At 44.5% G+C, this 137,422-nt stretch overlaps 4 protein-coding genes, 2 long non-coding RNA genes and 2 pseudogenes across 9 annotated transcripts in view; 4 read left to right on the top strand and 4 right to left on the bottom strand.

Annotated features, from left to right (window-relative positions):
- Positions 1 to 48,215: 48,215 nt before the first annotated feature.
- LOC103719450 (uncharacterized) lies at positions 48,216 to 59,029 on the top strand. 2 transcript variants are annotated; one of them, XR_016399874.1, is made up of 3 exons: positions 48,216 to 51,573; positions 55,073 to 55,195; positions 56,057 to 59,029. It is a non-coding gene; the product is annotated as an uncharacterized LOC103719450 (long non-coding RNA). The 2 variants fall into 2 exon arrangements; XR_016399873.1 differs by having other exon boundaries at positions 48,223 to 48,778.
- LOC148714360 (serine/threonine-protein phosphatase PP1 pseudogene) lies at positions 53,060 to 55,066 on the top strand (annotated as a pseudogene).
- A 16,938-nt stretch (positions 59,030 to 75,967) lies between the features above and the next one.
- Positions 75,968 to 76,920, bottom strand: LOC149768080 (uncharacterized). The gene is made up of 4 exons (XR_016400074.1): positions 76,631 to 76,920; positions 76,459 to 76,552; positions 76,327 to 76,379; positions 75,968 to 76,211 (listed from the first exon to the last, which is right to left on the bottom strand). It is a non-coding gene; the product is annotated as an uncharacterized LOC149768080 (long non-coding RNA).
- Positions 76,910 to 78,948, bottom strand: LOC120106803 (uncharacterized). Its single transcript, XM_088704422.2, has 6 exons — positions 78,221 to 78,948; positions 77,990 to 78,136; positions 77,829 to 77,918; positions 77,490 to 77,669; positions 77,320 to 77,406; positions 76,910 to 77,236 (listed from the first exon to the last, which is right to left on the bottom strand). Exons 1-6 carry the CDS (start codon positions 78,932 to 78,934, stop codon positions 76,910 to 76,912), a joined length of 1,545 nt encoding a protein of 514 aa, XP_088560548.2. The 5' UTR covers positions 78,935 to 78,948.
- A 16,813-nt stretch (positions 78,949 to 95,761) lies between these two features.
- On the top strand, positions 95,762 to 98,601 carry LOC103719440 (putative inorganic phosphate transporter 1-8). 3 transcript variants are annotated; one of them, XM_017845804.5, is made up of 2 exons: positions 95,762 to 95,888; positions 96,704 to 98,601. In XM_017845804.5, the coding sequence occupies exon 2, from the start codon at positions 96,750 to 96,752 to the stop codon at positions 98,355 to 98,357; it is 1,608 nt and encodes a 535-aa protein (XP_017701293.4). In that variant the 5' UTR covers positions 95,762 to 95,888; positions 96,704 to 96,749; the 3' UTR covers positions 98,358 to 98,601. The 3 variants fall into 3 exon arrangements, with proteins under 3 accessions (XP_017701293.4, XP_088574271.2, XP_017701294.4); XM_088718145.2 differs by lacking the exon at positions 95,762 to 95,888 and adding an exon at positions 95,901 to 96,339; XM_017845805.5 differs by lacking the exon at positions 95,762 to 95,888 and adding an exon at positions 95,901 to 96,453.
- Positions 98,602 to 103,152: 4,551 nt separating this feature from the next.
- Positions 103,153 to 105,244, bottom strand: LOC103719449 (putative inorganic phosphate transporter 1-3; annotated as a pseudogene).
- An 18,442-nt stretch (positions 105,245 to 123,686) lies between these two features.
- On the bottom strand, positions 123,687 to 127,600 carry LOC103719448 (transketolase, chloroplastic-like). Its single transcript, XM_008808698.4, has 7 exons — positions 126,991 to 127,600; positions 126,229 to 126,319; positions 126,000 to 126,105; positions 125,607 to 125,889; positions 125,322 to 125,470; positions 124,917 to 125,070; positions 123,687 to 124,803 (listed from the first exon to the last, which is right to left on the bottom strand). Exons 1-7 carry the CDS (start codon positions 127,450 to 127,452, stop codon positions 123,829 to 123,831), a joined length of 2,220 nt encoding a protein of 739 aa, XP_008806920.4. The 5' UTR covers positions 127,453 to 127,600; the 3' UTR covers positions 123,687 to 123,828.
- A 5,719-nt stretch (positions 127,601 to 133,319) lies between these two features.
- The window catches only part of LOC149768079 (uncharacterized), a 13,610-nt gene continuing 9,507 nt past the window's right edge, over positions 133,320 to 137,422 (top strand). The window contains exons 1-2 of the mRNA XM_089929926.1: positions 133,320 to 134,305; positions 134,400 to 134,837. Of these exons, the coding sequence (XP_089786052.1) occupies positions 133,639 to 134,305; positions 134,400 to 134,837 (1,105 nt within the window). The 5' untranslated portion in view covers positions 133,320 to 133,638. The remainder of the gene's footprint in view (positions 134,306 to 134,399; positions 134,838 to 137,422) is intronic.

The raw sequence follows: 137,422 nt of genomic DNA, 5'->3' as shown, positions 1-137,422 counted from the left end.
TCTTTTCGATGGGTGGCTTGAAAGCAACAAAGGTGTCAATGTTCAATCTAATAAATAGGATTTGGAGGTCCCATCATACCTAAAGACTAAAAGTTTTACTAAGGTTTCTAATCTCTTATTTTCTTCCATTACATAAAAAAAATTGATAAACAAGGGTCTTATCTTAAGATGCTTGTGCAAGAATCCTATTTTCCCTTCAGCTTTCTTTTCAACTCTCTTATATTGATATCGAACTATAATACCCTTAATTTGGTATGGTCAATATAAGCCAAGTATGTTTTAATATTAAATGGCCGACTTTTTAGTGAAGAAACAACTAAAGACACCCATAATCCGCGGCAAGCTTCCGCATGATCCCAAAATACCATTGATTCAAAGTCATAAAGGAATCCGACTTAAAATTTGATAATATTAAATTAAAACTGTGGTTTGATCTTGACAAATTTGAAAGCCACGTTGCACCACAGTTCAAAGTGGATAGCTACTCTCCACCAATGACTCCCCATGCAACAATCAATAATGACAGCTCTGCATGCCCATAGAACTTTTCTTAGTATTTTTTTTTAATTAGAAATGGTTGCATAAAACTCTGCCATGCCAGATTTTGTACAATAATCCAAAAGAGAAGAAAAGTCTCTGCATCAGCATACCTGGATCACAACAAATTTTTGAGTCCTACTAATTTTCAGGCCATTTTTTTTATGTTGAGGCACTAATTTTCAAACTTGTACATCAAATTACATCATAATTCAGTGGCTTGATGCTTCCTCCCACCATTTTATCCCAATTATGCCAGGGAACTTAAACGATGAAGATAATTAAATCCTCTATTACTCGAAAGCATAATGAAGTTTCATGAGCAGAAACCGTACAAGATCTACGTAGTTGAAGACTCTGATGAAATGATTTAATACCTCATATATTCTAAGCCCTGCTAAACTTGGGCCATGCACTTTTGATGCGTTCTAAAGCCAAACAGTATACAGTGAAATACATAGATCAAATTTCCAGCCTCTTAAGTTTTCATATTCAAGACGGGGCCTTTTAAATCAATGCTTTGTCTGGAATTAGAGAACTCGAAAGAACTGGGCGGACTTCGACAATGGAGGCTGAGAGCGTGCCATACCCCGAGAACTCATGCTCCTAAACATGCTAGTGCCTAGTAATCCCTTGAAATATTTGTGGCCCGAGTAATGTAGGAGAAGATTGTATTGGGACCTCGTCAACTCTCTTAAAGCTTGCATCATTAGACTTCAAGAAAGCTAGGTGGTTCATCCTTTTATATGTATGTTCTAATAATTGGTTGGAAGAAGGATAAATGATTTAGCATGCCTACAAGCTAGGCATAGTAAAGGAGGTAAACTTCTTGATTTGATCAAGAGCTATTGGGAGACCAGGTCCTGTTCGGAATCCCGTAGTTGAATTTACATTGTAACTCAAGTCTGATTGCAACTTAAGTTATAATAACGAAAGCTTATTTCTTATGTTTGAAGGAGAGTTTTGGAATAAAAGAAAAAAAGTAGCATCTAGCACAAGCATTCCATCGAATACCTTACAAGCAAATGCTAAGTTGAAGCACTCTGCATACATAGATATGAAGATATTTTGGATAAAGAGACTTATGTCGAAGCTACCTATACCTTTGGTGAGGATGCATGGTCTTGATCACCCTTGGAGAGAGAGTGGATGGCAGTATAGGTCGAGGAGGGCGAAGAAGGCAAAGAGGGAGGGGGGGATGATGGGGGATAAACTTGTTTCATGATTATTTTGATCACAAGTCAACCTACTGCAAGATAGTTCTGAGTTGAAACCAACTAGCAACTCAATTTAGGCTACAACTTTAGTTATAAGCATGCATACTTACAACTTTATCTGCATTGCTGCTCCACTTATATAACTCCGAGTAGGAATTGTTGAATTGTACGGCAACTCCAAGCAGGAATTGTTGAATTGTACGGCAGTGTCGATTAGTTTTTGTGTATCCTGCAGGAGACTAGTGATGGGGAACACTGAGAGGAGGAAGGATTGACATCGAACAGGGAGACTACCAATCATTGGTGAATTGCCCAAGGCCTAGCGTGGGTGGTGGGGCCATCTTGGGGATGGTAAAGCTATGATTCAGCGTTTTCTCAGTTCTGGCTCTTTATGGCTATCTTTTTGATGGTATTTGAACATTTTTTGGGATATGGAGTATAAAGAGGGGACTGTTTTGTAACAGGTGGGGACTGTTTTCCATCCTTTTCTGTTCTCTCTCTGGGGTGCTTGATCACCCTCGCCCTCCCAGTCTTTTTTACCCCTTTCATTCTCTCCATGAAATGAGTCATGGCCATGCAACTAGGCTCAAACTAGATAAATGACAAAAGGAAGTTACATACAATTTTCTTCGGCATGCAAGGAAGTTTCATATTAAAACCTACTTATTTGTGCCCATAAATTTTTTTCCTAGAGCAATTACATCAACAGAATGCATCAAAGGCTTAACAATTTCCGAGAGTTCATATCCTCAATGGCCAGGCACATCTACGGAGAAACACTTAGCCGAGTTTCTATGGACCCACTCGTCATCTATCTTATGTTCGCTTTGGGATATTTTATTTTCACACTTTATGAGGTATTCATACTAGATAAATATAATCCGTTCGTCTTATGAAAAAAGAAAGAAAAAAAAAGCTTAACAGTTTAAGGCTTGGAAGTAAGGCTGTAAATGGGTCGGGTCGACCCGACCCCGAATTTTAGGATCCGCGGGTCTAGGTCGATCCTAAAATTGGACCTGAATCATTTTCTGGGTCAGGTCTGGGTTTACTGAACGGACCTGACCCGATGCGAATGGATCCGAAGAGAAAAAGAGAGAGGGGGAAAAAGCAAAAGAGAGTTTTGTTTTTTTTATGTGGGCCGTGGCACTATTGGTCCGTCAGGATCCTCTCTCGGTCTATTACACTGTTGATACCTCTGGTTTCTTGGTAGCTGGCTTTTCTTTTTTTTTTTTTTCTTTCTGGTTTCTGTTTTTTTTAACTTTTACAGGGAGGAAGTGAGGGAACACTGAACTGAATATGGGTCATGTGCCAGTTTTCTGCAATGGAATTGGATTTTGGAAGAAGGTCTGGGATTTTTTTTGTCCTCGTGAGAGGGGAGCTGGGAGACACCAAGTTCCGTTCAATCAGTCATATGGACAAAAAATAGTGTGATATGAAATTTGGCTTGTAGACCGACTTAGTTAGTAAGTCAGGGTCATTTGTTCTAATTGGAGATCAATTGCAAGTCTTTCAAGTCATGGGTCACCCAGCACCTCATAATTATGATATGACCAAATTAGATTTGCCCAAATTCTTCCCCAAAAATACAAAAAAACTCGGCCTCGATCCGATTCGGACCCGACCCCGACCCGACTCGGATCCGGACCCGACCCGGACCGAACTCGGACCCGACCCGACCCGATCCGATCTTCAACCGGGTCGGATCTGAGTCCAAAATTAGGATTCGAACAAAAAATCGGATCGGATCGGGGTCATCCAGGACCCGACCCGACCCGACCCATTTGCACCCCTACTTGGAAGTGGCCTGACAAATGTTAACCTGGAACCGGTCACTGATTTAGTGGAATAATAACACCAGTTTAGGATATATAACTGATATTACTAGAAGCTCCAGGCTGTGAAATAAGATCTCCGCTAACTTGCTTAGTGTGGCCTCTGCTACATTCTCCACTTTCTGCAGTAATCTTCTGTTCCACATGGTTATCGGCTGATAGCCCTGATGTAACCTTCCATCTTCCATAGTCATGTTAAGACTGCTCTGTGGATCCATGCTCGGTTGTCTTAATTACATTGGTCAGATTTATATTGGCTAATCTGCTCTGGTCTTTCTTTTAAACTGTGCAGCTGCAGCTAGTGGACCAGCTATAGCTCCACAAACACTTGGTGGCCTCACCACAGTGGATGTTTTAGAGCTTCTGAGTACGAGGCAGGAGATCCTGTCTTCAGTGACGGAAGAATCTAGGGGATCTGGAAGTGGAAACTTGGGCCTTGAACAGGGCAAAGACCTCTTATTGCTGCTTCATGGATCGATTTCAAACATAACAAAGAAGTAGGAAACTGCACAAGGAAAAGCTTTCCTTCGAATAAACAGCAAACTTAGTGGGGGTACTTCTTTTCCAGGTTATAAACATGCTGATAACCTCGGATTTCAAATGGAGCTAATAATTTCTTCATTTGAGTAACAGAAAGTTGGGGAAAAAAAAATAAATGCATCAAGTTTTTAACGTCTGAAAGGTTGTCTAATGAAAAAAGTAATATTCATCATTTCAAAACGAAAACAATTGGTGGTCACTAAAATTTGAAGTTTTTTTTTTTTTCAAAAACAAAAGGCTTCTGGGTGTCCAAGTTCTTTGTTCTACTGAAAACAGGATGACGTGGAACGATGCAAACATTTTCTAAAAGAGCCAGCAGAAGTTTGTCAGGCCTTCAAGACTTGGATGCGACCGACAGTCAAGTTGATATACCAAAACCAATATGACGACTATTCGAAAGAGATTTTCAGAAAAAGAAATAGTAAAACGGGAACCCACCGATTCACTGCCTCGCAACGGCTATTCGAAAGAGATTTTTTTAGGATTAAAGAGCAAGCACGAATATAGTTGAATGTGTGAGAAAGGTTCTAGAGAGAGAAGCCAACGGCTACTTTCTTGGTTGATTTGTAGCCTAACGGCTAGTCTCCAGCGGCCGCGCAGGAGTTTCACGGCTGCCGTGGTGGTGACAAGTGCGCTGGACTGTGACTCCGCACGACCGTTTTGCATCGACGACGCACGACCGGTTTCATCGACGATAGAATCTGCGGGCAGCTTGGTGTCTCAGTGAAGTTCATCCCGCTCCCAACTAAAGGTCTCTTCCTTGCAGGTGGGCACTTATCTCCATGGATCGGAAGGGGAAGCAGCCAGCGGAGGGACCGGCGAGAGGAAAAGGGGCGCAGCCAGCAGAGGGACCGGCGAGAGGAAAAGGTACGACCTACGGGAACGGGCGAGGGGCAAACTCCGGCGCCTGGTCGAAGCCGGGGCTGTGGGTGACTCAGTGGCCTACGGTTGCTGAGGTGGAGCGGCTGAGCCGCCACTTCCCGGATGTTCTGGTTCTTCCGGAAGAACCGATCGCGGCGGCTCGGCTAGCATGGGAAGGGCGGGCGACGGTGGTACGTACCTTTGGCCGCCGCGTTCCGGCGGAATGGGTGGCCAAGGACGTGGCCGCCCGAGCGAAACTCCAGGAGGTGGTGGCCGTCCCACTCGCGGACGACTACCTCGCCTTAAGATTCCGGTCGACGGAGGACCGGGACCGGGCCCTCGGTAAGGGCCCGTGGATGGTGGCGGGGCAGCTCCTCGCCATGTCCCCCTGGGTACCGGACTTCGAGCCCGAGGAAGACGCCGTGAAAACGGCTCTGATTTGGCTCCGCCTGCCCCGCCTACTGCCGGAGTACTGGTCAACATCGACCATTCTCCATATTGCAGCTCGGGCGGGCCGGCCGATTGCGGTGGATAAGATCACCGAGCAGCAGGCGGCGATGGGTTTCTCCCGAGTGAAGGTGGCGGTCGATGCCACCAAACCCCTGTTACCGGGCGTTTTGATCCAAGGGAAGACGAAGGTGCGATGGCAGCCCTTCGTCTTCGAAAACGCCCCGGCGATCTGCCCCCGGTGTGGACGAATGGGACATGGGGAGGCGGCTTGCCGTTCTCCGGCAACAGACCGAGCAAAAGGGGGGCCGCACTCGGGAGTGGTGGATCCGGGTGGCGGTTCGGATCAGCCGCCTCCGGCTGCTGGGGAGGAGAACCAAGGGCCGGTCTACGGCCCTTGGATGGTGGCGACGCGTTGGAGACTCCAGCGGGAGAATCGCCCGCCGCAGTCGGGGGAGAAGACCGAGTCCGACCCGGGATCGGGGCAGGCATAGGCCCGGCAGCCACCTCAATTGCCCAACCCGAACTCGCCGGCGGACACCGACGGTTGGCAAAAGCCAACGAAGGTGGCGCGCCGGCGGTCGCCGCTGGCCGGAGGGGGTGACGGGCTATACCCGGAACCTTCATTCGGGCCCCTTTGAGTCGACCTGGCCGGTGAGCCAGGAGTCGACCCGGCCGGGTTGGGGGACCCGGGGCCAAGCAAGCGGGTCGACCCAGTCACTCGATGGGCCGACCCGGGGCCCAGTGGGACGACTGCGGCCCGAGCCCAAAATCAAAAGAGGCCCCGGCCACAAGCGGGCCTTGGCCCGCTCGGGGGCCTAGGGCCGGCGGCCCAGCAGGCGGCGAGGCCTGCCCGGATGCCGGCCCAGCATGCCCGGGCCCAGCGAGCCGGGCGCCGGACTCGTGGGCCGGCTACTGAGGCCCAGGGCGCGCCCCGCGCCGGGGGCGCGCCCCGCGCCAAGGGTGCGCCCCATGCCGTGGCCGCGCCACGCGACCAGGGCGCGCGTCCGCAAGGGGAACAGGGCCCGCGGGCTGCCCCTACCACAGGTGCGCGGGCAGTGGACGCGATGGTCCAGGCCGTGCCTGGGGCTAGCCCGCAGGCAGCTCCGGGCCCACAGGCCCTGGATTTGGGGGGCACACAATCCCAGGGTGTGGGGGGCCCACTGGCTCAGCCAGCCTTGGGCCAGGGGGTTCTGACGGAGCCGGATCTGCTGGCCCAGGAAGAACAGACCCTGGTTGGATCCTATGAGGCACTCGCAGGGCCCTTCCAGTACAGCCCACCCTGCCAGGAGTAGGAGTCAGGGTTGGGGACCTTTATGGCTACTGGCCAGGCTAGCCCCATGGGCGGGCCGAGCGAGCCGCGACTGTGGGACATTCATGAGGGCCTTGGGAGTAGCCTAGATGGGGTCTTTCGGTTCGGCCCTCCGCCACCGACCTCAGATATGCTGGAGGAGACTGCCTCAGGAGGGTGCGAGGTCGGGGATCACCCTGTCTCGCACTTGGAGAGGAGCACGGCCGAGCTTGGCCCTCGGCCTCCGGCTGGGGATAAGCTGGGGGAGGCTGCTTCTAGTGGGAGTGGGGCCAGGGACCACCTCGTGCCGCTTCCGGGGGGGTGTCAGGCCATACCGCTGATGACAGGAGGGGGCACGGACCACACGACTGCTGTGCAGCGCATCAGGGCGGCAGTCATGCAGGTCGTATCTGTTGAGCAGCGGGAGGGCCCAGGTAGCGCGTTTGAGGTTGACCCCGCGCTCCATGGGGAAGATGGGTCAGAGGCCGACTACGTGGACTGTGATCCATGAGGGTCCTAGCCTGGAACTGTAGGGGGACGGCCAAGCCGTCCTTCATGTCTTCCTTCAAACGGTTAGTGCAAGTCCACTGTCCGGAGATCTGCTTCAGTAGTGAGACCCGACTATCTGGTGAGGGGCTTGTACGTTTGAGACGGTGCTTGGGGAGGGACTGGGAGTCATACGCAGTCGATTCTCGGGGGCTGTCGGGAGGTATCCTGCTACTGTGGAGGCGAGGGGTGGCGACCTTTGATGTCTTCCACAACTGCCCCCAGCAGGTAGTTATGGTTGTCTCGGCACCGGATGCTGCTCTATGGGTTTTGTGTGGGGTGTATGCGAGCACGGATTATAGGATCAGGAGAGTCCTCTGGCAGGAGATCACCAGCCTTACCACCCAGGGTCTCCCGACAGTTGTAGTTGTTGACTTTAACTGCATATTGAGTTTGGGTGACAAAAGGGGCGGGGCAGCTTTTATGGATAGAGCGGACAGGAGGGAGTTTCGCGATTTTGTGTCGCGCACTGGCCTGGTAGACTTAGGGTTCTCTGGACCTCAGTTTACTTGGTGCAATAATCAGCTCGACAGTGCTAGGGTTTGGGAGCGTCTAGATAGGGCTTTTGCGTCCCCGGACTGGATCCTCCGTTTTCCTACCTGCAGGGTTAGTCACTTACCTTGGATCGCCTCAGACCACTGCCCCCTGCTGATCTCCACATCCTCGGGACCTAGTCATCATAGCCCCTTCCGCTTTGAGAAGGTTTGGCTATCATACCCCCAGTCCTGGGACATTGTCCGTGAGGCATGGCGCATCCCGGTGCGTGGAGATGCTATGCACCGGGTGTCGCGCGAACTAGAATTGGCCAAGAGGCGTCTCCGGTGGTGAAACCGTGAGGTTGTGGGCGATATCTTCTGGAGAGTAGAGGGGGTAGAGTCTGCGATTTCTGAGTTGCAGCGGAAAGAAGACCTAGAAGGTGCGCTCTCGGTGGATGGCAAGGGTGACCTTCGGGGGCTTCTAGTGACCCACCACTCACTACTACGGTAGCACGAGATCTTCTGGCGACAGAAATCTCGAGTTCAGTGGGTACGTAAGGGGGACCGCAATACTAGTTTCTTCCACCGGACTACGATCATCCGAAGGCAGCGGAGCACGATCCACTCGCTACGAGACGGGTCTGGACATCGGGTGGAAGGGGAGCCTGCCATTTGTCAGGCCCTGTTGGATTTCTTCCATGACAGATGGACGGAGGATGAGGATTCTGGCGATAGAGACCATCCCATGAGGATGGATGCGAGAATCGAGGATACTGAGAATGCAGCCCTGGTCCGACCAGTGTCGGCACAGGAGGTTCAGGAGGTAGTCTGGGCTTTGGCTCCAGACAAGGCCCCGGAACCAGATGGGTTTCCCCCGTTCTTCTTCCGGCAGTACTGGGGTATCATTCGAATAGCAGTGTAGAGGCTATTCAGTGCTTTTTCTCTCAGGCGATGATGCCTGAAGATTGGAAAGCTACCTTCATCACGCTCATTTCGAAGCGTCAGGAGGCGGCTGAGGATGATAGTGTTATTTTGATGATTAACAAGCAATAATCGAGAGTATGTTATAAGTTAATTCGATACTTCATTTGTAAGTCTGTTACTCTCAGTATATTCATATAATTATAATAAAGATGCATTTCATTGTTTATATGGATGAATCTAACCTTGAGTTGCAGCAAAGTGTGGATTGAGTCGACCCCAAGGTTGATTGGGTCGACCCCGGCACATCAAGAAAGCATTTGGCACACTTCTGCAAAAATGGCACAGATGAACAGTAAGTTGGGTCGACCCAAGGAAAGCATGAGTCGACCCAAACATCAAGCTTCTCAACAACTCAGAAAATAGTTCTCTGGAAATACTGAGAGGGTCGACCCAAGCTTGAGTCAACCCAAGCTTGAGTCGACCCAAACCCTGAGTGGGTCGACCCAAAGGCAAGACAGAACAGATGACAGAAAAGGTTCTCTGGAAACCCTGAGAGGGTCGACCCAAGAAGAAGTTGAGTCGACCCAACTGAACCTTGAGTCGACCCAAAGAAATGTTGGGTCGACCCAAGTGAAGGAAGGCTGAATTGCAAGTTTCTGTGGTTCTGAGAGGGTCGACCCAAGGAAAGTTTGAGTCGACCCAAGTGAAAGTTGGGTCGACCCAAGGACAGGTTGAGCCGACCCAAACACGGGCAGAAGCATAACGGCTAGTTCTGCAGAAGTACTTTTTGTCCTTCCAACAGTGAGTAACGGCTAGTTTTTGAATTCTAACCATTGGGGCTTGTCCAATGGATGAAGAAAACTATTTAAAGTGGCACTATTCATTAGAGAGAACATCTTTTTGCAAGAATATCAAAGAGTACACAAGAAAGACAAAGTGCCCTAATCTTCTTCATCCAAGTGCTTCATTCAAGAGTCAAAAGAAAGTGGTTGAGCAGATTCAAAGAGTCATTAAGAGCTCCATCCACCCGTGAAGAGTGAAGCATCATTGACAAAGAAGAGAGAAGTCATATCAAGCGATAACTATTCTCTAAACTCTTCTTTGTAGATTATATTGTTATATTTGCTCATCTAGGAGTTTAAATCTTCTTCCTTTGTTTATTAAACTACTTGTAAAGGTTGGTTGGTTAGCCCGCAAAACCAACGGAATAGGTTGATTGGTGAACCCGGAAAACCAATTGTAAAGGTTCGTTGGTGAGTCCGTAAAGCCAACATAGGTTCGTTGGTGAGCCCGTAAAACCAACATAGGTTTTTGGTGAACTCGGAAAACCAAAGTGTAAAGGTTTTTGGATTGTGAGCCCGAAAAACAATCCAACTGTAATCCGCGGGATTATAGTAAATTCCCAAGAGGTCGCTTGGGGAGTGGACGTAGGTGCTAAGGAGAGCACCGAACCACTATACTTCTTGTTGTTTGCATTGTGATTTGTTTAAGTTCACTAACTCATCATTTAACACAAGTAAGATAGTTAAAATTAAAAAAAACCAATTCACCCCCCCTCTTGGCTTGTCACCTTGGGCAACAAGTGGTATCAGAGCAAGGTGCTCCAATAGTACTCATTGATCTCACAATCAAGAGTTAAAGATCATGACAACCCAAGTGGGATGTTCTATGAGTGAGGGGCAATCCACAAATAGACCACCTCTATTTAATGGCACAAACTACACATATTGGAAAGCTAGGATGAGGATATTCATTCAAGCTTTAGACTATGAATTATGGTACATTATTACTAGAGGGCCTCACACACCCACACTTAATATAGAGGGCACTATCATACCCAAACCAGAAATGGATTGGAATGAAAGTGATAGAAGATTGGCACAGTTAAATGCAAAAGCTATAAATGTACTTTATTGTTCATTAGATGTAAGTGAATTTAATAGAATATTTACTTGCATCTCTGCTAAAGAAATTTGGGACAAACTTGAGGTCACTCATGAAGGGACCAATCAAGTTAAGGAGTCAAAAATAAACATATTAGTACACAAGTATGAATTGTTTAAAATGGAATCTACTGAGTCCATAACTGATATGTTTACTCGTTTTACTGAAATTATAAATGGGCTTAAGAGTTTAGGAAAGTCTTACACTAACTCTGAATTGGTGCAAAAAATTCTCAGGTCTCTACCAAGAATTTGGGAGGCCAAGGTAACCACAATTCAGGAAGCTAAGGACCTCAACACACTGCAATTAGAGGAACTTCTAGGATCACTCATGACCCATGAGTTGACAATGAGGCAAAATTCGGAAGATGAGGTCAAGAGAAGAAAGCCCATTGCCCTAAAGACTACCACCCCTAAACAACAAACTGAAACGGAAGATTCAGATGATGATGATGAATTTGATGAAGAAGGGATGGCTATGCTTGGAAGAAAATTTAGAAAATTTATGAGAGGTAAGAGCAGATTATATAAAAAGAAACCCTTCCTCAAAGAAAAACAACTATGCTAACAATTCCCGGCAACGGCGCCAAAAATTGATAGTCAATTTTAAAGACCACGCAATAGCACGTATCTAGTAGGATAGTGATTACGGGTATCGATCCACAGGGATTGGGGTACAGTTGTTTTTCATAAAAATAAAAATATTTAAAAGGACGAATTTGTGAAGACTATTAAACTAAGCAATTTAATAAAAGAAAATGCAATTAAAAGGATATCAGTTTGAGGGAACCTAGGGCAAGAAATTCACCACTAACATCGGAACAAGGGTTATTTATATTTTATTTCGTTCTTGGATTAACATGCAAATTGGCTACAAGCCTAATAAGCATTTAAATAAAAATTCACAAAAGTAATTTGGGCATAATCTATCTTCAGTAGGCATGAAATGTCTACTCTAATCTAAGATGGCAGCACATCACATCTTCCCTAAGATGGACTATCTTATATTTACTTAGTGATCATGAAGAACAGTTGTACGAACATCATACTTAAAATCACAGAAATTAAATATGATTCAAAAGAAGATATCCATTAAAAACAATAAGTTCATACAACCCCAAGAATATAAAATAAAATATAAAACCCATGTCCCTGTGTTAGGGCTGCATCCAGCCCTAGAGAGGAGATCAGCCTTCCATGGAGTCGTGGGCGACAGCAGCAGTGGCACAGCAGCGGGCTCCCATTTCTTCTTTTCTTCCTCCCTTCCCTGGGTCTCTCCTTCCTTCTCTAGCAATTTATTATTTTTTTCGTGGGAACTTGGCTTCTCCCCTGTTCTCCGAAGAGATCCTGGAACCGGACCCCCCAAGCTTGCCTTCATCGTCACGCATTGATTCCCTTTTATAGCCTTCACCTGAATGCTGGGATAAGGATTCGTGATGAGCTGCATCTACTGGGATAATGCGGAGAAAATCTCGGACGCGGAAGGAGGATGAACTCTGTTCTGTTTCCGAAACAGGGGAAGAGGATGAATCTTTGATGGCTGGGATGAAGACGCGTGAAACAGGGGATGATTGATGGGATTCGGTAGCTCGGGCGTTGGGAGTGAAGGTGCTGGAAGCTTGATCTGCATCGCGGGATGGCTCGCGGATGAGATTGAGATTAATCCGGGAGTTTGGATGAAGCTCACGGTTGGGAACGGATGTAAAGTGATCTGGAACAGGGGAGAATAAGTTAGATGCCGTGTTTGCTGGTCCGTGAGGCTCGGGAGGATGGAGTCGCATTATGGGATGAATGCGGTTAATGGAATGTATGGGATGAAGTCGGGATGAGCTGGGGGATGGGATTCTCTGACGCGGGAAATGCTGGGAGGATGACTCTGTTTTGGAAGCATGGGAAAGAGGATCATTCTAATGATGTTAGGAACGAATGGATCCTAAACGGAATGAGTCGGACGCGTGATGGACTTGGTTTGGCATGAATAGGGGAGTTGGTTGGAGTGTGGGATTTTAGTTGAACGAGATGTGGGGAGTGGATGGAGCTTTGGGATTCGTGCAAATATGATGGTATGCTTCGAAATCTGAGAGACAAATAATTGAAGGGATTTTATTTGTTTTTTAGTTTAAAATAGGGGAATTGGATCATGTGGAAAAAGAGTTAGAATGAGTGGGAAGAAATTTAAGTGAACGTGTGAAAAGTCAGGAATTAATGGGAAGCACTGGATTTTGGAGAAGAGTTCTTGGAGTCGACTCCGGAGAATGATGTAGTGTCCGTTTAGGCTTTACCTAATTGAGCTCGACTCGACCTGCATGCATTAAGCTTAATCAATAAATAATCAAATCAAACTCGAATTACCTTGGATAATTTATTAAAATGCAATGGTGAAGGTAATACATTTTTTTAGTTGGATTTACAAAATATGTGAATTAAAATAATGATAAGTGCTATGAATAAGATATTAATTTATGTATTATTTAGCACTTATCACACCCCCCCAACCTACATTTTGCTAGTCCTCGAGCAAAATAAAAAAAAATAACTCACTTTCGCAGGAATCGCGATTGCATTTACCGAATGCAATAAGGCTTTAAACCCCTAGGTGGCCCTAGTGGACGAGTTTTGTCTCGTGAGGGTTTCCAGCTCAAATACCCACAAACTGCTGTCTAAAGAATTTATTTTATTGTTTTATAAAATTTAATTTCAAATGCATTAATGCCAAGAATTTCAAAAGCACACAAAGTTTTAATTACTAAGTCAGCCCAAATCCTAGGTCAGTATGCAACTTAAGTTGAAGTTATTAAGTTTCCGTTAGAGAGTTGTAAGACTAATTTATACTTGGGTGCTTGGTGAAATCTGGACCATACACAAGCTAAGGTTTTAGATTCCCCAAAATACTGCTAAAACTAGTAGTTTCCAAGAATTGGTCAGATAAGACCTAATCACTGATTCAAAATCATCCTATCTTGCAGGATTTCGAGAGTTGTGGATGTTTACTTTAATACCTCATGGGCTTTATCGGTAATATTCCAGTTTACTCGAATTTTTACAACGACGGCTTTCACACTATCGTCTTTTTCAAGGTCAATATTATTTTCTCTTTCTTTTTTTATTATTATTATTTTTTTTATTTTTGTATAAATAAATTATGCACTTTTACTCTTGTAATGATTCCTCCGTATAGCGATCATTCAGTCAACACTCCCACACCAGATGGCATAAGGTGTTGGGCATCAAGACTCCCCTACGGACCTATGCTCGGGTTCATCATCACAAGCCCGCTGACCTTTAACAATAGGTAGCCCTTTTCGATGTACCTGACTAAATTCACTTTTCTTTTTTCTTTTTTTTTTGTTGTTTTTTTTAAACATGGGATAATAGTGAATTAGATAGGAATGATTCATCAGGACTCAAGGTTGCTACCAGACTTAACAACATAATGTTGAACCTAACCCTTAGAAGTGCAGGCCATGTGTGTTGTGAAATTCCAAAGTAAAAATTATTTTACAACTCGCTAAAAGAACTTTTAATAAAAAGAACTCAAATTGTCTTACTCCTGACTAGTCATTGGGCTTTTTTAGATTTTATATACTTTGTGCGTTTATTATTTCAGCACTAAAGCATAGAAATTAGTTTTTTTTTTTTGAGATAAACTTATTTAAAAATACGAAAATGTGAAAAATTTCTTCAAAAATTCGAATCCTATACCCCCCAACCTAGATCAGACATTGTCCTCAATGTTTATTTATTTATTTATTTATTTATTTATTTTTAAACATATTATATTAATATATTTTTTTTATTATTTTTTTGGGATGAAAATATGATGCATATGGAGGATAGAAGCATTGTACCTTAGTTGCATCAGTAATATGAGGACACCTGAAAAAAATGTGACAAGAAAATATGCAAAAATAATCTATGAAAATTGGGTTGCCTCCCAACAAGCGCTAAGTTTAACGTCTTCAGCCAGACGCAGTGCATCCTTATCAAATCATACCGGGTTCATGCCGCGTTCTCCAAGGAAGAAAATTTGTGGAAGACTGATTGTCGGGCAAGGAGTTGACGGCTTCTATGGCCTTGTCTATATCAAAGTCAAAATAGGCCAAGTATGTTTTCAGAGGATTATCTGCCAAAATATAGGGAAGTGTTTCTTCTACAAGATCGTCCATTTTGTCTATTAGGAAGCACTCAACTTCCTTTGCAGGTTGATCAGAGGCACGAAATATATTTAACCTGACCTTCATATTTCCAAAAGATATATTCATCACCCCAGTTCTACAATTTATACTCGCATTGGCTGTAGCTAGAAAGGGACGACCTAGAATCATAGGGATCTGTTTCTTAAAGTTCGGCACCGGTTCCATATCAAGGACGATAAAATCGACTGGAAAATAGAATTTGTCTACCTTGACTAGGACGTCTTCAGTTGTTCCTCGTGGTATTTTAACAGATCGATCAGCCAATTGCAGGGACACCGAAGTTGGTTTTAACTTACCTAACCCAAGTTTCTCATAAACTGAGTAAGGTAAAAGGTTGACACTTTCTCCTAGATCTAAGAGTGCTCGATCAATGAAATTATTTCCTAAGACACAGGAGATGGTGGGAGCACCAGGATCTTTGAATTTCGGAGGGGTGTTATGTTGGAGAATAGAACTCACTTGCTCAGTTAGGAAGATCTTTTTAGGCACATGTGTCCTAGATTTTCGCTTTTGGGTACAAAGGTCTTTGAGAAATTTGGCATACGAGGGAACTTGTCTAATAGCATCAAGAAGCGGAAGGTTGATTTTGACTTGTTTAAAAACCTCCATCATCTCCTCTAGTGAAGTTTCTTTCTTGCCAAAGGGAGTGGGTGCATTAAGAGCTTCAGGAAATGGAGCCTTTGGGATGTGAGTTTTGGCCGAAGGTGGACTAACTGAGGAAGAAGAAGGTTTTGGATTTTCATATGATACATTTCTCTCCTCCTCTTTACCTTCCTTATTGTTTTCCTCCCCAATCGTATTGTCTACTACACGTCCATTCCTTAGGATAGTCAAAGCATTGGCTTGTTCATGATGAATTGTATTTGGTTGATTTTCTTGAGCCATGTATTGTCCCCTAGGATTACTCACTGGTTGGCTTGGAAGCTTTCCTTCCTCTCGCTTGTTCAGTGCATTAGCTAGTTGCCCCATTTGGGATTCTAGCTTGGCGATAGATTGCGTGTGAGAGTGCACCAATTGTGTAATGGTTTCCAAACCTTGAAGGGAGGTCAACACTTTCTCCTCAAAGGCTGTGTTTCTTTGGGGTGGAGGAGGGGTGTGTTGAAATTGAGTCAAAGGATGGTAGGGATGAACATTCAGGAATGGTTGAAAGTTTTGGGAATAAGGTTGGGAAGTATTGGAAGTCTGCTGCTTCCAAGAGAAATTTGGATGGTTGCGCCACCCCGGGTTATAAGTGTTAGAATATGGATCATTACTCGGTCGGAATTGTGTTTGGGCAGCATTTACTTGCTCTTGCACAAATTTAGGAAATTATGCTGCCGAAGGGCATTCATGAATAGGGTGAGACGGGCTAGAACAAAGAGCACAGACTTGTGCTTGGGAAAAATTTGGATGCTGTTCTCTAGACATTAGCTGGTCCAACTTGCGGGACAGTGCATCTACTTTGTCAGATAGACCTATGGACTGGCTAACTTTATATATGGTCCCTTTTCTTTGAGAACTCGGGGGTGCTTGACGAGCGGAGGAGGCATGGTGGAGAGAATTTTTATTAAGGTTTTCAAACATCTGCCATGCCTCATGCTCACTCTTAAGCATGAAAGTACCCCCGCATGCGGCATCGATCATCTGACGGTTTCGTTCAGTCAATCCGTCATAGAAACATTACACTAATTGCCATTTGGGTATTTGATGATGCGGGCATTTTCGGAGTAAGTCTCTAAATTTTTCTCAAGTTTTATGAAATTCTTCCCCGTCAAATTGGGAGAAGCTCGTAATAGCACGCCGAAATTGGTTTGTTCTTCCTATGGGAAAATATTTTTTTAGAAATTCATGTTGCATTTGAGCCCATGAAAGAATGGAATTGGCTTCTAATGAATGAAGCCACTGCTTAGCTCTATCTTTAAGAGAAAAAGGGAATAGCCTAAGTTTCAGAGCATCATCAGTGAAGTTCTGAATTTTGACAGTAGTGCAGATCTCAAGGAACTCATCCAAATGTTTATATGGGTCTTCATTGTTAAGTCCATAAAAAGAGGGAAGCATTTGGATGACACTAGACTTAATTTCAAAATGTGCAGCAGCGGTGGTATCAGGTAGTCGAATACAAGATGGAGAGGTATAAATGGAAGGAGTGAAGTACTCCTTTAGGAGTTTGGGTTGTTCTTCAGCCATCTCTATAAGTGGAGCAGATCCTATGGTTCTATAGGTGCGGATTTCAGCTTGAAGGGCCCTAATAGAACGCTCTATTTCAGAGTCAAAATGTACTAATTCGGGAAATTTGGAACGACACCCTAGCATACACTAAGACTCCTCGGATCAGTACAGTTAAGCATGCACTAAAAAGAAAAACACAATTCCTTATGTTCACCCTAAAATAACTAGACAGCTCCCAACTGGTTTGAAGAGGGCACCTAAGCCTCCAATCCGGTCTAATGACTGAGCTGACCAGGTAAGCTCCCAAGTAAGTGGGGGGGGTCATGATGCATTGCAAAGGTCCCACTTAAAAACCACTTGCCTCGAACAGATGAACTGTCTCCCTTAAAGGGACAAAGCTTGCCTAGACATCAACTGAGCCACAGAGCGAAATTGGTGCAACTTTCGGTGATCTTCGTCCTATTGAGCTCGAATGTCCCTAGGGGTCAACGTCTAATTGATTTTAATTAAGGTGAAAGCTATGTGAGAATTGATTCACCGAATTTGGGCAAGAATCTGGTGATGAAATCCAGTTTTTATCTTGCTGGGGTGATTGCCCTTACTATGTGCAGATTAATTGGTGTATGTGTATCAAGCATGCATTCACACTTTTGTAAAAAATTAAAATCAAACAATCACTGCAATATTTCAGGCTAATTGGGAATCAATTTAAATAAGAAAGGTTCAGATGTTACCAAAGGGAATTTTCTCAGCAATTTTTAAAGCAAACCTTTACCGTATTCCTTTTCCAATAGTTCCTTTTTGATCGTCCCAGATTTTCTTTTCAATTTCTGATCAAGAAAAATCAAAAATTAGTAAGAGAGATGAACGAGGTAAGAAAAGTAACAAAAATAGAAAATATTTTTTATTTTATTTTTTTTTGAAAGTTTTTTTTTAATGAAAAGAAAAACAACTATGCTAACAATCTCCGGCAACGGCGCCAAAAATTGATAGTCAATTTTAAAGACCACGCAATAGCACGTATCTAGTAGGATAGTGATTACGGGTATCGATCCACAGGGATTGGGGTACAGTTATTTTTCTTAAAAATAAAAATATTTAAAAGGATGAATTTGTGAAGACTATTAAACTAAGCAATTTAATAAAAGAAAATGCAATTAAAAGGATATCAGTTTGAGGGAACCTAGAGCAAGGAATTCACCACTAACATCGGAACAAGGGTTATTTATATTTTATTTCGTTCTTGGATTAACATGCAAATTGGCTACAAGCCTAATAAGCATTTAAATAAAAATTCACAAAAGTAATTTGGGCATAATCCATCTTCAGTAGGCATGAAATGTCTATCCTAATCTAAGGTGGCAGCACATCGCATCTTCCCTAAACATGGACTATCTTATATTTACTTAGTGATCATGAAGAACAGTTGTACGAACATCATACTTAAAATCACAGAAATTAAATATGATTCAAAAGAAGATATCCATTAAAAACAATAAGTTCATACAACCCCAAGAATATAAAATAAAATATAAAACCCATGTCCCTGTGTTAGGGCTGCATCCAGCCCTAGAGAGGAGATCAGCCTTCCATGGAGTCGTGGGCGACAGCAGCAGTGGCACAGCAGCGGGCTCCCATTTCTTCTTTTCTTCCTCCCTTCCCTGGGTCTCTCCTTCCTTCTCTAGCAATTTATTATTTTTTTCGTGGGAACTTGGCTTCTCCCCTGTTCTCCGAAGAGATCCTGGAACCGGACCCCCCAAGCTTGCCTTCATCGTCACGCATTGATTCCCTTTTATAGCCTTCACTTGGATGGGAGGATAAGGTTGATTGAGCTGATCTGCCGTTGGGAAGATGAGGATGAATCGCGAATGGGAGAGAGGCTGCAGACGTGGAGGGAAGGAAGATGAACTCATCCGTGTAGGGAAGAAACCTTGAATCACGGATGGTGGCTGGCTGTGATTCGCGATCGTGAAGAATCCGGAAGAAGCTGATACGGATGCGGTTGAATGCTGGGATAAGGATTCGTGATGAGCTGCATCTGCTGGGATAATGCGGAGAAAATCTCGGACGCGGAAGGAGGATGAACTCTGTTCTGTTTCCGAAACAGGGGAAGAGGATGAATCTTTGATGGCTGGGATGAAGACGCGTGAAACAAGGGATGATTCATGGGATTCGGCAGCTCGGGCATTGGGAGTGAAGGTGCTGGAAGCTTGATCTGCATCGCGGGATGGCTCGCGGATGAGGTTGAGATTAATCCGGGAGTTTGGATGAAGCTCACGGTTGGGAACGAATGTAAAGTGATCTGGAACAGGGGAGAATAAGTTAGATGCCGTGTTTGCTGGTCCGTGAGGCTCGGGAGGATGGAGTCGCATTATGGGATGAATGCGGTTAATGGAATGTATGGGATGAAGTCGGGATGAGCTGGGGGATGGGATTCTCTGACGCGGGAAATGCTGGGAGGATGACTCTGTTTTGGAAGCATGGGAAAGAGGATCATTCTAATGATGTTAGGAACGAATGGATCCTAAATGGAGTGAGTCGGACGCGTGATGGACTTGGTTTGGCATGAATAGGGGAGTTGGTTGGAGTGTGGGATTTTAGTTGAACGAGATGTGGGGAGTGGATGGAGCTTTGGGATTCGTGCAAATATGATGGTATGCTTCGAAATCTGAGAGACAAATAATTGAAGGGATTTTATTTTTTTTTTTAGTTTAAAATAGGGGAATTGGATCATGTGGAAAAAGAGTTAGAATGAGTGGGAAGAAATTTAAGTGAACGTGTGAAGAGTCAGGAATTAATGGGAAGCACTGGGTTTTGGAGAAGAGTTCTTGGAGTCGACTCCGGAGAATGATGTAGTGTCCGTTTAGGCTTTACCTAATTGAGCTCGACTCGACCTGCATGCATTAAGCTTAATCAATAAATAATCAAATCAAACTCGAATTACCTTGGATAATTTATTAAAATGCAATGGTGAAGGTAATACATTTTTTTAGTTGGATTTACAAAATATGTGAATTAAAATAATGATAAGTGCTATGAATAAGATATTAATTTATGCATTATTTAGCACTTATCAGTAGCTCAAGCAAAGAAAAGGGTAAGGACAAAGAAAAGGAAAAAGAAACTCCTATATGCTATGAGTGTAACAAACCCGGGCATTATAAGATAGATTGCCCAAATTTGAAATGGATGGCAAGAAAACTGAAAAAGAAGAACTTCATGGCTGAATGGAGTGAAAGTGAGGAGTCAAGTTTGGAAGAGGAAGATCATCAAGAGACGACCCAAATGTGTCATATGGCCAATGACGATGAGGTAGATTCTGAACTTGAATGTGATTTTACTGTTGATGAATTACATGATGCATTCTTAGAACTCATGGAAGAACATAAGAAACTTATCAATAAAAATAAAGTTCTAAAAGAAGAAAATCAATCTCTTATCAAAGATAAGTTAAAACTATCTCATAACTATGAAACATTAAGTAGGAAACTTACAAATGAAACCAAGAATCTAATTGTTGAAAATATCAAGTTAAAACAAGATGCTGAAAAATATAAATTCTTAGTAGATAAGTTTACACTTAGTTCTACTAAATTAAATATAATTCTTGATAGTCAAAAAGCTGTATATGATAAGGCTGGATTAGGATATAAAACAAATAGGAAACAGAAATTCTTAAAGAACATTTTTGTAAAAGCTAAAAATGAAAATATTACTTGTCATTGCTGCAATAAATTAGGACATAAAGCATATGAATGTAACTATAGAAAGTCCAGTCAAAACAAATTAAGTAATAATTATAAGATTAAATTCAAGAAAGTTTGGGTTCCAAAAGGAACATCAAGTACTAACCCTAAAGGACCCAACATAGTTTGGGTACCTAAAGCTCTTTCTTGATCTTGATTGCAGGGGTGTTTTGCAGCTGATAAAGTGAAAAAATGATGGTATCTAGATAGCGGCTGTTCAAGACACATGACCGGTGACGTAGACCAATTTGTCACCTTGGAATCAAAGAAGGGTGGAGTAGTAACCTATGGAGACAATGGTAAAGGGCATATCATTGGAAAGGGTAAAATTTTTATTACTCCATCCATTTTTATAGAAAATGTCTTATTAGTTAAGGGTTTGAAACATAACCTGCTTAGCATAAGTCAATTTTGTGATAAGGAGTTTAAAGTCACATTTGAAGCATCAGTATGCATAATCACAAATCCTAAAGATAATAGCATTGTACTTGTAGGACAAAGGCAAAGAAATATTTACTTGGTAGATCTTCATGATTTAGGCAAGAAAAATGGATTATGCTTAATTACTAATGAAGAAAAGAAAAATGAAACAAGTTGGCTTTGGCATCGTAGACTAGGACATGCTAGTATGGAATTAATGTCAAAACTAGTCAAGAAGGAATTAATAAAAGATGTGCCAAAACTGATTTTTGAAAAAGACAATCTGTGGACCATGCTCATTAGGAAAACAAACTAAATCATCTTTCAAATCAAAGAATATAGTATCAACAACTAGGCTTTTTGAACTCATACACATGGATTTATTTGGACCCACTAGAACTGCGAGTCTAGGAGGGAAGAAATATGGACTAGTAATTGTAGATGATTTCTCAAGATATACATGGGTTTCATTTTTGGCACATAAGAATGAAGCATTTTCAGAATTCTTGAAACTATATAGTAATATCATAAATGAAAAGAAGCTCACCTTAGTAGCAATTCGAAGTGATCATGGTACTGAATTTGAAAATCAACACTTTGAAGAATTTTGTAATAAAATTGGTATTTCACATCAATTCTCAGCACCTAGAACGCCTCAACAAAATGGGGTTGTTGAAAGGAAAAACAGGACATTGGCAGAAATGGCATGCACGATGTTGTGTGAGTCAAATCTTCCAAAGTACTTTTGGGCTGAAGCTATAAATACTGCTTGCCATATTCTAAATCGGGTTTTAATACGACCAATAACCAAGAAAACTCCTTATGAACTTTGGAAGAATAAGAAACCAACTGCTAAATATCTTAGAGTATTTGGATGTAGATGTTTCATCTTAAACAATGGCAAGGAGGATCTAAGTAAATTTGATGCCAAGTCAGATGAAGGTATCTTCTTAGGATACTCCACATCTAGCAGGGCATACAGAGTATTTAATAAAAGAACTCTTGTAGTGGAAGAGTCAGTTAATATCATATTTGATGAGTCTGATAGTGAGTCTGCTAGGAAAGAAAATATTCTTGATGATGATACAGGAATTATCGACTTTGAAAAGTTGAATATTAATGACGTGCCAATTCAAGATAAGGGAGATGATTGCGTGCCACCACAATCTCAAAACTTGCCAAAGGAATGGAGGTATGCATATGGACACCCTAAAAACTTAATCATTGGTGATCCATCTCAAGGGGTAAGAACTCGATCATCTCTTAGAAATTTAAATGATTATCTTGCTTTTGTTTCACAATTAGAACCTAAGACTTATGAAGAAGCTGAAAAAGATACTAATTGGATAAATGCCATGCAAGAAGAATTAAATCAATTCAAAAGAAGTAATGTATGGACATTAACTGAAAGACCAAAGCATAATTCAGTAATTGAAACAAAATGGATCTTTAGAAATAAATTAGATGAAAATGGGTTAGTTATAAGAAATAAAGCTAGACTTGTAGCTAAGGGATACAATCAAGAAGAAGGAATAGATTTTGATGAAACATTTGCTCCTGTAGCTAGATTAGAGGCTGTTGCTGGTGGTCCAAACCGAGAACGATTGACACGACGGTGTGAACGGGGTTCCGCCTGAGTTGTCTTGGTTGGTGCTGGTTGCGCTCCACCTTCCGCCAAGGAACCTGCAAACAAGCCTTGCACCACCACCAGGGTGGTGATGGCCCTCCGACGGTCAAGTCAGAGGAGATTGGAGGAGGAGAGATGATAATCCCAAGTGGGAGAGAGTGCTCTGGGAGGTATTGCTTACCCCCCCCTTCTCCCCCCAGCCGCATATATACCTGGCTGGGGGGTCTCTCAGGGGGGTTTGTCGTCGTGGGGCACGATAGAATGGCCACTGACATGGCCGTTACGGGGCGTCGTGGAGCAGCGCTGGGTACGGTCATGGCAGGGCGTAGTGGAGCTCCGCTTTGTACGGTTGATACAGGAGATCGTGGGCAGCATCGGGTACAGCCGTTGCAGGGAGTAGTGGAGCAGGAGGCCGCGGCGTGCCTCTGGAGAATAGCCTGTCGTTATCAAAAGATCTCCGACTCGGGGTCGGAATGCTGGATCATAGGGCAGCCGACCCGGGGTCGGGCTGCGAAGCCGAGGAGGTCCGACTCGGGGTCGGAGTGCTGGATCATAGGGCAGCCGACCCGGGGTTGGGCTGTGGAGCCGAGGAGGTCCGACTCGGGGTCGGAGTGCTGGATCATAGGGCAGCCGACCCGGGGTCGGGCTGCGGAGCCGAGGAGGTCCGACTCGGGGTCGGAGTGCTGGATCATAGGGCAGCCGACCCGGGGTCGGGCTGCGGAGCCGAGGAGGTCCGACTCGGGGTCGGAGTGCTGGATCATAGGGCAGCTGTAGCTTTCCTGGATACGCGTGCCGATCACGTGGGGCATGGCGGCTCAATTCCCCCATAACAGTAGCCCCCCGCTTCCGAGCCTGGAACCAGAAGGGGAACAGGTGAAGGGAGTGATGTTTCGAGATTGCCGCCATCCTTCGGAGAGGCGCGCGCGCTTCAAGCTTCCCGCCTTCTTTATGGCGTATGGCGGTTGCTGCTGACCTGGCAACCTGAGGATTTCGGCGGACATCCTTCCTTAATGGTGTCGATTCGCCTTTGGGGTGCGAGCGACCCTTCGGCGGCCAGGCGTCTTCTGGCGTCATCGAGGTGTCACTTGCCCTTTCGCCTATTTAATCGGGGGCCCTCCCCCGTCCGTCTTCTTCTTTACGGACATTTTCGAGTTTCTCCTTTGCGCTACCATTGTTGCCGCCGAAACGTTCGCTTGCTTTTCCTTTGACGCTCTCGGAGCCGTTCTTCCTCCTCTTCAAGTGAGTTTCCCACTCTTCTACTTTGAGCTCTTCATACTTTTTCTTTTTGTACTAGTGCACCCCAGTCGTTCCGGCCTTTCCCTCCTTCTTGACCCCGTCCTGACCGTAGATTGGCCATTAGGGATGGGCGAAGTGAGAGCAGATAGCATCAAGTCAAAACTGGTCGCCGAGGACTTAGACGGATTTGTGGCTCGGTACCACCTTCCCGAGGCCTGCAATGTCACGCTCCCAGGGCCTGAGGAGAGGATGTCTCTGACGTTGGGGCCGCCAGCTGCGTCTGTCTCATGTCGGTGAGTGTTCTTCTGGCCGTCTTTCACCATTTATTGGCTCTGTTGTTCTCCGCCTGACTCCCTTATTTTTTCTATTTCTTAGCTCGCCCAGTACATGATCCGTCTGGAGGAGTGCTACAAGGAACAGGCGGGGCTTTTGGCGAAGGCCGAGGACCGGCTGAAAGCAATGGAAGAGGGAGGCCGGGCTGCGGCAGGCAGGACGACCGGGGACCTCGAAGCAAGGCTCCGGGAGGCCGAAGAGCGGGCACTCGGCTTCGCCGCCCTGGAGGAGCAACTGTCAGAGGCTCGGGAGCAACTCAAAGCCGCCTCGGGCCTCGAAAGCAGGGTCAAGAAGGCGGAGGAACGGGCTGAAAAGCAGTCCCGGAAGATCGCGGACTATCGAGAGCGGTGGGAGAAGGCCCAGCGGTCTGCCGACAACGCCTGCGACCGAATCCGCTCTTTTGAAGCCAAACTAGGCGAACTGGAGTCGGCCCTGGAGAAGTCATGCACGGACGTCCAAGAGCTCCGTTCGCGCCTGAAGGAAGCCGAGGCCGCTCGGGTTGCTACCGAGGCGAAGCATAAAGAGGCTCAGGCTGATCTGCTGAGGGTCTCCTCTGAGGCCGAAGGCCGGATTGTGGCGAAGGTCTTGGAGGCCAAGGCTCAGATTATGGAGCGAGCTGAGGCGGAGCTGGCCGAGAAGAGGGCGGAAATCGGGCGTCAGGCGGTAGAGGCTTATCGCCAGTCCGCCGAGTTCGCCCATGATATGTCGGAGGCAGTGCGGACCTATCGCCAGTCTGACGAGTTTGTCCATGACGCGTCGGACGCGGGGGCCGAAGCCTTCACCTTGGGCTTCGAGGAGGGCCTGGCAAGGGTGTCGGCTAAGTATCCCGAAGTTGACCTGAGCGAGATCTCCCTCCTGGACTCCTCTCCGGCGCCATCGCCTGCTGGTTCTCCTGCTGCTTCCCTACCTCCCGCGGACGAGCCCGGCGTTCCCGACCCGGGAGTTCCTCCAAGCTGACCTCTTGTACCTTTCATTGTCTTTTTTATTTTTGTATGTCGGCGTTTTGCCCAATTGTATGGGCCTCGGCCCTGAAAATTAATGCACGTTGAATATTTCTTCATCTCGCCCTCGTCCTCTTTTTTTTTTTTTTTTTTTTTTTTTTTTTAGCTCATGGTTGCTTCTTGCTGACTTTTGATTCCCGAAGTTCTTCCGGCGCTAGGCCAGGCATCCGAGGGTTAAACCTCAGGAAACTCTTCCGGCGCTAAGCCAGGCATCCGAGGGTTAGGCCTCAGGAAATTCTTCCGGCGCTAAGCCAGGCATCCGAGGGTTAGGCCTCAGGAAATTCTTCCGGCGCTAAGCCAGGCATCCGAGGGTTAGGCCTCAGGAAACTCTTCCGGCGCTGAGCCAGGCATCCGAGGGTTAGGCCTCAGGAAACTCTTCCGGCGCTAAGCCAGGCATCCGAGGGTTAGGCCTCAGGAAATTCTTCCGGCGCTAAGCCAGGCATCCGAGGGTTAGGCCTCAGGAAACTCTTCCGGCGCTGAGCCAGGCATCCGAGGGTTAGGCCTCAGGAAACTCTTCCGGCGCTAGGCCAGGCATCCGAGGGTTAGTCCTCAGGAAATTCTTCCGGCGCTACGCCAGGCATCCGAGGGTTAGGCCTCAGGAAATTCTTCCGGCGCTAGGCCAGGCATCCGAGGGTTAGGCCTCAGGAAATTCTTCCGGCGCTAAGCCAGGCATCCGAGGGTTAGGCCTCAGGAAATTCTTCCGGCGCTAAGCCAGGCATCCGAGGGTTGTCAAGCCTCAGGAAAATTCCGCTCGTTGGTCGGCCAAGGCTGGCGCAAGCCGAGGCGACCGGTCGGGGCTTCCGGCTAGTCTGCTCCCGGGATGATCATCGGGTTAGCCAGGCATCCGAGGGCCGAGCCTCGGGAGATTCCACTCGTTGGTCGGCCTAGGCTGGCGCAAGCCGAGGTGACCGGTCGGGGCTTCCGGCTAGTCTGCTCCCGGGATGATCATCGGGTTAGCCAGGCATCTGAGGGTTGTCAAGCCTCAGGGAAATTCCGCTCGTTGGTCGGCCAAGGCTGGCGCAAGCCGAGGCGACCGGTCGGGGCTTCCGGCTAGTCTGCTCCCGGGATGATCATCGGGTTAGCCAGGCATCCGAGGGCCGAGCCTCGGGAGATTCCACTCGTTGGTCGGCCTAGGCTGGCGCAAGCCGAGGCGACCGGTCGGGGCTTCCGGCTAGTCTGCTCCCGGGATGATCATCGGGTTAGCCAGGCATCTGAGGGTTGTCAAGCCTCAGGGAAATTCCGCTCGTTGGTCGGCCAAGGCTGGCGCAAGCCGAGGCGACCGGTCGGGGCTTCCGGCTAGTCTGCTCCCGGGATGATCATCGGGTTAGCCAGGCATCCGAGGGCCGAGCCTCGGGAGATTCCACTCGTTGGTCGGCCTAGGCTGGCGCAAGCCGAGGCGACCGGTCGGGGCTTCCGGCTAGTCTGCTCCCGGGATGATCATCGGGTTAGCCAGGCATCTGAGGGTTGTCAAGCCTCAGGGAAATTCCGCTCGTTGGTCGGCCAAGGCTGGCGCAAGCCGAGGCGACCGGTCGGGGCTTCCGGCTAGTCTGCTCCCGGGATGATCATCGGGTTAGCCAGGCATCCGAGGGCCGAGCCTCGGGAGATTCCACTCGTTGGTCGGCCTAGGCTGGCGCAAGCCGAGGCGACCGGTCGGGGCTTCCGGCTAGTCTGCTCCCGGGATGATCATCGGGTTAGCCAGGCATCCGAGGGCCGAGCCTCGGGACATTCCACTCGTTGGTCGGCCACTTGTCGCTCGCCGCCCATCGGGGTTTCTCTGTGCCCAGCCGCGACCGTGTTTCTCCTCTCCTCCAAGCGTTGCCTGGGGGGAACACGAGAAGGGTATTAAACGCTAATTAATGCGTTACCTGGGAAATCGGATCGCCAGTTGCTGCTGGTGAGGAGTGTTAGTTGAGCGGCCGCGATACGCGGGTTCTTCGAGGAGGATGCGGCCTGGGCGCGAGCGGAGACACGTGGACCTAGGGGTATACGTCACCCGGATCGTCCTGCACAAAGAATGCGATTTAAGGAGAATGACGCTTAGGAAATCGCGGGGAGATACGCCTCGGGAGCCGGAACGGCTCCGGATTCAGTGCGCCTGCATTTATTGGAGCCACCCGTATCGGAACTACCAGGGGGCCGCAGCTTGGCTATAAATACAGGTGCAGGTACGATGGAATTTGCCAAGCCGGAGCTGCAGGTTGCCATGGATCGCGGACCTCCTCCTTGGCATATGACTGAGAGACTCCTGTCGAAGGAAAGGGGAGGCGCTCCCCTTACAACTTCAGCCAACTAGCCGTTTCATCTGGGATCAACAAGGAGGGTCTCCCCGGCGGAACTCCGCTCTAGGCGTTTCATCCGGGATCACATCTCCCCTCCTTGAAGTTCAGCCTCCCGGTTGAGCTCTGCGCCGGACGCTCAATCCGGGACCGCGCCTCCATATACTCTTCCCCCTTGAATCCCTTCTCTTCCCTACCACTGGGGAAGATGGGAATATCCTTTGGAGGCGGCGTTCCCCTGGGGGCAGCGGGAGCTTCTTCTGCGGCGGCTCCTCCTCTTTTTGGTGAGGTGCTGGATGGCGCCTCCGGTTAGAAGCACCCACTTCTGGTGGGACTGCAGCCGCCCTGGGTTGAGGGTTTGGGTCCCCACCTCTTCTTTACTTTCTTTACTCCCTAATTCCCCTCTGGGAATTTCTTGTAATCACACGAGCACGCCACTGTAACCAGAAATTATTGAAATGAAAAGTATTGCACCTTTTTAAATTGTCTTTCTGGCCTTGTTGTTCTACTGGTAATACATCCGCAGGTTAGCGGAATTCCAGCCCCTTGGAATTTCTCGGCCATCTAGGGCTTCCAACTGGTAGGAGCCAGGTCGGTTTACCCAACGAACTTTATACGGGCCTTCCCAATTTGGCGCTAGCTTCCCACCTTCCGTAGGTTGAGATGCCTTAGCTCGCCTCAGCACCAGATCTCCAATTCTGAAAAGCTTCGGTCGGACTTTGGAGTTGTAATATCGGGCCACCCTCTGCTGATACATTGCCATCCGTACCTGAGCCATTTTCCTTGCCTCTTCCAAGAGATCCAAGTTCCCTCGGAGTTGCTCTGAATTGGCCTCGGGTCGGTGCGCGGCCACCCGAGGCGAGGGGAGTCCGAGCTCCACGGGGGCAACGGCTTCCGTGCCATAGGTTAGGCTGAAAGGCGTCTCTCCAGTAGGAGTCCGTTGTGTGGTCCGATACGCCCAAAGGACATTCTCGAGTTCCTCGACCCAAGCTTGCCCCGTCCGGCCGATCCGCGCTTTGATACCTTGGAGGATTGTCCGATTTGTGACCTCGGCCTCGCCGTTGGTTTGGGGATGCGACACGGATGTGAACCGATGCTCGATCCCGAATTCCTCGCAGAAGTCCCGGAAGTGCTTGTTATCAAACTGTCGACCGTTATCCGAGATGAGGACCCGAGGTACTCCAAATCGGACAATGATGTTCTTCTTCACGAACTTCCGGACTTGTGCCTCCGTGATGGTGGCCAGTGGCTCTGCCTCCACCCACTTGGTGAAGTAGTCGATGGCGACAATCAAAAATTTCCGCTGGGCCGAAGCGACGGAGAATGGTCCGAGGATATCCATTCCCCACTGTGCGAAGGGCCAGGGCGCGGTGATTGGCGCCAAGGGGACAGAGGGGACTCTCTGGACGTTGGCGTGGCGCTGGCAGGCGTCGCATTTCCGCACGTGGTCCTTCGAGTCCTCCAACAAGGTCGGCCAATAGTAGCCTTGCCTCATGATCTTATGCGCCAAGGACCTAGCCCCCAAGTGCGATCCGCAGATGCCTTCGTGGACTTCGCCGAGGGCGTAGGCCGCTTCCGCGGGGCGGAGGCACCTTAAGAGGGGGGCGGTAAACGAGGTCCGATACAGCCTCCCTTCATAAAGTACGTAGTGGGCGGACTTCTTTACAAGCCGCCGGGCCTGATCTTCGTCTTCAGGGAGGATTCCTTCGGCGAGGTAGGCGACGAGCGGGTCCATCCAAGACGGCTCCGGATCAATTGCCATCACCGCTCCAGCCCCGTCAATGCTCGGGGCATCCAGGGTCTCCAGGTAGATTGCCCTCGACAAGTTGTGCGCGTCTGCGTCCACTAGGCGGGACAACCTGTCGGCCCTGGCATTTTCGCTCCTCGGGACCTGCTGAATGTCAACACTGCCGAGGTCGGGAATGAGTGTTTGCACCTTCCGGACGTAGCTCTGCATGGTCGGGCTCCGCGCCTCGAACTCCCCTCGAACCTGCCCGACCACCAGCTGGGAGTCGGTGAAGACTTTCAGACGCCGGATGCCGAGCTCCTTGGCGAGTTTGAGTCCCGCGACTAGGGCCTCGTACTCCGCCTCATTGTTGGTCACTGGAAATCCGAACCTCAAGGCATACTCGGCTATCACTCCATCGGGATTGGTGAGGACCAGCCCAGCCCCTCCACCTTCAGGGTTCGACGACCCGTCAATGTGGAGCGTCCAGATCGGGAGATCGAGGCTGGGTGTCTCCGGCGGCTTAGGTTCCGCCTCCTGCACAGTGCACTCAGCGAGAAAGTCCGCGAGCACCTGGGCCTTGATGGCTGGTCGGGGCTGGTAGCGGATGTCGAACTCACCAAGTTCTACTGCCCACTTCACCAGCCGTCCCGCATTCTCTGGATTGCTGAGAATCTGCCGCAGTGGTTGATCGGTCAAAAGGGTGACAGAATGAGCCTGGAAATAGGGGCGAAGCCTCCTGGTCGCAGTCAGCAGCGCGAAGGCGATCTTCTCAGCCTTCGTGTACCGCGTCTCGGCATCCCGGAGGACTCGGCTGATGTAGTATACAGGCTTCTGAAGTCTTGCCTCTTCCCGAACCAGTACTGCGCTGACTGCGGTTGGGGAGACCGCCAGGTAAAGGTAGAGCATCTCCCCCTCTTGCGGCTTGGACAGCAGGGGAGGAGACGCCATGTACTCCTTGAGCTGGTCGAACGCCGCATGACATTCGGCCGTCCAGAGGAAATCTTTTGGGCGCTTCAACACCTTGAAGAATGGTTGGCAGCGTTCGGCCGACTTTGCCACAAATCGTCCGAGCGCGGCGACCCTTCCAGCGAGCTCCTGAACCTCCTTCACTTTGGTCGGAGGGGACATATCTTGGATGGCTTTGATCTTGTCCGGGTTGGCCTCGATCCCCCGCTGGTTGACAATGAAACCGAGGAACCTCCCGGCCGAAGCACCAAAAGCGCACTTCGCTGGGTTTAGCTTCATGCGAAACTTTCGCAATGTGGTGAAAGTCTCCTCCAGATCTGCAATGTGCTGGTCTGCATGGCGGCTTTTTACCAGCATATCGTCCACGTACACTTCCATATTCCGGCCGATCTGCTCCTTGAAGATTTTATTGACGAGGCGCTGGTAAGTGGCGCCAGCGTTCTTCAGACCGAAGGGCATTACCTTGTAACAGTACAGCCCCCGGTCTGTTATGAAGGCAGTTTTCTCCTCGTCCTGTGGAGCCATCATTATTTGGTTGTAGCCGGAGAAGGCGTCCATAAAAGACAGTAGCTGATATCCGGAAGTCGCGTCGACCAGTTGGTCTATCCGTGGAAGCGGAAAGCTATCCTTGGGGCACGCCTTGTTCAGGTCGGTGTAGTCGACGCACATCCTCCACTTCCCGCTCGCCTTCCGGACAAGTACGACGTTTGCCAGCCACTCGGGGTAGCTCACCTCTCTTATGAAACCTGCCTCCAAGAGTTTGTCTACCTCCTGGTCGACCACCCGGATCCGATCCGGGGCACAGTGTCTCTTCTTTTGCTTTACTGGTCGGTGGGTCGGGTCGACGTTGAGGGCGTGAGAAACGACCTCCGGGTCGATCCCAGGTACATCGGCCGCCGACCAGGCAAACACATCTGCATTGGCTCGGAGGAATTCCACTAACCGGAGCCGAGCTTCCAAGTCGAGGTTGGCACCGACCCGGACCGTGCGGTCCGGGCGGCCTTCTTCGAGGGGAACTTCGATTACGCCCTCGGCCGGCTCCCCGTGCCGCAAGGCCACTTCGTCTCTGGCGTCAAGTGACTCGACGCTTAGGGCCTCCATGGGCTTCTTCCCTTTGAGAGTTGCTAGGAAACACTGCCGTGCGGTCGGCTGGTCACCTCGGACCTCTCCAATCCCGGCCGCTGTGGGGAACCGCATGAGCAAATGGTAGGTAGAAACCACCGCGCGAAGGGCGTTCAGTCCGGGTCGTCCGAGGATAGCGTTGTAGGCCGAGGGGACACGGACGACCAAGAACCCGAGCCGCACCGTGGCTTCTGCGGGTGCAATGCCCGCAGTCACAGGCAGCTCGATGACACCTTCGGCCGAGATAGCGTCTCCAGTGAATCCTATGAGGGGGGTGGATGTTTTGTGCAACAATTGTCGGGAAAAGCCCATCTTTTGGAAGGCCTCGTAATACAAAATATCAGCTGAGCTTCCACTATCCACAAGAACACGCCTTACATCATAGTCCGCCATAGTGAGAGAGATCACCATGGCGTCATCGTGGGGAGTCTGAACCCCCTTTACATCTTCATCACAAAAAGTGATTACATTTCCGACCCGCTGCCTCTTCGCGACGGCCACTCCTGATACTTCCGCCGAGCCCCCTGCGTTCCTCACGGGCCGAGAGCAGCCCCCAGTGATGGTGTGGATCACTCCCGCAACGGGTCGATTCTGCTCCCGAGGCTCCTGAGGGGCCGGGTCGGCTGGACGCGGGTCTGCGGGGGGACGTCGGTCGTTTACATATCGACCGAGACGCCCTCGGCGAATGAGAGCCTCGATCTCGTCCCGAAGCTGGAAGCAGTCTTCGGTATCGTGGCCGTGGTCTCGGTGGTACTCACAGTACGCCCGAGAAGGCTTCCTCCCAGGGATCTTCTTCATCTGCCTCGGGACCGGGAGGTTTTCCCGCCCCTTGACCTCCATGAGGATCTGGGCCCGGGGGGCCAGGAGTGGGGTGTACCGGTTGAAGCGTCGGTGTGGAGAACGAGGGCGTGTGGCGCCGTGGTTCCTTGCTGGTGACGGGCTTCTGCGCCGGCGTTGAGGCGTCGGGCTCCTCCTCTGGGGTGCCTCTTTTCGCCTTTTCTTCCCGGGCTTTAGAGGGGCCTCGGCGGCCTCCTTGTTCCGGTGGGAGGCTGCCTCCTCGGCGTCTGCATACTGGTTTGCCCGAGACAACAGCTCCGGGAAGCTCCGCGGCAGGCGTTTGTCCAGGGAGAAGGTGAGTCTGCCCTTCCGGAAGCCTCGCTTCAGGGCTGAGAGAGCCACCTCCTGGCTCAAATTCCGGACCTCCAGTGTTGCCTTGTTGAAGCGGGTGAGATAATCCCGCAGGCTCTCTCCCTCGTTCTGCCGGACATCGAAGAGGGAGTCGGAGACCAGTCTTCGCCGGCTACTGACGGCGAAATGGCTGATGAAGAGACGGGTGAACTGGTGGAAGGACTGGATGGAATTAGCCTCCAGGCCGGCGAACCACGCCCTTGCCGGGCCGCGGAGGGTCGCCGGGAAGGCTTTGCAGAGGAGAGGATCCGATGCTCCATGGAGGAGCATAAGAGTCCTGAAACTCTCCACGTGGTCCCGTGGGTCCGCCGCCCCGTCGTAGGGTTCGATCGCCGGCATTTTGAACCCCGGCGGGTTTAGGGTTCGCAGGATCCTTGAGGCAAGCGCCGGCTGGGAGGAGATTTCCAAGTCGGCGAAGGGATCTTTGGAGTGGCCCTTCAGGACCTGGAGCTGTCTGTGGAGATCGTCCACCCGCCGGTCCAGGGAGCGCGACCGGTGGGTGGGAGACAAGGAGCGGCGCGAGGGGGACCGACTGGAGTGCGGGCCCCTCGAAGACTGGGGTGTCTGAGAACGCGCCCGGGTCCGCCTCTCGTACCCCGCGCAGCTCCGATGAGAAGGTCCTGGCAGAATGGACCGCACTCGAGAATCCTCCCCGCGCCGGCGCTCCTCTCCATGGGAGAGGAAGGAGCGCGGGTTGTGAGGAAGAGGCGAGTGCTCGGGGAGCAGCGGCTCCTGAGCCCGCTGCAGCACCCGAGAGATCACACCCTGCAGATTCTGCACTGCCTCCGCGAGGGTGCGAACCTGCTGGGCTAGCTGGTCGAACTGAGCAGGTTCGACCGTCTGAATGGGAGGAGAAGCGGTGGAATGCTGCTGAGAGTGTGTTGGGGACGCAGCAGCCTCCCGGCCAGAGGCGCGAGAGGCTCCGCGACCGGAAGCATTGGAAGCTCCGCGACCACCTCGCCGTGCCATTACGATCGTTCTGAGATTCGTCCCTTCCTCTAGCGCCAACTGTTGCTGGTGGTCCAAACCGAGAACGATTGACACGACGGTGTGAACGGGGTTCCGCCTGAGTTGTCTTGGTTGGTGCTGGTTGCGCTCCACCTTCCGCCAAGGAACCTGCAAACAAGCCTTGCACCACCACCAGGGTGGTGATGGCCCTCCGACGGTCAAGTCAGAGGAGATTGGAGGAGGAGAGATGATAATCCCAAGTGGGAGAGAGTGCTCTGGGAGGTATTGCTTACCCCCCCCCTTCTCCCCCCAGCCGCATATATACCTGGCTGGGGGGTCTCTCAGGGGGGTTTGTCGTCGTGGGGCACGATAGAATGGCCACTGACATGGCCGTTACGGGGCGTCGTGGAGCAGCGCTGGGTACGGTCATGGCAGGGCGTAGTGGAGCTCCGCTTTGTACGGTTGATACAGGAGATCGTGGGCAGCATCGGGTACAGCCGTTGCAGGGAGTAGTGGAGCAGGAGGCCGCGGCGTGCCTCTGGAGAATAGCCTGTCGTTATCAAAAGATCTCCGACTCGGGGTCGGAATGCTGGATCATAGGGCAGCCGACCCGGGGTCGGGCTGCGAAGCCGAGGAGGTCCGACTCGGGGTCGGAGTGCTGGATCATAGGGCAGCCGACCCGGGGTCGGGCTGTGGAGCCGAGGAGGTCCGACTCGGGGTCGGAGTGCTGGATCATAGGGCAGCCGACCCGGGGTCGGGCTGCGGAGCCGAGGAGGTCCGACTCGGGGTCGGAGTGCTGGATCATAGGGCAGCCGACCCGGGGTCGGGCTGCGGAGCCGAGGAGGTCCGACTCGGGGTCGGAGTGCTGGATCATAGGGCAGCTGTAGCTTTCCTGGATACGCGTGCCGATCACGTGGGGCATGGCGGCTCAATTCCCCCATAACAGAGGCCATTAGACTACTTCTAGCATTTGCATGTTTCATGGATTTCAAATTATATTAAATGGATGTAAAGAGTGCATTCTTAAATGGTTTTATTGAGGAAGAAGTATATGTAGAGCAACCTCCTAGTTTTGAGAATCATGAATTGCCAAATCATGTGTTTAAACTACATAAGGCATTATATGGATTAAAGCAAGCACCTAGGGCTTGGTATGATCGATTAAGCAAATTTCTGCTTAATAATGACTTTAGTAGAGGAAATGTAGATAAAACACTATTTCTCAAAAGAAAGGACAAAAATCTATTAGTGGTACAAATATATGTAGATGACATAATCTTTGGTGCCACAAATGATACTCTTTGCAAAGAATTTGCTGATTTAATGCATGGAGAATTCGAAATGAGTTTGATGGGAGAACTAAGCTTCTTTCTAGGATTACAAATCAAACAAACTAAAGAAGACATTTTCATTCATCAAACTAAGTATACAAAGGAAATACTAAAGAAGTTTGGGAATGAAAATCATAAGGGAGTAGGTACTCCAATGAATCCTACTAGTAAGCTAGACAAAGATGAAAAAGGAAAGAGTATTGATATTAAGCTTTATAGAGGACTAATTGGATCCTTGCTCTACCTTACTGCTAGTAGACTGGATATCGTATTTAGTGTAGGAATATGTGCTAGATACCAATCAGATCCTAAGGAGTCACATTTAAGTGCTGTTAAAAGAATCCTTAGATATTTAAGAGGAACTACGAATATAGGATTATGGTACTCAAGAGACTCCTGTCTAGATTTGCTTGTATACTCAGATGCTGATTTTGCTGGATGCAAATTAGATAGGAAGAGCACTAGTGGTACATGTCAATTCTTAGGAAACAACTTAGGCCCTGTTTGGGGGAGCTGTTGGCAGTAGAGCTGTTGGAAGTAGAGCTGTCTGAAGTAGAGCTGTTATAATTATTATTATAAATTAATTTTTCATAATATAACATAATATTAAATTATTTAAAATAACATATTAATGTATTATAATGTAATATAATATAATATAATATTTATAGTATAATACAATAATAAAGGTATAAAATATTATAATTATTAGTATAAATTAATTTTCTATAATATAACATAATATTAAATTATTTAACATAACATATTAATGTATTATGATATAATATAATATGATATTATATTTTTAGTATAATACAAAAATAAAGGTATAAAATATTATAATTATTAGTATAAATTAATTTTCCATAATATAACATAATATTAAATTATTTAATATAACATATTAATGTATTATGATATAATATAATATGATATTATATTTATAGTATAATAAAAAATAAAGGTATAAAATATTATAATTATTAGTATAAAATAATTTTCCATAATAATTTTCCATAATTTATCATAAAATAATTTTCTGCGGTCCAGGGGCTCTTCTTCGTGGTCCACGCTCGAGGAGAACCTCAGCGCGGGCCGCGAGGTTGATGATAAAAAAAAAACAATAAATTGATTTTGGAAGGTATGGAAAAGGATTAAAATTTTTTTCTTCTAAAATGTGGTTCAAGAGATGCATACAAAAATTAAAAAGAAAAATACCTTTTCTTACGGAAGGGAGTCTGACGGCTAGGGTTCTTGGCTACAGCAGATTTTTAGGTTTATAAAGGGACAAACTATATAATTATGTTATTTTAATATAGGTATTTTTGTCAAAAATATAGCTTTCCGAAAAAGCTGAAACAGCTTCCTTCCAAAAGCTTCAAATTGGAGCTTCCTCCTAAAAGCTGTTTTCAGCTTCCCGCAAAAGCTGAAACAGCTTTTTGAAAAATTTACCAAATACAGTTTTACATCTAAAAGTACTTTTGGAGAGCCAGAAAGTGCTTTCTGGCCCTCCAAAAGCTCCCCCAAACAGGGCCTTAGTATCATGGTTTAGCAAAAAGCAGAATTCAGTGGCACTGTCAACAGCTGAAGCTGAATATATAGCTGCTGGTAGTTGTTGTGCTCAAGTACTATGGCTTAAGCAACAACTAGAGGACTATGGAGTTAAGCTAGATAATATTCCTATTAAGTGTGATAATACTAGTGCCATCAATCTTACTAAAAATCCGGTTCAGCATTCCAAAGCCAAACACATAGAAATACGATATCATTTTATTAGGGATCATGTGCAAAATGGAAACATATGTATTGAGCATATATGCACTGAAAAACAATTAGCCGACATATTCACAAAATCCTTGAGTGAAGATAGATTCTGCACGCTAAGGAGGGAATTAGGCATATGTGATCCTTTTTATTGAAGAGATATAAAAGGGAGCAAGCTGTCTCATGATACATTCCTCCCATTTCTAAAAACCCATGAAACATGAGTCAAACTTGTCATCTATAGATTCCCTACTCATGTATCATTGTCCCAGAAAGAATTTATAAGGATTGGAAGCAAGGAAAATTTTTAGAAGCAAAAAGGAAGAGAAAAAAAAAATTCTGAACTTGGGTCGACCCAGCCCAGAATAGGGTCGACCCAACGTTGAGTCGACCCAAGAAAATTCTTGAGTCGACCCAACGTCGGGACCCCACTGTTAAAAGGGGGACCCGAGAGCTCTTTTAGGGCACTGTTTGCCCTTGTCCTCTTCTGAAAACCCTATTTCCCACTCTCCAAACTCCTCCAATCATCTCCAAACAGTAGATTACTTTAAGATCTGGGAGAAATGGGACCCAAAAGAGCCGTAGCCAAGAGATCCGGAAGAGTCTCACGGATCCAACGTGAGGAAAGACATGCTACGGAGCCATCTACAGTGTCTCCACAACGTGAGGCACGTGCAGAGCCACCTCCTCCTCCTTCCCCCTCAGTAATACTTGCAAGATTTGCGGGGAGACCAGTTACAACGGAGAGAAGGATCCATTCCGAGTTCTTTGATCAAGAAGGGTTCCGTTTGAGGGAATGGATCCAAAGGCAAGGTTGGGAGTATCTTTGCTCCCTAGATGTGATGATCTACCCCGGATTAGTTCGGAAGTTCTATGCCTTCCTCAAAACTGGAATGGGAGGGCTTATTTCGGAAGTTCGAGGAGTTAGGGTTCGAGTTTCCGAGGAGAGTTTGAGTGAGCTACTTCATCTTCCATGTGAAGGAGCCACTCCAGAAAAGCCTGAAAATAAGATGAGAGCCCTGCAGTTGATCATGGAAAATGAAAACTTCGACTTTTCTGAGAAGGTAATAGCTAGCTCTCTTTCTGCTGAAATGAGGTTATTGCTCAGTATCATAAATAGGATTTTATTTCCGAAGAGCGGGAGATTCGATCTCATCACAGAGCGAGATCTAGTCGTGATGGAGCATATTATTCAGGGTATTCCCCTGAATCTCCCGGCCATGATCCTGAGGCAGATGAGGAAGGTGATCTGCAACTCCAGAGTATCTCTGCCTTATGGTATGATACTCACCTTGATCTTCCGACAGCACGACATATCTGTCGAGGGGGAGATCTCCAGGCAGCTACTTCATACTGATACATACACTGCACGATCACTTATACGCATGGGCTATGAGAAAGTGAACGGGCAGTGGGTTCATACTGGAGCAGGGATTCAGGGTGATGCACCAGAGGGTGATGCACCAGATATTGGAGACCCTATCCCTGAGGATGAGGAGCATATGGATCATCCTACTGCACCCTCAGAGGCTGGACCTTCGTCATCTGTTCCTGCGGGAGACACAGATGAGTATTGGAGTAGGATGACTGAGCTTATATTAGCTCAGACGAGGATTTTCTCTGATAGGCTGACGAGCAGACTCGATGTCATGACTGCTGAGATCAGTGATCTGAGAGAGCAGATAGGAGCTCTACGGAGAGAGAGAGAGGTTCATCGACCATCTGTGCCACAGGCACCTGAGTCAGAGATTTCGGCACAGAGTCATCCAGCTCATCGTGCTCCACGACAGACTCAGTCTCACCAGGTTCGACCTTCCCTCGCCACGTACACTAGGAGGATGAGGACTAGATCCCAGCCATTAGATACTCCCTAGGCTGATATTAGTATTTCTGTTTAGAGCCTAGGATAGATATCTAGTTCTCATATGTATTTTGTATTTATCATGTACTTTGAACTTTGATTGAGGAACATTGTATTTGCTTTTGTTTTTGGCATTATTGTACTAAAATGTTCCTATTTTGATCAATGAAGTTTGAATGTTTGTCACTTATTGTATCTATTCCCATGCACCTATTTGATGATAACAAAAAGGGGGAGAAGTAAAGAAAGAGAAATAAGTTGTGTAAGAAAAGAGAAATAAGTTGTAAAACAAATTGAAAATTATAATGGGAAAGCATATACATTTAAGGGGGAGCAATTTGTAACAATGAAAATGATCAAATCTAAAATTTCAATTAAATTTCAGAATTTGGCACATAGAATTTCAGAATTTGGCACGCACCTTTCACACCTCGATACATAACCTGAAACTCATGCTTTATCTCAAATTTTTGGAGTTTCATCTTTAATGAAATATAATTGAAAGGGGAAGCAATTCAAAAAGTCAAATTGGAAACATTTGGATGAAATAGGGGGAGACTTCACTCTCATATTTGAAAAGCTGAAATTCAGCAACTTGAGCCCTTTTAAAACTGATTTTAAGACAAGTATCAATAGGTTCATACTCTATATTTTGTAATCATCAAAAAGGGGGAGATTGAGGATGATAGTGTTATTTTGATGATTAACAAGCAATAATCGAGAGTATGTTATAAGTTAATTCGATACTTCATTTGTAAGTCTGTTACTCTCAGTATATTTGTATAATTATAATAAAGATGCATTTCATTGTTTATATGGATGAATCTAACCTTGAGTTGCAGCAAAGTGTAGATTGAGTCGACCCCAAGGTTGAGTGGGTCGACCCCGGTACATCAAGAAAGCATTTGGCACACTTCTGCAAAAATGGCACAGATGAACAGTAAGTTGGGTCAACCCAAGGAAAGCATGAGTCGACCCAAACATCAAGCTTCTCAACAACTCAGAAAATGGTTCTCTGGAAATACTGAGAGGGTCGACCCAAGATAAAGTTGAGTCGACCCAAGCTTGAGTCGACCCAAACCCTGAGTGGGTCGACCCAAAGGCAAGACAGAACAGATGACAGAAAAGGTTCTCTGGAAACCCTGAGAGGGTCGACCCAAGAAGAAGTTGAGTCGACCCAACTGAACCTTGAGTCGACCCAAAGAAATGTTGGGTCGACCCAAGTGAAGGAAGGCTGAATTGCAAGTTTCTGTGGTTCTGAGAGGGTCGACCCAAGAAAAGTTTGAGTCGACCTAAGTGAAAGTTGGGTCGACCCAAGGACAGGTTGAGCCGACCCAAACACGGGCAGAAGCATAACGGCTAGTTCTGCAGAAGTACTTTTTGTCCTTCCAACAGTGAGTAACGGCTAGTTTTTGAATTCTAACCATTGGGGCTTGTCCAATGGATGAAGAAAACTATTTAAAGTGGCACTATTCATTAGAGAGAACATCTTTTTGCAAGAATATCAAAGAGTACCCAAGAAAGACAAAGTGCCCTAATCTTCTTCATCCAAGTGCTTCATTCAAGAGTCAAAAGAAAGTGGTTGAGCAGATTCAAAGAGTCATTAAGAGCTCCATCCACCCGTGAAGAGTGAAGCATCCTTGACAAAGAAGAGAGAAGTCATATCAAGCGATAACTATTCTCTAAACTCTTCTTTGTAGATTATATTGTTATATTTGCTCATCTAGGAGTTTAAATCTTCTTCCTTTGTTTATTAAACTACTTGTAAAGGTTGGTTGGTTAGCCCGCAAAACCAACGGAATAGGTTGATTGGTGAACCCGGAAAACCAATTGTAAAGGTTCGTTGGTGAGCCCGTAAAACCAACATAGGTTCGTTGGTGAGCCTGTAAAACCAACATAGGTTTTTGGTGAACCCGGAAAACCAAAGTGTAAAGGTTTTTGGATTGTGAGCCCGGAAAACAATCCAACTGTAATCCGCGGGATTATAGTGAATTCCCAAGAGGTCGCTTGGGGAGTGGATGTAGGTGCTAAGGAGAGCACCGAACCACTATACTTCTTGTTGTTTGCATTGTGATTTGTTTAAGTTCACTAACTCATCATTTAACACAAGTAAGATAGTTAAAATTAAAAGAAACCAATTCACCCCCCCCTCTTGGCTTGTCACCTTGGGCAACAGCGGCGGAGCCCGGCCATTTCAGACCCATTAGTCTGTGCACAACCTTATATAAGATTGTGGCCAGAATAATGGTCCGAAGGATGAAGCCCCTACTGCCTGGCATTATCAGTCAGGAGCAGGGGGCGTTTATAGCTGGCAGAAACATCTCCCATAATGTTTTGCTGGCCCAGGAGATGATGTGGGATCTGCAGCGAGCATCGAAGCGACGTAGCTTAATGGCTATTAAGCTGGATATGGAGAGAGCTTACGACAGGATCAGATGGAGATTTCTTCAGCAGGCACTGGGTCATGGGGTGTGTCAGGGGGCCAAAGTTTTCTATCTTGGTCAACGACACACCTTCACCTTTCTTTGAGTCCACCATGGGGCTGCGTCAGGGATGCCCTCTCTCACCCTATTTGTTTATCTTTTGTGCTGACATTTTGTCTCGTGATTTGCAGAGGGTGTGTGCCCGCAGGGAGTTGGAGGCCTATGTCCCCGCCCTGGGGGCTAGTCCTCTGTCCCATTTACTTTTCGCTGACGATTGTCTTCTTTTGGCCAGGGCGCGGGTTTCTGATGCACGGGTCCTCCGGAAGGTGGTGGCGGACTACTGCGTGGCGTCAGGTCAGAGAGTTAATTTCCAAAAGTCAGCGGTTCACTTCAGCCCGAGCACGGAGAGCAGGGTCAGACAGGAGATCCGAGGGATTCTGCAGATACCTGAGCAGGAGGAGACATTGACCTACCTGGGTGTTCCGATCATAGGCCGCAGACTGCGAGTGGCAGAGTGCTCCTACCTGGTACAGCGGGTGGAGAGCAGGTTGGAGGGATGGAGAGCGGCTTCCCTGTCTATGATGGGGAGACTGACCTTGATCAGATCGGTGTTGGGGTCCATGCTAGTATACCTCATGGCCAACACCGTGGTTCCGAAGACGACCTTGCTAAGGGTCGAGCGACTGCTGCGATGTTTCCTGTGGGGGTCACACGGCGGAGGCCGCGGGGTGCACTTGGTGGCCTGGGAGCATGTCTGCCGGCCCACCAGTAAGGGCGGTCTCGGAGTACAGTCCCTACTGGAGCGGCGCGAGGTTCTCATTGCTCGGCATGCAGCTCGGTTCCTGCTAGAGCCACACGGGCTGTGGAGTCAGGTGATGGCGGCCAGATATGGCCGTGAGGTCTCAGTGGCGGCACAGAGAGGGCGGCGAGTCTCCTTCATGTGGCGTGAGATTGGGAGGTACTTGCCGATGATGTCGGCAAACACCAGGTGGCTGATTGGCGATTGGCGGAGTATTGATGTGACTGCGGACCCATGGGTGGATACCGTCCCACTGAGGTGCTGGCCGACCATGATCGATGTTGAGGCAGTGGAGGGGTTGCGGGTCTTCGATCTTCTTGCCCCAGGAGAGTCAGCATGGGATGATGCTAGGCTACGACAGTTGTTCGGAGGACACCTAGCTGAGAGGATCCGGTCCCTTCCGGTGCCCGGTTGTGGGGGGCCTGATGTCAGGGTTTGGGGTACCTCTTGCCGGTCCAGTGTCAGACTGGGAGACCTCGCCGGTGTTATCCAGCAGGAGCATGAGCCGGGGCAGGACTACACTTGGATCTGGAGGTCAGGGCTTCACCCGAGGGCGGCACTCTTCCTATGGAAGGTGGCATGGGACCGCCTTCCGACGAGAGCAGTGCTGAGTAGGCGAGGTTGGGGGATCCCAGCGGAGTGCGGGACATGCAGTGTTGAGGAGTCGGCGACCACGTGCTCTTCCAGTGTACGTGGGCGAGGTCGGCATGGCTGTGGGCAGGGTTCCCGCAGGGGGTTTGGTGTGGGAGGCTTCAGTTTTTACAGATGATGCAGCAGTGGTTGGCCTGGCCGCGGATATGTCAGGAGGCTATTCGAGTGACCTGCACAGCACATCAGATCTGGCTGGCGAGCAATGCCCGCACCTTCGGTGAGCGCAGGGTGTCACCGAGGTTCGCTGCGGAGTTCGCGCGAGTACAGGCATTGGAGATCAGACCTTCTTCAGATAGCTCGGGACACCTGGGGTTCCTTCTCTGCTCTGGCAGCTCCTGAGCTGGTGTTCTTCATCTGGGAACCCCCACCCCCGAGTTTTCTCAAGGTCAACTTCGACGGATCGGTCCTGGATGGAGGCTTGCGAGGTGGTGCGGGTTTTGTGATACGGAACCCACACTCTAGAGTGGTGGCAGCAGATGGCTTTCAGTTGTTCGGCACATCAGTTCCCGGGGCAGAGCTACGAGCTGCCTGGGCGGGTCTTCGATGTGCGAGGCAGGTATTGCAGGCTGGCTCGATTGTCTTGGAGGGCAACTCGGCTACAGTTATCAGTTGGATCCGGGGGGCTGAGGGGTGAGGGCTCAAACCACCCCTTGGTTCGGGATATTGGGATGATGTGTGGGGTTGGGGTGGCCATCCAGGCCAAACATGTATTCAGAGAAGCTAATGGGGCAGCCGACTGGGTGGCTGCCTTCGCGGCTCATCATTCTGGGTACACTTTTTGGATGGGGGAGGGAGAGCTGCCACTGGTTCTCCGTGAGCTAGTGTTTTTTGACTTTATTGGGTGTATTCGTACACGTACTGTATGAGAACCCGTTTTCACAAAAAAAAAAAAAAGAAGAAATTTTCAGAAAAAGAAATAGTAAAACGGGAACCCCACCGATTCAGGTACTGCCTCACAACGGATTATTATTATTATTATTATTATTTGGAAACCAATGATTCATATAATTCTAATATAAATATATCCAATAAAATTAAAAAAAATAAGAACAATATATGTCCATGCATAATCATACACTAAATATATTATCACCAGCTCTTCACTTTTGAAGGCAGCTTACAACTTCAACGTGACATGTAATGAGAAACATACAACAATTATTTGCGCAAGATTATCACAGTGAAATCCTTTAGCCGCAATCCATTTTTCCAACAAGTAGTACATGTCATAAAATATGCACTCTATTGGGCTGAAAATGAAGGGTTCCGGTTGCATTTTTCGGGCCAAAAGATGGTTTATCACTTTCGCGATATCAACCGTTGGAATGCATAATGGCCGCTATAAGTTGTAAAAACCAAATGCAACCCAAACCCAAAAATGAATTCTTGACTAAGCCCCAGAAGAAGCCCATTCTCATTTGATGTCATTAATATGTTTTAATAAGGAATTGGGTCATGGGTATTTGCTAAGTGTCCATTGAAAACTTTGGGATGTCAATTATAGTAGGACTTTGGGTACTTGTGCATCCCATGGAAATATGGGATGACTCCTTGGTAATTATCATCATATTAATGTTTTCAAAGAAACACATCCTCCCTCCCTCTTGTGTGTACGTGAGTGTGTGTGTGTGTGTATCTATGTATATAACTAGTCTATGAAATGAAAAGTAACCCCTTTTGAGATGCATCTGATTTAATCTTGAGAAGGAGTTCTTGTTTTTTGCTCTTTCTTTTATAATAGTTTATGTAGGAGATTGAGTGCCTACACCTAATTGCGCTTGCGTTCCCTTCTACGTGATTCTTTTTTTGTTCCATCCTGCTGTCAATTAGTATCAAAGCTATTGGTTCTTGATGGCCTAACAACATAATCATGGACCAGAATGAGATGACACTCCGGTTCGTGAACATAACTTGCAGGATTTCGTGATTGAAGACTTGCAAAGAAAAGTACATGTTCAATTCTTCAATAATTACATTATACTTAGTTCGATTCTTACAATGAAAAACAAGTTGAATGCACGCTACAGAACTGAATTGTCTACTATTTTTGGTGTAAGTATGCTCGTGATCCGTTGGAAAAATTAATCATGCTTTGTTATAACTTATCAATACCACTTCAAATGATTCTCAAAGAAAATTCATCCTTGAAGGCGTGGCACAATCTTATTTCAATGATAAACTAAAAATATTAAATCATCTCATGTATTTAAGACATGCCTTACTAATGATATGCCCATCATTTATTTGTATGATAGCATTGTCCATGTAGCCAGCCAATATAGGATGACCATCCTCTCAATTAAAGTTGGTTTTTATGTGCATATACTTTCCAATCTACTTATTCCCCTTCGATTGTGAAGTTTACGTTCGAAAAATGGTAAGAATCATTTGAGACGCCGGCATATCAAAAAAAAAAAAAATGGTAAGAATCTAATAGAACATTTCAATGCAATCATCTTTTTTTTTTTCTTTTTCAAATGTAACACTATTATTGAGAATTCAAAAATATATGAGATGCAGCACAAATGGAAGGATGAACTTGGATAGAGAGAGCTTTTTGATATGATAACATCCCATGTCACCTAGTGTTATATAATCAAAATAAGCATTAGATGCTTAGTTCGGTAAGTGAGTTGCTATTATCTAAGGACCATCAAATGCTTGCTAGAGTGTTCCATTCAAATTGGAGCAATCACTCAAAGGGCGAGGTTGGTACAGGGTAGAAAAGAGTGGGAGGAGGAGGGGATTAGTTTCTCCAATTATTACATGCCCACTTAGATCATCAATCTCACCCATATATTGTTATTCTTTCACTTCCTGACAGCTGAATAGTGTTGGAAAAAATACTCTTTTTCTTTCTTGCTCACTCTCTTCACACAGAAAAAGTGAAGAAGGGGAAGGGAGAGAGAATCTTCTTTTCCTCCAAAAAGAAAATCTTAGCAGAAACCCAGATTAATTGATCAAGCAAGTGAGGGAGTTACCCTATTCTCACCAAATCCAATCTCAATTGTGCAATCCATGTTCTCTATGCCTACTTAGATCATCCTCACTCATATGATATTATTATTTTACTAGTATCAAAAAAATCTCAGGGAGAGAGATTCCCATTTTCTTTTCCAAAAGGGAAATCAGAGCACAAACCTTAATCGATTGATCAAGCGAGAGAATTACCCAATTCTCGTCAGATCCAGTCTCAACTGTCCGATCAATGTTCTTTGTTCCCACTTAGGTTATCCTCATTTGTGTGCTGTTATTCTTTATTTCTTGAGGGTCAAATAATATTAAAAAAAATCCTCTTCAAAAAGGCAAAAAAGGTGAAGAATCTCCTTTTTCCTTTCTAAAAGGTAAATTGCAAAACCTAACTTAAACAAGAGTGTTACCCCATTCTTAATCTCAGCTATCTAATTCATATTCTTTGTGCCCATTTTGGTCATTCTGACCTGCATGCATGCTGTTATTCTTTCACTTCTTGATAGACGTACAATATAACAATATGGGCTTCTTTTTCTTTTCATGGAGAAAAGAGGAAAGGGAGGGAAAGAGAATATCCTTTTCCTCTCCAAAAAGAGAATCAAAGCAGAAATCCTAATCGATCGATGAAGCGAACGAAGGAGAGAGTTATCCTATTTTTACTAGTTCCAATCTCAGTCATACAATCCATGTTCCTTCTACCCATATCTATTGTTTCACTGCTGTCGTGTGGTATCGGAGAATTTTTCTTTTTTTTTTCTCGCTCGTTCTCTTCATACAGAAAAAATGAAGAGGGGGAAAGGAGGGAGAATCAAAAATGAGAAAGTTATCTTATTCTCACCGGATCGAAGCTCAGCCATCCAATCTGTGATCTTCGTTCCCACTTAGGTCATCTTTATCCATATGCTATAACCCTTCACATATCTAGACGGTCAAATGATATCTCTTTTCTTTCTTGCTCATTCTTTTTGCACAGAAAAAGCAAAAATGGGAAGGGAGAGAGAATCTCCCTTTTTTATCCAAAAAGTAAATCGTAAAATCTAACTTGAGCAAGAGAGTTACCCAATTCTTGATTGAGCAAGCGAGGGAATTACCCTATTCTCACCAAATCCAATCTCAGTGGTCCAATCCATGTTCTCACTTAGATCATCCTCACTTATATAATATTATTCTTGTACTTTCTGACAACCAAATAGTATAAAAAAATCTCTTTTTTTTTCTTGCTTGTTCTCTTTGTGCAAAAAAAACAAAGAGGGAAAAGAGAGAGAGAGATTCCTATTTGGTTGGGGAATCAGAGCACAAATCCTACTCGATTGATCAAGCGAGAAAGTAACCAGATTCTCACCAGATTCAATCTCAGCCGTCCAATCAATGTTTCCCATGCCCACTTAGGTTATCCTTATTTGTATGCTGTTATTATTTGTTTCTTGACAGTCAAATAATATCTAAAAAAATTTTCTTCAAAAAAAGCAAAAAGGGGGAAGGGAGAGAGAATCCCCTTTTCTTCTTCAAAAAGTAAATCGCAAAACCTAACTTGAGCAAGAGAGTTGCCCCATTCTTAATCTCAGCTATCCAATTCATATTCTTTGTGCCCACTTTGGTCATTTTCACCTGCATACGTGCTGTTATTCTTTCATTTCTTGATGGACATATAATGTAACAATATAGGCTTTTTTTCTTTTTAATGGAGAGCAGAGGAGGGAGAGGGGGAGGGGGAGAGAATCTCCTTTTTCTCTCCAAAAGAAGAATCGGAGTGAAAATCCTAATGGATCGATGAAGCGAACGAAGGAGAGAGTTAGTCTATTCTTAGTGGTTCCGATCTTAGTTGTACAATCCATGTTCTTTCTGCCCATACCTACTGTTTCACTGCTTGTAAAGTGGTATCGAAAAATTTTTCTTTTTATTTCTCTCTCATTCTCTTCGTATAGAAAAAAATGAAGAGGAGGAAAAGGAGTGTGAATCTTTTTTTCCTCTCAAGAAAAAAATTTGAATAAAATTCTAATCAATGGATTAAGAATGAGAAAGTTATCTTATTCTCACCAGATCGAAGCTCAGCCTTCCAATTTATGTTCTCCGTTCCCACTTAGGTCATCTTCATCTATATGCTGTTACCCTTCACACATCTAGACGGTCGAATGGTATCTCTTTTTCTTTCTCGCTCGCTCTCTTTGCGCAGAAAAAACAGAGATGGGAGGGGAGAGAGAATTTTCTTTTCCTCTCCAAAAAGTAAATCTCGATACTTAACTTGAGCAAGAGGATTATCCCATTCTTTATCTCAGCTATCCAATTCATATTCTCTGTGCCCACTTTGGTCATCTTCACTTGCATGTGCGCGGCTATTCTTTTATTTTTTGATGAATGTGTAATATAACAATATGGATCTTTTTTTCTTTTCATGCAGAAAAAGAGAAGAGGGGAGAGAGAGAATCTCATTTTTTTCTCTCCAAAAAGAGAACCGGAGTGAAAATCCTAACCAATCGATGAAGCGAACGAATGAGAGAGTTATTCTATTCTTACTATTCTGATCTCAGCAGAACGAATGAGAGAGTTATTCTATTCTTACTATTCTGATCTCAGTAGAACGAATGAGATAGTTATTCTATTCTTACTATTCTGATCTTAGCAGTACAATCAACATTCTTTTTACTCATTACCTGCTGTTTTACTGCTTGTCTAGTGCTATCGATTTTTTTTTTCTTGCTCGATCTTTTTGTACAGGAGAAAAAAAAGAAAAGAAAAGAAAGAAGAATTTTTTTTTCCGCTCGAAAAGAAAAATGCTAGTAAAATTCTAATAGATGGATCAAAAATGAGAAAGTTATCATCGGATCAAAGCTCAGCCATCCAATCTGTGTTCTCCAAGTCCATTTAAGTCATCTTCATCCGTATCCTGTTACCCTTCACACGTCCAGACGCTCGAACGGTATCTCTTTTACCTTCACGCTCGCTCTCTTCGCGCAGAAAAAGCAGAGATGGGAAGGGAGAGAGAATCTCCTTTTCCTCTTCAGAAGAGGAATCGGAGCGGAAACCTATAATGGAGCGAGCGAGCGGGAGAGAGAGACACACAGAGAGAGAGAGAGAGTGGGAGGAATGTTTGAAAAGGTCTTGATATGGGCGAGGGAAAGAGGCCCTCTCCCCACTCGGAATCGTAGGGCTTTTGGGCGGTGGGAGCGGGGACAAAGGTTGGATTTTTCTCCTTCATTGGGTGGGATTTGGGAGGGGTTGTGATCGGTTGTGGGGAGGGGGAGGAGGGGATGAATCCCAAGGTGTTGGATGATATCATACACCGGCTTCTTAAAGTGAGAAGGAGCCGGCCGGGGAAGCAGGTGCAGCTCTCCGAGGCGGAGATCCAGCAGCTGTGCCTGGTGTCCAAGAAGATATCTTTGAAGCAACCCAACCTCCTGGAGCTCGGGGCGCCCATCAAGATTTGCGGTAAATTTCGAAACCTGCATCTTGATTTTTTATGATCTTGGCGCAGGCCTCTGTTCATCTTTGATTTCGGAGAGGAAAGAAGGGTTTGATTTTAATTGAAGTTGTTCGAAGTTGTTCTTGGCTAAGTGGGGAATTTAGATTTTGGTGGCTGTTTGGGTTTTATGATGTATTGGTGGGATGAAATAGAAGAAGGGTTTCTGAAATTTGGAATTTGTAGTCTAAATTTCTGGGGCTATAGCCGTTAGTTAGTTTCCTGTATCTCATCTATATGCACTAAGGCTTTTGGTCAGCCACTAATTTTTATACTGTAAAGGCTGGTAGCGTGATGCTGGAATTTAAAGTAGCTTTATTTATGTGTGGATTGAGCTACCTTTAGAAATCGGTCAAGGCGATTGATTATATATTCTGAAACTTAAGGAAAATTCTGGAACCTAAAAAAAAAAAAGAGATTTAGTTGATGTTATCTGATTATGATCCTTGTAGGTGCCGTAACTTCATCAAATTTTCTTGGGTTTGAAGATTTAATGGTTTAAGTGTTTAATCAGATTAATTAGAAATTGTATGCTGAAATTGATTCTGGAAATTATAGTGGAAAAAAAAAATCTCAAGAGCCTCAGTTTCTTTTATCGTTTCCTTCAACTTATTGTAAGGTTGAACTCTAAGCATTTCCTGTTAACCCTAGCTTTCTGTTAACGAAAGGTGGTTCTAAAAGTAGTGCAACTTCAGTTGCACTGTACAACATCACTTTATGGTTATAGCGTCACAATACTTTATTCAAAATTTAATGTTCCAAAGATGGGATGTAGGTATCAAATAACAATAGTTTATTGCTAGTTTGTTACATTTTACTAACTAGATAAGGCTATATATAGCATGAAGATGCAAGATGTTAACTCAATATTTATGTGGATGAAGTTGCTATCAACGTGTACTCTTTTCATATTGCTAATGTTTATTTTTAATGTTTAAACAGAGAATATGAAAGGTGTATATATATATGTATATAACAATTTAATTAAAATTATAAGTTATCCTGTGTCTCCTTGTTTCTCCTTAGTTTCCCTCTTGCCAATTAGATTCTTGTATCCTTGTCCATGCAACATTGATGGTGATGTAAGGGGAAGAAAATATTTTTTTACTAGTGGTAATGAGATGAAGGTTGAAGAAAATAAAATTTTAGATAGATTAATCGTGTACATCTTCCTAGAATTGGTGAACACTTGATCGTGGGGTTTCTCTTCTCTATAAATTAAAAAAGAAAAAAAATGATAATTTGTGACTAAATTTTGGCATCAAAAATAAGAAATTGAGTCCAAAAAATTTTGGCTTATACTGTAGTCTCTGTGTCAGAGCATACTTTTAATTTTTTTGGATTTCAACCATGTCATGTGATATACTGATGGTGTGTAATTTGAGCCAAACCTCTCTGTTCAAACATAAGCTAGAGAAGAACAAATCTCTTTATATGTGGAGATTAGCTAGCTTACTCTGTTTTCACCCAGTATTTAAAATAGTCTTTTGTTTGCTTATTTGAGAGTCTAGCTATTAAGGTTCTGGTATTTGGAACAATTAGTATAATATAACTATAAAATGGTTTACTTAAACCACATTCTTCAAAATTTAAATTATTTTTTTGACACTTTTTCAAAAATATTTAAATATTTTTTATTGCTTATGTCACATGCATTGCACATGCTTCAACTGCACTCAACTCAACTCAACTAAGTCCTAGTTGGGGTTGTCTATATGAATCCTTTTTGTCCATTCCATTTGGTTTAGGGCCATACTTTTTGAGAGATATTGAGATATCAAGTCCTTTCGTACTATTGTATCCCTTGTGATTTTGGTTGACCTCTAGCCCTCTTCTACATTCAATCACTCCTTTATATTAGTGCGTCCCTTGGTCTATGTTGTACATGTTCAAACCATAAAAGTCATCCTTTTGGATGTATTATACATCCAAACACAACCTTAAATACTTCTAACATTTTGTTGCGGACGATAGATGCTTAGCTGATCTGATGGGGCTTCATGAGAAATTTGAATGCTACAAGCAGGCCTTGCTTACTAAGGAAACTATAGAATAGAGGAGAAAGATTAGAGTAGGAGATAAAAAAAGTAGAGAAGAAAGAAGATAAAATAAATTTGATTGCATACCTTTCAGAAGCCCAAAGATATCCTTAGGTTGATCCGAAAATTTCATATTTAAACGCTAATTGTCATGTTTTTATTAAAATTATGTTTTTCAGAAGAAAGTGCTTGCATGCTTTTCACAGAACTTTCACTACCTCATATGTAGGGTATAGGTTTAAAAGCATTGATATTGTGTTAGATCTTCCTTTGAAAATTTTGTTATTATCTTTTTTACTATTGTCATTGTTGTTGTATATTATTACTATTATTTCTAAAGTTATCATCCAATGCGTCCATTTCCACTTGTGCAAGTCATGGGATAGAGGGCATGATGAGTGTTTTTTGGTGAACTTTGCACTTGCTACATTGTCATGGAGTCACCATTGAGTCACAGTGCAATTGAGGTTTGAGTGTGGGTCAACCATTGACCGACTATGAACCAGCCTTTATTGGACCATAGTGCAGCTTGATTATGTCTTAAACATGGCTTGTTCATGGATTGGCTTTGAATTTGTGCATATACAGGAATGATTTGATCTGAACTCCGAGTTCACTCTATGATGATTGTCATTACTAGGTCAAGTGCAGTGGCGTATGGGAGCCCAGTTTCCAGTGGCATCAGAATTAAGTTTCTTAAAACTTGACTTCTAGCAGGCTAAGAAGTATGGATCGCAAACTGTTATTAAAGGATTTACTACAGTCGGTTTTGATATGCACATTTTATGATGGACTTTCATTATATCCTACAGAAGACAAGTAGTCCATGAATAATATTGGGGTTGATTTATTATCCATACTTCATTGCTGTTCTCCATACTCTATTACCTCCACTATTTACAATTTCAATTTCTTAAAAAATAGTTGTTTGGTAAAAAGATTGCTGCATGATGTTGAATATTGACTTAATTATATTATAGTCTTCTATTACTAATCATAGATATCACTGCCTCGAGATTTGACTTTCAAGGTCAAACTTGCTGTATAGACTTGCTCTTATGTGGTGGCTGCTAAGAAAAACCCCTGTCAGGAGACAACTTTCTCCTCCTCCTCCTTCTTATCTCTTCAAAGTGGGAGGGATCTGTCATAGCATCATAGCTGTCCACAAAGACAAAAAATTAATATGCAAAATCAAATTTGTAATGAGCATGATTCGTTGTGAGACAGAAAATTAAATTTGTCCTTACCGATGTTATTTAGTTTATAAATCATAATGACTACATGCAAGGTTCTTGTTTCTTGGGCCTAGATGTTGGCTTCATCCTATTTATTCATGTTAATCTTCTAGATGATGTCTCTGCAGTAGTCCTTAATAAGAATGCTCGGCGAATGAGGATATATCAAGCGGATGACAAATCTTGATGGTTATGACTTTGAATTCCTTCTCACCTCAGTCAACTATTCTTCTTCTATTCTCTTGTCATATGTTGTCAAATGAGAACTAAAGGTACTTTTAGGCATTTGTTAGTGGCCTCATATATCCCTCGTTTGTTTTCATTGAGCATTATTTGTGGCGAGACAAAAAAAGTTGAATCTTTCCTCTTATTGATGACCACATCAGAAGAATTGCATGTATTGCTCTGGCCACAATGTTGGTTCTGTCTTGCATGTTCACGTTAGATCATCTACAGACAAAATACTGATGACCCCCATTATAAAGGTCTAGACTCTAGAGTCAACTTCCCATGCAAGCCCCTAACAGCCAGATAACCACTTGTACGGTTCTCCTTGATGCTATTAATATAGCCCTTGGAACGAGATATCTTCCTTGGTGTGCATCTTAGACAACTGAACAAGAACTATGCTTGGGTCATCTCTCCTCCCCTGTTTTTCCCCCTCAATTTTCTTCTCATGAAAAGTTCCTGATTTATTAATAGTAGAATGAGATATAAATTCTAGTTAACCTGCAATAGCATTGTATATGCTTTGCTTCTTTGTTCATATGTTTATAACTCATGGTTTCTTTTGTGTTCTGCATCATCCATTTGTGTCCTTTTACCCTTATAGGCAGTAAATTATATGAGCAATTTAAAATTTGAAACTGGTTCAGTTTTTTGTAACAAAACATTTTTCACATGTTATACTGTGGAGATACTCAACACTTCATTTTCAGGTTTAAATAAATAATATTAAAAATATCTGTTTCGTTGATCAACTTGTTGCATACATGGCCAGTATTCCGACCTCTTAAGGCTCTTTGAGGTTGGTGGATTTCCACCTCAAGCTAATTACTTGTTTTTAGGGGATTATGTAGATCGAGGGGAACAAAGCTTAGAAATGATTTGTCTTCTTTTGGCATACAAGATCAAGTATCCTGAGAACTTCTTTCTCTTAAGGGGGAATCATGAATGTGCCTCTTTAAACCGTGACTATGGGTTTTACGATGAATGTGAGCGCAGATCTGACGTTAGACTCTGCAAGGTCTTCGCAGATTGTTTAAACTGCCTTCCTGTGGCAGCTCTTATTGATGGGAAGATTCTTTGCGTGCATGGAGGTCTTTCTCCAGACTTGCAAAATTTGGACCAAATACGAAATCTAAAGCGCCCTATTGATGTACCAGACACTGGACTTCTTTGTGATCTTCTCTGGTCCGATCCTAGCAATGGTATTCAAGGATGGGGATTTAATGAGAGGGGAGCGACATATACTTTTGGGCCTGATAGGGTATCTGAGTTCCTTCAGAAGCATGATTTAGTCCTTATATGCCGTGGCCACGAGGTTATAGATGACCATCTTCCTTTATTTTCGACTCTTGATGTTTAAATTAAGCCACTATTTCATCAAGGTTTTTTACTTATCAGAAGGTAGAGGATGGATATAATTCTTTGGTGACGGACAACTTGTAACAATCTTCTCTGCACCAAACTACACCAGAGAATCCAATAATGCAGGTGCCATAATGAGTGTAGATGAAAACTTGGGGTGGTAATTCCAAATTTTAGAGCCTGCAGAGAGAAAACAAAGTACAACTACAGCTAAAGCTGGAAGCCTACCACCAGGGTTCAAGGTGCATGCAGTTTTTTCTTACTTGGAGCACCTGAACTTAAATGTGCTGGAGAAGTAAAAAGAACAGAATTTTAACTTGGTCCTGCTTAATTTCTTAAGTTGCAGGTGTTATAAATTCTTACGAGCTCTCCAGATTCTGTCTTTACAGAAAAGGGTCTATAAAAACAGGGAAAAACAAAGTTATATCCTTAAATAATTGTCCTAGTCACAAGAGACTCTGAGAGCATCGCTGTACAAATAATTCTGTCATCTACCATGTCAACAGCTAGCCAGATAAATTAAGGTTCTGTAGAATCTATTATACTGATGCATCACTTTTCCATCATCACAGAGTTAAGAAGTTGCATCATTTCTGTGATTAATTTAGCATCAAATATTTTATTTTTAAATAGAATATTAATATGCATAAAATGCATTTCCATTCTAATGCACTCCTGTTTCTTTTTTTCTGCTTTTGAATGACTTCTTCCTGCACAGTGTATCACAATTAGGCAGTGATTTTGGTTTTGCATGATTGTCAGCTGGTGATCTTTATCATAAATTTGGTCATTCCAAGTGGGACTAGAAACACAAATAATCATAAGAAATTTTTTATTGCAACTTTTGCCAAAATAATTCTTGCAACAGGTAACCCAGATAATTTTTCAGCTGTTCACGCTCGCTATTCACAGATCTCGAGTAAATTGAATGCATAGAGTGGTAAAAAATCTCACTTAAAGTGAATTAAATATAATAAAAATCCTGTTAGCTACTCCACTAGGGATTTACTTTTTCTATCTAGTGGAACTTAATGATATGTCCCATCTGAACAGGTACCTAAGCTCAATCTGACATTGACTCAATGCAAATAGAGATTGCTTTTTATTTCTTTAAATTTTACATCTCTTGGCTATTTCTTATTAGTGTGATGGTGTTTCTTCTTCATATTTTCATGCATGCAATTTCTTGTCCGCTATCGTCTGCACTGTCGTGTATCTGTTTTAAACCGGACTATTCCTGTGGGTTGGAACCTCAGAAGTTTTCTTTGATCTAAGTTCATTTTTGACTTGAGACTATTTATGGTCTTTTCATCTACGAATTCATTCTTTCATTCTTTTACAGCCAAGAATTATTTTCTTCTGTTTTCCTATAATTTCTGAGTGCCTTTTTCTTTTGCAGTCTTTTCTTGGTGCAAAAGCATGGCATAGGCAATCATAGAGGACCCCCCATGGTGTGCTGTCTGCTGACCAGGTCCTCATCCAAAAAAAGTATCCAGATCTACACTTTTATGGACACTCTTAGGTACTTATCGCAGGCGTGAGTTTTATTTTGTATTTTTTTCTTTAATGGCATGCACGTCTTGATCCATATGTATATTAAATTGTGGATGGTTAACACCTTCATGCTTGGTTTCTAGTTCAAAAACATTGAGAAATGTGAATGTGCTTGATCCTTGCAAGATAAAGCTTGTTAGAGAGAAAAAAGAAATACAACTCGACATAATATCACTAGCTATGGTTGGTGTCATGCAGCAGTGTTTTAGTTGTCGTCTTTCAGACGATTGTGTTGTCTGTTATCATCTTATGGTGAACCCTCTGCGGCATCCAGAAGAACTTGCTGGATCATTGCAAAGCTTCAAAACACACTGCAGTTATAAGTATTTAGCATAATGCGAACAACCACCTTCCATTAATCATCGAACGACCTAAAGTTAGCACATGATGCTAGCTGAAGTCTATACTAAAAGCGATGGTTCCATTGCAGTGACAATATTTTTCTGAATGGTATCAACTGTTTGGTTTGTGATTTATTATGTACCAATGCTTGGGCTGAAGTAGGATAACAGTGACTCATTTTGTGCTTTTATGATGTTTTATCAAGCATCCATTCATTCCACTCTACCTTCATTGGAATGGTGGATTGCAAGAACAAATAACTTTTGTAGAACTTCGAAAGTGGGTATTATCTATATCTATATTGATGACCAACTTGTGGACGACAAATTAGAGAGGTGTGCTGGAGCTTTGTTGTCTGTTCAGCTAAAAGATTAATATGATGAAATCTTTGTTCAATTTAAATCTGAATAAAGATGGAATTGTTCCATCAGATGATCATATCCTGTGTGATCTGGTGATTCAATTTTTTTTTCATTGGTCATGCTAGGGTGCACAACAGGGTAACGGTTAAGAGTTTAGAGGGTTGAGAGAGGATGGAGCTGCGGGGGGGAGTCCAGTGGTTGAAGGCTTAAATAGGTGAACTGAGGAGAGCTTAAAACGCGCATTGCTATCCAGCATACGCCATAAGATCTGAGGTATGTTAGTAATCTTTAGATTATTAATGTTACATTATTGAACTTCATTCATTATTTTTCGTTCAAAGTCCAACTCTCAGGTTTCACTCTACGCATGAGGGTCTAGCTTGTTTGTCCCAACATCTCAACCAACTCCCATTTTAACCAAAGGAAAATAGGAGATGAGAGATTTGGCGCAGAAATGGAGATGCAATGGATTATGTCTATAGTTTATTTATTTATTTCTTTATTTTTTGCAGATATTTGTGGAAAGACGAATTAGGAATATTTTGATCATAAAATTTGTTGGTCATAATTAATATAGATATATTTATTTAGATCATACTATAGAGAGAAAGGAAATAAAAGTACACATCCTAAAATTGAGTGTTTGTAAAGTTACATGAATAGTGGAAATAATTAATAAGAGTAGGGGATGATAGCCATTGTTGCATCTCTGACATTGCACCATATGCACCAGGCTTTCTAGCATATTATATGATTGCAGATTGGATTGTTATTAGACTAAGCCAACTTTCATACAAACTTACTCTGTTAAGTGGATCGATGTGCATTGGCAAGTCTAGTGCTTTCGGCCAGGGAGAGATGGCTTAAGCATTGATTTCTTGTAAGCCAAGGGCCTGAGTAATGGAAGGCAATTTGTCTCCTACCTTAAAATTCCAATCAGATGCCTATTTTGATGGCCTACTGGTAAGCTTGGGAAGAAACCCTAATCTTTTTCTTGCGTCTCCACTCCTTTTATATGTAATGGCCTGAAGGTTCATGGCCATTATATGTATGTTGTCACTGCTAAAACAAGCTAGTTCAATACCCATTGCTTACAGAATTGAGTATTATTCGCAATGCTTTTCATGTATTAAAAACTATAATGTGGTTATGCTTCTGCTATACGGAGGCTTATAATGGTTGTTGCAAGTCGGAAATGAAATAATTCAATAAGCTCTCATTTATTCGTTTTTAGCCATATAGTGGATGTCATTTTAAGTTCCAAGAGTGAATGTAACCAAATATTGACTTTCAAGATTACCCTTAACTGTAACCCATAGGATATTGTCTTTTAACCGTCACTAGATGAGCACTTAGACATGATCTTTGAAATAATCATGAGTCATTATGGTTATGTTGCCATCAATTGACAGGCATATTACTAAATGATTTTTAGTTCTAACCCAACATGGTATGAGCTATGCTGTATTCCATTAGAAAAGAGTTTCATATTCAAAAAGATACTTTAGAAAAGATTGCGGTTTTGCTTCCTTTGGTGTGCTTGAATAATGTGGTGCATAAATGTCATAGAAACTTTTCCCCATGCAAACTTGATTTTGTGCTCGTTGGTAGGGCTAGGTGTCTTTTCTTGGCTTTACAAATAAATCTTGGGAAAACTTGCCTTTTTGCTCTTCTAAATGTTGGATATTTGGGTTGCATTCTTTGTGGATATTATTGGATTGACGGTAATAATCCTGTTTCTTTGTTTTGAAAACAGATATAGTTTTTTTTTTAATTTTTATGGTTATACAAGAATCTTAGTTTAAATTTACACGCGCGTGCAGAGAAAGAGAGAGAATATTTTGTGGCTTTTGTTCAAACCACTGTAGCAGAAATACCCTTCCATTCTTCATTATTTAAAACTGTGTTGGAATCTCTGTGAGAGAGAAAATTCGACCTCTCTCCAAAATTCAGGAAAGTTAGAAAATTATAAAAAAATCGATTTGTCTTAATTACTTATGGAAGTCATGTAACAAAAAGAAAAAAATATATTCCATTATGCAGTCAAAGAAAAAAAAAGAAAAAAATATTTTGAGAACTCCACATATAAAAGAATCCACTTTTAATTTATTTTCTGAACTTCACACACACAAGAAAAAAAGAAAAATGAATAATTAGCTCATAATATTTTCTCCATTCTGTAGTCATGTAAATAAAAAGAAAAAAGTATTTAAGGAACTCCATACATCAAAAAACTCTACTTCTTATTTAATTTTGGAAACTCTACATGTATGAAAAAAAATTATTCATAATATTTTCTCCTTGAGGATAAAAAAATTCAACATAAATTAGAACATGAACGATAACAAAAAAAAATATTTTTTTTGTAATATTTTCTCTACAAGCACAAAAAATTCAAACTAAATGAGATTTTTAGTGAAACTCTTCGAAAAGGAATAAATTAGTTTTTTAGTGGGACTCTTTGAAAAGGAAAAAAAAAATTCTTCCAGGCATGCAAAAGGAAATTCTTTCAGGATTATTTCTCTCCATGCACACAGAGGAAATAATTTGAAATACATTTTGAATTTGAGTGATACTCTTCTTAACTATTTATGAAAAAAAAAACAAATTTATAGTTCTTAAAAAGCCATTAATTTTAATTCTCTTAGAAAAAAAATATTGGCTGTTTAGGGTCCACGTATATAAAGAGAAACAATTGAATTCATAGTTATTTTAGAATTGCTATTATTTTAGGAAACCATGTTAAAGTTTATTACAAAAAAAATTGTTTCAGAAAATTTTTTCTCCATGTAGAAAAATTCAAAAAAATATTTTAGGAAGCCATTTGGAGTTATTTCATAAAGCTGTTTAGATATTTGCCTCTATTTCTTTCTGTATTTGATGTGCCAATTAGTATTACGGTGACTAGGGGTGCAAATGGGTCAGGTCAGATAGGTCATCAGTGACCCCGATCTAACCTGACTTTTTGTTCGAGTCTTAATGTCAGATCTAGACCCAATCTAATAGAAGATTGGGTCAGATTAGGTCATGTCCACGACTATAATTTTCGACCCAATAGGTTATTCGGGTTGGGTCTATGTATAACCAGATCCCAATATTCTTTCAAAAAATTCAGGTCTGGTTCGGGTCCAGATCGGATCATGCTATAATTCATAATAAAGAAACACATTTCACTACTTTAAGGTTAAACTTTTTATTTGAATTTTTTGAACTAAGATAAGCAAGTTTAGACACATTTTAGACTAACGAGTCTAAGCTAAACATCCTCGAATACATCAGAAAAAGTGGAGCCTCCATTAACAAATGGAATTTCATACGCATATAACAATGTTGTATCATGATGAAATTTATATAATTCAACTGGCACGACCTTTATTTTTAAATTAAAAAATGTTTCATAATACGGCAGGAAAAATGTCTCATAATACAGTAGGAAAAATGTCTCATAATACGGCAGGAAAAATGTCTCATAATACAGTAGGAAAAATGTCTTATAATACAGTAGGAAAAATGTCTCAGCTATTGTTTGGATTGAAAAAAATGGTTTTTTACATGGACCTTCCTAAGAGTCAGTTTATCCATCAACCAAATGCTTCACATCAGTCCTCTCAGATTAATTATGCTTACTTAAAGTAAGTGTTCTAACAACTCCAACAAATTAACCATCTAAAGAGACAATGGTTCACCAGGAAATACTAACAAACTAATAATATTGTCAGGTTAATACATGATTGCGACATGTACAAACAATGATATAATGCAGACCAAGCAATTCAACAAGCTCCCACGGTTTGTGGGCTGTGGGTTTGTGGGACGAATAATCCAAGTTCGGATCCGGTCATTGGGTAAACGATCCAAAATTGACCCAACAAATAATGGGTCATGTCGGGTTGAGATTCAGTAAACCCAAACACGAATTGAGAAATAGAAATGAGTCCAATTTGAGAGCCCGACTCAGCCCCACAAATTCTTAAAAATGGGTTGGATAGGTCTAAACGGGTCGAGTCGGGTCGGGTATAGGTCAACCCGATCCATTTGCAGCCTTAACGATGATTGAAGTAAGTGAAAGGCTAATACAAAATCTTGCTTTTATTTCTTTTTTCATTTGATGTGCTAGGCAATGTCATGGCGATCAAAGCAATTGGATGGAAAAAAATCCTTCGATTCTTCGTTATTTAAAACCATCTTGAAATCTCTATATACCAACCAAATGAAAGGAGAGAACTCGACCCACTCTAAAATTTAGAAAACTTTGAAAAAAATCATAGAAAAATTGATTTTTCTTAATTATTTTTGAAGTCATGTAAAAAAAGAAAACATATTTCATTTTGTAGTCAAGAAAAAAAAAATATTTTGGAAATGCCACACATAAAAAAATCTGCTTCTTATTTATTTTCGAAACCCCACACACAAAAAAGGAAAAAAATAATTAACTCATAATATTTTCTTCATTCCGTAGTCAAATAAAAAGGGCAGAAAATATTTGGGAACTCCATGCACGAAAGAATTTTGCTTCTTATTTATTTTGAAAACCCACATGCACAAAAAGAATTATTCATAATATTTTCTCCACAAGCACAAAAATTCAAAATAAATTAGAACACGAATGAAAAAGGAAAAAAAAATTCTTTGGTAATATTTTCTTTGTAAGTACAAAATTTTTGAATTAAATTAGATTTTTAGTGGAACTTTTTGAAAAGGAATAAATTAGTTTTTTAGTGGGACTCTTCGAGAAGAAAAAAATTTTCTCCGGGCAGGCAGAGGAAAAAGATTTTCAGGATTATTTCCCTCCTTGCACATAGAAGAAAAAATTTGGACTAAAATTTGAATTTAAATGATACTCTTCTTAACTATTTTATGAAAAAAATCGAATTTAGAGTTCTTAGAGAGCCATCAACCTTAATTATTTTATAAAAAAAATTATCAGCCGTTTAGAGTCCACGCATATAGAGGGGAAAAGATCGAATTTATAGTTATTTTAGAATGCCTCTAACTCTTTTTGGGAGTCATGTTAAAATCGAATTTATCTGCCACTGTTTAGGTAGTCGAGGATCCACTGCCGACAACTAGATGGTCGGATTGTTCACTCACAAACATTCATACAAGTGGGCCTCCCTTGCGAGTGATGGGTGAGTGAATAGAAAATGGACTCCACCTTGCCTAGGGTCTTACCTTTCCTACCTTAGTAGAAAGATGACACGGATGGCAATGGTTGAATAGTTGCAGAAACCTTCTAGTGACGAGAACTGTAGTTACAAAACCACAACAAGAGAGCACTACTGCATCTCATGTGATGCTAGCTAGCAAAGTGGAATGGAAAGAGGAAGACCCATTGAAAAAGATGAGAGGGAAAGGATGGGCACTACAATGATCGGATCCGGAATAGATAGATATCTTCTTTCATCATAAGACAAAAATAGAAGGTTTCATCTATTTTTAAAAAAATCTTTTTTCTCTATCCATTTCTACTCTTTCGATCTATTAGAACAGATCAGGCTATCTATCAATCGATTTGAATCGCTTTGGCATGGCTCCACTATAATAGCTAAATTCTAGATTTCTCCTTCGCACTTCCACTAATATCTAGCATCTTCCGGTTACCTTTTGCAACTTGGTCATTGCTCTCTCTATCAATAGCCAATCTTCCAAGGATTTCTCTAGACATACCTACCTTTCCTTCCACCATCTTCTTGGTGCAAAAATTAGGATACTTGTTGCTTGAGGATTAGAAAGAATCCTTCAAAGACATATCTTCTACGTGTTTGTTTCATTTGTTCGTCTCATTGTTCTTCCATATATGGAACTTTCTACATGTATAATTTTGCTCTATATTAAACTCTATACTTGACCGAAGAAGGTGGTGATGACAGTAATGTCGGTCGTGTCTTCTTTCAATTATGAGCCCCAAGTTTATGGTTTCCTTGTTTCATACATGTGCGCATGTACTCCACTTAGGTGGCAAAGATTGATATACATCCATGGGATACTATCATGCCCTCTATAAAATGTTTGAGAGAAAGGTGGGGGTTCCGTTTAATGTTAGCGAGCTCAGCTCAGGCACACGTCACCTTTTGGTAATCTTCTAAACGCAAGTTAACTGGCGATTTTCTTAAGAGCGATAATTACTTCATTAGTCAGTCCTTCCCACCAAATTACTTATCATCTTTCCATATAGTGGGGACATGGAGCTAGTTTGTTAACTTGTTGGCTTCAAAGTTCTTGAACTAAACAAGCTTCCCTTTATGGGACATGGGTTGTATCATTGGCACGGAAAAATGATGCACCTTTTTTTTTTTTTTTGCATGCATCCACCATTGGATTGCCCAATGATTACTTCAAGATCGATGCAGACGGATGACCCAAGAAGTTCGAAGAGCTTTTAGAACCATTCGGAGTTGTATCCAATGGTCCATGGTGCGAAAGAAGATCAATCATTCTTTTAGGCGAATGAAGATACAACCCAAATCCCTTTTTCCAAGCTTCAAGTATCGATTAATGCTGCATGCTACTACCTTTTTTTCAAAGATATTATCATCCAAATCATATTGACCCGTTAGTGGTTCATGATGACCAGTAGACCTTTTTTTGTGAGAACCTGTGTAGGTGTGTGTTTAGTTCTAAATCGTTTATTTGCTGGGTAGATCTTGGATACTTATATAGGATCAAGAAACCCAAATAATACCTTCCGGCTGGCCACGGGTCGATCGTGGTGTTTGTAATTAGATTTGAATGGATTTGAATCCTTAGCCTAACGAAGATGTCGGGGCTTGAACGGGGGGAGTATTTGAAGACTCGTGTGGGCGTATGTTTAGTCCCACATCGGTTATTTGTTGGATAAATCTTGGGTGAGGTCTCGGGTTGTTACACTTTCTATTTAAGTATTAATTTTTTTTTATTTTCTTAGAAGAGAAGCATTTCTAGCTGACTCAAATTTTTGCATGAGTCAACTAGGACTATGGAAAGTACGTACTTCTTGCTCAGTTATTTCTACTTGAGGAAGGTTTTTATTCAATTAAATGGCAGAAGCTAAAATTTATGGTTGCTAAGCAGAGGGTTATGACCAATGATGCAAACCCCAAGGCATGAGATGCTTATTTTTTAACAGCCCATATTTGCTTTAGATGTTTTGAAGCTTGTTTGAAGCTGATTTTGAGCCAAACAAGCATCTTTTTTTGAGTTTCCAAATATCAATTAATGTTATCATTAAATAAAAGTTGCATTGAACTTTTTGGTGGAAGATCATGGTAGAGTTTATTATTAGCTAGGAATGTCATTCCCCCATTCTAATGTTTTCTTTTTTCCTTTTTCAATAAATTCGATAAGGTGCTAGGTGGGTTATGATCAATCCTTATGAGTTTGACAAGTACATGAGATGTTTTAACTTTTATAAGGTGCTAGGTAGCTACTTAGGTAGGAGCACAAACCAAAGTTCTATAAAGATGCCTTACTACAAAATAGACTTCGATCTTTTAAGGATATATATATATATATATATATATATATATATATATATATATATATATATATATATATATATATATATATATATATATATATATATATATATATATATAGGGCACGTACACACCTTTGCAAATATAGCTTGTTACATATTTAATTTTCAAAAATTTCTATTTACATGTATATCCCCCGAATCATTCTATTTTTCCATGGATAGCATATGCAATAGATCTTTGGTTGAGGATGCTAATATATAACTATCTTAAGTGCAAATAAATTTATTACCCTTTTACATTAAAACTTTTAAAAAAATTATATAAAAAATATGGCTCTTTTCACTACAAACAGAATATCAATTTTTTTTTAAAGGCATTAATGTGAAAGGGTAAAACTATCAAATGATACTCAAAATGATTTTGTTGCCGCCATCAATCAAAAATCTAACGAAATGGGGCATCATATTTTTGGGGGATAAATATGCAAAAAGATACCTGCCATGGTATATATCCAAAAATCCACCTTATCATAGGCTAATATTTGAGATTTGAAAAATATGAAGAGATTTTATATAAAAACTTTGAAAGCTAGAAAAGCATCTTCGTTGACAGGATCAATAAGATATTACAAATATAGGATCGATGCTAGAAGTTAAAATTAGAGTATCCCTTGTCAACACTTTTCAAAGAAATTTCCTCAAAAAGGGGGAAAAAGTTGAGAACTACTCGAGTAGGATACACCTGTATTTCATGGCTTTCTACAATTAATCTTGTTAAGTGACTTCGTGAAAGGCTCACACTGTTATAAGTAGATGTTCTAGATTCATGTTTGATAAAAAAAGACAAGTAAAAGAAATTCATGTCAAAGTTCTTGCTACACCCTTTGGTCATGGCAAGATGATACTGTGCCAACTTGGTCGAATTTCCTTCAACCACACCCCTCCCCAACCAACCAAAATGAAATCAAACTAGTCTTCATATATTTAAATCAGTTCAGTAATTATGTATTTTTGACATATTATTTAGGAAGTCTAAGTGCGAACTCTCTTAACTTTAACATTTTGTTTTCACAAGGAGTAACAACTGAAGCTAATATAATTCAAATAGTGAATAGGACTTGATGGTTACATAGCCAATTTTTGAACAAAGGGAGCTGCCATCTAGGGGATATGATTCATCATTTTGTTGCTATAAGGTTGAACTGATTATTTCCCCCCACAAAATCAGGATGGAGTATGAGATAAATTAAAAAAAAGTTACTTCAATAATTTCTGGGTGGAAGAAAGAGTCCTAGCTGAGGCTCTTTAGATGGAACCTAGTTTGGCAAATGTCTCAGACTGTATTATGAACTATTTTGCGTGCTTTATATGTCACAAATTTAAAATGAGAAAATTAGTAATCAACAATGAACTGGGTCATGATTGTGTATGCCTTAAGGACTGCTCGCTGAAAAAGGATCAGTTTATTACGAGTTTGTCAGCCAAATTATCAAGTCTTTTCTTGTCTATTGTTTTTGAGCAACGTCTTTTCTTATATAATAAAATCACGCAACAAGCTTCTGGATGATCTTACATTCTTCAGAAAAGAGACTGCATACAGAAATCGAGGAGAGTCACCTTCATATCTTAGGCTTACATAGACCTCATTATTCCTTGAATTGCAAATTTTTTACTCTAGTTAGGTACACAAGCATTTTTCACCTCTTCCAAGTCCTTGGAAAGAGTGGCTCCTTGCAGCTCGCTCGTCCTTTTGGCTACATAAGAAAGAAATCTCATGTAATTGTGATCCACCAACCTTGCAGGCCTACTTGAACCATATCGGCGAGCAAGTATAGATCGCTGCCAACTAATAGTTTAACCCTAAAAGAGAGTCCTGGATACTCAAAACCATATTAAGTTCTAACTCGGAGAGAATCCAATTTGTCGAAACGAAGGGTATGATCAGTAAATTTTTTGTTGCACCCATGCTTCATCTGTTCCTGATTCCTCTGTCGCTCTTCTTGTCCTTTCTCTACTTTGTGAGGGCAAGTAGTAGAGGAGAGAAAGTTTCCTTGTTTAAGATCTTTCAATAACTCAGCATATATAGCACTAGCGGACATGAAAGTTTTTAAGTCTCCACCTTTCTTTTGCCAAAAAACAATTGCCATTTGATAGGGTTTCTATGCAAGCATGTCATTTGCTTTCTCAAAATCTAGAATTCGGGTGAATTGAGCTGACATGCAGTTAATTGCAAACCTAACAAGATGAATGATGAATCTAGTAAACGTTCATGGTAAGAACTCCTTATGTCAGAGTGACATATAGCACTTCTTCTCGAAGTGGTCCATTAGGACTCACCTTTCACCTTTTCCCCCTGTTCTCAAGTCAGACAGGAGAAGGAATCCTGTGATACGTAGGGTAATAGAAGCGTCCATGCATCGAATACTCATGTTCTCGTGAAAACAAGGCATGGGGACTAAGAAGAATCTACCTTTCCCCCTTTGTCATCTCCCCTTGACAGTGTCCTTTTGTCCTCCAGATTTTGTTACATGGAAATCTTATCACAATTTGGGCCCTTGGAGCCCTTGGAGTTGTAATTCTTTGATTCCATGGTCCTCCACCCCTTTCATGCAATTCTTGTGAATCGGACTGCGCACATTTTGGGCACTAGACCTAAAATACCCACCGTACGTTTCTTCTGGGAGAGGGGAGGGAAAGCTCAGCCCAAGTATGCTACACAAATCCAAGTATTGGGTGCGTAGTTCCCTCAATTGCAACGGTTTGATTGGCGGACATCGCGTTAGAGCACAGATCCTTTGTGGTGTTGTGCGTATGGCAGAGTTCTATACAGCTATGGATGGCCAACTGCCATCAGAAGATGAATGCCATCAAACAAAGTAGTCCACGAGCACATGTTGTATCATACACGACATATGTTGTTCGATGGTCGTCCATTTTCTGATAGCGGCTATTCAAGGATGCACAGCACTCTGCGGTGCTCGGGCCACACTACAGAGGATTTTAGCTGAGCACACAATCGACAGACACATACTATATAACTATGACCTTCTTTTTGTTTTTTTTCTCTGTTATCTTTTAATAATTAATCCTATTCAGGCCCAACTGTGCCCTGAGTCTCAAAAATATCCTGGCCTTGCCTTCGTCCCTCACAACTCGTGCCCAACCATATGTATTCTTGCCTTAACAGCACGACCAATCTTGCACATTGACTCATTAGAAGAGGTGTTCAAATTTCTCATGCATCCACAACCTCCATTGTGGGAGGCTAACTGCTAAGGTGGTAAAAAACCCTCTCTGCTCATTGGATAACATTCTTGGGAAAACAAATTGGAACCACATCCATCTTTTTAGTCAGTGCCCTCTAAATATTTTTCTTATTTACTAAAAAGAATGCATCTTAATATTTGTGGGTAACCTACAAGTCCAAGTTTAAAATATTCTACCCAGGAATAAGAAAGCCCAAGAGCACCGACCCCTTGAACTAGTATGTCTTCTAGTTCCCAAAAGTTTCTCATATTTTCAGTTCAAAAGGAATCATTTCATAGTGCCCTTTCCCTATCTGATTACATTTCAGTAAACGTTGGTTTTTAGGCGGACCACATTTTTGTGATCCATATTTATTCTCTTGAAGGAATGAAGTTGGAAAGGTTCATCTCCTTGTGGCTCCAGAGAAGCAACATGATCTGCTTTGTGGCTCCGGATGTAATAACCAAGGCATGTTTCCAACTCTAAGTTGGGCAGTGGCTTTTCCTATGTGACATCCCCAGTGGTCCTCACTACCATTCTACTCATTGCATTCAGCTTTCCGGGCAAATGCTTTTGGAAAATAAGTATGGATTTGATTCTGAAGTAGAATGAAGGAAAAGTTGAGAGTGATTGGAGAGGAAACAAGTCGATGGGTAGTAGTTTTTCTTCAAAGGATAGCAACTTTCTGTCTTCTCTAATTGAGGGTTGATGTTGGCTTGCTGCATCATTGGTTTTCCTTTTATCTTTTGCATGAGAATTACTGAATGCCCTCACACCCATGACAACAAGGGAGTGTTGCTTTCCGTACTTTACACCAGTGATTTCCCCCCTGTAATTATCTGATAACTTTTTTCCCTGTTCACTCTAAAGAAATGCCAATTAAAAGAAGGAAAAGGTAGATGGCTATTGTTGATCTAGGATTTGGTAGCTGATTTTTGTGGTGTCTATGGTCGTATCATTTTAATGAAAGGAATTGTTGCCCAAGGTGACAACCCAAGAGGGGGGGTGAATTAGGTTTTCTAAAAATTATGTTCCCTAATTTTTACTTTGAATTGAATGCAGCGGAATGATAAAATGTTATTTACTTAAGCTCTAGGCAATTACAAGTAAAGCAGTGGAAAATTAAGCTAGAGCAATTATACTATGGCTTTAGGGTGCAATTGTTCTAAAATTAACTTATAGTTGTATGATCAATTTTAATCTATGTGTATGGTAAGAATGGAGTGGAAGCTAAACAAATTCTAAACAATCACTTATAACTCTATAGAGAACAGAGCTAGAGATATTACACAATCAAGTATGAGTGTAAGGCATGAAATACAAGAGATAAGGCATCACAAATACAAAGATGTATAGTGGTTCGGTGCACCCCAGCACCTACATCCACTCCCCAAGACCTCTTGGGAATTTCACTATAATCCCTCAGAATACAGCCGGTTGTTTTACAAGCTCACAACGTAACTTGTTGTTTTGCGAGATCACAACGAACTCGGTCGGTTTTCACAGGCTCACCGACTAGAACCAATCCGATTGTTTTCACGGGCTTACAATCCAACCCAGTTGGTTTTCCCAAAGGCTTACCAACCACAACCTTACAACGATTGTTTTCCGGGTTCACAATCAACCCAGTTGGTTTTCCCAAAGGCTCACCAACCACAACCTTACAACGATTGTTTTCCGGGTTCACAATCAACCCAGTTGGTTTTCCCAAAGGCTCACCAACCACAACCTTACAACGTTGGTTTTATACTTGGCTCACCAACAAACCTTAACCCCTTGATTCAACCCCTTGATTGAATCAAGTTACAAGATATTAGACTAAGAATTTGAAACAAATACAAGCTTCTTAAACAAACAAATATAGCAATGTAAACAAGTTGAGTAGAGAGAAACCCTCAAACAAGTTTTGAAGATAAAGGAACTCAGCTTCTTCTTTACTTGACCCTCTTCTAATTTGGCACGAGGTAGAAGATCACTGAGGCAGCACACAGTTGGAGAGGAAGCTTTGGGATTCACTCGGATGCTCTTCTTCTTTCTCTTTTGCTTTGAATGGCCCTTTTGTGCTTTTGGGAGATTTTTCTTTGAGATCTCTTTCCTAAGTGTTCTCTCCCACTTCCATAACTTCTTCCCTAGCTCTCCCCTTGATTTTATATCTTTGGATGGCGTGGGAATAAAAATCTAGCCGTTAGAGACAAAAATAGAGCCGTTGGAGTCAAGAAAAAACTAGCTGTTATGCCTCCCAGCGTGTTAGAGTCGACTCGGCTGAAGCAGGAGTCGACTCGGCTAAAGCAGGAGTCGACTAGGCTGAAATAGGAGTCGACTCGTGAATAGGAGTCTGCCGGCACTGTAGCTGGAAGTCGACTCGAGCACTGTAGCGCTGAAGTTGGAGTCGACTCGAGCACTGTAGCGCTGAAAATCAACTCTCTGTCTGTTTGTCTGTTTTTAGTCGGAGTCGACTCGCAGAGTCTCGGAGTCGACTCGAGCACTGTTCCTTGAAACTCCAGAGTGCCAGAGTCGACTCTGAACTTTTAGGAGTCGACTCGAGGACTATTCTTTTGAATCTTTCTTTGAATTTGCTCCTCCAACTTGAATCCTTTGAACTTGAAACTTGGGCCAATGAAACATAACTTTCTTTCAACTTTTTGAGAGCTTTTGAAGTCTTCTTCTATTCTTCCAACTTGCTATATTCCTTGCAAAACAAATTATCTTTCTTCTTGCAATACAAATATTAGTATTTATACTTCAAGGTTTTGTGATCATCAAAATCAATCTAAGGAATTTCTGGACCTAGAAATTCATTTCATACAATTGAACCTTTTCAAACTGTTTCTTTTTAAGAACCAAAAAAACTTGTGCCAAAATAACAGATGCCAAGAAGAACAAAAGGCCTTTCAATCTTTGGGTCATCAGGAATTCTTCAAAATCTTGGCTCACCAGGTCCCTTAACAATTTAGCTCATGAGTAGTTCAGTGCACAAGTTTTCGTGATAACAGCCCTACAACAGTACCAACCACATAACTGACATGAAGACTATTCTTGGTAGAATAAGCGTGATGAGCCTTAATTTAATCCAATGATTTAAGTCCAAAATTCGAACATGAGTTATATATGTCTCAGTCAAAAACAAACCAGACATGAGGATTAATCTTAATTTTTGCAATTTGATCCGCCAATCTCTACTCTTTGATCTTCGTCGATTCTACAACATCGATTGCACCAAAAGATTATCCTCTTGCATAATTTCTATAATTATTAAAGACAATCAAATGTTTTGCAAGCGCATTTTCAATGATGGTCTAACATTCAATATCCAATTAATACAAGAACAGTACGAGATGCCACAAAACTCCCTAAAGGATCAATATTCCATTTCAAAGTTCATGGTTGGAGACCTAACTATATGAGGTCGGGCAACTAGCATCTATTTGTCCCATCTTCATGTTCAATACTCAACATGGCAATGGTCAATGCCAACTAGCTGACTTTCCAATGCTAATGTGAGGGATGTCTGTAGGTAATTTTAAGCAATAGAACAGAGCAGGTCATGTTGAGCCACAGAATAGAGATAAGCCCTACAGAATAGAGCAGGTAATGTTGAGCCACAGAATAGAGATAAGCCCTCTCTGAATCTTTTTATTCCTAATCATCTGGGCTGACAAGGACAAGATATGAACTAAGGTTTCTAGCACAACCCCTAATTGGAGACTCTACCAGTAATTAGAGCTACCTTTTCATCTTAATTTGAGAAGCACCAAATATAATGCTCAATCTTGAAAGAATTAGGCCACAAATATTGCCCTATGGTAGGATAGGTCGTAGGCAATAAAGCAGTTGTAAAAAATATGCCCATATAATATAAGATAATAGAAGAAAAAAAACAGCTGTTATATTTTTCATCCTATTTAGCTCAATAATGTAACGAAGGGTGCTTGAAACCACTAGAGCAGCCTTCGTAACAGTTATAACATCATTATTCAAAACCGTGTTCTCATGGATATATTTTCTATGTTTCGATTTCTATAGATGTATTTATTCTCGAATGGTTTGACTGGAATCGTTTTTCTTGTAAATAAGGAAATATCAATAAAATTAGCCCTTGTTTTCACAAGAATGTAACGAAAAAAAAGCCTCTCTAGCGCACATAGATTCAGAATTGTTTCTCTTTTTCTTTGTTTTTCTTTAATCGAAAAGGGAAGTCAAGGATGTTGGCCTCCTCAAACCTCCCTTTATCCACTGACGGCAGATTGTGGCCCCCCAACCCTCGCTTTAGGTTGGAAAGACCCTCCATATAGATTCAAAAGCGTCTGACTTTGACCAGCTCTAGTTCTGTTCTCCATTGTCACTGTGTTTGTTCAAAAAGAGGGAAAGGAAAAGGTAGAGACGACTTGAGAGTCGAGGTGGAGAAAGTGGTTCTTCATGGCCATTTTGGGGGCATTCGGTTGCTCTGGACCACCTTCAGCTTTTGGTCCAAGATGTGTAGCCGGACTTTTGTTACACCTACGGCGTCCCTTATTTGTCGTGAGAGCAAACTCGACCGCCGCGCCTTCCCTGGGGATTCCCTCAAGACTTTCTAGTTCTAGCTGACCTAAGTTACCTTCTCTCTCTCTCTTTCTCTGCGCCATTGCGTATCCAGGCTTATTTCAGCAAGCCGTACTCCTTAATGGCTTTTAACTCTTGATCTCGGATATTGTAAAGTTATGTAGAATCTCTAGTTCATGGTGCAACTTCGAGTCTGCGTTCGAAGAATTCTCCACTTATTTTTAAGCTATAATATCCATACCGTTATGATGTCTTGTGGGAGATAAGAGAATTAGCCATTTGAATGGAATATTTTAGAAGGCCTTGGGGTTGTTACAGCCATTGACAAAAAGGAGAGCACGCATGCGGCGGCGCAACCCACGAACGGCTAACGAAGAACATCAAGAACTGGCCATGCTCATCCAGTGCCAACTTGTTAAGAGTTTTGCTCGGAGTAGAAAAAACATGCTTCAAACTTAAAACATGATATAATGGCTGGAAACCTGAACTCACATCGACAGTGGACTTCTTATGTTCAAAGACCTTACAGATCCATATATAATTATTTGCTAATGCATGCATAATTACGATAAGATAGGTGGGGTCAGCTTCTTCATGCAATAAAAAACGTTGGTGTTCATTAATTATATCTGAATACAAATCCCTAACGTGACATGATAAGTTTATAATACTTGCATATCTCATGGGACCTGAGAGCATTGACTTTGGTAAGTGCAGAAGGCAAAAAGAATTTCTGGTTTAGCATAAAAAAGTTAATTTGTACAAAGGTATGTTGCAAAATTGTTATGAATTTCTTGTTGCTTGTCAAGGTGTAATCGGTTATCTTCTATTCGAGAAAGATACAACACCTAATGAGCAAATATTCTACTATTCGTGAAGCAACATAAGAAGAAGCTGGCAGGTGGATAATGTTTCATCATCTTAGCAAAGCTGCATCTAATTTAAGTTGTGGGTGTGGGATGCGGGATATGTTTGAGCGGTCAACAAGGAAAGGTATTAATTTACTACTAGATAAACCTGGCTGGATCCGAACATGCCCTCAAATCACTCATATGCAAGGGGATTTCTAGCACTCTCAACTAACTCAAATAGAAAGTACTCAAATATCAAATTCCTTTTATGATTAAAATTTCACTCATGCATATGAAAGGGGATTTATAGCATTCTATGTCAACTCAAATAGAAAGTAATTAAATATCACAATTCTTTTATGATTAATATTTGAAATCAATTTTGAAGGTGAGTAGGAATTTGATATCAATTTAAATTCTGAAGGCAACTAGAAGTTTGAAATATGAAAAGACTAGAAACTTCTTTTTTTTTTTGAAAATCAATAAGCAAAGCAAATTGAAACTGATTAAAACTCAAGTCCAAAGGAATCCTAATCTAAGAAAGAAAGAATTGTAAATGTGAATCCCACTTTTGATACCAAATCTGATAGAATTAGATTGGGTGTTGAAGCTGGAAAATAAACTTTTTTGTATTTTTTTTCAAAAATCATAGTATAGAATGGCAAATGAAAGACCTTACTGTGATACCAAGTCTGATGCAGCAGGTAAGGAGCTCTGAATAAATCTTTATTCAATATGAGATCAAAGTAATAGGGTGAAAATAGAACTAGATATAGAAATTATAATCAAAACTATAACTCGAAGCAAGAAAGATCAAATTAGAAGCAAAAGTTAAAAGAAAAAATTAAAGCTAAAGCAATTACTAAAAGATTTTGCATCTTTCCTTGCTGCTAGACTTTTAGCCACATACCTCTGATCTTTACAGGATATTGATAGAAGAATCTTGGCTTCTCACCAAAACCTCTTTTGAATCACAGACTCGTATCATGGTTTCTTGAGCAACCTCCTATCACATAAAAAATTGAGAAAAATCTCAAAAGATGAGCTTTATTTATTTCTATCATCGATTTCGATGTATTACATTGTGGGATTATTTTTAAAAATACATCTCTTAAAGTCAAAATACTTTTTCTAGTCCCCTTAGAATGTAAATTTTCTAGAAATAAGGAGATAAATATCAAATAAATAGTAGAAAATGATTTCTAACTCTTATTGGATTTCTAACTCATCTAGCATGAGTTTATATAAGAAAGTAATATACAAATCCTGGGAAAAAATAAAAAAATTGTTTTTAAATTATTAGGGTATGTAGTGTGTTTTCATAAATATCTAAAAGTTTTGCAGTATTAACATATCTTCAATAAATTATTCATATATTTCTCATTCAATCTTTATTTTGGGTGATTCAAGATGAATTTGAAATCTTAATAATAGATAAGATCGATTGAAGTGGTTTCATCCAAAAATTTGAACTCTCACGATACTAGTAAAGCTCTCTTCTAAACTAATATATACTACACCATTTTTGTAACATGGTTGGATATGAACTTCAAAAATTAAGTTCACGAGTTACTTGTTAGTCAAGTATCACCTTGTATTCATCCTTGATGTGATGCTAAATATTTGGTGGTCATGCAAAGTGTATTTATTTCACCAATATATCTTTGTACAAATCTCAAGCTATTAACCTTCAAGCTTGTTCATGCATTGCTTTTAGTAAAGCCATGATCCAGAAGGATCCTTATGAGCAGGACTGGATAGAGTTCAGAAACAAAATTCATACATTACTTTTAATGAAGCCATGATCCAAGAAGGTCCTCAGATTCAATGTGAATCACTTTAACCATTATTCTTTGACCATTGGATCAGGTATGTGGCAGAATGGGTCCTTTGACCGCATCACTGATTGCCAGCCGATTCTAGCCGGTCGCCAAAGCCCCCTCTTCCTCTTTGCCTCTCCCTCTTCTTTTTTTTATCGGTCTCTTCCCGCTCTTTCTTCCTTTCTCTTCGTTCCCTCACTAGCTTCGGTATGGTGATCAGGGCCGGCCCGATCCCCTAGGCGACTGAAGCGGTCGCCTAAGGCCCCAGGCCAATGGAAGGCCCCCAGGAGACTGACCAAAAGGAAGCAAAGGCCCCATATAAAACGGGATCTGGAGCTGGCTACGAGTCTTCCCCCTTGATGGAAGGGAGGTGGAGAGTTTCCAGGCCTGCAGAGGGGCAATTTGGGAAGTTGGCGACAGTAGTTTTGTTTTGGGTGGGGAGAGAGAGAGAGAGAGAGAGGAGGGATTTGGTTGGCTTGATAGACGCCTGAAGCCACTCTTATCTTTCATCCCTTCTCTTTTTTGGTTTTGGTCTTGGTTTTCCTTCCCTCACATTACTCCTGATCCAGCTGGGCCATCCGGAAGAAAGATGGGGAAATTAACTCCCCACCCTCCGGATGACTCGGGTATAACAAACCGTTCCTGTTGACCGAAAATGAAACTTTCGATCCAACGGCTCTGGAAACTATAATTCCCGGTCCCTAGGAGGAAAATTGTCTCAAGAAAATATGCAGAATATGCCCCGATCGAGAGGAATGAAGGCGGGAAATTGAGACGTTTCGAGTTTCCGTAATCCCTGGCCAACGGAAGAGGAGATTCGGTTTGAAGGCGGGAGGAAGTAAGTCGTTTGGAGTTTCCCCAATTCCCTGTTCGCGTGGCCAACGGAAGCCATATTCGGTTTGAAGGCGGGAGAAGGTGACCGTTGGAATTCCAGAGAAGACTTTGGAGCTCCACAAGCATAGTCCTCTGTTCTTTGAGGTTCCAACGGACTGTATGCCAGTCGGGGGCCAACGGAAGGCTTTTTGGTTTGAAGTCCTCTGTTCTTTGGAGCTCCACAAGCATAGTTTTCTGTTCTGTGAGGTTCCAACGGACTGTATGCTTATCGGGGGGCCAACGGAAGGCTTTTTGGTTTGAATTCCTCTGTTCTTTGGAGCGACACAAGCATAGTCCTCTGTTCTTTGAGTTTCCAATGGACTGTATGCTTATCGGGGGGCCAACGGAAGGCTTTTTGGTTTGAAGGCGGGAGAAGGTTACCGTTGGAAGTCCAGTGAAGAGTTTTGAAGGCGGGAGAAGAGTCTGTAGGGCCTGTTTGCCACACCTGTTTGCCGTTGGAAACTAACTGGAGTTGAGAGAGAACTCCATTTTTCTGTTTGAACTCCATCCGGCAAGCAGATTATATACAGATTACCCATCTGTTTGAACTGGAGTCTTGTCTTTTTTGATAAACAGATTACCCATCTGTTTTCCATCTTGTTTCGTTTTGCCATAGGGTGTGGTGAATTAACTTAACTGTTTTCTTTGTTTATGAATGCCTTGTTCTGCTCCAGTGTGCCATCTTCTTCCGTTTTGCCTTAGGGTGTGGGAAATTAAGATCAGGTGTGCCTCTAACTTTGTTTTAACAGATATATTTTGCTGATGTGCCTCTGATTCTGCACTCTTCGTCTGACTTTGTTATAACAGAGCTGAGCTCCAAGAATTGTCTCCAAATCATTTGTGCTGATCCCTCCTATTTTCATTATCATGGATTCAAAGAACAGTAGTAGCCCGGTTTTCATGGCCATTTGTTGTTACGGTAGCGAAGCTGTTATTATTTCCATCTGTGAGGACACAACTCTTGATCAAATATTCAAGAAAATAGTGGAAAGGTGGAGACATTTATCTTCTACAATGATAGAAATTAAGTTTTATACCCCACAGTCGAGAGTATCCGGCATTTGCTGTGGACACTCTCGAATTTCATGAATGATAGTTTCCGGGATATGGTATCCTACGCGGTCGCTTAGCCAAAATCGCAGAAATGATGCCTACATGGATGTGCAGAATATATTATTTTTAATGTACCTGTGAATACAAAAAAAATGTAACAAATCTTTCAACTGACACTCACAAATTTAATAGTATCGTTTACATCATTGAAGCTCCACATGGAATTGTAGCATTGAAAACACTGCTGCTTCAAGTCCAAAACAAGTAAATACCAATGCCATCCCGTATTCATTGGAATGAATAGATATCTATAGTTTTGGAGATCGCAGAGTTCTATGTCCCCTAACCATTTTATAATACTAGGCTGCAAGGACTGTAAAATACTTTTGGTAACATCAGCAGTTACCTCACCAATGCACAATAGATGTCGATTCACGGTAGCCTACAAAATTTATTATGTCAGAATACACATAATTTGTAGGAGACTCTTAAAAAATTTTGGGTGATTCAAAACCTGTATTTCACAGCGCAAGAATATAGATGGGTTATCAACGGACTCAGTGTTTTCTCGATGCCAAAGCTCCATGACACGAAAGTAAACGTTGACGACCTGCATTTATTAAAAGAACTTCATCAAATAGAACCGTTGATATAAATTTATGTGAGGTATATGTCTTCAATTAACCTACATCACTGCGTAGTGGCCCATCATGTAGGAGCTGCTCTATAGCATCACCGTTGCATGATGGTTTCAAAGTATCTGCATCCTCCCAAATGGTGTGCCTCCAAAATTCATTCCAATATTTAAGCTACTTACATAGTGATAAATGTGAAATTGCAAACTTAATTTAGGTAACTTACTCCATGTGATTTTCTTGAAGGAAGAAATCAATAGCTTCTTCATGGTACATAGGGAGCACACCTTCCCCCTTCCCGTAATACGTATGTTTCCTTGCCATTTTCAGTTTACTCTTTGGCATCTCCACTCTTTCAACATCAATGAATTTAGTGGTTTCTTCTAAAAGCTAAGTGAAATGAAATGAGAATACAACAATTTTACTTAGCAAAGAACATGATATGGACTTAGCAAATTGCATATGTACGCAGAATATTTAAGGAACTGAACAAATTTGTATACCTCTATAGGGGTGATGTTTCTTTGTCGAGTGGAATTGACTTGCGGAGCTCCATAAGTGCAGTAGTGATAGGCTCCAATAATTTACTCGACCGAGTGGGCAAATCCTCCTTTTTAATTGCTAGTGCCATACTACCTTCACCTAGAGAGGCTATTTTTTGTTTCTTTTTTGCCCTTCTATAAGTATTTGGAAAGTGTGTTATGGCCTTTGCTTTCTCTGTTGCCTTTCGCTCACGTGCTCCAAACTTCACGCGCCGGCATAAGGACGAAACATATTTCGTGGAGATAGGTCCACCTTCTTTCTCACCCTCAACATCAGTCGGCCAAATAACCTGATAACAATATGCATTTCATGTAATAAACAAGATAGTATAATGATAAAAAAATATTTTATCAAAATCAAATAATTACATACCTTCACCTCATCTGCACTATCATGAATCTCATCTTTCTCCACTACACCTTTGTCCTTAGCTTCAACTGTAGTATGCTCTTCACTCACCTAATAATGAGTTGTATTTAATTCATAACAACAACCATGATCCCCACGACAACATAGTTAATAATTCATCAAACATTGTTTACCTCAGTAAAATCTGTATCATGCTTAACATTTTCGTCATCCACTAAGAGACCATTATCTCGGAGGACCTTCTCAATTCTGGACACCCTCTTATCAACCAAAAACAAAGACCTCTCAGCCACTTTTAAGCGGGTATGTAAGCTTTCCAATGTAGGTCCTTCACTCTGGCTGGATGATGGAAACTAAAACAACACAATTATCCAATTTAGAGTATGTCTTTAACTAAGTACCACCAAATGAAATTAAATGTGTACCAAGTGGTTATAAGTATGTGCCGCAAAATAAAAGGTGCGTGCCACATGGAAATAAATCTGTGCCAAGTACTTGAAAATGTGTACTACCTGACTTATCTCTGTCGGAGCTTCTAATAGTGGCCTTCCTCGCGAGAGAAGGTGCAACTCCTCCTCTCTAGGCTCTAGCTTCTCGATCACCTGTCGCAAGCAAAAACTTAAGTCTTGCATCATGTAAAAATAAATGTGATGTTACAAATTAATATTCAAACCTGAAATTTTTTTAAGTTCTTCATAACTTTGGCAATCACGTCCACCTTGCGAGGAAATTTGGCATTGCTCCAACGCAACAGACGTGGATACATAAACGGTGGCCGGTGGCTGCCTAAAAGGATATTCGAATGCTCAACAGCCCATACCTGCCAAAAAACAATGTGAACATCAAATTTCAACACAATACATATCTTAACAATGAAATTAAAAAAAAATATAAAGATGCTTACCACCAAAGCCACCGTGCATCCATCCATATATCCACCAGATCCATTCCTGCTGATGTTCCTTCTCCTGACACTCTCGGATATAGTAGGTATCTGCTGCCGAACAAATGCAAAAACGGCAAGACCCCAACTATATGAACCTAACCGGCCTAAATCATCAATATATGAACATAATGCCTTTGGAACATTGTAGTGTACAGTTGGAAACAGAATAGTGACAAAGAGGTATAGAACCCATAATTTGGTAAAATCCTCTACATCTTGTCGTCCTCTCTTTCCAACTAGTAATTGTAATCTATTTTCTATTGCATCCCTACCGGCCTTTTTGTGGTCACCATCAAAAAAACGGGTGATAAGGTCAGAATTAACCCTCCCCTCTCTATACAATTCTACCTCATCGCCCGTGGCACTCAAACCAAGGATGAGTGCAAACTCACTCCCTAAAAAAGGCACTAAAACTTTACCAAACCAAAAACCTTCCTCGACATCATCCCAAATTGAGAGCAAAGTGTCTAGGACAGGCCTACTCTGCTTGATATATGGCAAACTTAGCATATGTCCAAAAGGAGTTGCGGTCACCCTATCATTCTGCTCCCGAGACATAGACTGCACAAGGGTGGCAATAAATTGGACATAGCGGCTGAAATAGCACCTTCCATTGACCATATTATTCGGGCCAATAGAACATGCTTTGCCTCTACTCTGAATTGGAGCCATATCAAATGTCTGCATCAAAAATATTAATGAAACATGTTATCCATAAAACAAATCTTTCAAGAATGCATTGTCAAACAAATAATAAACATCAAATTAAGAATCACTGCAGGGTAAAATTAAAGAAAACAGCAACCTTATATCATGTATTTGCAGGAAACTATACCAATATATCACCTACCAATAATCTTCCCTGGGCGAAATCAATAATCGATTCCATAGCATTCAAAAACGAAATCAAAAAATTATTCAGAACAAAAAAAACGGAAAGCAAGAGAGATTACGGTTTAGCTTCCACTATAGCCAGCATTATGGTTCTCAAAAAGTAAGAACAAATCTTCCCTAAGCCAAATCAATATTTCATTCCGTAACATTCAAAACCGAAAAAAAAAATTTCTTCGGAACAAAAATATGGGAAGCAATATTGATTAGGGTTTAGCTTCGATAATAGCAAGCATTATGGTATCCACTAGCATTGGGCGAGCGGAACCTTACCTGCGATTCGGAATGCTTATCGGGGCGGACTCGATCGACAGGAAGACGACTCCGTCGACTGGAAGAGGACTCCGTCGACACGAACAGGAATCGTTCGAGAGGAAGAAGAAGAAGGGGTTCTTTCCGAAGGCGAGAAGAAAAATACTCGGTCGAGAGGGAAAGGAAAACGAAGAAGGGTTTCTTCCTGGGTCCAGAGGAAGAAGACAATGAGAGGAAGAGGAAGAGGACTTGCCCGAGCGGAAGAGGAGCAAAGGAAGCCGGAAAGCCCAACGGATGAATAAAGGGTAGTTTCGTCACCATTTAGAAAGCCAAAAACTCTCGGGACCGGGAGTTAAAAGACCGGTCAACAGGGACTATTCCTTATACACCGGTCCAACACTGGACCGGTGATTAGTTTCCCCAAGAAAGATAGGGGGATTGGAGATGGACTTCTTGGAGGGTGGAGATTCTTTTAGTTTTCTCCTCTCGGTTTCTTCTCTCCTCTTGGGTGGTAGAGAGAGAAAATGAGGGAGGGGGTTGAATGGCTGCTGTGCTGTGATGTTGCAGTTGCCGCTTGGGTACTTACTTGAAGGGGAGATGGTGGGATGGGGTGAATTTCCCATAATGATCCTACTTTCTCTTATAGAGAGGCTCCTTTATGGACAAATTCTTTTCTTTACCTTGACCATGAAATGCCATGGGATGACCTTTTCACGGTAAACAGTATTGCCAATCATTATCTCAGTTATTTAATCAGTTTCATGGCCCTTCATTTAGAGTAATTACTTTTATGTGCTTCCATTCAAGAATTATATTAAATTTAAAAAACTTTTTATCTATCTATATTAGATTTATGTATCTTTGTTGAAATAGTATACTTGATAGCTATCTATTTTCATATCATTTTTTTAAGTATTTTATATTTATTAAAAAAATTATTATTAAAAAAAGAGGCCTCGTTTATTGGATTCGCCTTAGGCCTCCGAATGTATTGAGCCGCTCCTGATGGCGATCCATCAGATCCAACATCCAATGTGTCGTTTCAGGCCTGATCTCCCCATGGGAGTCGTGGATTAGAGTACTGTGATATCACTTCTCTTCCTTCCCACGCGCGCATGCCGAAAAAATATAAGAAAACTGCATAAGCTCAGAACTTGTGGTGGGATAGGCTAATACCCGCTACCTTTTCCATTCGTCAACTAAGAAGTCGACCAAATAATACAAAAGCTAGCTCGCATCCCTTACGTTAGTGCTATTAAAGTTCGCTTTTACATATATAATGGCTGTTATTTTCATCCGTACTGTTTGACCGTTTGTTTATATACAATACCCTTTTTGAAAGTTAAATTATTTCCATCCATTTTTCTGAAAGATACGTACAGTCTAAAATATATTTTATCAAGTAAACCGAGAGTAAAAAATTTGCTTCATTTTATCATTATCATCTACAATTATTTATTACAACACTATTATTATAACCATTAATTTCAATGGTCAGCAGCGGCTTCACTGTTAAACACGTTAACATCCATAACAAGTATTTTTAATGCCACTTGCCATGTTTGAATTTCAAAATTTTCTTAGTGAACTGCACTGTACTGCTAGCTTTGCAATTCTAGCCTGCATCAAATTTATTAGGCTGGTCAATTTTATATAGAAAGAAAGTCTTCTTTAAATTGTGTAGCCACAATCAAAATCTGCCATGTACTCAAATTGTAGAACCTTTTTTGGATAGTTGAAGATACAGGGATTTTTATAACTTGGTATTTAAAGGACATGCTACCTCCTAAGGGCAGATGAGTTGCAATTTGTTCTTGGTATCAATTTGCTATTCTTCTGGATAAGATTGCACTATGACATCCCATTTGAAGTGCCAGAATCATCTTTTTTTTTCTTCAAAAAAAGGACAATAAAATTGGTCCATATCTTAACAAACAATGTCAGTTATCTTTCTGTCTCCAAAATGTTTTTTTAAAAAAAACTTCAATTCTTAAGATGCTGCAGTTATTGGATGACTCCAATCACAAAATAGACTAAAATGGCTTCATATTGGTAACATACCAGTGTGCTATATAGGTAAAACTTAGGTAAAACTCATCATTCATCATGTATACTAAAATTTTTAAAACCAACTTTTGGAAATATTTCTCCTCCAATTGCATGCTGTGAGAAGAGAAACCAGAACCATCTAGTCCGACAACTATTGCGCATCCGCAAGGCCTTTTGATTTCCAACTCTAAGCAGACATTGTTGGAGTTTGAATTATTATTATTTTTTTTTTTACTAGAGCAGGTGATTAATTTTATTATGAACACATCCAAAAAGATCAAAAGACAGTACATCCCGAAGCGCTCTAGGCAGCTCCCTCTTCCCGACCCACAAGGCACCTCCAGAATGATTGGACACATACGAGGCCACCCAGTCCGCAGGACCGTTAGCCTCTTTATATGCATGTTTAGCTTGGACAACCACACCACCACTGACCATGGCCCGGATATCTCGAAGCAGGGGGTGACATCCATACACACTGCATATGCATCTCTGGATCTAGCCAATCACCGTAGCTGAGTTATCCTAAAGCATAACTGCTCTGGTCCGCAGCACATGCCGGGCATAGCCCAACCCAGCCTATGCCGCTCTCAGCTCAGCCTCCGGCATCTAGGTATTAAAAATCTGACAATCACCAGCAACAACCACTCTAGAGTCTGAACCTCTGATGACTAACCTAGCTCCCCCCCTCGTGCTGCTGTCCAGTATGCAACCAATAAAATTGACCTTGAGAAAACTCGGGGGTGGGGGCTTCCAAGTGAAAAACACCGTCCAAGGTGCTTCACGAGCAGAGCTGGAGCTCCAAATGCCCCGAATTGCTAAGGACCCATCCAACTGAGCAGCATGGATGATCTCTGCCGTTTGTACCCGGGCCTACTCAACTACGAACCTCGGTGAAGTGCTGCTCTCGCCAAAGGTCCAAGTATTTCTGGCCAACCATATTTGATGAACAACATCCGCCGTGCCCACGACCGCCTGTCAAGTCTGCGGGGCGCCAACCCACCGCTTGACCGCTTGCGGGGAGGAGCCCGAATGGCCCCAAACATCCAGTGGAATCCCAACAAGCATTCAGACCCTTCTAGGACGCTCACAATAAAACCAAACGTGGTCCATAGTCTCATCCGGCTGACACTTGCAGCACTGGGGATGAATGCCCAATCTCCGCCTGCACAACACCGACCTCGTCGGCAAATGGCCATAGGCCACCTTCTAGAGGAATAGAGCCACCATCGAATGAAGACCGACCTTCGCACAATTCAGTCCCCGACCCTGCTCACACTGGATAATGTTGTAAATATCTCCCACCCTGACTCTGGGTTTGTAGGACGTACTCCACACTCTCATGTCCAGACTGGCAGACATCGGAACCGGAAGCGACCAGACGTTCTCTACAAGATGCTCCCCAAACAACTGATCAAGTCAACTAGCATCCCACCCATCCCCTTTCGATTGGAGGAGATCGCAGACTTGAAGTCTGTCTACGGTCTCGACGTTAACCATGGTTGATCAGATTCAAAAAAGTCTCAATTAAAAAAAAAGTATTTGTTTATCATAAATTTTTTAATTATTTAATAACACAATTCGATCTCTCTCTTTCTTATTAGTACTCTATCTTCCAAAAGTTTATTCTACAGATAGAGAGTTTTTCCATTTTTCAATCTTCTGCTTTCTATCTTCTTTTATTTTTTGGTCAATGAAAGATCGGTCGAGCCAAGCCTCTACAGTGATCGTGCTCATAAGAGGAGGATCAGGCTGAGTTAGATTGTACTTTGGGGATGAGATCGCCACAAACTTGTATGTAGGGGGCAAATCACATTCTTAGGGTAGTGTATATCACATGCCTCGATTCAGACAATCTCTTTTCAATCTTTTGATTTTATTCTAGTAAATTATTTCTTTATAATACTTCTATAAAATAAAGATATAACAATTTGTACTCAAAATATTTCAAACAGCCTAAGAACGTGAGTTTGATTGTACTAGAAATTGCTATACATATATTTGTTTATTAAAATTTAATTTGATAGCATAGAATTAGATTTAGTTTAATTGTATAGAAATTTAAAATTCATTCAAAAGGTTGTTTTTCACAAAAAACAATCCTTTAAGTCATATTGCTCAGAAAATTGGGTAAATAATTTTTTTACAACTTTAAAAACTATACAGAATTTTTTTGCAGATTCTAAATATTTACAAAATTTTTCTACAACTTTAAAGTCTGTGCAAAAATTTTCTATAGATTTAAAATCTGTGTAGAAAATTATTGCAGCTTTAAAATCTGTGCAAATTTTCTATAGCTTTAAATTCTGTACAATCTATTTTTTGCAGTCTTTAATTACTGTACAAATTTTTTTTGCATCTTTAATACAAAAAACTTCTGCACTTTTAAAAGTTGTGCAGAATTCTGTTGCTTTAAAAACTATGCGTATATTAACATTCTTAAAATATATACCGTTGCTTTGAAAAATATGCAGAAATTATGAAGTTACATTACTTGTTATATTTCTTAGTGTGGTTATTTAGTTTTATTGATATTATTGCCCTTTATTACATTTATTTCAAAACCTAGAATCTAACTCAAAATCTTACGAATTAATAGAGTACTAACAAAAAGATAAACTGGCATATTCAGATTCATCATAAATTTCTAAGACAACTCAAAAATAATAATATTATTTTCTTAAAATTTTTCAAGTCTGAGAAAAACTTGGCAGATCATTTTACCAAAGGTTTGTTTATGAGTGGAGTCCTAGATTCATCGAGTGGGATGGAGCTTAAGCCCACTATTTGGTCATCGACACCGGATACCCAATCTCTATGATTGGAGATTTCATGAAGAAGGGGAAGAAATGAAGCTGACTGAGTGATCGTGTCAGAGCATATTTTTCGGAGTTTATCTCCTCCCATCCCTATGATGAGTGCTCTTATCAGTGACAAAAAAATATTGAAAAGGTTGAGTTATACTCATAATGAGTTTAACACAGAAAATTTGCAAGATATTTAGTCACAAATATCTTTGGAGGACTTACCTATGTGAGAATTATCGTATAGGCCGCGACTAGGGGTTTGGGCTAACCCTAATAAAATTCTCATGAAAAATCATGGTATTAAGCGCAAGGCCTTTAAATGGCAGTAACCGCATGAGGACTCAATTGATCCATATTGTGTGTGTGTGATAAGTAGAAGTCGGAGTCAAAGGACTTAGTTTAAGGTCTAATCTACTATGGTTTCGCCAGATAGATACTATCAACATTAATTGAGGTTTAAGTCTATAGGACACTTCACTTATTACACAATATAAGTTATCCAAATATTATACTTTATGATTTTTAAGAAATTTAAATATTTTGTGGAAGGTTGTTGGAGTTTTAATTAATTTTTTTTAAAATTTTTTATCTCCTAATCTTTAGTTGTTTTAAATGCTTTAATATATTCTTTTGTGAGACGCTTCTTTCGGTGGCTCTTTGAAAGAGAATGTTGGTTTCTGAAATATTACGTATCTTCGAAATCATCATATTTCTTTAGTCTGCCGGAAAGAATCTATAAATAGACTCCTCTGGAATTAATAAAAAACACAATCCGATCTCTCTTTTTCTCACTAGTACTCTATCTTCCAAGAGTTTCTTCTACAGATTGAGAGTTTTTCCATCTTCCAACTTTTTGTTTTCTATTTTCTTTTATTTTTTAGGCATATGAAGGAGTCGATCGGACAAGTCTCTGCAGCAATTGTGCTCATTAGAAAAGGATTGGGCTGAGCCGGGTTATTGTACTTTGGGGATAAGATCACCGCAGATCTGCACGTAGGGGGCGAATCACATTTTTAGAGCAGTGTATATCATACGTCTCGATCTACGTAAGTTTTTTTTAATCTACTGATTTTATTTTAGTAAATAATTTTTTTAATATTTTTACAAAATAAAAATATAGTAATTTGTAGGTAAAATATTTTCAACCGTCATTACTATCTATAAAATTATAAATAATCTATACTTGCTCTCGGGTGCAGCATATGAAACCAGCTGGCACGAAAATGTGGCTTACTTGTTTAACACTAGCAGAAGTACAGTTATAATGCTCATTATTTCTATGCTCGGTCACATTGTACCAGTGTTGGAGTGACAAGGGTATAAAAAAGGAAAGTATCAATGTGGAAAGCCTAGCTCGTGAGGGGACCCAAGTCGCCTTCACATTAGGGTCCCCATAAATGATGGGCCCCACACGGCGTCAAGAAAGCCGGCCAAGTCAACCCGGCGCCCATTTATCCCAGCGCAGGGGACCAGATGGAGAAAGACTAGTGCAGGATTTCGGTACGCGTGACGAAAGGAAACAAAAAAAAACAAGCCCCTTCCAATGGAAGCTGCGTTCTGGACAAAAGAAATAAAATCAGAATAATATCTCCCCTCTTGGCCTCCATCAGGAGAACCATGGGTTGGCTACTTGGTTACATGCCGGCACAAATGAGCAACGCTAACATATTATTGTCGTTGTTTCAATGTTTTTTTTCTTCTTATTTTTTTTTGTGATATCCGTCCAAATTGTTTTGGTAATGATGCATTGTCTTGAGTTTTATAATGGGAAACCTTTTTGGAAAAAAAAAATAGTGGTATATATGGTTGCCAGTTACCGACTGATTTAGAAGTAGAGTTACTGCAGGCTTGATGCTGGTGATCTAGATTTAAATTTTGTTCTCACCATAATTTATGATCTTGGTGGATTTCCGAAGATTATACTGTGTCTTTTTCTTAAGGATAATAATCACAAGCTAATACACTTGGTAGCCATGGTTATGCCATAGATTGAAAATGAAATGACCAATCTCAAATGTCAAGAATCTAGAATTCACATATTTGCTCTAATACTAACCTTTTTTTTCTTTCTTTTTTTTTTCTTTAATTTGGAGAGGGCTTTTCTTTTTTTGCTAAAGTGAATGTATCATACACGACGGGTACAGATACACCTAAAAAAGTCAAAAGATAACACGTTCCGAAGTGCTCCAGGTAAGTCCTCCTCCCCCAGCCAAAGGGTCTCCCTAGAATGGTTAGCCACATAAGAGGCTATCCAATTTGCTGTCCCGTTGATCTTACGATACGCATGCTTAGCTTGGACGACCATCCCCCCATACACCATAGTCCGAATGTCCCTGAGCAATGGGTGGCTATCGCTCACACCTCCCGCGCTCCTCTAGATCCAACCGATGACTGTTATCGAATCGCCCTCCAGTACTACAGCATACCCTATCGTATGTGTTGCCCAGATAGACAACCCAAGAGGGGGGATGAATTGGGTTTTAAAATAATTTTGCAATTAAAACGTTGTGGATGACTAATTAATGCTTTACCAAGATGATTAATTAATTGCTATGTGCTGTGAATGAAATGAGAGTAAAAGAAAGAGACACACAATCACAAACACAAGGCTTTTATAGTGGTTCGGAGCTAACCCTTGCTCCTACGTCCACTCCCCAAGTCTCACTTGGGAATTCACTATAACCCCTCGGATTACAGCCGGTTGTTTTACAAGCTCACAACCAAATTTGTTGTTTTACGAGCTCACAACGAACTCGGTCGGTTTTTCCTGGCTCACCGACTAGAACCACCCCGATTGTTTTTCCGGGATCACAATCGAACCCTTACACGTTGGTTTTACACTCGGCTCACCAACCAACCTCTACACCCTTGATTCAATCCCCCGATTGAACCAAGCAAAGACAATATGGAAAGAATAAGAAACAAACAGAAAAACTGAGCTTCTTAAAAAGCAGATTTGCTACAATATAAACTAGAGAGGAGTTAAGAGCCCTCAAACACTTTTGAGTTGGAGTAGAGTAGGGCTTCTTGAACTTTGAGTCTCCTCTGGAATGTCTGGTCGACTTGAATGCAGGAGGAGGCTTCTTTAAAATGCTGGGAAGAGGAAGTTGGATGGAGTTAATGGCGCTCTTCCTTCTTTTCGTTGAAGACAAGTATGCAGAGAATGAATGCTTGATTTCTCTGAATGGAATGGTGCTTCCCTACCTTGCTACAGTCCTCTGTGGTTATTTAAGCCATCCCCTATGGAAACTAGCCGTTAGACACCTTTTTCTGCCCGTTCTGCACATTCTGCACAACCTGACAATATGTCCGTTGGGGGTCGGAGTCGACTCGCGCGATCAGGAGTCGACTCGGCTGTAGCGGGAGTCGACTCATGCTTTTCTGGAGTCGACTCGGCAACTGTTCCGGATTTGAATTAAAGTGGCCTCTTCGACTGAGAGTCGACTCGCCAACTTCTGGAGCTGACTTGGCATTTTCGGAGTCGGCTCATCCCATGAAGTCCATGGAGCTAATTTTCAACTTGGCCCACTCGAGTCGACTCGGCGCTCAGAGCCCGAACTCCCGATCTTCTGTCTTTTGGCTCGTCCAGTCTTGGAGTCGACTCGGACTGTTCTGGAGTCGACTCGGCTCTCAGTTTCCGAAACATGACCTTCTGCCTTTTTGGTGTAGCGCCCTGCCTTGGGGTCGACTCGAGCTGTCTGGGAGTCGACTCGGCTCTCAGAGACAATAATTCGGTCTTCTGTCTTTTTAGGGTCGCGCTGTCTCGGAGTCGACTCGCGTATTGCGGGAGTCGACTCGAATCTCAGAGACCGAAAACTGCTCTCTGACTTTTGCCTTGTGAACCACTGAGAGTCGACTCTCGCTTTCTTTGGAGTCGACCTACCAACCATCGGAGTCGACTCGCGTTCCACAGGAGTCGACTCGAATCTCAGGGTCGAAATTCGCTCTCTGACTTTTCTGTCTGTAACTCCTTGGAGTCGACTCATACTACTCCGGAGTCGACTCGGTAAACATCGGAGTCGACTCGCGCACTTCAGGAGTCGACTCGCTGACAGGTTTTGAGTTGATGCTTTCTGCTCGTCTGTCTGTTCTCAGTCGGAGTCGACTCGTAATGATCCGGAGTCGACTCGAGCCCGTGCCAGTGATTCTGATACGCTTGGAGTCGACTCGTAATACTCCGGAGTCGACTCGAGTCTCAGACTTTGGTTCAAACTGACTTCTTAACTTATCCAAAATATTATGAACCAAGTCTAGAAACACTTTAGATAAGATTTTCACTGAAACACTCAATTGAATTCATTAGTAAACAAGAGATATACTCAGATGCTTTGAGCTCATCAAAATCAAATAGGGTTATGATCAATCACTCCACAGTATGTATACTCTATCTCACCTAGACTAGTGTCACAAGTCAGGACCTCACCCAAAAAAGCTCGAACGACCACACAGGTCCTCACATACTCCTCCCATTTAAGTTCTAAAGTTCTCGTCAGGCTAAAAATTCAAATCCATTCAAATCTAATCACAAGTACAATAATTGGCTCGTGGCTAACCTCCATGAACATGTGCTGCAGCGTCCCCTAGTTCACATAGGCCATGGGCCTAGTTCGCTCTGATACCATATCTATCATGCCCCGAACCCAACACCTAGGTCTTACACGCAACACAACCACATGCTTCTTAAGGTAGAGCCCTAGAAAATATGCTAGAACTGAAAATTTAATGCAACCTTAATATTTGTAATTGACACGGGTGTCTAAGGAGCCAAAAAAGAAGACACGGGTGCTTAAGGAGCTAAAAAGAAAATTTTTCTATGACAATTTATTTTTGGTTTATGCCTAAGCAAAGACCGATTTTGGAATGCATAAATATGGTCTTTTTTCTTTTTTCTCACATTTAGGACTCTTATGGAACGCCGATATATGATGTTTTTCTTTCTTATGGGATGGCTACTTAGGGAACACCTATTTATGACATTTTGTCTCCCTCCCTAAGATTAGGATTATTTGTAATTGCTTAAAAAGTATTCCAAACATGCCTATATAAAGGCATACCCTATGTTTTGTTTTCAGAGAGAATTTAATTCGAGTTTGAGTGAATTAAGAAATTAAGCCTTTGGCTTGTTTTTCTTCTTTTGGGTGTTCTATATATCTAGGCTTTTCTTTGGGTGGTGAGCATGTTCTTGCTTTGTATCTCAGAAAAATTGTTTGTGAGTTGTGATCAGTAGAACTCTGTATCCCTAGGGTGGATATTTTTGGGTGGTGAGTTTTCTTTTTTATCAAACTCTGTATTCCTTAGATGGATTTTTTTGGGTGGTGAATTTTTATCTATCTATTGTTCTTGTTCATGAGAATTTTGGATTTACCACTATTCTAAAATTCCTGGTTCCCTTGGATGGATTTCTTTGGGTGGTGAGTTTTTATCTATCCATTATTTTTGTTCTTAGAAATTTTGGGTTTACCACTATTCTCAAATTTCTGGTTGGTGTTGGAGATATCTACATGAACTAGATATCTAGCAAAGTAATGAGCCAGGGGCAGCTTTTTTTTTTTTTTTGATACCACCGAACTTTTCCAAGCTAAATGAATACATAGTTGAAATTCAAGTACGACATGACCACTAAGAGCCTTAACTACTATATTAAGTAATTTGATAGCCCATGTTGGCATGTATTTAATTTGACATTAGTTATTATTCAGTGGATATGTCTTGGATACTTGTACATGGCCAAAAAATGCAGTTTGTTTAGTCTTTTTTGATAAGATACTAGGTTGTTACAAATAGTATTAAAACGGACTCGACTCATTTCAATTAGAGGATATTGCAGCACGAAATTTTTTAGAGCTGATTATGAATCGATCATCATGTTTGTAATTGGGTTTGATTAGATTAGATCCTTAACCTAGTGAAAACGTTAGGACTTAAATAGGGAGAGTAAATAAGAGCTCATGAAGACGTGTATTTAGTCCTTTAATTGATTATATGGTGAGTAGATCTTGGATACTTATATGAAGCCGAAGAACTCGAATAATATTTTCTAAGTAGTCTTTTTTACTAAGATCTTGAATTGTTACAAGTAGGCATGTTCAAGAATTGAGAAATTATGACCATCTATTCCTAGAGTGTGAAGATGACAAATCTTCTACAGCCTATCTATTTCTAGATTGTGAAGATGAGAAATCTTCTGCAACCTAAGTTGTTGCTATCTAGAAAATTCCTAGCGGCAACTTTTGACAGGCCAAAAACAATGCAGTATGTTTTTTCCACTTAAAAACCAGTAATTTCCCATACACTGGGTGCGATCCCAACTTGCATAGCTAATTGAAATTTTGCAAATGAATCTAAAAATGCTGGAAGGCTACCCCAACTAAAACCCAAGCACTAAATCTACAAAATAACATGGCCATTCTTGTCTTACCTCTCAAATATCTCAAGGAAGCTTCTCTAAATACCTTCGACTTTGACAATTATAATTTGTTAATCAGGAGCCTTCAGCTGTGGAACATGTTGCTTAGACCAACAGTTCTATACTTTGAACTATGGCCTGACGACTTCATCTTTCTTGATTGCCATTAGCTAAAAGGACAAGAAGAAGCATCCCTTCACGTTCATATCTCTTGCTGCACGATACTGGCTACCAACTTCACACGTTATTTCGAGATATGAGACGAGGCTTCCGTCCTGCTAACCGTTTCCTTTACGCCGGCACGTCTTCCTCGGGGTTTGTCTAATTGTGTTCGTAAGCGAGCACAATACACAAAATAGTCAATCAAGAGGAACGCCAATACATTGACATGTATTAATAAAAATTTTGACATCATTTTCTTGAGAGCTTAGAAGTTAGTGAATGTTTATCTGAGAAGAGTGCATGACTCCTAATAAGAAATATGCCAAGGGTTCTTCTGAGTGGAATCTACTCATGCCATCATATGATTCAAGTAACATATAAATTCCATTAAGACATACATTGATGAATATTATACTAAGCCAACCATTGTGGCCCATGTGGTCGGCCGTATTCATTTGCATTAGATCATTAATAGAACATGCAAATGCATCCAGGAACATGAGCTAACAATTGTATATATAGTTTGATAATGAAAATTTTCATAACTTGCCAAAGCTTAGGTTTTGTCCAGCAACACTTCCGATTTTCAGTTTTTAAATTTTATGAAAATCAACATCCATACCTATTTTTATAATCAAAATTTAAAATTTATTTAGCAGTTATTTAGGTTATGGCCATGGCAATGGTGATGGCAGTTGGCGGTTGTGGTGTTGGCCGCTGGTCGCCGATGAGGGTGGTGTTGATTGGCAGACGATGATGGGTGGTGGTACGGGCTAAGGAGCGAGGTAGTGATGGTGGTCGATACAAAGACAATGATGATGGCCAAGGACAGTTTTTGCTTTTTTTTAAAAAAAAAATTAATGGTAAAAGTTTTCACAATTTGCTAAAAAATTGTAGACTTTTAAAAATTTTAAAATTAGTAACGGAATGAGTGTTTTATCTCTATTTCTATATTTTTAGTGAAAAAAGTCAAAAGATGAGAAATGATGGTGATATGGAATAGACCCTAAGTTTGTGGTGTACTTCTTGTCGTTATTTTGATTTGAAAAAGAAACACGCAGCTGGTTGCGAAAAGTCTCAACAATGATATTGGTGCAAGACATTGTGAGTACGCAAGGATCTTTATGTGAGTTGATTAAATTAATGACTCAAATATAAAGAAGCAGAATATTCTGGATCCCAACGGGATGCTGCTGCTGCTGCAATAATCTATTGGTCTATAAAATTAATACATAAGACGCTCGAAGTCGTATCTCCCAGAGATAATGGCGAAGGATTTGGAAGTCCATACCTGGCTCTCCTTCCCAAATACTAAATGTGAACATGCCAGACAATGAGTGTGGACTATACACTATAAAAATGATTTACTTCAAAATTGTAAAAGAGATTGCGTGTGCAAGTACGAATGGGTATTAAGGACTCGTTATGGAAAAATAAAAAAATATCATTAGAATTAAAAAAAAAACTTTTTAAATAAAAATCAGATTTCAATATTTTATAGAAAAGAAAAATCTATATGAGACATCGAAAAATCCAATTCTTACTGGCTAAAAATTAAAATAAATTATTTTTCCAAAAGTATCCTTAAGCTTTTAGATAGATGGGGTAAAGTTTTTTTCTTTATTCAGAATATAATAGATATTTTATATAATTTTTTTTTAAAATGGATATTTTCTGACATATGTCATTTTTTTATGATTAACTAAATATGTAAAACTTATTTTTCTAAGCATCACATATTCAAGCATTAGTTTTTTCAAAAAAAATATTTTATTTTATTTTATTTTTTTTTTTCTGGAAACCAAATAAGTTCAAAGAGTTGCCACGAAACGTAAGCACTTTGTCCCTCGTTTGTGGTCAAAGGCAATTGAGCGTACACTAGTATGGCAATGTCAGAAGAAGAGTTTTTACGTCCATTATCTCCTGCCCAGGACTGCTGGCCACTGAATTTGGGGGCATCGAGCCCACAATATACATAGATGGAAGCACCATATGAGTGGTTGTTAGATCAATAGCTTGATGATAAATGAAGAGTGTTAGAATAAGTAGGAAACCGATCCAAGCGAAGAGTGCTTTAGAAAAAAAAACAAAAAAAAGTTGTATGAAAAAAAAAGGATAAATGAAAGCTACAAAGTGCCTATATTGTACAATTTTGTCTGGCAATAGCGTGACATGGGTAATCCAAAATTTATCGTGAAAGAAACCTTTGTGAGTTGCATTAGCGTTACGTTGGACAAATAACGCTCTGGTGATACCCATGCCCCTCCATAACATTACTCATGGTAAACATAGCTGGATATTTCCGAGAAACAACTTACACTGGTTTTACTTGGTTTCATATAATATTTATATAAATAATATATGTAGACCCCATTTGGTATTATTTATGAAGAGCTAAAAGATATTTGTTGGAGGATATTATTTTTTTTGGATGGTTTTAAAATATTTAATGAAAATTTTGCAATAGCTTCTTAGCTCCTTTGAAAGTTGGTAAGGTATACCAGAAAAAAGCTCCAATTTGTAGCTTTTAGGCACAAGCTCTACTTGAGATGCGTCCAAAAACTATTTTCAGTTTAATTAAAATTCTGCAGGGACGAAAATACCCATAGTAATTCATCATCATAATTCATAAATAATAACATAATTATATAATATTATCATAATAATAGTATAATAGTACTAATGTAATAACATAATATTATCATAACATATGAAGAATATTATAATATTGTAATATTATATTATATTAATGCTATATGAAAACTATTATCATAATATAATTATAATTTAAATAGCATAATAATATAATATTTTTATAATTATAACATAATTAGGTAATATAGGATCATGTAATATTTTCAATTAAAATATAATATAATTAGTCAATATGTTGGTGCATTCGAGTTCATGCATGCATACGTCATACATATAGGTGTATAATGCATATACATACGTATATGTATAATGCAAAACAAGCATATATATATATATATATATATATATATATATATATATATATATATATATATGCATTAAATAAGCAAGTTTTCACTCTAGTACAAATCGTGCTTATTTATATAAAAAAACAAAATTGTATAAAAGATTTGGTAACAAGATATCAAATTTATAGTGGTATATGTTGCTCGCTGAAAAAAACTAGAACCAAAGGGGGGAGATATGAAAGACTTTTCGGGGAAATGAAATCTTAATAATATGTGCATGATCTTTTCTCAAAAAAAAAAAAAAAAAAAAAAAAAAAAAAAAAAACAGTGCAAGATCTTCGTTTGGTGCAAGATCTTCCTCCACAAACCCAATTTCACATGCTCCCATCCATTGCGTTGTAGACCCACCCTGCACTCCTAAAGTGACTCGAGATTGGAAACGGGTGGAAAACTTGGCCCGCTCGGAGCAATCACTCATGTCTCCACTCCAGCACCAAAAGATGAGGAGCTTCTAATTCGATCTCTGGATCTCCTCATCACCTCACACCTTCTGTTTTTTTTTTTATATATAGTTTAGTTTCTCCTTTTTCTCCCCTAAAAAATATGAGGAAAGAAAAAGCAGAATTCTATCCTAAATCATTTAATGCGACTATCAATAATTTGACCAGCTTGGCAAGCTGTTATATTTATAGATAATATTATTTCAGCAAAGTTTTCAAATAAAATATTTCTATAGTTTGTTTTTTTTTTTTTTCATTCTCTCTTGCACAGACAAGTGACACGTACTGCCTTATGAAACTTGATTCTTTTTTTTAATTGAATACACTAAGTAAAGACAAAAGAAAAGCTTATTAGTAAAATACTTCTTGGACAACATTTGGATGACTATCAAGTTCCACCAAGCTGAACATTTCAATCCAAGTAAAATAGCATAGTTCTAACTTACCAATAAAAAAACAGTAGCAGAGTCGTTGCTCCTACTAAATTCCACCGTACCAGTCTAGATTCCAAGAAAGGCCTGCTGGAAAGCAGCAAGTTTTCTTTAGCAGCTAGATAATGGCCAGATAATGTTCGTATCCCAATAATTGTCCAAATAGGTTTAAATAATTGATCGAACTTGGTTAATATTTAAATCGTTACAATTTCTACGGTCGCGTTGTTTTGAAGTTACCAGTCCACACGAAGTGACAGATGAGAAAGATATCATATTGGGGTACAGCTCAAAGTCGGTGAGCGTAGCGCCGACTCGAGCGGGCCTTATCGAACCCACTCGTGCGGCCACTGCATGCACTCCATCTGCCACGCGGGCCCATAGGCCGCGGCTGACCAAGTTGAAAAGCCGTGTGAACGCCTCATCGTTAACAACGAATCAAAGGGCATAGAGTCTTTTTTTTTTTTGTTTGTGAATATTCTCCACAATATCAAATTTTATATAAATACTTTTTCAAAATTAATATTTAAAGTAAAATTAAAATACTTATTTTCTTATTCTATTTTTATTCTTATTTTTTATATATACCTATGTTATTTAATATCGTTAAAGAATTAACGGTTTTAAATTAAATAACTAAAATATCTTTAATGAATAAATGTGCAAAAAATTTATAAGATAATGGTGATGAAAACAAAACAGTAATTTCAAAATAATTTTATTTTTAAATAAAATAAATATAGTTTTATTAATGGTGTTAGAAGAACCGTTATATTATAGATATTTGTGCAAAAATAATATTTTATGAAAAAATATTTACGTAAATTTGTATTTTTAGAAAAATATTTATGAAAAAAAAAAACTCTAAATATCATTCGGGTTAAGTTTCAGGGAGGAAACCGAACGCGAGACAAAGACTCCGAGGAGCGTGGGAAAGAGGATGGAAAAGGGTGAGCTGCCTTCCAGCGCGGGCCCCACTCCCGGCCTAGAGACGCGTTGACTGGGGGGCGGGGGGGTGTCGGATATTCCGTGCGGAGATGCCGTCAGTCTTCCCGTTATTCCCGTGCTATTAATACCCCCAATGGCTCCGTCCCTTCGTTCCATCTTCCCCTTCTTGTTTTTGCCATACTCTCCTCTTCTCTCACAGCGTCGGTCTTCTTCTCCTTCCAAACTCGAAAGGGAATAGGTATGCGAACTCCTCCTCTTCCATGCTCTTCTCTTTCGTGTAGGAAGATTCTTTTGCGAGTCAATCTGATTTTTATGTTATTTAACCGGATCTTCTTAGATTGAGAATTTGAGATTATCAAATCTATATTTGTTTTTTCCCAAATTTCACACACACAGATTGTTTCTTCATAAATTTTTTTATCTAATACTTGATGACTAGTGTAGTTCTTTATTGAGTATAATGACTGATGAAAACGTTTGTGTGACGTTGAGTTTGAATAGGTTGCCGTTACGTTTTCTTTTATGACTAAATTATCTTTTTTGGTTCCTTTTCTCTATCAAGTTGCTGTGGTCCTGGAACTACTATTTTCTTTTTATTACTTTATAATTTCACGTTTTTTCTAAGTGAAACAGTCCCTCACAGAATGTTTTTTTGGGTATTTACGAGTTCGCAGTTGGTTTTCCGAGGAGTACGCTTTCTAATCTTTTCTCTAATTTAGCCTACTTTTTTCCTTGCCAAATCCCTTCGTTCGGCTCGACGAAGCAATAAAAGTCTCCATCTTGCTGCTTGTGGAGGAATCTCCGTACTTGCCCTCTCCCCGATTCGTCTATTCTCTTATTTATCTCACCCAATGCTTTTAACTCTTTGCACGAGTCTCCCATGTTCTAAATTGTTTATCTCTTATTCTGTTTCCATGTCTAGCAAATGGGAACCAAGCTGATAACTTCAAACCTACTGATCCTTAAATTTATTGAACATTAGTACTTCTACATCTATTTTATTTATAATTTTGTACACAATTTCTTATCTTAATATATCTATATCAATTGCAGAATTTTTTTTGTGTGGAAGAAGAAGAAGAACAAGAAAGAGAGGAAGATGGCTAGGGAGCAGCTCCAGGTGCTGAACGCACTAGATGCTGCCAAGACCCAATGGTACCACTTCACGGCGATCGTCATCGCCGGCATGGGCTTCTTCACCGACGCCTACGACCTCTTCTGCATCTCCCTAGTCACCAAGCTTCTTGGGCGGATCTACTACCACGTCGACGGCTCCGACACCCCCGGCTCGCTCCCGCCGAACGTGGCGGCCGCCGTCAACGGCGTGGCCTTTTGCGGCACGCTCTCCGGCCAGCTCTTCTTCGGCTGGCTCGGCGACAAGATGGGCCGCAAAAGGGTCTACGGCCTCACCCTGATGCTCATGGTGATCTGCTCCGTCGCCTCCGGCCTCTCCTTCGGCCACACCGCCAAGGGCGTCATGGCCACCCTCTGCTTCTTCCGCTTCTGGCTCGGCTTCGGCATCGGTGGCGACTACCCGCTCTCGGCCACCATCATGTCCGAGTACGCCAACAAGCGAACGCGTGGCGCCTTCATCGCCGCCGTCTTCGCCATGCAGGGCTTCGGCATTCTCGCCGGTGGCATCGTTGCCATCATCATATCCGTTGCCTTCAAGGACCGCTTCAAAGCGCCGCCCTACTCCGTCGACCCCGTCGGCTCTACCGTCCCCCAGGCTGACTACGTCTGGCGGATAATTGTCATGATCGGCGCCCTCCCGGCGGTCCTCACCTACTACTGGCGGATGAAGATGCCGGAGACCGCCCGCTACACCGCCCTCGTCGCCAAAAACGCCAAGCAGGCCGCCTCCGACATGTCCAAGGTGCTCCAGGTCGAGATCACCGAGGAGGCGGAGAAGGTGGAGCAGCTCACCAAGGACCCGTCCAGCAACTTCGGCCTCTTCTCCAAGGAATTCGCACGCCGCCACGGCCTCCATCTCCTCGGCACCGCCACCACCTGGTTTCTCCTCGACATCGCCTTCTACAGCCAGAACCTCTTCCAGAAGGACATCTTCACCGCCATCCACTGGATCCCCAAGGCCGCCACCATGAACGCCATCGAAGAGGTCTTCAGGATCGCCCGCGCCCAGACCTTGATCGCCCTCTGCGGCACCGTCCCCGGCTACTGGTTCACCGTCGCTCTCATCGACATCGTCGGCCGCTTCAAGATCCAGCTCATGGGCTTCTTCATGATGACCGTCTTCATGCTCGGCCTCGCCATCCCCTACCACCACTGGACTACCAAAGGCAACCACATCGGCTTCGTCGTCATGTACGGGTTCACCTTCTTCTTCGCCAATTTCGGGCCCAACAGCACCACCTTCATCGTGCCGGCTGAGATATTCCCGGCGAGGCTGCGGTCGACGTGCCACGGGATCTCCGCGGCCGCCGGGAAAGCAGGGGCCATCATCGGGGCGTTCGGTTTCTTGTATGCGGCGCAGAACCAGAACAAGGCCCTGGCCGATCACGGCTACCCGGCCGGCATTGGCGTGAGGAACTCGCTCTTTGTGCTTGCAGGTTGCAACCTGTTGGGCCTCGTCTTTACCTTCTTGGTGCCGGAGTCCAAGGGGAAATCATTGGAAGAGATGTCCGGGGAGAACGAGGAGGAGGATCCGACAACCGAAACAACTTACAAAAGGACGGTCCCAGTTTAGTTTCAATTTCACCATGAATTAGCTGCAAGCATCTCCATGCGTGCCTAAAGAATCTTTAGATGGCTATTATGGGAATCTATTAGTCCTGTGCTTCTCAAAACTTTTGAGGCCGTGTGTGATACATGGCACCTCTCGACTGTTCATCCTGGGTTCTCACCATATGCAAGTTTTTTTTTTTTTAATGTTTTTTTTATGTAAGTTTTATCAATAACAACTCTATATCAGCTGCTAGATTTCTTGAGGACGACAGAGCCGCATGCTCGCATTTTTTTTTTTTTTTTCTGCCGGGTGTTACCTGGAAGAACAGAGTCTTGAGAGAATAAGCCATCGTGGATGCTCGCGGAATTGTTAGTTATATGAACGAAGTCTTTACGGTATAATATATCCGCACCCATGTCTGCGTTAATGATTCGCTTTCAGTGCCTTGGGACAAAGAAGCCTTGTTTTAGAACTGATGCATTGATTCCTGATTCAAACACGAATTAGTTTGATGAACAAATTGAGCCTTTCCTCAGAAAGAAGAAAGAGGAGGGTTAATATCCTCACTCTGAAACTCTCTGGTATGTGCTTCTGAAATCAAAATTTGATCAGGAGAAAGACCAAACCATCAGCGCTGCTCCCTGCTTTGCTTGGCATTCTGGAATTCTAAATTGTTGTTTCCTTGTTTCTGCCCCCTGGTTACCAGAAAACCAGAGCGGAAATCCTTGGCAGAGAATGTTGACCAGGGGCTTGTTCAGGATCCCACTAACAAGGTCAAGGCAGGTTTTAGAAATCAAATAATCTGATAGTTAACACACTGATCACCTAATCACTGCAACCTTTGTCGTGTTTCATTGAGGAAGCCACAGAGAGCTGTCAGCTCCTGTATATAGACTATTTTACAGACCAGCAGCGAATTTTCTGGGCCAGTTTGGACAGATTATTGAAATTGGGAGCCCTTGGTGGGTCAGCAAAAGAACTTCCTGTGGTGGAAACACCACTGCTATTAAATGCCACAGCTACTTGCTTCTCAGATATTTTGGCGAATTGGACTCAGGCTTGCGGTCCTGTTGATGATGCAATCAAAATGCTATAATTGTTGATCTCAGCAATCAGCTGGAAGTGAGAGCTTTTGCCCTTCTTGTTTTCTCATTATTTCATCCTTTTAGTTCTAGTGTGTGATTCGAGCAAGCATGTGGCCAATTTGGTACCGAGTCATAACTCGAGAGTTTCCACTAACAATCGTCCATCCGAAACGAGCCCTTCTCTCTGGAGGCTGGGGAATGGTGTAGCTGGACTCCTTTCCTTTCATAAAAATTCAGAGGTCCATACGCAGTAAAACAACGTTGGCTGGGGACCTGGACCACCCCTCAACCCAATCCATACCAAAACTTTGGACTGGAGGGTTGGAAAGCACTTAGGGTTCCTCCACCACTTAACCCAGTACACATACTTAGAAGGCATGGTCATCATACTTTCTGATTGTTGGTAGAGGCAGGCACCAATATTGTTCCTTCTATTAGTTGTAGCAGTACCGTATTCCTTTTAAAACCTATTCTGAACCAATTTCAGCATTCATTATTTCTCTTTGTAGATAAGAAATTCAGCAGTAGAGAGTGAGCTGCATCCCAGGGAAGTAGGGCTCTTTGACCTTAAGAATTGGGTTCTCATATCATAATCATATTTGCTTAGTCATTTTGAAGTAGGATCATCAATGAACTCTTCTGGAAATGATTGGAAAACTTGCTGATGTATCAAATGGAAATGAATCAGCAACTAGTTTAACCTTGTTATGTTGCTAATTTCTTTGCCGATCAAATTCAGAGTGAAGGTTTTGGATTCTACATAACTTTTATAGTATAACAACCCAAGATTTCATCCAAAAAAAATTAGTCAAAAAATATTATATAAATTTCTTGGCCCTGTATAGGTACCGAAGATCTATCCAATGCATAGTCGATGTAAGACTAAACACATCACCCGCATGGGTCCTCACATACTCTCTTCATTTAAGCCGTAGCGTCCTCACCAGGCTGCATTTCTTCTAGTCTACATAAGCTATAGACTATATTCGTTCTTATATAATTAGTAACAACCTAGAACCTCATGCAAGAAGGCTGGTCAGAAGGTATTTTTTGGATTTCTTAGCTCTATCCAGTGTAAAGCCGATGTGGGACAAAACATACGTCTGGATGGTCCTCACATGCAGTGCACGACTTCATAAACAGGGTTATGGTTACCAAATAGGTTATTGAATGGCTCAGATTTATATCCTGTGTTCTCTGTACCTTCTATGTCAGAGATCAGCTGCTCTCATTTCTGTGCACATGTCCATGCACATACTTGCTAACATGCCTACATATCAGTTCACCGGTTAAACGTTTTCAGCTTCATGATCTGATTGATGATTATTTCATTTGTTTACCTGTAGCATTTAGAGTTTTGATGCACCATTCATGGATCAACAGCACCCTATTAAAATCTGCATGCTTGGTGCTACTTATTTGGCAGAAAGAAATCATCTGCCAAAAGCCTCCTTTTATGTAGTGAAATAAAAGAGATAAAGGCAACCGTCATAGAGACCAAGGAAAACATCAAAGAAGGCCCCTTTCCGGCAGAAGTTCTTTGGGGACGAAGCAGGAAACAACTTTCCCAGAGTATCCCACTCTGAACAAAGATAAATTTGAAGAGAGAAATGAAGGGGACTCCCAGCTCCTAGCATTGCTTTATATGCATGATTTTTTAGTGATCAATTTACACATATAAAGGTGAGTGCAATAATTTAGTTGCAATCTAATAAGCACAATTCTGATCATCAGATGTGCACTTCTTTCTGTTTCTGAGAGAAAAAGGTGCATTAATTCACTCCCCTCACTAACATGGTGCCTGTGGATTATCTAAACTGCACATGAACTTTATCTTGAATGCAGCAGATGATGATTATAGAACTAAGATAGGAGGGTTAGCAATATAAATGGTTGCAGCTGATTAAAATCCCTTCCTTCTGTTGTTAATGACACTTCCAGCAGCTGATTCAAGCCTGTTGGTGATTCAAGCCCTCATGTTGGTATATTTTCATTGCTAGAAGCATTAGGACTAATTGAGCTGACTATTTTGTCTTTCCCATTTTTTGGTTTCTTGTTCTGACATCTGATAAGAATCTGGTGTCTGATATCTCCTATTTTCCACCTTCCCATTCTGTAAAATCTTCATCTCTTCTTCTGTAATTACTGTTCTTTTTAATAAAATTGGTGGCAAAGCTAAATTCCCACTGCCTCCTTTTCCTCAAAAAAAAAAAAGAAGAAAAAAACAATAAGAGATGGACAACCAGAAGCTATAGTCTCACAAACTCTCTGGAGTTTAGGTTCAACAGGCCTATAGTAAGGCTGGCAAGAATATTGTAAATTGCAGTTCTTGGCCTTACTTCAGTACCCAAGTATTCCTGATGTACAACCGATATGGGACTAAACATATGTATACAACTGCATGTGTAAATGCCCTAGCATCCTCGTTGTGGAAGAACCCAATCAAGATTATGAAAACCAAGAATTGATCATGGTCAGGTCTAGAAGGATACATGTTGAAGTGTCCCTCTAGACACATACACCATAAATTAGGTTGTTTTGATACTTTTTATATTGACCTAAACCTCATCCAAAAGGACTAACTGCTGTATTATAATTGGGCGATCCATTACCTTGTTCGAGTGTCCAAGATCTGTTCCGAATGCACAACTAACCATGCAGAGGTCCTAACATTCCTGAGTGAAGTGTTAAACAATATATATATATATATATGCATTGTTGCCTTATTTATTGACAACTTCAATCTTTTATTGTAGTTGGTTAGTCCGCATGGTTAACAAGAGCTTCAGCTGTTGGAGCACATGAATGGCAAACCCCTTCCCAATTAATTCTCTCTACATGAGTGGTTCAGGTTGCCTCTGAGGGAATGGTCTTATGTCTAATATATTGCCGACCAATTCCTCATTAGTTTTGGCCTTTCCCTAATAGTTTAGGTTTCTGGGTTTGTCAAATTAGTTAACAAAAAGCACTCAACAGTTTGTTTTACAAGTAGAGTAGATGATAAGTTTAAACAAAACAAGGCCAGGCCTCGTATTCAGCCTCTGATTGCAGCGGTTTAGGGCACATTTTGTCTTGGGCTCCTCTTTAGCCACAGACAAAATTCTCGTAGCTGTAGACTCGGAACATTTTTCAGTAACATGGACAAGAGGAGGTCTACACATCAACTCCATTTATGCTCTTTCTATGAACCTCGCTAGGTTGATGATCTAGTTGCTTACCCATTCTTCTTCAGGAGGCCACCACTGGATTGGCACATCTTCAATTATGTTCTTTACCTAGATTAATGTCTGACTGATGAGAATATGATTCCATGCAAACCTTCCTCTTGGTTTTACTTATTCTTTGGTGACTCTGAATATGGATTACATTTAAGGTTTCCCGTCTGAACTTTTTGCAGAGTCACCATAAGCATTCAGAAGAAAAGTAGGATAAATCTAGAAAAAATTGGAAATACAATAGACCTTCCAACAATAATCGTTAGGAACGCAATTTAAACCTTATATTACACTAACAGAGAATCAAAACTTACATATAAATTTATATCATGTATGTGATTGAACACCTCGTTCTGTATATGACAGTGGTTAAAAGCATCGCTCGCTAGAAAAGTGATGCGGTCAGCAAGCATCGCAAATCTCCGTTCCAACATTTGCTCAGTCTCAGAGGAACTAAATGAAGCCTATAATTTAAGACGCAGCACAGAAAGGTCAGCCATGGCAAGAGGAATTGAAAGAACGGTCGGAGAAGGGATGCGGTCGTCTCAGTAGGTTGCCAGGACCATCGCATAACAGAAGGTACCGTTGATCCGAGTCGTCTCGGTAAGTAGCCAGGACCAGGATGGCCAAGACCTCGATTTATGTCAGCTAATTAAGAAGTAGATTGGATTAGGAAATCTGATCGAGATATCGGAAGATGTTGATATAGTGATTTTATCATATTGGTAAGCATCGTATACCGATACGAAGTAATATTCGTCACTATATTTCAAACACTTGCTCAATAAGTGCAGAGCTATGCGATCATGACATCCTGTTTACACTAGCACGCAAGACTTAGTAAGACTTACATTGCAGAGACTGGGGACTTAAATACACGCGGGAACTGGCCCAGGAAGAGGCCTGGGAAGCAAACAAGTGAAAAAGAAGGGAGAAAAGAAACATCAAAAGGCACACAGCATAAAACTTTCAGTAAGGCGCACAAGATCAATCAAAGCACCAAGTAATCCGGAGCTCTAAGCAGAAGCAACGGTAGTCTCATGGAGTTCTCCTTCGGTCTCCTTGGACATCTCCTCCAGCGACTTCCCCTTCGACTCCGGCACGAGCAATGAGAAGACGAGTCCCAAAAAGTTAGTCGCGACGAGGAAGAAGAGCGCGTTCCTGACGCCGATGCCGGCCGGATATCCCTTGTCCCTCTTCGCCGGGTCCTTGCTCTGGGCCGCATACAGGAACCCGAAGGAGCCTACGATCGCACCCGCCTTCCCCGCCGCCGCCGAGATCCCGTGGCACGTCGACCGCAGCCGGGCGGGGAAGACCTCCGCCGGCACGATGAACGTCGTGGTGTTGGGCCCGAAGTTGGCGAAGAAGAAGGTGAAGCCGTACATTGCCACAAAGCCGACATGGTTGTGGGTCCAATGGTCGTACGGGATGGCGAGGGCAAGCATGAAGACGGTCATCATGAAGAAGCCCATGATCTGAATCCAGTACCTTCCCATGACCTCGATGAAGGCGACGGTGAACCAGTACCCGGGGACGGTGCCGCAGAGGGCGATCAAGGTCTGGGCGCGGGCAATCCTGAAGACTTCTTCGATGGCGTTCATGGTGGCAGCCTTGGGGATCCAGCCGATGGCGCTGAAGATGTCCTTCTGGAAGAGGTTCTGGCTGTAGAAGGCGATGTCGAGAAAGAACCAGGTGGTGGTGGTCGCGAGCAGATGGATCCCGTGTCGGCGGGCGAATTCCTTGGAGAAAAGCCCAAAGTTGTTGGCCCGCTCGTCGACGAGCCTCTGGGCCCCCTCCACGTCCTCCTCGATCTCGACGTTGAGTACCTTGGACATGTCGGCGGCCGCCAGCTTTGCGTTCTTAGCGACGAGGGCGGTGTATCGAGCGGTCTCCGGCATCTTCATCCGCCAGTAATACGTCAGCGCCGCCGGCACCGCCCCGAACATGAGGATGATACGCCAGACGTAGTCGGCCTCGGGAACAGTCGAGCCGGCACGGTCGACGCTGTATGGAGGGACGTTGTACTTCTTCTTGAACCCGCCCGCCACGATGAGGGCGACGGTGCCGCCGATGAGGATGCCGAAACCCTGCATGGCGAAGACGGCGGCGATGAAGGCGCCGCGGGTGCGCTTGTTGGCGTACTCGGACATGATGGTGGCGGAGAGGGGATAGTCGCCGCCGATGCCGAAGCCGAGCCAGAAGCGGAAAAAGCAGAGGGTGGCCATGACGCCCTTGGCGGTGTGGCCGAAGGAAAGGCCGGACGCGACGGAGCAGACTACCATGAGGATGAGGGTGAGGCCGTAGACCTTCTTGCGGCCCATCTTGTCGCCGAGCCATCCGAAGAAGAGTGGCCGGAGAGCGTGCCGCAGAAGGCCACGCCGTTGACAGCGGCTGACACGTTGGGGGGAAGCGAGCCAGGTGAATTGGAGTTTGGGTCGAAGTAGTAGATGCGACCGAGTAGTTTGGTGATGAGGGAGATGCAGAAGAGGTCGTAGGCATCGGTGAAGAAGCCCATGCCGGCGATGACGATCGCCGTGAAGTGGTACCACTGTGTCCTGGCCACATCTAGTGAGTGCAAGACCTTAAGCTGTTCTCCGGCCATGGTGGTGGTCGTTCTCTTCTCCTCCTTGTTTGTTTCCTTCTAGTCGAATCTATCCCTGCATGATTTAGAAAGGTATTTATAATTACAGTTCTTGTGATTACTGAATTAGCACCCGGTTGTCTTGTTATGGATAGAATTTAGTCGCGAAAGCATAGTAAAGCATAATTTAGACAGCTTATATATTAACCATACTAATCTGTCTATAAAGATTATATGAACACTAAATCCTCATTGTAGTGTAGAAATAGTCCATGCAACTTTAGTAACGAGCCCTATGTCTAATAAAATAACCTTTTTTTTTTTTGTTATTATGCATGGCAACTGCCTCATAACTGCCAAAACATTCAGCCCTCAGCGTAATATGAAAGTCAAAGGATATGCAGAACAACCAGCCGTTGGATAGTTAAGATGTAGGTTATAAGGCGGTCATGGCAGGCATTAATGTTTAAATGTCCACCGTTGTTTTCTCTTGAAAAGGCATCTACTACTGCTCGGGACATATAATTCATTTGACATTGACCCGGCTAACTTATATGTGATTATAACTATATTACCTTTTAATGATAATTATAATTATATTGTCATGAAGCACTTTTGCAGAAATTTTATGCATAAGAAAGCAAGTATTTCAAAAAAAAACTTTTAGATATGAAAGTTAATACCATTATAACGATCTTTCAAGATATTTGAAAATGAGAGTAATTCTATATTTTTTTTAAGTCACGCATGTTTATAAAATGATAAATAGTATTGTAGATTAGATGGCAATATATGTGGTGGATCATTTTGGATTCTCTTTATTGGATTTTTCATTATTTTATTTGTTGGTTCTTATTGACGTATTTATTCTAGATTGATTTAATAAATTTAATTCATAAAAAAATAATAACAATGATAGAAATGTTGGAGAGGAGAAAACTTTGGAATTAAGAGACAGTGGCCTAAACTCTTTTTTTTCCCACTTATTAGGAAAAAGAAATGATCCAAACTCAAACCGAACAGCTTGATGAGAAATAGTAAAAGCCAAGGCAGTAAAAAGTCACCTAGCTAGAGTGAGAGGAGATAGCGGCGGGGAGGAGGGTGGAAGAGCCGAAGAGGAGATCGAGGACTGGTGGTTGCCTTCTTTCCCGTATGGCACAGCCGGTATTTATAGGCAAGAAAAAGCTCAAAGAGAATATGCCGCATCTTGTCATTAAATAAAAGTAGAATTATATTTATTGCAAGTCAACCATCCCCTCAGGCAAATTGCCCCAGCGCTCTATCCTCTCCGGACTTTGAAACCAGCTTTTCCACCTAAAAAGGCCTTCGAATTGCTCCATAAAATAACACAAAAATCTCTACCACAAAAAGTCAAATGCTTGGGTCAATGACTAGATAACGTCACCATTTTTGCATATTAGGAAAGGGACAATAAAGATTTAATCAAACCCGTTCTGACATTCTTAAAGTCAATTCTTTTCTGAACAATTTTTCTGATCTTTTCATACATTTCATTATGTGATATCTAGTTTGACCTTTTACATCCTAAGACTAAAGAGGCCCTAACTTTCCAAGCGTCTTTCCGACTGGACATACTACTCGGCTGGCTCAGTTAATCTTGTAAAGCTAAACAAATCGTTGTTGTTCTAAAAGCCACATGTCCACGAGATCTTTCTGCCCAAAAATACTTCTGCCGTGTGTGTGGTTTGGGGCTTTTGTGCCCAAAGCTACGCGCTCGGTCGACTGCCCACTTATCCCACCGTACCATGCTGATTGGGACTTCTAGCCGAATTTTCTCTCTTTCCAACCGAACATACTTCCTGTTGTATCTAAATTACAAAAGTCAAATGCTCTGTTTAACGAGTGCATTGCATTCATTATCAGAGGAAAAAAAAACTAGCAGATTACATCACAATTTCATTATTTGCAACTGGATTTCGAATTTGGGACAGTGACAACATAATTTGCTTATTAAAAGCTGTTGAAATATTTGCAGCAGAAGAAAAAAATAAAAAAAAGAAAGAGAGAGAAATGACTTTATTTTTCCTGTTTCAATGCATTTGGTACATCTCATGATTATATATATATATATATATATATATATATATATATATATATATATATATATATATATATATATATATATATATATATATATATATATATATTTGTGTACAGACTCCATACAAAAAAAATTATACTGATCGATATATAATCACGCTAACAAAGAAATATTATGGGCTGATACAGGTTGTTATGTGATCCCTAAAATTACGCCAACACTCCTCTCAAACTCAAGATAGTCTATATATAGGTGCCAACTTGAGTTGGTAAACTGGATCACAAATGTGCCCAAAAACTAGCGTACTAAATCAAGAGCTGAAGTAGCAGCTCAGAAGTTAACGTGATAGACCAGAAGCTGATATAGCAGATTAGAAGCTGACATTATAACTTAAAGGCTGATATTTCAGACTGATATGTTAAACTGATATGACAATACAAAATTTGATATGACAGGACAAAAGCTAATATAGCAGCTTAAAAACTGATGCGGCAGATCAAGAAGCTAACATAGCAAATTAATATGTTTGGCAATACTAATGTAATTAACTGACGCGGTAGACTAATACATCCATTTATATGACTAACTAATATAGCAAACTGATGTGTCTGATTGACATGACAGATTGATATATTTGCCAATGTGGCCGATTGACTTATATGATGATGTGGCAGCGAGAAGATACATATAAGATGACAATTGTAGTGAAAACAAAGCTCAAAGAGAAGGCAACCAAAGGTCGACGATCCTCGTAGATGGAGGCATCATGGAAGAGGAGCAAGTGACCTCAAATTGGATGATGAAGAAGATAGAGGCAACAAATAAAATCGAAAATGGAGAAAAAGGGGCCGAGTGATGGCGAGGAGAGACGACCAAAAAATAGAAGCTAAGAAGAAAAGTGGTGGAGAGGAGCTATAGATCCATTTAAAAATAAATGTTAATATACCGAAAATAGAGAATATGCCGATCTACTAAGAAATTTGGCATCCTTGAATGTTGATTTATTAGTAAATAGAGGAACTGTGAATTCACCTAAAAATAAAAAATCTTCAAGTGTTGATCCTTATGACCCGTGTTGCTGGTGGTCCAAACCGAGAACGATTGACACGACGGTGTGAACGGGGTTCCGCCTGAGTTGTCTTGGTTGGTGCTGGTCGCGCTTCACCTTCCGCCAAGGAACCTGCAAACAAGCCTTGCACCACCACCAGGGTGGTGATGGCCCTCCGACGGTCAAGTCAGAGGAGATTGGAGGAGGAGAGATGATAATCACAAGTGGGAGAGAGTGCTCCGGGAGGTATTGCTTACCCCCCCCCTTCTTCCCCCAGCCGCATATATACCTGGCTGGGAGGTCTCTCAGGGGGGTTTGTCGTCGTGGGGCACGATAGAATGGCCACTGACATGGCCGTTACGGGGCGTCGTGGAGCAGCGCTGGGTACGGTCATGGCAGGGCGTAGTGGAGCTCCGCTTTGTACGGTTGATACAGGAGATCGTGGGCAGCATCGGGTACAGCCGTTGCAGGGAGTAGTGGAGCAGGAGGCCGCGGCGTGCCTCTGGAGAATAGCCTGTCGTTATCAAAAGATCTCCGACTCGGGGTCGGAATGCTGGATCATAGGGCAGCCGACCCGGGGTCGGGCTGCGAAGCCGAGGAGGTCCGACTCGGGGTCGGAGTGCTGGATCATAGGGCAGCCGACCCGGGGTCGGGCTGCGAAGCCGAGGAGGTCCGACTCGGGGTCGGAGTGCTGGATCATAGGGCAGCCGACCCGGGGTCGGGCTGCGGAGCCGAGGAGGTCCGACTCGGGGTCGGAGTGCTGGATCATAGGGCAGCCGACCCGGGGTCGGGCTGCGGAGCCGAGGAGGTCCGACTCGGGGTCGGAGTGCTGGATCATAGGGCAGCCGACCCGGGGTCGGGCTGCGGAGCCGAGGAGGTCCGACTCGGGGTCGGAGTGCTGGATCATAGGGCAGCTGTAGCTTTCCTGGATACGCGTGCCGATCACGTGGGGCATGGCGGCTCAATTCCCCCATAACAGTAGCCCCCCACTTCCGAGCCTGGAACCAGAAGGGGAACAGGTGAAGGGAGTGATGTTTCGAGATTGCCGCCATCCTTCGGAGAGGCGCGCGCGCTTCAAGCTTCCCGCCTTCTTTATGGCGTATGGCGGTTGCTGCTGACCTGGCAACCTGAGGATTTCGGCGGACATCCTTCCTTAATGGTGTCGATTCGCCTTTGGGGTGCGAGCGACCCTTCGGTGGCCAGGCGTCTTCTGGCGTCATCGAGGTGTCACTTGCCCTTTCGCCTATTTAATCGGGGGCCCTCCCCCGTCCGTCTTCTTCTTTACGGACATTTTCGAGTTTCTCCTTTGCGCTACCATTGTTGCCGCCGAAACGTTCGCTTGCTTTTCCTTTGACGCTCTCGGAGCCGTTCTTCCTCCTCTTCAAGTGAGTTTCCCACTCTTCTACTTTGAGCTCTTCATACTTTTTCTTTTTGTACTAGTGCACCCCAGTCGTTCCGGCCGTTCCCTCCTTCTTGACCCCGTCCTGACCGTAGATTGGCCATTAGGGATGGGCGAAGTGGGAGCAGATAGCATCAAGTCAAAACTGGTCGCCGAGGACTTAGACGGATTTGTGGCTCGGTACCACCTTCCCGAGGCCTGCAATGTCACGCTCCCAGGGCCTGAGGAGAGGATGTCTCATCCTCCTCGAGGGAAGATCGCCATCAATGAGGGCATCCTCCAGGCCGGGTTCCGCTTTCCCCCTTCAGACCTAGTCTTACAGGTGCTCCGGGGTTTAGGAATGGCACCGACGCAACTGGTGCCGAACTCGTGGCGTGCTCTGACGGTCTTCCAGGTTCTCTGTCGCTTGCATGCGATTCCCGCCACCTTGAACGTTTTCTGGGAGCTCTACGGCCTGAGCGGCCACCCCCAGGACAAAGGGTGGTGGTGCTTCGCAGCGCGGCGAGGGTGCGGCCTTGTCAAGGAGGGTCCTACCTCCATTCACCACTGGAAGGAGCGCTTCTTTTTCGTTGATGCAGACCCCTCCTGGGAAATCAGGGCAATCTGGGGGACGCCGGTGAAGTCCCCAATTGGCCTGTCGAAGTTGTCGAGGGAGGAATCCGAGGGCGTCGCCGCCTTGAAGGGGTTGGTCGCCGAGGGCCAGCTTCCCCCGGTGGGCCGCCTTATTTCTGAGGATACCTTGGTGAACGTCGGTTTGAGCTCGGTCCCCACCGACCGTGAGTCCGCCATCGTTTCTTTAGCTCTTTTCTTCTCTTTCGTTCCTACTTCCTTTCGGTTTCTCAGTCCCTGACCATCCCGTCCTTCTTGCAGAGGTCGACGACGTCATGCGGTCGGTGAAGTCGAAGGCTGTTGGTAGGGCGTCCCTGCTGGAAGCAGTCCGGAGGAGGAAACGAGCTCTTCCGAGCGGGGCCCCACCGGCGAAGAAGTCCCGTAAGGAGATATCTCCGATGCCGACCGACGAGTCCGGGCCCACCGGTCAGGGAGATGTCGTGGGCACCGACCGGCAGCTGACGCTGTATCAGCCCTCCGGTGGTAAGGTTGCCGCTACTCCGGAGGTGCCACCTGAGCCTGCTCAAGACGGACGGGTCGGACGTGATCGGTCCCCGACCCGGCCTTCGACTCGGTCGGCTCCTGATGACTCGAGGAGGGACGCGCCGAGGCCCCGGCCGAGCGGGACCCTATCAATTCCTGGGGCGACCCCCGCCCCGAGCGCGATCAGCCGGACTCTTCCCCAGGCGATGGATAAGGGTAAGGCTGCAGAACCACCATCCGGCTCCGGGGAGAAATCGGGGTCTGCCTTCACTACCGATGGCGCCCGAAATCTCATCGAAACAGTGTTGCTGGAGAAGGACCGTCGGCGGGTCCGGGAGTTGGATGTCTCTGACGTTGGGGCCGCCAGCTGCGTCTGTCTCATGTCGGTGAGTGTTCTTCTGGCCGTCTTTCACCATTTATTGGCTCTGTTGTTCTCCGCCTGACTCCCTTATTTTTCCTATTTCTTAGCTCGCCCAGTACATGATCCGTCTGGAGGAGTGCTACAAGGAACAGGCGGGGCTTTTGGCGAAGGCCGAGGACCGGCTGAAAGCAATGGAAGAGGGAGGCCGGGCTGCGGCAGGCAGGACGACCGGGGACCTCGAGGCGAGGCTCCGGGAGGCCGAAGAGCGGGCACTCGGCTTCGCCGCCCTGGAGGAGCAACTGTCAGAGGCTCGGGAGCAACTCAAAGCCGCCTCGGGCCTCGAAAGCAGGGTCAAGAAGGCGGAGGAACGGGCTGAAAAGCAGTCCCGGAAGATCGCGGACTATCGAGAGCGGTGGGAGAAGGCCCAGCGGTCTGCCGACAACGCCTGCGACCGAATCCGCTCTTTTGAAGCCAAACTAGGCGAACTGGAGTCGGCCCTGGAGAAGTCATGCACGGACGTCCAAGAGCTCCGTTCGCGCCTGAAGGAAGCCGAGGCCGCTCGGGTTGCTACCGAGGCGAAGCATAAAGAGGCTCAGGCTGATCTGCTGAGGGTCTCCTCTGAGGCCGAAGGCCGGATTGTGGCGAAGGTCTTGGAGGCCAAGGCTCAGATTATGGAGCGAGCTGAGGCGGAGCTGGCCGAGAAGAGGGCGGAAATCGGGCGTCAGGCGGTAGAGGCTTATCGCCAGTCCGCCGAGTTCGCCCATGATATGTCGGAGGCAGTGCGGACCTATCGCCAGTCTGACGAGTTTGTCCATGACGCGTCGGACGCGGGGGCCGAAGCCTTCACCTTGGGCTTCGAGGAGGGCCTGGCAAGGGTGTCGGCTAAGTATCCCGAAGTTGACCTGAGCGAGATCTCCCTCCTGGACTCCTCTCCGGCGCCATCGCCTGCTGGTTCTCCTGCTGCTTCCCTACCTCCCGCGGACGAGCCCGGCGTTCCCGACCCGGGAGTTCCTCCAAGCTGACCTCTTGTACCTTTCATTGTCTTTTTTATTTTTGTATGTCGGCGTTTTGCCCAATTGTATGGGCCTCGGCCCTGAAAATTAATGCACGTTGAATATTTCTTCATCTCGCCCTCGTCCTCTTTTTTTTTTTTTTTTTTTTTTTTTTTTTTTTTTAGCTCTTGGTTGCTTCTTGCTGACTTTTGATTCCCGAAGTTCTTCCGGCGCTAGGCCAGGCATCCGAGGGTTAAACCTCAGGAAACTCTTCCGGCGCTAAGCCAGGCATCCGAGGGTTAGGCCTCAGGAAATTCTTCCGGCGCTAAGCCAGGCATCCGAGGGTTAGGCCTCAGGAAATTCTTCCGGCGCTAAGCCAGGCATCCGAGGGTTAGGCCTCAGGAAACTCTTCCGGCGCTGAGCCAGGCATCCGAGGGTTAGGCCTCAGGAAACTCTTCCGGCGCTAGGCCAGGCATCCGAGGGTTAGGCCTCAGGAAACTCTTCCGGCGCTAAGCCAGGCATCCGAGGGTTAGGCCTCAGGAAATTCTTCCGGCGCTAAGCCAGGCATCCGAGGGTTAGGCCTCAGGAAACTCTTCCGGCGCTGAGCCAGGCATCCGAGGGTTAGGCCTCAGGAAACTCTTCCGGCGCTAGGCCAGGCATCCGAGGGTTAGTCCTCAGGAAATTCTTCCGGCGCTAAGCCAGGCATCCGAGGGTTAGGCCTCAGGAAATTCTTCCGGCGCTAGGCCAGGCATCCGAGGGTTAGGCCTCAGGAAATTCTTCCGGCGCTAAGCCAGGCATCCGAGGGTTAGTCCTCAGGAAATTCTTCCGGCGCTAAGCCAGGCATCCGAGGGTTAGGCCTCAGGAAATTCTTCCGGCGCTAGGCCAGGCATCCGAGGGTTAGGCCTCAGGAAATTCTTCCGGCGCTAAGCCAGGCATCCGAGGGTTAGGCCTCAGGAAATTCTTCCGGCGCTAAGCCAGGCATCCGAGGGTTAGGCCTCAGGAAATTCTTCCGCTCGCTGGTCGGCCAAGGCTGGCGCAAGCCGAAGCGACCGGTCGGGGCTTCCGGCTAGTCTGCTCCCGGGATGATCATCGGGTTAGCCAGGCATCTGAGGGTTGTCAAGCCTCAGGGAAATTCCGCTCGTTGGTCGGCCAAGGCTGGCGCAAGCCGAGGCGACCGGTCGGGGCTTCCGGCTAGTCTGCTCCCGGGATGATCATCGGGTTAGCCAGGCATCCGAGGGCCGAGCCTCGGGAGATTCCACTCGTTGGTCGGCCTAGGCTGGCGCAAGCCGAGGCGACCGGTCGGGGCTTCCGGCTAGTCTGCTCCCGGGATGATCATCGGGTTAGCCAGGCATCTGAGGGTTGTCAAGCCTCAGGGAAATTCCGCTCGTTGGTCGGCCAAGGCTGGCGCAAGCCGAGGCGACCGGTCGGGGCTTCCGGCTAGTCTGCTCCCGGGATGATCATCGGGTTAGCCAGGCATCTGAGGGTTGTCAAGCCTCAGGGAAATTCCGCTCGTTGGTCGGCCAAGGCTGGCGCAAGCCGAGGCGACCGGTCGGGGCTTCCGGCTAGTCTGCTCCCGGGATGATCATCGGGTTAGCCAGGCATCCGAGGGCCGAGCCTCGGGAGATTCCACTCGTTGGTCGGCCTAGGCTGGCGCAAGCCGAGGCGACCGGTCGGGGCTTCCGGCTAGTCTGCTCCCGGGATGATCATCGGGTTAGCCAGGCATCTGAGGGTTGTCAAGCCTCAGGGAAATTCCGCTCGTTGGTCGGCCAAGGCTGGCGCAAGCCGAGGCGACCGGTCGGGGCTTCCGGCTAGTCTGCTCCCGGGATGATCATCGGGTTAGCCAGGCATCTGAGGGTTGTCAAGCCTCAGGGAAATTCCGCTCGTTGGTCGGCCAAGGCTGGCGCAAGCCGAGGCGACCGGTCGGGGCTTCCGGCTAGTCTGCTCCCGGGATGATCATCGGGTTAGCCAGGCATCCGAGGGCCGAGCCTCGGGAGATTCCACTCGTTGGTCGGCCTAGGCTGGCGCAAGCCGAGGCGACCGGTCGGGGCTTCCGGCTAGTCTGCTCCCGGGATGATCATCGGGTTAGCCAGGCATCTGAGGGTTGTCAAGCCTCAGGGAAATTCCGCTCGTTGGTCGGCCAAGGCTGGCGCAAGCCGAGGCGACCGGTCGGGGCTTCCGGCTAGTCTGCTCCCGGGATGATCATCGGGTTAGCCAGGCATCCGAGGGCCGAGCCTCGGGACATTCCACTCGTTGGTCGGCCACTTGTCGCTCGCCGCCCATCAGGGTTTCTCTGTGCCCAGCCGCGACCGTGTTTCTCCTCTCCTCCAAGCGTTGCCTGGGGGGAACACGAGAAGGGTATTAAACGCTAATTAATGCGTTACCTGGGAAATCGGATCGCCAGTTGCTGCTGGTGAGGAGTGTTAGTTGAGCGGCCGCGATATGCGGGTTCTTCGAGGAGGATGCGGCCTGGGCGCGAGCGGAGACACGTGGACCTAGGGGTATACGTCACCCGGATCGTCCTGCACAAAGAATGCGATTTAAGGAGAATGACGCTTAGGAAATCGCGGGGAGATACGCCTCGGGAGCCGGAACGGCTCCGGATTCAGTGCGCCTGCATTTATTGGAGCCACCCGTATCGGAACTACCAGGGGGCCGCAGCTTGGCTATAAATACAGGTGCAGGTACGATGGAATTTGCCAAGCCGGAGCTGCAGGTTGCCATGGATCGCGGACCTCCTCCTTGGCATATGACTGAGAGACTCCTGTCGAAGGAAAGGGGAGGCGCTCCCCTTACAACTTCAGCCAACTAGCCGTTTCATCTGGGATCAACAAGGAGGGTCTCCCCGGCGGAACTCCGCTCTAGGCGTTTCATCCGGGATCACATCTCCCCTCCTTGAAGTTCAGCCTCCCGGTTGAGCTCTGCGCCGGACGCTCAATCCGGGACCGCGCCTCTATATACTCTTCCCCCTTGAATCCCTTCTCTTCCCTACCACTGGGGAAGATGGGAATATCCTTTGGAGGCGGCGTTCCCCTGGGGGCAGCGGGAGCTTCTTCTGCGGCGGCTCCTCCTCTTTTTGGTGAGGTGCTGGATGACGCCTCCGGTTAGAAGCACCCACTTCTGGTGGGACTGCAGCCGCCCTGGGTTGAGGGTTTGGGTCCCCACCTCTTCTTTACTTTCTTTACTCCCTAATTCCCCTCTGGGAATTCCTTGTAATCACACGAGCACGCCACTGTAACCAGAAATTATTGAAATGAAAAGTATTGCACCTTTTTAAATTGTCTTTCTGGCCTTGTTGTTCTACTGGTAATACATCCGCAGGTTAGCGGAATTCCAGCCCCTTGGAATTTCTCGGCCATCTAGGGCTTCCAACTGGTAGGAGCCAGGTCGGTTTACCCAACGAACTTTATACGGGCCTTCCCAATTTGGCGCTAGCTTCCCACCTTCCGTAGGTTGAGATGCCTTAGCTCGCCTCAGCACCAGATCTCCAATTCTGAAAAGCTTCGGTCGGACTTTGGAGTTGTAATATCGGGCCACCCTCTGCTGATACATTGCCATTCGTACCTGAGCCATTTCCCTTGCCTCTTCCAAGAGATCCAAGTTCCCTCGGAGTTGCTCTGAATTGGCCTCGGGTCGGTGCGCGGCCACCCGAGGCGAGGGGAGTCCGAGCTCCACGGGGGCAACGGCTTCCGTGCCATAGGTTAGGCTGAAAGGCGTCTCTCCAGTAGGAGTCCGTTGTGTGGTCCGATACGCCCAAAGGACATTCTCGAGTTCCTCGACCCAAGCTTGCCCCGTCCGGCCGATCCGCGCTTTGATACCTTGGAGGATTGTCCGATTTGTGACCTCGGCCTCGCCGTTGGTTTGGGGATGCGACACGGATGTGAACCGATGCTCGATCCCGAATTCCTCGCAGAAGTCCCGGAAGTGCTTGTTATCAAACTGTCGACCGTTATCCGAGATGAGGACCCGAGGTACTCCAAATCGGACAATGATGTTCTTCTTCACGAACTTCCAGACTTGTGCCTCCGTGATGGTGGCCAGTGGCTCTGCCTCCACCCACTTGGTGAAGTAGTCGATGGCGACAATCAAAAATTTCCGCTGGGCCGAAGCGACGGGGAATGGTCCGAGGATATCCATTCCCCACTGTGCGAAGGGCCAGGGCGCGGTGATTGGCGCCAAGGGGACAGAGGGGACTCTCTGGACGTTGGCGTGGCGCTGGCAGGCGTCGCATTTCCGCACGTGGTCCTTCGAGTCCTCCAACAAGGTCGGCCAATAGTAGCCTTGCCTCATGATCTTATGCGCCAAGGACCTAGCCCCCAAGTGCGATCCGCAGATGCCTTCGTGGACTTCGCCGAGGGCGTAGGCCGCTTCCGCGGGGCGGAGGCACCTTAAGAGGGGGGCGGTAAACGAGGTCCGATACAGCCTCCCTTCATAAAGTACGTAGTGGGCGGACTTCTTTACAAGCCGCCGGGCCTGATCTTCGTCTTCAGGGAGGATTCCTTCGGCGAGGTAGGCGACGAGCGGGTCCATCCAAGACGGCTCCGGATCAATTGCCATCACCGCTCCAGCCCCGTCAATGCTCGGGGCATCCAGGGTCTCCAGGTAGATTGCCCTCGACAAGTTGTGCGCGTCTGCGTCCACTAGGCGGGACAACCTGTCGGCCCTGGCATTTTCGCTCCTCGGGACCTGCTGAATGTCAACACTGCCGAGGTCGGGAATGAGTGTTTGCACCTTCCGGACGTAGCTCTGCATGGTCGGGCTCCGCGCCTCGAACTCCCCTCGAACCTGCCCGACCACCAGCTGGGAGTCGGTGAAGACTTTCAGACGCCGGATGCCGAGCTCCTTGGCGAGTTTGAGTCCCGCGACTAGGGCCTCGTACTCCGCCTCATTGTTGGTCACTGGAAATCCGAACCTCAAGGCATACTCGGCTATCACTCCATCGGGATTGGTGAGGACCAGCCCAGCCCCTCCACCTTCAGGGTTCGACGACCCGTCAATGTGGAGCGTCCAGATCGGGAGATCGAGGCTGGGTGTCTCCGGCGGCTTAGGTTCCGCCTCCTGCACAGTGCACTCAGCGAGAAAGTCCGCGAGCACCTGGGCCTTGATGGCTGGTCGGGGCTGGTAGCGGATGTCGAACTCACCAAGTTCTATTGCCCACTTCACCAGCCGTCCCGCATTCTCTGGATTGCTGAGAATCTGCCGCAGTGGTTGATCGGTCAAAAGGGTGACAGAATGAGCCTGGAAATAGGGGCGAAGCCTCTTGGTCGCAGTCAGCAGCGCGAAGGCGATCTTCTCAGCCTTCGTGTACCGCGTCTCGGCATCCCGGAGGACTCGGCTGATGTAGTATACAGGCTTCTGAAGTCTTGCCTCTTTCCGAACCAGTACTGCGCTGACTGCGGTTGGGGAGACCGCCAGGTAAAGGTAGAGCATCTCCCCCTCTTGCGGCTTGGACAGCAGGGGAGGAGACGCCATGTACTCCTTGAGCTGGTCGAACGCCGCATGACATTCGGCCGTCTAGAGGAAGTCTTTTGGGCGCTTCAACACCTTGAAGAATGGTTGGCAGCGTTCGGCCGACTTTGCCACAAATCGTCCGAGCGCGGCGACCCTTCCAGCGAGCTCCTGAACCTCCTTCACTTTGGTCGGAGGGGACATATCTTGGATGGCTTTGATCTTGTCCGGGTTGGCCTCGATCCCGCGCTGGTTGACAATGAAACCGAGGAACCTCCCGGCCGAAGCACCAAAAGCGCACTTCGCTGGGTTTAGCTTCATGCGAAACTTTCGCAAGGTGGTGAAAGTCTCCTCCAGATCTGCAATGTGCTGGTCTGCATGGCGGCTTTTTACCAGCATATCGTCCACGTACACCTCCATATTCCGGCCGATCTGCTCCTTGAAGATTTTATTGACGAGGCGCTGGTAAGTGGCGCCAGCGTTCTTCAGACCGAAGGGCATTACCTTGTAACAGTACAGCCCCCGGTCTGTTATGAAGGCAGTTTTCTCCTCGTCCTGTGGAGCCATCATTATTTGGTTGTAGCCGGAGAAGGCGTCCATAAAAGACAGTAGCTGATATCCGGAAGTCGCGTCGACCAGTTGGTCTATCCGTGGAAGCGGAAAGCTATCCTTGGGGCACGCCTTGTTCAGGTCGGTATAGTCGACGCACATCCTCCACTTCCCGCTCGCCTTCCGGACAAGTACGACGTTTGCCAGCCACTCGGGGTAGCTCACCTCTCTTATGAAACCTGCCTCCAAGAGTTTGTCTACCTCCTGGTCGACCACCCGGATCCGATCCGGGGCACAGTGTCTCTTCTTTTGCTTTACTGGTCGGTGGGTCGGGTCGACGTTGAGGGCGTGAGAAACGACCTCCGGGTCGATCCCAGGTACATCGGCCGCCGACCAGGCAAACACATCTGCATTGGCTCGGAGGAATTCCACTAACCGGAGCCGAGCTTCCAAGTCGAGGTTGGCACCGACCCGGACCGTGCGGTCCGGGCGGCCTTCTTCGAGGGGAACTTCGATTACGCCCTCGGCCGGCTCCCCGTGCCGCAAGGCCACTTCGTCTCTGGCGTCAAGTGACTCGACGCTTAGGGCCTCCATGGGCTTCTTCCCTTTGAGAGTTGCTAGGAAACACTGCCGTGCGGTCGGCTGGTCACCTCGGACCTCTCCAATCCCGGCCGCTGTGGGGAACCGCATGAGCAAATGGTAGGTAGAAACCACCGCGCGAAGGGCGTTCAGTCCGGGTCGTCCGAGGATAGCGTTGTAGGCCGAGGGGACACGGACGACCAAGAACCCGAGCCGCACCGTGGCTTCTGCGGGTGCAATGCCCGCAGTCACAGGCAGCTCGATGACACCTTCGGCCGAGATAGCGTCTCCAGTGAATCCTATGAGGGGGGTGGATGTTTTGTGCAACAATTGTCGGGAAAAGCCCATCTTTTGGAAGGCCTCGTAATACAAAATATCAGCTGAGCTTCCACTATCCACAAGAACACGCCTTACATCATAGTCCGCTATAGTGAGAGAGATCACCATGGCGTCATCGTGGGGAGTCTGAACCCCCTTTACATCTTCATCACAAAAAGTGATTACATTTCCGACCCGCTGCCTCTTCGCGACGGCCACTCCTGATACTTCCGCCGAGCCCCCTGCGTTCCTCACGGGCCGAGAGCAGCCCCCAGTGATGGTGTGGATCACTCCCGCAACGGGTCGATTCTGCTCCCGAGGCTCCTGAGGGGCCGGGTCGGCTGGACGCGGGTCTGCGGGGGGACGTCGGTCGTTTACATATCGACCGAGACGCCCTCGGCGAATGAGAGCCTCGATCTCGTCCCGAAGCTGGAAGCAGTCTTCGGTATCGTGGCCGTGGTCTCGGTGGTACTCACAGTACGCCCGAGAAGGCTTCCTCCCAGGGATCTTCTTCATCTGCCTCGGGACCGGGAGGTCCTCCCGCCCCTTGACCTCCATGAGGATCTGGGCCCGGGGGGCCAGGAGTGGGGTGTACCGGTTGAAGCGTCGGTGCGGAGAACGAGGGCGTGTGGCGCCGTGGTTCCTTGCTGGTGACGGGCTTCTGCGCCGGCGTTGAGGCGTCGGGCTCCTCCTCTGGGGTGCCTCTTTTCGCCTTTTCTTCCCGGGCTTTAGAGGGGCCTCGGCGGCCTCCTTGTTCCGGTGGGAGGCTGCCTCCTCGGCGTCTGCATACTGGTTTGCCCGAGACAACAGCTCCGGGAAGCTCCGCGGCAGGCGTTTGTCCAGGGAGAAGGTGAGTCTGCCCTTCCGGAAGCCTCGCTTCAGGGCTGAGAGAGCCACCTCCTGGCTCAAATTCCGGACCTCCAGTGTTGCCTTGTTGAAGCGGGTGAGATAATCCCGCAGGCTCTCTCCCTCGTTCTGCCGGACATCGAAGAGGGAGTCGGAGACCAGTCTTCGCCGGCTACTGACGGCGAAATGGCTGATGAAGAGACGGGTGAACTGGTGGAAGGACTGGATGGAATTAGCCTCCAGGCCGGCGAACCACGCCCTTGCCGGGCCGCGGAGGGTCGCCGGGAAGGCCTTGCAGAGGAGAGGATCCGATGCTCCATGGAGGAGCATAAGAGTCCTGAAACTCTCCACGTGGTCCCGTGGGTCCGCCGCCCCGTCGTAGGGTTCGATCGCCGGCATTTTGAACCCCGGCGGGTTTAGGGTTCGCAGGATCCTTGAGACAAGCGCCGGCTGGGAGGAGATTTCCAAGTCGGCGAAGGGATCTTTGGAGTGGCCCTTCAGGACCTGGAGCTGTCTGTGGAGATCGTCCACCCGCCGGTCCAGAGAGCGCGACCGGTGGGTGGGAGACAAGGAGCGGCGCGAGGGGGACCGACTGGAGTGCGGGCCCCTCGAGGACTGGGGTGTCTGAGAACGCGCCCGGGTCCGCCTCTCGTACCCCGCGCAGCTCCGATGAGAAGGTCCTGGCAGAATGGACCGCACTCGAGAATCCTCCCCGCGCCGGCGCTCCTCTCCATGGGAGAGGAAGGAGCGCGGGTTGTGAGGAAGAGGCGAGTGCTCGGGGAGCAGCGGCTCCTGAGCCCGCTGCGGCACCCGAGAGATCACACCCTGCAGATTCTGCACTGCCTCCGCGAGGGTGCGAACCTGCTGGGCTAGCTGGTCGAACTGAGCAGGTTCGACCGTCTGAATGGGAGGAGAAGCGGTGGAATGCTGCTGAGAGTGTGTTGGGGACGCAGCAGCCTCCCGGCCAGAGGCGCGAGAGGCTCCGCGACCGGAAGCATTGGAAGCTCCGCGACCACCTCGCCGTGCCATTACGATCGTTCTGAGATTCGTGCCCTTCCTCTAGCGCCAACTGTTGCTGGTGGTCCAAACCGAGAACGATTGACACGACGGTGTGAACGGGGTTCCGCCTGAGTTGTCTTGGTTGGTGCTGGTCGCGCTTCACCTTCCGCCAAGGAACCTGCAAACAAGCCTTGCACCACCACCAGGGTGGTGATGGCCCTCCGACGGTCAAGTCAGAGGAGATTGGAGGAGGAGAGATGATAATCACAAGTGGGAGAGAGTGCTCCGGGAGGTATTGCTTACCCCCCCCTTCTCCCCCCAGCCGCATATATACCTGGCTGGGAGGTCTCTCAGGGGGGTTTGTCGTCGTGGGGCACGATAGAATGGCCACTGACATGGCCGTTACGGGGCGTCGTGGAGCAGCGCTGGGTACGGTCATGGCAGGGCGTAGTGGAGCTCCGCTTTGTACGGTTGATACAGGAGATCGTGGGCAGCATCGGGTACAGCCGTTGCAGGGAGTAGTGGAGCAGGAGGCCGCGGCGTGCCTCTGGAGAATAGCCTGTCGTTATCAAAAGATCTCCGACTCGGGGTCGGAATGCTGGATCATAGGGCAGCCGACCCGGGGTCGGGCTGCGAAGCCGAGGAGGTCCGACTCGGGGTCGGAGTGCTGGATCATAGGGCAGCCGACCCGGGGTCGGGCTGCGGAGCCGAGGAGGTCCGACTCGGGGTCGGAGTGCTGGATCATAGGGCAGCTGTAGCTTTCCTGGATACGCGTGCCGATCACGTGGGGCATGGCGGCTCAATTCCCCCATAACAACCCGAAATGATCTTTTTGATCTAAACCTTCTCCATTCCCACTTATACAACCTCGATCTAAATAGAGATTGTGAGGACCCATATGGACGCGTATTTAGTCCCACATCAGTTATTCGCCAAGAAGATTTTGAGTACTTATATAAGACTAAAGAACCTAAAAAAATATTTTTTAGCTAGCCATTGTGGGTGAGGTCCTGAGTTGTTTTAGAGATCTACTCTTATTTTGACCACGTCTGGCTCTTTTAAAAACTTGGGCGAAGAAACTTGACTTATACTCCACTAAGAAAGCGGAGACTCCTTGATCGATACCTACTCCAAATAAGGTTGGGTTTGGCCAGATTTTCAGAACAAGCCAGTTTCGCCACCCGTATCCACCGCTAGGTTGGATGGTGACCTTTTATGTTATAACAGGAGAGAGATTATGTAATTTTATTAAGAGGGAGAGAGTTACATAAAAAGTTGTAGGAGAAAATTTTGTTGACAAGTCTTCATGGTAAGGAGAATTTTGCTAAGACATCATAGGGTAGAGAGAGGCATCTTAGAGAGGTAAGAGGTATCTTTGTGAGAGGAGTCTTTTCTTTTTTTTTTTGAAAAAAAATATTTTTCTCTCTAATTTTTTTTTCTACTACTATTACTTATTTTAATTGGTGTTTGTTTTCTATTACCATTTTACAAAGTTTTGACTTTTTAAACTGGTTTAAGTTTAATTATTTAATCAATAGTCAAATGGAAACCACCATAGCCCAAAAATGGAACCGTCCCACTTGGTTGTAACGTCATTCCGTGAGCTTGCAAGCTAACCGTCTGACGTGCAACCATAAAAACGCTTGCGGACTTAAGCAATTGATTGCCACGTGAAATCTGTGAATGATTTTTCCGAGTCAGCACATAATTGCTCAGAGATTCTTACACTGATCATGTCCTTCAAAAGGCATGCAGACATCAGCTGATTGGCTGCATGGCTTCAAGCAACAACCTTCTCTATCTTACTATCATGCCAGAGGTGCCGGCTCCGTGCACATAAAAACAAAAATAATCTCCTTTCCCGAGCGCATTGGTTAATCTTGCAGCACTTAGTGTGATACAAAGAGGTGCTTGAATATTTTTAATATTTTGTTGATGACCTTTAACAAGCTGAAATCATTTTTTATCATGTAAAGAACACAGAAGACGAAAAGCTATGTTCCTTTCTCTGGCTAAGGATACCGGAAGGTAAACCCTACTAAGAATCTATTTAGATAATTAGATTAAAATTCTATAAAATTTATAAATTAGATTAATACAATCGATAACATTATAGGACTACAGACCGGACTAGATCTATATTTATAAAGACTTAGAAATATAGATTTTTTTTCTCCCTATAAATCGGGCCAACCCAATCTAAAATTATTTCTAAAATTTTATAAATATAGATTTGGTGCAGCCTGTAATTTTATAATATTGCTGGCTGTACTAGTCTAACTCATGAATCTCATAGAATATTATCTTGGAACGGAAAAGTTGACCATAATTTTTCTCCTGGTTAGCATGTAGAATATCACCTTGGAATGAAAAGTCCCTCCCTTCCTCTATGGATTTTTTTTCCTGTACGTAGAAAAGTTTAACCCACGTTCTCCCTTTCAATGGAAGCCATAAGTTTCCATTTAGCATGAAAAATAATTTAACATTATTTGCTCTGTTTCTCTTTTTATATCCAAGGGTGAAAAAAAGTAATTTCATGAATTGTAAAGAACATTGCATGGGCTCCACCCAGATCTCCATTCTTTCCATGGTTTGGATTCTCTGCAGTGCATTGCAGTGGCAGTCCATCGGTGGATGCGTGCCATCTCGTATATTTTTGATCGGACGGCTTGTAAACCCACGAGTAATCCGGAGCAGTCGACGAGAGGCGACCATGAATCAGAACAAAACAGCTTCCATTCTCTCTCGACTACTTTTTATCAGGATTTTTTTAAAAAGCATCACTAACATACTACTATTTTGCGAGCACTCATCTTTTTCATCATCTGCGGAGACTTTCTTATTAATTTATTCTTGCACATATGAATACAGAGGAGAAACAAACGAGAAACATGGAATGCAACAACTGGAACCGCCAAAATTTAGTTCTCTAGCAAAGACCTTGCAATTCTAGTGACATTCTCCTCAGTGAACCCAAACTTCCTGAAAGTATCCAAGCCAGCCCCGCTGGCTCCAAAATCCCTCACCCCATGAATCACACCACTCTCTCCGACGTACTCTCGCCACCCGATCGGTGATCCTGCCTCGACGCTCACTCTTTTCGACACCTTCGGAGGCAGCACCAACTCTCTGTACTCCCTGGGCTGGCCATCGAAAAGCCTCCAGCACACAAGCGACACCACCCTCACCCGCCTCCCCTCCCTCCTCAGCGTCTCCGCACTGCCCTCACAAAGACACAATTCTGAACCAGTGCCGATCAATATAATCTCCGGCAACCCATTGATTCCTGAGTTGTCACTGATAACGTAGCCACCTTTCTCTACTCCTGAAATCGACGTGCCTTCCAAGTTAGCGGCCACCTTCTGCCTCGACAATGCTACGACGCTGGGCGCATCCCTGTTCGAAATTGCCACCTTGTAGGCCCCGGCAGTCTCATTCCCATCGGCTGGCCGGAAGACCAAGAGCCGTGGAATAGCTCGAAGGCCAGCTAGTTGCTCTACTGGTTGGTGGGTAGGGCCGTCCTCTCCAAGCCCGATCGAGTCGTGGGTCAGGACGTACACAACTCCAGCATGGCTCAAAGCTGATAGCCTCATCGAATTCTTCATATAGTCGGAGAATGTAAGGAAGGTTGCTGCAAAGGGGATTAGTCCACTTCCATGCAATGCAATGCCATTGGAGATCCCAGCCATTGCGTGCTCACGAACTCCGTAGCGAATGTTACGGCCCTGTGGAGTCCCGGGCAGCTGGAAATCAGCGTAGCCTTTTAGATAAACTTTGTTGGAGCTTGCTAGGTCGGCACTTCCACCTATCAATCCTGGAAGCGCCTCGGCAAGCTCGTTCAGGCATTTCTCGGAGTACCCACGAGTGGCATCGACAGGGTCAGATGTAGACCAATTCTGTTCAAAATAAAAGCTGCAACTATGAGCGAACCAAATTTGTGTTTCTTTCTGTCATCTGTTGTTTGCTGATAACGTAATATCAGAATTGATAAATATATGTAGTCGACTACCGGCAAGGACTCTTCCCATCCAGGAGGTAACCCACCATGGAGCAGGATCTTGAATTCCTCTGCTTCCTGAGGGTACATTGCTTGGTAGTGTCTTAAAGCAGACTTCCATTTCTTCTCTATGTTTGCGCCATATTCTGCTTGCCTTTGCATCTCCCTGTCAAAATATTAGAGATGACCCAACTTTGCAGGACTGCTGGAGGAAACCAGAAACTAGTTCATATATAGCAGTGGTGATAGAGTAGTATTCTAAAGGCAACTTAGGTTCCATTAAATTAGTTATCGGATGAATTACAGAGATGAAAACTAGAACACTAAAGTATCGCAGAAATAAGTTGTGGAATATTAGCACGAGAACGGAAGCTGGATGTTTTTTTATAGCTGAACAGTAATCCATGTTATGTGTACCTGTAAACCATAGGAATGACATGAAACGGTTCACGATCCTCCCATTTAACTTTTCCTCTCATTTGCTTCACATCATCTTCTTCAAAGGTGCCATGATGTGCTTTATAAGTGCCTTCCTTTACAGACAACCGGCCAATCAATGTTTTTACCTGCAAGCACTCAAAATTTCTCACTATCTTCCGGAGAGAAGATCTAAATTCATGGCTTCTTGGTTAAACAGTCTGCTGGTTTGACAATTTGCCTCAGAACAGAGAAGGAAAAGGTAGGAGGGAGAGATGATCTTGCCCTGATAAAAGTTGGCCTTCTTGTCTCATTATGAGCAGATCGTATCGCCTTTCTTAATGATCCCATATCTTCATATATATCTTCCACCGTGATTGTAGTCCAACCGAGAGCTTCAAATCGGGCGGAAATATTTTCAGAAAAACAAATTTTTGTATCCCCATCTATCGTGTTATGGTTGTCATCGTAGATCAATGTGAGCTTATTAAGTTTCCAATGTGCAGCAAGAGAAGCAGCTTCATTTGATATTCCTTCCATTGCACACCCATCACCCATGATGCAGTACCTAGATTGAGATTGCCAAATAGCAAGACGACTTAGTCTTTTGATGACATAATCTTGCATTCACTCCAAACGAAAAGAAAAACGAAATTATTAATGTTTCAATTGGCTTACGTCCGGTGGTCGACGAGGATAGCATTCGGTTTATTGAAACGTGCAGCTAGGTGAGCTTCAGCTAGAGCAAGGCCGACGGCATTTGCAACACCTTGACCAAGAGGGCCTATTGCAAACTTTGAAGGTTTAATTGTGGTGAACTTGCATTAAATTGCACCTAACGCTAACTTCATTTTTTCCCCGATAATATTAACTTCATTTTGTGTAAATGGAGATGAAGCAACCATACCTGTTGTGATTTCAACTCCAGCAGTCAGAGTGTTCTCTGGGTGGCCGGGGGTGCGACTGCCCAACTTACAAAGCTGCTTCAAGTCTTCTAGCTGCAGAAGGGATTGCATTAATTTTACCAATATATATATTTTTTGTTTGAAGTGCAACCCACTTCCTAATCAATATTTTCTGCTACTAGCAATTTGGAGGTTATGGTGCCTAACTTCTTTATCACATATGTTAAAAATAGAGCTTCAATCCTACTTGTGGGATTTAAGCTCTTACCTTTTGAATAGGGGGAAAAACAAAATTGGCAAGCCATTCAGAAAAAACTTTTGTAATGTCCAAAACTTCTTAAATGCTTCTCTTATGATAATATTGCTAACGTATTGCTGGTTAGATCCCACAATGATTGCTCTAATATCTGTGCAGGTGGAGGAATGAAAAGATTTGCAGTGCTTTGAGATCTGTGCGGAGCACGATCCGATGGGTGATGTTGCAAAAGATGATAAATCATTCTTTTGCGTGAAAGATGCAATCCAAACCCAAGTTATAGATTACATGATCATCATAGCAAGATAAGTTGTCCAAAATTGTTTATAGATGATAGTATCATAAGAGAATCTAAATCTAAATTCCAACATAATAAATCAAATTGTACAATATTCTCCTGATTCCATAAATTTAGCAGGAACAACTGTATATATATGATCCAATATGCTTAGATGCAGCGAACCACAACTACCAAAAACAAACGGAACGCTAAGATGATCCACATCACCTGAACTGAGTCAAACCCGGCAAGATGCAAGCACACATATTGATGCAGACATCCATGTCCAGCGCTAAGCACAAACCTATCCCTATTGAACCACTTGGGATTCTTGGGGTTGTAGCGCATGACATGGCGGTAGAGGAGGTACCCCACCTCGGCCATCCCAAGGGGCATCCCAGGGTGCCCGGCCTTTGCGTGCTGGACGGCGTCGACGATCAGCATGCGAACGTTATCGACAGCCCTTCGGTCGATGGCGGTTTGGAAGAAGTCTTCATCTTCCAGCTTCTCTCTGGGCAGAGGACCATTCGATCTTTCGAGCTCATTTTGCCATGAGATCCTGTAGTCGTTGGAGGGGTGGAACCGGGCTCTGGTTAGGTGTGTAGGAGGCTTAGTTGAGAGACGTTTGGTATATGGTTTTGGGCGAGGGAAGGGCTGTGGGGGTTGGAAGAGAAGGGAGAAGAGAGCCATGGGAGGGAAGCAGAATTGTTGGAAGAAAGACGGAAGATGAAGGGAAGGGAAGGGATCCAGTTTTTAAGTACTTCTGCAACGGCTTTGACACGTAGTAAAGGCTGCGTGAAACGTGGCAGTCGAGGAGATCTAGAGATCCATGGTAAGCTCTCCTGTTTGCTTTTAGAGCGGCAGTGGCATGGAACGTCACTTCTTTAATCCCACGGTTTGGAAGTCGAGAAAAAGTACTTCAGGTTCAGGTCTATCATACGTGCTTGGGGGCCAACCAGGGTCACAGTTCTAACGGAGATTGGGCTGTGAACCATGGACACGAACTTAAAGCTCGACATGATCTCAAGTTTCTTGGGGTCAGCTCATTCATTTCCTCCGAGGCTAAAATTTTTGAAGTTGAGGTTGGCTCGTTTATAGCGATTCTTAATTAATGCGAGCTGAGCCCAAGCTTTTCATGAATGGCTCGATACATCTCCAGAGTTGTCCCTAACTAAAGCAAATATGTGCACTAAAAAACATGTGATTCCCGGTTATGGTCCTTCTTGCTGTTCTTGTTGTTGCTGGTTCTTATGACAATCGTAAATTTTGCTCAACCTCGGCTTGAAATTAGCCCATGGATAATAAGATTCATCCTTACCGTAGACCAGTTGGTCTCATGAACAAGTATACTTCATTTTACCCGCCATGACTTTGAAACAAATTTCAGGTTTTAATTAATTAAGGTTCCATGTTGGTGTTGGGCCAGTCTTTGGCAAGATTGGCTCTTTGGCAGACATCATTTCTGGTCAATTTGTGTTCAATAATTTGGCGAACTCTCTTCCTGGTCGTTAGACTTGTTCTTAGGTCGGATAGCCCTTTCAGATGAGTCTAGGCCTGAATTTGAAGCTCGGCAGTTTGGCCTGCGCTTGAAAAATGTCGCTACCTGTTAAAACCGGCCGGGCTTAGGTTTAGTTCAGCCCATTTCAAATCTTATAGAACGTATGCATATGTCTTAGGAAACTAATTATGGTAATAAAAAAAGTATTAATAGCTCATTTTTTATGCAAATACGCATTCACGGGCTTTACCCATCCTTTTCAAATATTTAATCTTTGTAAGTATTTTTTATGTTTTTAAACTTTAAAAAAAATCCAAAAATTCTCAGGCCTGTCCCGAAGCCTGATTAAGTGTAGGTTTAGGCCTCGAAAATAAGCTCGAAGGCCGAGCTGAGCTAGGTTCGGGCTTGACTAATTTTAGTTATAGCTTTGGCTGAGCCTAACTCAATCTCAGCCCGTCCCGTTTGTTAAATAGGTCTATCGGTCATGTTGCAAAACAGAAGAGAGAGTTAACTTTTCCTTCCCTTAATCAAAATTAACGGAACGACTCAGGAATCTAGGGCTTCCATTTACCATGAGTATTTGCAGATCATCCAAAAGAAACCATTGCATCTTGGAAGCCCCCACAAGCAGAGTTTATTAACGTGAATTTTAATGGTTCAATTCAGTCTAATGCTATAGGTGCTGGGTTTGTTAATGGGAATCATGTAGGAAGAATTTGTTGTGCTGCATCAATCCTTATAATTACAAATTCTATACCTATAGCAGAACTTATGGATGCATGGATGGGTTGTAAACCACTATTAGAGTGATAAAATGTTGTTAGAAGGCAACTCAAATAAAATGGTGAAACGGAACCTTTAGAAACATCGAGATGATATGCGCCATTCTGTCCAACTTTGCTCATCTTCGTTTGTCTCGAGAAGCAAATCAGGCGGCTGTTTGTTCGGCAAATATGGTCTGCATTGAACAATGTCAGAAATTATGGCGAGAGGACTTTCCTCCGGTTCTTGCTCAATCCATTAGTGCAGATGCTTCCAACATTACCTTCACATGTTTGTAGCTAGTGTCTTCACCCTATGTTACCAAAAAAAAAAAAAAAAAAAAGAACTTAAGGTATTATTTCTAAGCAAATTTTGGACAAATTATTACCCATTCATAAGAGTTCTACGGAAACTTGATGGCTTTCATGCGGCTTCCATATATATATATATATATATATATATATATATATATATATATATATATATAGCTCCAAAAGTTCTGATTTACCAAAATAATTGCATCCATACTCCCTGCGGAGAAACTCCTGAGACCCTAAATTACTTGCTGGGGAGGTTGCAGAACGAGGATTGTCATAAATATCATAAACCTAACAGCTATTGAAACCCAGTCACAATAGGACTGCAAATGAAATCATGTCATCCTGCAACATGATCGCTTGAGAAAGGTGGAAGTTTGGGTTTATGCTAAGTTTAACGAGTCGTAACTACTAATTAATCCTGTCTCATGATAAGAACTTAAATATATTTCAAGGAAAGAACTTATAAATATTAAAGTGATGCTCCTCAACATGAATCCACCAAGTTCTCTGTCCAGTTTCTCATATGATTAATCTAAACGACATCATAACATCATCAGAAAGAAGCATTTCAGTTATCATGGATAACAAACATGAGGCAGTTTAGGTGCAGTAATACTTAATACGGCATTACATTGTCCAAGCAAACATATATTTGGTCCATACATAAATAAAAACACGAGACACTCGGTCACTAGCTGATTCAATAGCACAGAGACAGCAAGCTGTCCCATCCCGTAGGGGCTTATTATGGCTTTTGCTATATAACATCAGCCTATATTATGTCAAACAGCTAGTTAGCTGGTTTAGCTGGATGCAGTTTGTTCCATGATTCAAGATCAATGGAATGGTGACTGTCAGTACCCGCTCCACGATATTCACTTTTGTTACCATTTCTGGTTGCATCAAAGGGGTCTCCTTCTTGATCAACAGTGTTGTCGATGCCTTCATCTCTGCTGGTTGGATCACGGGCGGCTTCATTCAAACCAGAGTTTCTTCCACCATTAGGATTCTCCAGTAGATGATGCCTTATTGTGGCAGTCAAGTCCTCTACCTGATGATGCTTGAGACCTTCATTCATAGCAGACCTTATCTTCCGATGGTATAAAGCTTCATTGGATGATGCAACTGCAACAGTGGCAGGCACAAGCAAAACTAAGACAAAAGCAAGGCTGAGGAGCGTCATGGTCACACCTTGTAGTTTCTAGTTCGAAACACAAGATTACGAAGCAAAAGAAGTGTATTAAGATTGCATGATAGACAAAAGAATAAAGTGGTTATGCTCCTTCAAACTGATAAGTTTACCAAAGCATGTATTTATAGACATCAAGAAGTTCATAATAATAGAGGTGGGTAAAAAGGGTGTGGTAGTGGGTGAAAAACAGACAACGTGTTAGGAATTTTCCAAACCCTAATCAATTGGTTGCATGGAATTTGCAAGGGTTTACTGCCCAATACTTCATTCCTGGTAGGTTTTTCATTGCACCTAGTAATGATAGGGTAATTAATGAATTTGGTAATAAGTGGAGGAATCCACTCACTTAGTGGCAAAACTATTGCGATATCATGACATAAACCTAATTATTTCTATTTTTTTAGCAACCCACTAACTTAAAAGTCGTTTTCTCAAAATGAGTCAATGTAAATCCTTTGATGGATTTAGTTGTTGTGTGTTTAGATGAACTAAATCATTTTTTTGAAAAAACATCATTTCAGTAATTAATGGCCGGCATGGAAGATTACATAGCATGACTATTTTTGCTTAATCGTTGGGTGTTTAGGTGCACTACATTAATCTTGAAGGAAAAGAAATCATTTGGATAATTAATGGCCGACATGGAGGATAACGTGGCTTAACCATTATTGCCGGTTGGCTGCCCAACAACTAAATGGAAGCCTTATACCACAAGATAAAAAAGAAAAATTGGAAAGGAAAAAGAGGAAGCCTTATAACCATCAATAGTTTGGCATGAATTGCAATATTTTGCACAATATTTGCAAATGTTAGTTGAAATGCTGATTACTTTCTATTTAAATATTCAGAAAAAGTTGAATGTGAATGAAAGTCATCAGCACTACGATAGTTACTCTACGCTTTGGTTACTCTATGCTTTGGAGACCTCCATATTTGAGGGATATAATTGATATTTGATTATAATCAACACCACACTACAACAAATCTGAGTTTTTCCGACTCTATTTTTCTGAGCCAACCTTTTCCGACGCTTCCCCCTAGCGTCGGTAAAGCTTCAGCAACGACGATGCTTAAAAGTGTCATTAAAAAATTCAGAAACGATGATGCTTAAAAGTATTGTTAAAAACTAAACATAAAACCTTCCCAACTGCTCGCCCGGCCCCCTCCCCTCATCCTCTCTCGGTCGATGCTCTAGCTGCCGACATCAAACTTTCACCTCCATCCCGAGCCCCGATCGGCGATCGAAGATTCCGCTTCCCTACCGCCGTCGACCTCGCCCTCGCCTAAGATAAGCCTCCTCCTCCTCCTCCTCCTCTTTGTGTTCTTCTTGTTTTTAACGCTCGCCCGACTCCCTCTCCTCAGTCATTCTCTCTCGGTCGATGCCCTAGCTACCCTTGTTCTCTCCAGCGCCGAGCAACATCCGACGCTAAGCTCCTCTCCTCCTCTGTCCTCTCCAGCACCGAGCGACCACGCGTCCGCAACCTCCTCTCCTCCTCCCTCCTCTGCGGCGCCGACCTGGAGAGCCCTAGAGGTATTATGTTCTTCCCCTTTTTCGATTCCCATCTTCTCTCCTTCCTCTTCTCCTTTTTTGTCTGCAGTGATCCCTTGATTTCGTTCAGTTTGATCAGATTCTTGGTATGTTTGATTGAATCCCTCTTGTATTTGATCATTTGGGAAGAAACCCTTTATTGGATTTTTATTTTTGTGGATCCGTAGAAGGTATTGGATTAGGGTTTTTACGGTTATAGCAATGTCTAATATTTTTCTTTCTCTTATTCTGCCTTAGTACTGCCCAACAGAAGTTAGATTAATTATTTTAACAGAATATCTGTTGCTGGTGGTCCAAACCGAGAACGATTGACACGACGGTGTGAACGGGGTTCCGCCTGAGTTGTCTTGGTTGGTGCTGGTTGCGCTCCACCTTCCGCCAAGGAACCTGCAAACAAGCCTTGCACCACCACCAGGGTGGTGATGGCCCTCCGACGGTCAAGTCAGAGGAGATTGGAGGAGGAGAGATGATAATCACAAGTGGGAGAGAGTGCTCTGGGAGGTATTGCTTACCCCCCCCTTCTCCCCCCAGCCGCATATCTGCCTGGCTGGGAGGTCTCTCCGGGGGGTTTGTCGTCGTGGGGCACGATAGAATGGCCACTGACATGGCCGTTACGGGGCGTCGTGGAGCAGCGCCGGGTACGGTCATGGCAGGGCGTAGTGGAGCTCCGCTTTGTACGGTCGATACAGGAGATCGTGGGCAGCATCGGGTACAGCCGTTGCAGGGAGTAGTGGAGCAGGAGGCCGCGGCGTGCCTCTGGAGAATAGCCTGTCGTTATCAAAAGATCTCCGATTCGGGGTCGGAATGCTGGATCATAGGGCAGCCGACCCGGGGTCGGGCTGCGGAGCCGAGGAGGTCCGACTCGGGGTCGGAGTGCTGGATCATAGGGCAGCCGACCCGGGGTCGGGCTGCGGAGCCGAGGAGGTCCGACTCGGGGTCGGAGTGCTGGATCATAGGGCAGCTGTAGCTTTCCTGGATACGCGTGCCGATCACGTGGGGCATGGCGGCTCAATTCCCCCATAACAGTAGCCCCCCACTTCCGAGCCTGGAACCAGAAGGGGAACAGGTGAAGGGAGTGATGTTTCGAGATTGCCGCCATCCTTCGGAGAGGCGCGCGCGCTTCAAGCTTCCCGCCTTCTTTATGGCGTATGGCGGTTGCTGCTGACCTGGCAACCTGAGGATTTCGGCGGACATCCTTCCTTAATGGTGTCGATTCGCCTTTGGGGTGCGAGCGACCCTTCGGCGGCCAGGCGTCTTCTGGCGTCATCGAGGTGTCACTTGCCCTTTCGCCTATTTAATCGGGGGCCCTCCCCCGTCCGTCTTCTTCTTTACGGACATTTTCGAGTTTCTCCTTTGCGCTACCATTGTTGCCGCCGAAACGTTCGCTTGCTTTTCCTTTGACGCTCTCGGAGCCGTTCTTCCTCCTCTTCAAGTGAGTTTCCCACTCTTCTACTTTGAGCTCTTCATACTTTTTCTTTTTGTACTAGTGCACCCCAGTCGTGCCGGCCTTTCCCTCCTTCTTGACCCCGTCCTGACCGTAGATTGGCCATTAGGGATGGGCGAAGTGGGAGCAGATAGCATCAAGTCAAAACTGGTCGCCGAGGACTTAGACGGATTTGTGGCTCGGTACCACCTTCCCGAGGCCTGCAATGTCACGCTCCCAGGGCCTGAGGAGAGGATGTCTCATCCTCCCCGAGGGAAGATCGCCATCAATGAGGGCATCCTCCAAGCCGGGTTCCGCTTTCCCCCTTCAGACCTAGTCTTACAGGTGCTCCGGGGTTTAGGAATGGCACCGACGCAACTGGTGCCGAACTCGTGGCGTGCTCTGACGGTCTTCCAGGTTCTCTGTCGCTTGCATGCGATTCCCGCCACCTTGAACGTTTTCTGGGAGCTCTACGGCCTGAGCGGCCACCCCCAGGACAAAGGGTGGTGGTGCTTCGCAGCGCGGCGAGGGTGCGGCCTTGTCAAGGAGGGTCCTACCTCCATTCACCACTGGAAGGAGCGCTTCTTTTTCGTTGATGCAGACCCCTCCTGGGAAATCAGGGCAATCTGGGGGACGCCGGTGAAGTCCCCAATTGGCCTGTCGAAGTTGTCGAGGGAGGAATCCGAGGGCGTCGCCGCCTTGAAGGGGTTGGTCGCCGAGGGCCAGCTTCCCCCGGTGGGCCGCCTCATTTCTGAGGATACCTTGGTGAACGTCGGTTTGAGCTCGGTCCCCACCGACCGTGAGTCCGCCATCGTTTCTTTAGCTCTTTTCTTCTCTTTCGTTCCTTTTTTCTTTCGGTTTCTCAGTCCCTGACCATCCCGTCCTTCTTGCAGAGGTCGACGACGTCATGCGGTCGGTGAAGTCGAAGGCTGTTGGTAGGGCGTCCCTGCTGGAAGCAGTCCGGAGGAGGAAACGAGCTCTTCCGAGCGGGGCCCCACCGGCGAAGAAGTCCCGTAAGGAGATACCTCCGATGCCGACCGACGAGTCCGGGCCCACCGGTCAGGGAGATGTCGTGGGCACCGACCGGCAGCTGACGCTGTACCAGCCCTCCGGTGGTAAGGTTGCCGCTACTCCGGAGGTGCCACCTGAGCCTGCTCAAGACGGACGGGTCGGACGTGATCGGTCCCCGACCCGGCCTTCGACTCGGTCGGCTCCTGATGACTCGAGGAGGGACGCGCTGAGGCCCCGGCCGAGCGGGACCCTATCAATTCCTGGGGCGACCCCCGCCCCGAGCGCGACCAGTCGGACTCTTCCCCAGGCGATGGATAAGGGTAAGGCTGCAGAACCACCATCCGGCTCCGGGGAGAAATCGGGGTTTGCCTTCACTACCGATGGCGCCCGAAATCTCATCGAAACAGTGTTGCTGGAGAAGGACCGTCGGCGGGTCCGGGAGTTGGATGTCTCTGACGTTGGGGCCGCCAGCTGCGTCTGTCTCATGTCGGTGAGTGTTCTTCTGGCCGTCTTTCACCATTTATTGGCTCTGTTGTTCTCCGCCTGACTCCCTTATTTTTCCTATTTCTTAGCTCGCCCAGTACATGATCCGTCTGGAGGAGTGCTACAAGGAACAGGCGGGGCTTTTGGCGAAGGCCGAGGACCGGCTGAAAGCAATGGAAGAGGGAGGCCGGGCTGCGGCAGGCAGGACGACCGGGGACCTCGAGGCGAGGCTCCGGGAGGCCGAAGAGCGGGCACTCGGCTTCGCCGCCCTGGAGGAGCAACTGTCAGAGGCTCGGGAGCAACTCAAAGCCGCCTCGGGCCTCGAAAGCAGGGTCAAGAAGGCGGAGGAACGGGCTGAAAAGCAGTCCCGGAAGATCGCGGACTATCGAGAGCGGTGGGAGAAGGCCCAGCGGTCTGCCGACAACGCCTGCGACCGAATCCGCTCTTTTGAAGCCAAACTAGGCGAACTGGAGTCGGCCCTGGAGAAGTCATGCACGGACGTCCAAGAGCTCCGTTCGCGCCTGAAGGAAGCCGAGGCCGCTCGGGTTGCTACCGAGGCGAAGCATAAAGAGGCTCAGGCTGATCTGCTGAGGGTCTCCTCTGAGGCCGAAGGCCGGATTGTGGCGAAGGTCTTGGAGGCCAAGGCTCAGATTATGGAGCGAGCTGAGGCGGAGCTGGCCGAGAAGAGGGCGGAAATCGGGCGTCAGGCGGTAGAGGCTTATCGCCAGTCCGCCGAGTTCGCCCATGATATGTCGGAGGCAGTGCGGACCTATCGCCAGTCTGACGAGTTTGTCCATGACGCGTCGGACGCGGGGGCCGAAGCCTTCACCTTGGGCTTCGAGGAGGGCCTGGCAAGGGTGTCGGCTAAGTATCCCGAAGTTGACCTGAGCGAGATCTCCCTCCTGGACTCCTCTCCGGCGCCATCGCCTGCTGGTTCTCCTGCTGCTTCCCTACCTCCCGCGGACGAGCCCGGCGTTCCCGACTCGGGAGTTCCTCCAAGCTGACCTCTTGTACCTTCCATTGTCTTTTTTATTTTTGTATGTCGGCGTTTTGCCCAATTGTATGGGCCTCGGCCCTGAAAATTAATGCACGTTGAATATTTCTTCATCTCGCCCTCGTCCTCTTTTTTTTTTTTAGCTCTTGGTTGCTTCTTGCTGACTTTTGATTCCCGAAGTTCTTCCGGCACTAGGCCAGGCATCCGAGGGTTAAACCTCAGGAAACTCTTCCGGCGCTAAGCCAGGCATCCGAGGGTTAGGCCTCAGGAAATTCTTCCGGCGCTAAGCCAGGCATCCGAGGGTTAGGCCTCAGGAAATTCTTCCGGCGCTAAGCCAGGCATCCGAGGGTTAGGCCTCAGGAAACTCTTCCGGCGCTGAGCCAGGCATCCGAGGGTTAGGCCTCAGGAAACTCTTCCGGCGCTGAGCCAGGCATCCGAGGGTTAGGCCTCAGGAAACTCTTCCGGCGCTAGGCCAGGCATCCGAGGGTTAGGCCTCAGGAAACTCTTCCGGCGCTAAGCCAGGCATCCGAGGGTTAGGCCTCAGGAAATTCTTCCGGCGCTAAGCCAGGCATCCGAGGGTTAGGCCTCAGGAAACTCTTCCGGCGCTGAGCCAGGCATCCGAGGGTTAGGCCTCAGGCAACTCTTCCGGCGCTAGGCCAGGCATCCGAGGGTTAGTCCTCAGGGAATTCTTCCGGCGCTAGGCCAGGCATCCGAGGGTTAGGCCTCAGGAAACTCTTCCGGCGCTGAGCCAGGCATCCGAGGGTTAGGCCTCAGGCAACTCTTCCGGCGCTAGGCCAGGCATCCGAGGGTTAGTCCTCAGGGAATTCTTCCGGCGCTAGGCCAGGCATCCGAGGGTTAGTCCTCAGGGAATTCTTCCGGCGCTAAGCCAGGCATCCGAGGGTTAGGCCTCAGGAAATTCTTCCGCTCGCTGGTCGACCAAGGCTGGCGTAAGCCGAAGCGACCGGTCGGGGCTTCCGGCTAGTCTGCTCCCGGGATGATCATCGGGTTAGCCAGGCATCCGAGGCCCGAGCCTCGGGAGATTCCACTCGTTGGTCGGCCAAGGCTGGCGCAAGCCGAGGCGACCGGTCGGGGCTTCCGGCTAGTCTGCTCCCGGGATGATCATCGGGTTAGCCAGGCATCCGAGGCCCGAGCCTCGGGAGATTCCACTCGTTGGTCGGCCAAGGCTGGCGCAAGCCGAGGCGACCGGTCGGAGCTTCCGGCTAGTCTGCTCCCGGGATGATCATCGGGTTAGCCAGGCATCTGAGGGTTGTCAAGCCTCAGGGAAATTCCACTCGTTGGTCGGCCTAGGCTGGCGCAAGCCGAGGCGACCGGTCGGGGCTTCCGGCTAGTCTGCTCCCGGGATGATCATCGGGTTAGCCAGGCATCTGAGGGTTGTCAAGCCTCAGGGAAATTCCGCTCGTTGGTCGG

This window comes from Phoenix dactylifera, chromosome 3 (genome assembly GCF_051530095.1).
Source record: "Phoenix dactylifera cultivar Ajwa chromosome 3, Ajwa_hap1_PhDact_Kaust_v1.1, whole genome shotgun sequence".
Taxonomy (NCBI): domain Eukaryota; kingdom Viridiplantae; phylum Streptophyta; class Magnoliopsida; order Arecales; family Arecaceae; genus Phoenix; species Phoenix dactylifera.
The sequence above is the reverse complement of the archived record's forward strand: the minus strand, read 5'-3'. Positions and strand labels throughout refer to the sequence as shown.

Coding starts and splice junctions, on each gene's coding strand:
- LOC103719440 (XM_017845804.5), top strand. CDS start 96,750: ATGGCTAGGGAGCAGCTCCAGGTGCTGAACGCACTAGATGCTGCCAAG.
- LOC103719448 (XM_008808698.4), bottom strand. CDS start 127,452: ATGGCTCTCTTCTCCCTTCTCTTCCAACCCCCACAGCCCTTCCCTCGC. Junction 126,320..126,990: donor CCGGGTTTGACTCAGTTCAG/GTGATGTGGATC, acceptor TCCCTTCTGCAG/CTAGAAGACTTGAAGCAGCT. Junction 125,890..125,999: donor ATCCTCGTCGACCACCGGAC/GTAAGCCAATTG, acceptor ATCTCAATCTAG/GTACTGCATCATGGGTGATG.
- LOC120106803 (XM_088704422.2), bottom strand. CDS start 78,934: ATGGCTCCAATTCAGAGTAGAGGCAAAGCATGTTCTATTGGCCCGAAT. Junction 78,137..78,220: donor GATGCACGGTGGCTTTGGTG/GTAAGCATCTTT, acceptor GTTTTTTGGCAG/GTATGGGCTGTTGAGCATTC. Junction 77,670..77,828: donor CTCCGACAGAGATAAGTCAG/GTAGTACACATT, acceptor GTGTTGTTTTAG/TTTCCATCATCCAGCCAGAG.